The sequence below is a fragment of the Papio anubis genome, chromosome 20 (genome assembly GCF_008728515.1).
Source record: "Papio anubis isolate 15944 chromosome 20, Panubis1.0, whole genome shotgun sequence".
NCBI lineage: Eukaryota > Metazoa > Chordata > Mammalia > Primates > Cercopithecidae > Papio > Papio anubis.
The window spans coordinates 17,356,037-17,493,986 of NC_044995.1; the positions used below are offsets into that span (position 1 = coordinate 17,356,037).

General features: G+C 52.5%; 2 protein-coding genes across 15 annotated transcripts; both read right to left on the reverse strand.

Moving 5' to 3' along the window:
* Nucleotides 1–21,692: 21,692 nt before the first annotated feature.
* Nucleotides 21,693–75,220, reverse strand: PAK4 (p21 (RAC1) activated kinase 4). Of its 5 annotated transcripts, none has more exons than XM_009194422.4 (10): nt 75,072–75,220; nt 32,971–33,043; nt 31,536–31,762; nt 27,689–28,147; nt 27,036–27,488; nt 25,974–26,107; nt 25,602–25,728; nt 24,348–24,473; nt 23,263–23,397; nt 21,693–22,670 (listed from the first exon to the last, which is right to left on the reverse strand). In XM_009194422.4, exons 3-10 carry the CDS (start codon nt 31,737–31,739, stop codon nt 22,515–22,517), a joined length of 1,794 nt encoding a protein of 597 aa, XP_009192686.2. In that variant the 5' UTR covers nt 31,740–31,762; nt 32,971–33,043; nt 75,072–75,220; the 3' UTR covers nt 21,693–22,514. The 5 variants fall into 5 exon arrangements, with proteins under 5 accessions (XP_009192686.2, XP_021786778.2, XP_021786780.2 ...); XM_021931086.2 differs by lacking the exon at nt 75,072–75,220 and adding an exon at nt 45,695–47,357; XM_021931088.2 differs by lacking the exon at nt 75,072–75,220 and adding an exon at nt 44,154–44,351.
* A 12,811-nt stretch (nt 75,221–88,031) lies between these two features.
* ACP7 (acid phosphatase 7, tartrate resistant (putative)) lies at nt 88,032–116,529 on the reverse strand. Of its 10 annotated transcripts, none has more exons than XM_009194413.4 (14): nt 116,254–116,529; nt 114,820–115,118; nt 101,019–101,219; nt 100,537–100,719; nt 99,338–99,461; nt 99,049–99,111; nt 98,838–98,952; nt 98,634–98,741; nt 98,483–98,540; nt 98,335–98,402; nt 98,153–98,224; nt 92,488–92,625; nt 89,769–89,798; nt 88,583–89,493 (listed from the first exon to the last, which is right to left on the reverse strand). In XM_009194413.4, the coding sequence occupies exons 2-14, from the start codon at nt 114,938–114,940 to the stop codon at nt 89,122–89,124; spliced, it is 1,653 nt and encodes a 550-aa protein (XP_009192677.2). In that variant the 5' UTR covers nt 114,941–115,118; nt 116,254–116,529; the 3' UTR covers nt 88,583–89,121. The 10 variants fall into 10 exon arrangements, with proteins under 10 accessions (XP_021786774.1, XP_009192677.2, XP_021786770.2 ...); XM_021931078.2 differs by lacking the exon at nt 116,254–116,529 and adding an exon at nt 115,809–115,982; XM_009194411.4 differs by lacking the exon at nt 116,254–116,529 and adding an exon at nt 115,500–115,782.
* Between the last annotated feature and the right edge of the window lie 21,421 nt (nt 116,530–137,950).

Consider the following 137,950-nt stretch of genomic DNA (forward strand, 5'->3'; position numbering starts at 1 on the left):
GGGTGGTGCTGGCAGCATAGCAGTGACCAAGACAGCCCCATGCCCCGTCCACACGGGATTCACAGTCCAGTGAGGGAGGCTGGCATGCCACCAAACATGACAGCCAGGAACGGCCAGGGTTGGGATGGGGAGCACGGGCAGAGGGGTCAGGGCCAGGATGGGGGGACCCAGGCAGAGGGGTTGGGGCCAGAATCGGGGACCCAGGCAGAGGGGTTGGGGCCGGAATTGGGGGCACAGAGAGGTTGGGACCGGGATGGGGGGGCACAGGGCACTGGAAAATGCACCTGACCCAGCTGAGGGGTGATCAGGGAAGGCTTCCTGGTGGAGCCATGTGTAAGTGACTCCTAAGGAATGAGACGGAATTTGTCTTGAGAATAGAGGGTGACAGGCTTTTAAGAAATAAAGAATAGGCCGGGCATGGTGGCTCATGCCTATAATCCCAGCACTTTGGGAGGCTGAGGCGGGCAGATCACTTGAGGTCAGGAGTTCGAGACCAGCCTGGGCAACATGGTGAAACCATGTCTCCACTAAAAATACAGAAATTAGCCGGGTGTGGTGGCACGTGCCTGTGGTCCCAGTTACTTGGGAAGCTGAGGCAGGAGAATCACTTAAACCTGAGAGGCAGAGGTAGCAGTCAACCGAGATGGCACCACTGCAGTTCAGCATGGGCAACAGAGTGAGACTCTGTCTCAAAAAAAAAAAAAAAAAGAAAGAAAAGAAAAGAAATAAGGGTCAGCCTCAGTAACCCCCTGGCACATTTCAAAATCGGAAAGACTCAAACAGAAGGGGCCAGGGAGGTGGGCAGGGCAGAACCCTGCAGCACCAGGAGGGTCTTGGTGAGGGGCTGAGAGCAAGGGGAGCTCAGCGTAAGGCTCGTGCTCTGGGCAGCCCTGTGTGATCACGGGGTCAGGCTGGCAGGGCAGGGGCACGCACCAGTCCATGACCGTAATGTCTGGTTGTTCGTCATCCAGCAGCTCCTCCCACAGGCCCTCGGCCAGAAGGTCCACACACTGCTGCTTCACTGTCCAGCTGTGAAACAAGGGCCGGGAGAGGCAGGGTCTGCGATCTGCCAGGATCCTCGGGGATCTCCCCGGTCGGCCTGGCTCCAGGGAGCAGGAAGCCGTGTCTTAGCGCTTTCTTAGGGATAGCTTGGGTCCCCACATTTGGGGTGCTCCCTCAGCACCTTCCAGTCTCAGTCCCCATGGGCCCCTCTGAGGGCAATGCATCCTGAACCCCATGCTACAGACGAGGAACCCGAGGCTGAGGATGGAGACGTGTCCGAGGTCAAGCAGCAAACATGTGGCAGAGCCAGGATCCCAACCCTGGCCTGTGTGACCCTGAGCCTCCGAGTCACACCAGCTCATCTACTGCGCAGGAGCAAGGCTCTGTTTCATGGAGGACAGGGGGTGGCCTGGGGTGACTCTTCCCCTCCCAGGGAAAGAGCCTTAGAATAATTACAACAACAACAAGAATAGCCAGGCGCAGTGGCTCACGCCTGTAATCCGAGCACTTTGGGACGCTGAGGCAGGCAGATCACTTGAGGTCAGGAGTTCGAGACCAACCTGGCCAACATGGTGAAACGCCGTCTCTACTAAAAATACAAAATGAGCCGGGCATGGTGGCGCACACCTGTAATCCTAGCTACTCAGGAGGCTGAGGCAGGAGAATTGCTTGAACCTGGGAGGCAGAGGTTGCAGTGAGCTGAGATTGCACCACTGCACTCCAGTCTGGGCAACAGAGTGAGACTTCGTCTTAAAAACAAAAACCAAAAACCAATAATAGCTGCTATTGACTGGTGCTAGCCAGACCTGGCCGGGCCCTAGGCTGTGTGTTTTACAGGCATTCTCTCTTATGCTAACCCTGTTTACAGAGTGGGAAATGGAGGTCTAGAGAGGCTAAGTCAGTTTCTCCAGTTCTTACAGCCAGGAAGGGTGGAGCAGGGAATGGAGTGTAGGCCACACCAGCCCCGGCAACTCACCTTTGGTTCTGCTGAAGCTTTTCGGTTCTAATGTACCAACCACGGAAATTGCCTGCAGGTTGGGGAGCAAAGGGTTAGAACACCCCAACACTGGAGGACCCTCCCCACCTTCAGCAACCCAGCCCTCCAAGCACTTACCCAGAGTCTCCAGGGGTCGCTGGGTGGGACCAGTAGGGGGTGCTGGCTCATAAATGTTGATGCCTGAAATGGACAGGTGAGTGGAGCCTCTGGGCAGCCCCTCCACCTTCCACTGCCTCATCCCTCCCTACCCGCAAGGCTACACACTGGAAGGGCAGGAATCTGTGCCAGGTCAGGGAAGCCCGGTAGGGATGAGTGAGTCAGGGCTCCGGGGAGAGGGCGATGCCGGGGGGGGTAAGCGGGGTGTGGTGAGACAGAGACAGAGGGACAGAGAAAAGAACCCAGAGAAACAGACAGGCCAAGAATTTGAAACCAGCCCAGCCTAGCCAACATGGCGAAACCCTGACTCTACTGAAAATACAAAAATTAGCCAGGCATGGTGGTGCACGCCTGTAATCCCAGCTACTCGGGAGACTGAGGCAGGAGAATTGCTTGAGCCTGGGAGGCAGAGGTTGCAGTGAGCCGAGATTGCACCACTGCACTCCAGCCTGGGCGACAGCAAGACTCCGTCTCAAGAGACAGAAACATAGGCAGAGGGGGAGAGAGAAAGAGAGAGGGAGAGGTGTGAGGGAGAGGTGTGAGAGAGGTAGGTGAGAGACATGACAGAGAGACAGGGGCAAAACGGAGAGGCACAATGACAGAAGAGGAGACAGCGGGATGCAGAGAAATGCAGAGACAGTGAGAGACAAAGAGCCAGAGAGATAAGGAAACAGAGAGGAAAAGAGGAAGAGACAGAAGGTCAGGGTGGTGCCTCCCGGCTGCTCGGGGCCCTGCGCACCTTCGGGATTGGGCGAGCGCAGCAGGTTGCGGTAGAGCGGCCGCCGTAGCAGGAGCAGCTTCCAGGTGAGGCGAGGGGGCAGCTCCAGGCCCCCGCTCAGCGGCCCCCACTCCTCCAGCAGCAGCTGCCGGGCGTGAACCTCGGACGGCTGCTCCGGCTCGGGGAGCTCGGGGGCCTCCGGGGCCGCGGGCGATGGCAGCGACGGCGGTGAGGGCAGTGGTGGGGGCGACGGCGGCGGTGACGGCGACCGTGGCGAGGGAGGCAGCTCCTGGGGGCTCGCGGGCCCATCGGCTTCCATCCCGCCACCGAGCGCGTGTCCCTCACGCACCTCCTCCATCCCTCGAGGCTGCACGACTGTCCCGGTTTCGCAGGGCTGGGGTTAACTGGGAGCGGGAAGGGGCAGGGCACCCCGGCTGGCATTTAAGAGAGGGGCGTGTCGGGGGAGGATCTTGTCCCTCGGACCCTCCTCCCTCAGACCCAGGAGTCCAGGTCTCCAGCCCCTCCTCCCTCAGACCCAGGAATTCAAGACCCCAGCCCCTCCTCCCTCAGACCCAGGAGTCCAGGCTCCCAGCCCCTCCTCCCTCAGACCCAGGAATTCAAGACCCCAGGCCCTCCTCCCTCAGACCCAGGAGTCTAGGTCTCCAGCCCCTCCTCCCTCAGACCCAGGAGTCCAGGTCTCCAGCCCCACCTCCCTCAGACCCAGGGGTCGGGTTCCCCAGTCCCTCCCCCTTCAGACCCAGGAGTCCAGGCACCAGCCCCTCTTCCCTCAGACCCAGGGGTCCAGTTCCTCAGCCCCTCCTCCTTCAGACCCAGGGGTCCAGGTCTCCAACTCCTCTTCCCTCAGACCCTGGAGTCCAGGCACCAGACCCTCCTCCGTCAGACCCAGGAGTCCAGGCACCAGCCCCCTTCTTAGGTCCCCAGACTTCCTGCCCCAATTTTCCCAGGGCCAGCTGAGGACCCAGCGTGGGCCTGACAGAGCATGTGACAAATTCGCTAATGCCAGGGCTCCGGACTGTCTAATGGGGCCCGTGCACCTCATTAAGATCTAGCATGGCAGGATTAAGAGGCTAATTAATGAAGACGCCCCCTCCTCCCCCTTCCCACTCTGCAGAGGGGGAGTGGGTGGATGAGCTGGGGTGCAAAGGGGAGGTCCTGCCTCTGCCACTTCCTTCTCTGTCCTTACCTGGGACACCCCCTTGGGGCCCTGACACGTTCTGTCCAGAAAACCAAGGTGGGGAGAGCAGAGAGACACCCAAAACCAGAGATGAGGAGCCTCAGAGTTGGGGGACCCCAGGGAGGAACAAAGATGGCAGCAAGAGGGAAGCAGTGATCCCAACTGGGGGTTCTGGGGGCCTGCACCCCTGCTTGGGACTGGGGTGGGTGGCTGCAGAAGCCTCCTCCATCAGAGGTCACGAGGAGGTGGGAGCAAGGGATGGGGCTCAGGTGGGGACAGGAGGTCAGGTGTGGAGGAAGTGGGGTGGCAGAGGAACCTGTAGAGCCAGATGCCCACAGGCATTTCCTGCCCATGGCCACATCCCTCTACCTGGCCCAGGTAAGCTCAGCACTGAGCTGATGATCAGTATCATTCACCAGTGAGCGCTTTCTTTCTCTTTCTTTCTCTTTTTCTTTCTTTCTTTCTCTTTCTTTCTCTCTCTCTTCTTTCTTTCTTTCTCTTTCTTTTTCTTTCTTTCTTTCCTTCTTTCCTTCCTTCCTTCCTTTCTTCCTTTTTCTTTCTTTCTTTCTTTCCCTCCCTCCCTCCCTTCCTTCCTTTCTTCCTTCCTTTTTCTTTCTTCCTTTTTTTTGTTTTTGAGATGGAGTCTCACTCTGTCACCCAGGCTGGAGTGCAGTGGTGTGATCTCAGCTCACTGCAACTGCCATCTCCCAGGTTCAAGTGATTCTCCTGCCTCAGCCTCCCGAGTAGCTGGGATTACAGGCACCCGCCACCACGCCCAGCTAATTTTGTATTTTTAGTAGAGACGGGGTTTCACTCTGTTGGTCAGACTGGTTTCAAACTCCTGACCTCAAGTGATCCACCTGCCTCAGCCTCCCAAAGTGCTGGGATTACAGGCGTGAGCCACCGAACGGTGAGAGCTTTCTACTGAGTGCTTCTAAGTTCATTTCATTCTCCTACAAAGACAAGATGGGTGCTACTATGATCGGCATTTTATAGGTAAAGGAAAAGTAACAGCAAACGTGTGTGTGCAGCTGTGTGCTGGCAGATGTCCTCTGGGACAGGTCTTTCCACTCCTGTGAGGGATGCTATCATTATTCCCATTTTACAGATGAGGAAACGGAGGCCGCCTTCCCAGGCCGGGTGCCATAGAGTCCCAGATAACTCCACATGCTTCCACAGGCACTTCCTGCCCCACGTGCTCAGACACTCACAGACACTTGGGGGGTGGGAGACATAAGTCACGCCCCAGTGATGACGATCATGTAATTGAGGCTGCCCGCATGCCAGGCATTGCACTAAGTCCATTATGTGCAATGGACTTAGGTAATTAATTAGGCAATTAATTCAGTCTCCACATCCACCCTAGGAAGCAGACATGACTAGGAAGTCATGCCCATTTTGTGATGAAGAAACAAGGCACAGAGAGGTCTAGTAACTCACCCAAGGTTGCACAGCTGGTATACAACGAGTTAGACAGACTGGCATACAGAAGCTTAGAGAACATACACAGAGACACAGATTCAAATTGTCCCCAAGGGCTGGGCGAGGTAGCTCACATCTGTAATCTAACACTTTGGGAGGCCGAGGCAGGAGGATCACTTGAGCCCACGAGTTTGAAACCAGCTGGGGCAGCATGGAAAGACCCCATCTCTACCAAAAAATTAATAAATTATCTTGGTGTGGTGGAACACACCTGTGGTCCCAGCTACTTGGGAGGCTGAGGTGGGAGGATCGCTTGAGCCCAAGAGGTCAAAGTTGCAGTGAGCTGAGATGGAGACACTGCATTCTAGCCTGGGTGACAGAATGAGACCCTATCTCAAAGAAACAGAAAACAAAAACAGGCCACGCGCAGTGGCTCACACCTGTAATCTTAGCACTTTGGGAGGCTGAGGCAGGTGGATCACTTGAGGTCAGGAGTTCAAGACCAGCCTGGCCAACATGGTGAAACCCCATCTCTACTAAAAAAAAAAAAAAAAAAAAAAAAAATTAGCCAGGTGCAGTGGCGGGCGCCTGTAGTCCCAGCTACTTGGGAGGCTGAGGCAGGAGAATTGCTTGAACCCGGGAGGTGGAGGATGCAGTGAGCTGAGATCGTGATACTGTATACTCCAGTCTGGGCAACAGAGCAAGACTTCATCTCAAAAACAAACAAAAAAACAAAAAAACAAATCGCCCCTGGGAAGAAACAGTCTCACACAGAAGCAAGCAGGAGATGATGGTTACATTATTGAGTCTTGGACTCTTTGAACCTCACAACCCAGCAGAGGTGGGAACTGGTAATTGTATCTCTACTGACAGATCAGGGAACTGAGGCAACAGAGGTGAAGTGACTGCCCTGGAAACTTGGGAATTAACCAGTACCTGGAGGGGTGGGGAAAAACCAGGGGAGGGAGCAGATCAACAAATACTGCACCTGGAAGTTCCCCAGCAGATTCCCAGGCAAACACTGGCAAAGCCCACGACACACGCACAACCAGACACTCCCCCCAACCACCACATGCACACAAACCCACGCCCTCGTCCTGGCTGCCCGCCCACCCTGCCTGAGAACCATCATTGCCATGGGGGAGGAGGAGGAGAAGGAGGGGTATCTGGTGAGTGGAGTCAGAGCTGTGCCCAGGTCAGAAACCAAGGCGGGGAGTGGCTGGGAGCTGGAGGCAACTAAGGCAGAAGGGCAGCCAGGAGTCTGTAGAGTGGCTGGATGCGGTAGCTTGTGCCTGTAATCCCAGCACTTTGGGAAGTCAAGGTAGGCAGATCACTTGAGCCTAGGAGTTGGATACCAGCCTGGGCAACATGGTGAGACTGCATTAGCCAGGGGTGGTGGCACATGCCTGTAGTCCCAGCTACTTGGGAAACTGAGGCAGGAGGATTGTTTGAGCCCGGGAGGTAGAGGTCACAGTGATCTGAGATGGCGCTGTCACTGCACTGCAGCCTGGGTGATGGAGCGAGACCCTGTCTCAAAAAACAATAATAATACGCCAGGCTTGGTGGCTCACACCTGTAATCCCAGAACTTTTGGGAGGCTGAGGCAGGCAGATCACTTGAGGTCAGGAGTTTGAGACCAGCCTGGCCAACATGGTGAAACCCCATCTCTACTAAAAATACAAAAAAATTAACCAGGCGTGGTGGTGCATGCCTGTAATCCCAGCTACTGAGGAGAATCACTTGAACTGGGGAGGTGGAGGTTGCAGTGAACCAACATGGCACCATTGCACTCCATCCGGGGCAACAGAGCCGCAGACCGTTCCCCAAAAAAAAAAAGAAAGAAAAAGAATCTCAAAAAAAATACACAATAAATAAAAACAAAGAAACTGGAGACTTTTGGGAGGTTGACGGTGGATCAACAGGTCGAGAAGACCATCCTGATGGACGGTGAAACCCCTCGTTTCTGGCTTCAAAAAATACAAAAACTAGCCGAAATGAAGATGGCGGGCCATTAGTCTCCAAAGTACCGGGAGGCTGAGGGCAGGAGAATGGCGGGCAGAACTCCGGGAGGCGGAGCTTGCGAGCTGAGATCCGTCACTGCACTCCAGCCTGGGCGGCAGAGCGAGACTCCGTCTCAAAAAAAAAAAAAAAAAAGAAAACTGGAGTCTGTAGAGATTGACATCCCTTCCTGCCTACCCCTAGCCTGGCTGTGGTTTTCACATGATCTTCTTTCTGGGTGCCTTGCCCACATCTGTTCCACACACACCGATACACATGACAGCCACAGGGGTTGGACTAAAGCCTGAAATGCGTCACTCCCCCACTTAAGCCCTCCATGACTCCCCAGTGCCCTCAGGAGAAAATTCCAGCTCTTTGGCCAGCATCCAAGGTCCTGGGTTACTGGTCTCTGCCTCCAGGACCTGTTCTCTTGCATCTTAGGGCTTTTGTGGTTCCCAGACTCAGCGGTTCCTAAACTTTAGGGCAGGTCCTATCAGATTCACCCAAGGAGCCTCTGAAAAATGCGTGTTTCCAAGGAGTCTGCTTCAGTCATTGTGATGGGCCTCGGAATCCATGAGAAACCCTTTTACTCCAATCCGAGGGATCCAGGGCCACAGCGGGGCCCTGCAAAGCCAGGTGCATTGTTATTATTATTTTTTGAGACAGGATCTTTCTCTGTTGCCCAGGCCAGAGTGCAGTGATGCTGATCACAGCTCACTGCAGCCTCGACCTTCCAAAGTGCTGGAATGACATGTGTGAACCACACTGCACCTGGCCTCCAAGTGCATTCTAACAGTGAGTCCCAAACTTCCCCCTCTCTCCACCAGGGGGGCGGTAAATGTCCTAATATGGGGGCTCAGCCCCTGACACGGTATTTCCCAAATACGGCAAGACCTGGGTGACCAACACAGGCCCTCTTCCCCAAAGCCAGGTCTCGTGTATCATGAATTGCAGAAAGCACGAGCAGTGGTGTGACCACTTAGGAAAAGGATTGAACAATTTTTTTTCTTTTTTTTTAAGATGGAGTCTCACTCTGTCACCCAGGCTGGAGTGCAGTGGTGTGATCTTGGCTCACTGCAACCTCCGCCTCCCGGGTTCAAGCGATTCTCTTGCCTCAGCCTCCTGAGTAGCTGAGATTACAGGTGTGTGCCGCCACACCCAGCTAATTTTTTTGTATTTTTAGTAGAGAGGGGGTTTCACCATGTTAGCCAGGATGGTCTCGAACTCCTGACCTTGTGATCCACCTGCCTCGGCCTCCCAAAGTGTTGGGATTACAGGCGTGAGCCCCCCTGCTCTGCCAACAATTTCTTATAAAACCAAACACACTCACACCCTACGACCCAGTGACCCTGCTCTGAAGTATTTAGCTGAGAGAAATGAAACGTCATCCACACAGAGACCTGGTCATGGTACTTTTTCATAATAGCTGCAAGCTGAGGGGGACCTACGTGCCCAGCAATGGGTGGGTGCATAAGCAAACCGGAATGACCACAATGGAGCACCCCTCAACAAAGAGAGGAGTGACCTATTTTTTATTTTTTTATTTTATTTTTTTTGAGACGGGGTCTGGCTCTGTCTCCCAGGCTGAAGTCCAGGGGCACAATCTAGGCTCACTGCAACCTCCATCTCCTGGGCTCAAGCGATCCTCCTGCTTCAGCCTCCCAAGTAGCTGGGACCACAGACACACACCACCAAGCCCAACTAATTTGTGTATTTTTTGGGTAGAGACAGGGGTCTCCTCATGTTGCCCAGGCTGGCCTCGAACTCCTGAGCTCAAGCAATCCTCCCTCCTCGGCCTACCAAAGTGTTAGATTACAGGTGTGAGCCACCACACCTGGCCCAGGGAAGATCTATGGGTACACACAAAACACAGATGACTCTCAAACACATTTTGATGAATGAAAGAAGACAGGCAATACAACGATACATTTTATTTATTTATTTATTTTACAATTTTTAAATTTTTTGTAGTGATGGGGGGTCTCACTGTGTTCCCATGCTGGTCTCACACTCCCCGGCTCAAGAGATACTCCTGCCTAGACTTCCCAAAGTGCTGGGATTATAGGTGTGAGCCACTAGGCCTGGCCAGCGATAGATTTTAGAGCATAAAGAAAAAAGAAAGCCGGGTGCAGTGGCTCACGCCTGTAATCCCAACACTCTGGGAGGCCGAGGAGGGTGGATCACCTGAGCTCAGGAGTTTGAGACCAGTCAGGCCAACATGGTGAAACCCCGTCTCTACTAACAATACAAAAATTAGCCGGGCGTTGATGCACGCCTGTAATCTCAGCCACCCGGGAGCTGAGGCACGAGAAGCACTTGAACTTGGGAGGCGGAGGTTTCTGTGAGCCAAAATTGCGCCACTGTACTCCAGTCTGGGCAACAGAGTGAAACTCTGATTCGAAGTAAATAAATGAATAAAAGAAAAATAAAGAAAAACGAAAGAAAGAAGCGAGACATAAAAGTACCGACTATGTGATTCCAGTTACATAAAGTTCTGGAAAAAGCAAAACTAATCTAGAATCAAAGATAGCAGGTCTGTAATTTCAGGAGGCTGGTGGGGCTTAACTGCAAAAAGGCGCAAGAGTGAACGCTGTGGGCTGATGAGAAAGTTCCATTTTAATTGCAGTTGTCATTATATGGGTGTATACATTTGTCAAAACTCAGCGAACTGTAGAGTTAAAATGGGCGTATTTTATTGTATGTAAATTATACCTCAGTAAGAAACAAAACAAAAACAGTATGGTAATTCTCTCTATGTTGCTGATAAAGAAATATCTACAAGGCAGTTATTAAGTAGAAAAGCAAGATATAGCCAGGCGCGGTGGCTCACGCCTGTAATCCCAGCACTTTGGGAGGCCGAGGCGGGCGGATCATGAGGTCAGGGATGATCGAGACCATCCTCGCTAACACGGGGTGAAACCCGGGTGATCTACTAAAATACAAAAAATTAGCCGGGCATGGTGGTGGGCCTGTAGCCTAGCTACTCAGGAGGCTGAGGCAGGAGAATGGCCAACCTGGGAGGGAGGAGCTTGCAGTGAGCTGAGATCGCACCACTGCACTGCAGACTGGGCGACAGAGCGAGACCCCATCTCAAAAAAAAAAAAAAAGAAAAGCAAGATATGGAACAGTGGGTCTTATGCTTCAAAATGGATGCTGAAGAAGAAGAAAATACATATATATATACACACACACACATATATATACATACACACACACACACACACACACAAAATGAGGATTTGTCAGATCTCTTCCAGGAGACTCTGGGGGTGAGATCTGGTGGTGGCTGAAGGTGTGTTGGGGGCAATGACTTTGTACTCTATGTCCTTGAACCTTTTTGATTTGCATTTCCACTTACTTCTTTTAAGTATTACACTTTTCACCCCCGAAGTTGGAGTTTCTCCTGCCTTGCCTCCCAGACTGGGAGGCAGTGGCGGGACTCCTGGCTCACTGCAACCTCCACCTCTCGGGTTTGAGTGATTCTCCATCTCAGCCTCCCAAGTAGCTGGGATTACAGGCACCTGTCACCACACCCAGCTAATTTTTGTATTTTTAGTAGAGATGGGGTTTCACCATGTTGGCCAGGCTGGTCTCAAACTCCTGACCTCAAGCGATCTGCTCACCTCAGCCTACCAAAGTGCTGAGATTACAGGCATAAGCCACCGCACCCAGCCTAAGTATTACACTTTTAAGTGTAATTTTTTTTTTTTTTTTTAGATGGAGTCTTGCTCTGTTGCCCAGGCTGGAGTGCAGTGGTGCAATCTCGGCTCACTACAACCTCCGCCTCTTAAGTTCAAGCCATTCTCCTGCCTCAGCCTCCCCAGTAACTGGGATTAGGATTACAGGCATGCGACACCACATCCAGATAATTTATTATGTATTTTTACTAGAGACGAGGTTTCACCATGTTGCCCAGGCTGGTCTCAACTCCTGATCTCAGGTGATCCACCTGCCGTGGCCTCCCAAAGTGCTGGGATTACAGGTATTAGGCACTGCACCCCGCCTAAGTGTAATTTTTTTTTTTTTTTTTTTTTGAGACAGGGTTTCTCTCTGTCACCTAGGCTGGAGTGCAGTGGCTCCATCATAGCTCACTGTAACCTCAACCTCCTGGGCTCAAGTGATTCTCCCACCTCAGGCTGGGATCACTGGCACACACCACCATGCCCAGTTAATTTTTATGTTTTGTAGAGATGGGGGTCTCGCTATGCTGCCCAGGCTAGTAAAAAGTATAATTTTTATAACGCAAACAATGGCCAGAGCCTCTCATTCCCCTTTCTACAACCTGTTCTTTCAACAGATGTTTATGAGATGCCTTCAGTGGTCAAGCCCTATGCACTTGGGTGTAATGTTGTGAAAGAACAGACGCCATTCCTGTCACAGGGCTTGCAGCCTTGTAGGGAAATCAGTTACAAGTCAACAAGTAACTAGTTAATTGACAAACAGCACTAAGTGCCTTGAAGGTGAAGAATGGGCTGTCAGGGCAGAGAAGAGCAGGTGGAAGCCTTGCCTAGTTGGGGTGGTCAGGGAGGGCTTCTCGGAGGAGGTGATATTTGAGCAGAGACCTGAAGAAGGGGAAGGAACTGGCTGCGGAACTGGGAGAGGAGCATTCTGGGAGAGGAAACAGTCAGTGCAAAGGCCTTGAGGTGGGACAGAGCTTGGTGGGTTGGGGAATTGCAGGGAGGCCAGTGTGGGGTGAAGAGAATGAAGGGGAGATGAGGTCAGACAGAGAATGAGGCAGCTCTTTGAGGGGGTTCTTGGGAAATCAAGTACTCCATGCATATATGTTAAGAACGAGGTATCCACAGGGGCGATGCCAGGACAACTGGATGTACGGGCTGGAGTTGAGAGAGGGGTCGGGGCTGAGATGAAAATCCGGGAAGCATCACCTTGTCGATAACCAGGGAACTGGATGAAATAAAAACCAGCCGATGGCCTGGCGCCATGGCTCACACCTGTAATCCTGAGACTTTGGGAGGGTGAGGCAGGTGGATCACTGGAGGTCAGGAGTTCAAGACCAGCCTGGCCAACATGGCGAAACCCCGATTCTACCAAAAATACAAAAATTAGCCAGGTGTGGTGGTGCGTGCCTGTAATACCAGCTACTCAGGAGGCTGAGGCAGGAGAATCATTTGAGTCTGTGAGGCAGAGGTTGTAGTGAGCTGAGACTGCGCTACTGCACTCCAGCCTGGGTGACAGAGTGAGACTCCATCTCAACAAAACAAAACAAAACAAAAAAACTGGCCTGGCGCAGTGCCTGTAATTACAGCGCTTTCGGAGGCTGAGGTGGGAGGATGGCTTGAGCTCAGGAGTTTGAGACCAGCCTGGGCAACACAGCAAAATCCCTGTCTCTACCAAAAAAAAATTGCCAGGCGTGGTGGGACGTGCCTGTGGTTCCACCTACTTGGGAGGCTGAGGTGGGAGGATCGCTTGAACCTGGGAGGTCGAGGCTACAGTGAGCCAGGATCGCGCCACTGCACTCCAGCCTGGGTGACAGAGACTCTCAACAAAACAAAACGAAACAAGTCATCCTGTCATAAGGCACACGCCCTTCTTGCTTTTTCCTGCCTAACAAGATGGCTTGATGATTGTTCTCTACTGGTACAAAGAAAGAGAGCTGGGCCGTCCCCAGGCCAGGAAAATTCCCCTCCCCTGCTATTCCCTATCACACCCCGTTGGTCCTTTCTTGCATTCAGCATGCTTTGTAAATACATCTGCGCCTGTGGCTGTGTTCACTGGGTCACAATCTCTCACCCTGCCCGAATGTCATCCTCACCAGGGCAGGGCCTTGGGCAGGTCTGTTTGTCCCCAGCTCAGGGCTGACATGACGTTGCTCTGCTTGCTGGGCAGGGAGGGCAGGAAGGCCCAGCTGGGCGGCAGGAGGAAGAGGCTCTGACCCAGCCGAGGCACCGCTTCCAACCTGCCCAAGCCTAGCTCCCACCACACCTGCTGCAAAACCCGTCACCCCCAGGAGTCAGCGTGTCCTGTGGCCAAGCCTGCTGGTAGAGGGGAAGGGCAGGGGTCCTGGAGGGTTGGCACCTGGGACTGGGGTAGCAGATCCTGGGCTCTGCATCAGGGCTGTGGAGGGTGGGAAAGCGCAGCCAGGTCGGGAGGGGGCAGGGGTAGGAGAAAGGTGAGCTGGGGTGGGTGCTGCCTGCCCCAGATACAAATTTCAGAGGTGTGTGAGGTGGAGGGGCAGTGAGCCCGCTTCACCCTGCAGGGGGCGACAGAGAGGCAGGACTGAGGTTGGGTAGGAGGAGGGAAGCGTGTGGACAGGGAGAGGCAGAGAGAGCAAAAAGATACACAAAGAGCCAGAAAACAGGAAGAGAGGACCCCTGGAATCCCAACACTTTGGGAGGCCAAGACGGGAGGATCACTTGAGCTCAAGAGTTCCAGAAAGGCCTGGGCAACATGGTGAAACCCCATCTCTACAAGAAATTAAAAAATTGGCCAGGCACGGTGTCTCACACCTGTAATCCCAGCACTTTGAGAGGCTGAGGCCGACGGATCACGAGGTCAGGAGATCAAGACCATCCTGGCTAACATGGTGAAACCCCGTCTCTAGTAAAAATACAAAAAATTAGCCAGGCATGGTAGCAGGTGCCTGTAGTCCCAGCTACTTGGGAGGCTGAGGCAGGAGAATGGCATGAACCTGGGAGGTGGAGCTTGCAGTGAGCTGAGATCGTGCCACTGCACTCCAGCCTGGGCGACAGAGCGAGACTCCGTCTCAAAAAAATAAATAAAAATAAATAAAAATAAAAAAATTAGTCAGGCATGGTGGCGCACACCTGTAATCCCAGCTACTTGAGAGGCTGAGGTGGAAGAATCACTTGAGCCCAGGAGGCAGAAGTTGCAGTGAGCTGAGATTGTACCACTGCACTCCAGCCTGGGCGACAGTGAGTGAGACCTTGTCTCAAAATGAAATAAAAAACAAAATAAAATAAAAAACACCAAACAACTCCAAGCCCCCTAAATGTCCAGTGACAGTGGCTGTTCCCATGATTCATGGTTCCTCTGCTCAATGGAATATTACACGGCCACTAACAGGATCAAAATTGCTTTTTATATACCAGCAGGGAACAACCACCAAGATACATTGTTAAGTAGGAAAAAGTAAGGGGCAGAGGGATGTGTCCATTATGCCAACATTCAGCTTTTTTTTTTTTTTTTTAGACAGAGTCTCGCTCTGTTGCCCAGGCTGGAGTGCAGTGGCGCAATCTTGGCTCACTGCAACCTCCACCTCCCAGGTTCAAGTAATTCTCCTCCTCAGCCTCCCAAGTAGCTGGGATTACAGGCACAAGCCACCATGCCCGGCTAATTTTTGTACTTTTAGTAGAGACGGGGTTTTACCATGTTGGTCAGGCTGGTCTCGAACTCCTGACTCCAGGTGATTCACCTGCCTCAGCCTCCCAAAATGCTGGGAGTATAGGCGTGAGCCACCGTGCCTGGTCCATTATGCTAACATCTGTATGAAGGAAAATACACATCTGTATATGCATGTAAGTATTTCCTGGTACATGCAGACATTTCTGGAAGGAAGCACAAGAAACTTGTTATCAGTGGCTGCCTCTGAGGAGCGGAACTGAGAGGCTGGGGATGGGGAGGGAGGTAAGGTGGGAGGGAGGCTGATTTTCCCATTTATTCCCTTTGGGATCTTTTAAATTTTGTACCATGGGCTTGGGCCACCTGTTCAAATAATGAAAAAGACTAAGCAGGAGAATGAAAGAGAGAGAGACAAAGGAAGGCAGAGATAAAGATGCAGGAAGAGGCTGGGCGCGGTGGCTCACGCCTGTAATCCCACCACTTTGGAGGCTGAGGCAGGCAGATCACTTGAGGTCAGGAGTTTGAAACTAGCCTGGCCAACATGATGAAACCTCGTCTCTACTAAAAATACAAAAATTAGCCAGGCGTGGTGGCTCGTGCCTGTAATCCCAGCTACTCAGGAGGCTGAGGCAGGAGAATTGCTTGAACCCAGGAGGCAGAGGTTGCGGTGAGCCAAGGTCTTGCCACTGCACTCCAGCCTGGGTGACAGAGCGAGACTCCCGTCAAAAAAAAAAAAAAAAAAGAAAGATCCAGAGAGAGGAGGGAACAGAGAATTCACCTTCGTATAATCCAGCAGTCCCCAAGCGTGGCTCTGAGCTACCCCCATGTCCCCCAAGCGCAGTCCAGGACCCTGCTTACTGCCCCATCTCATTCCCTAGTCAACACCTCTCCATCCCAAGTCTCCTCGGATCACCCCAGGGCAATAGCCTCCCTTTCGGAGTCTGCGGCTTGGGGCCTGCCCTCCTTCCGTGACCAGCCACCTGGGAAGACACAGGCCCTTTTCTGTTCGTAACTGTGGTCCCATGAGTCGGGTAGTGAAGGCAGCCTTGACCCACTTCTCAGTGTGGCATGGTGAGGATGTGCAGGGATTCCCAGGCCCGATGCCAGGATTCTAATCCTGCCTCTATCGCTTTCTGGCTCTGTGACCTCAGGCTGACATCTTTGTTCCTGTCTCTCATCTGTCAAACAGGCCAAGGAAGGTGCAGTAGTTCCGCAGAAGGCGGCTACGAGGGTCGTGTTTCCCGGGCTGTGATCACAAATTCCCAATGCGGTGGCTTGAAATAGCACACATGTATTCTCTCAGTTCTGTGTTGTTGTTTTTTTGTTGTTTTTTTTTGAGAACGAGTCTTGCTCTGTTACCCCAGGCTGGAGTGCAGTAGTGCGATCTCAGCTCACTGCAATCTCTGCCTCCCAGGTTCAAGCGATTCTCCTGCCTCAGCCTCCTGAGTAGCTGGGATTACAGGTGCCCACAACCACGCCCGGCTAATTTTTGTGTTTTTAGTAGAGGCGGGTTTTCACCATGTTGGCCAGGCTGGTTTCGAACTCCTGGCCTCAAGTGATCCACCTGCCTCGGCCTCCCAAAGTGCTGGGATTACAGGCGTGAGCCTCCATGCCTGACCGTATTCTCTCAGTTCTGGAAGCCGAAGTCTGAAGTGCAAGTGTGGACAGGGCTGTCCTCCCTCTGAAGCCTTCAGAATGCTTCCTGGCCCCTTCTGGCTTCTCCTGGAAGGCCCCTGGCGTTCCTGACTCCAGGCTGCATCAACACTCTAACCCGTGATGGGCTGCTTCTCCGTGTGCCCCAAATCTCCCTCTGCATTTCTCTAAGGGACACTTTTCAGTAGATTAGGGCCCACCCGGATACACCAGGGTGACCTCATTTCCAGATCCTTAACTCAGGACACATCTGCAGAGACCCTTTTTCCAAAAAAGGCCACACTCACAGATTCTCCGTGGACCTATCTTTTTTGGGGGTGGGGGTAACTTTTTTTTTTTCCTCGGGGGGGCGGTAACCACTACAGGGGTTAAATGGGGCAAAACTAGGAGCTCAGCGAAGCCCCTGAACACAGCCAGACTTTGATCAATTTTTTTTGTCTTTGAGATGGAGTTTCGCTCTTGTTGCCCAGGCTGGAGTGCAATGGCATGATCTCGGCTCACTGCAATCTCCACTTCCCAGGTTCAAGCGATTCTCCTGCCTCAGCCTCCCGAGTAGCTGGGATTACAAGCACCCGCCACCAAGCCTGGCTAATTTTTGTATTTTAAGTAGAGACGGGGTTTCACCATGTTGGCCAGGCTGGTCTGGAACTCCTAAACTCAGGTGATCCGCCCACCTCGGCCTCCCAAAGTGCTGGGATTAGAGGCGTGAGCCACCGCGCCTGGCCCATTCTCCCATTCTCAATCCTGGCTGCATGTTAGGATCACCTGGGTAATTTTTATCTTAAACACCTGTGACCAGGCCCCAAGCCACACAAAAGGGAGTTCCCCTTTGCTTAGAGAACCAAGCCTCAGCGTGGCCTTCAAGGCCTTCATTTCTCCCAAGATCTGTGGTTCATTCATTCGTCGCCCGTTTCCTTCCCCAGTGGCAGCCATGCTAATATGCAAATGAGTCTCCTAATTTGGTCTTGCAAAATGAGGACCACTGTTTTATGTCCATACTTTACAATGTATACACCCAGCCTTGTATTATAAATCTTATTATTGTTTTTCTTACCTGCTGGCTGCACAGGAATTTTGGGGGTGCACTCCTTCTGTTTAGCCACCCACCACCCTAGGGTGGATATGCCGCCGCCTCCAGCCCCCACCCCACAAATAATGCTGCAGTGAACATCCTCGTTGACTCTCCCTCAGGTCCAGAGAGTTTCTTTGGGAAGTCACCCAGGTGTGACTATTGGAATCATTGGGAGATACATATACGCAACACTTGACTAAGCCGCATCTGTTTTTATCAGACTCATGGTGTAAAACGCCATGGCATGGTTTGAATGTGCACGTCTCTGATGACTAACGACTTTGAGCGGCTACGTACACCCTTACTGGCCTTTGAGTTCTTTCTTCTCTAAACTGCCTGTTCATATCCTTTGCCCATTGTCCTGTTATGGCTGGTCTCTTTTTCTTGTGAAGAAGATATCTTAAGTGTTAGACTTTGCAAATATTTTCCCCCATTCTGATACCTATTACAAATGAAAATTATTCTTATTTTTTGAGGTGGAATTTTGCTCTTGTTGCCCAGGCTGGAGTGCAGTGGCGCGCTGTCATCTCACTGCAATCTCTGACTCCTGGGTTCAAGCGATTCTCCTGCCTCAGCCTCCCAAATAGCTGGGATTACAGGCACCAGCCACATACCCAGTTAATTTTTTTGTATTTTTAGTAGAGATGAGGTTTCACCATGGTGGCCAGGCTGGTCTTGAACTCCTGACCTCAGGTGATCCGCCCGCCTCAGCCTCACAAAGTGCTGGGATTACAGGTGTAAACCACCGTGCCTGGCTTTTTTTTTTTTTGAGACAGAAACTCACTCTGTCATCCAGGCTGGAGTGCAGTGATGCGATCTCGGCCCACTGAAACCTCCGCCTCCTGGGTTCAAGTAATTCTCATGCCTCAGCCTCCCGAGTAGCTGGGATTACAGGCACCCACCACCATGTCCGGCTAATTTTTGTATTTTTAGTAGAGACAGGGTCTCGTTTTGTTGCCCAGGCTGGTCTCAAACTCCTGACCTCAAGTGATCTGTCTGCCTCGGCCCCCCATAGTGCTGGGATTACAGGCATGAGCCACCGCACCCGGCCCCCAGCATGCTTATTAAATCTCCTTGTCGTATATGAAGCTCCTGTACACACCTGGGTCTGCCTCTGGGTTCTCTGTGCTGTCACTAAATCAGAATTACCAGGGTGAAGCCCAGCAAATCTAATGAGCAACAAGGGTGGAGAATCCTGACTGCATGGTAATAGAATTTGTGTTAGACACATACACAAACACTACATTTCCCAACCTCCCTTGCCTCTGGGTGCGGCTGCGTGACTAAGCTCTGGCCAATGAAGCAATGGCAAAACCTCTGGGTCAGTCCTTCAAGAGGAGTGCCCTCCTCTCTCTGTGCCCCCTTCAGAGCATAAGGAATCCTCTAATACCACATGGGAGAGGCAGGTGTCCCAGGAGGAAGGAAAAAGATGGAAGGACCAATTCAGAGTCCCACAGAAGTAGGCCTTTTACACGGAAGAGCAGTCGTGGATGGCAGGGGTTCCCAAACGTGAGCGGGCACCAGCATCCCCCAGAGGGTGTGTTAAATACAGATCACTGGGCCTCACCAGCATCTGATGCACCTGGGGTGGCGCACACGGATTTATTTGCGTGTCCAGTAACTTCCCAGTGATGCTGATGGTCTGGGAACCACACTGTGAGAACAGCTGGTCTGACCTGGCTGCATCGTTTATTTTGGGTCTCTGTAAACGCACCTCCAGCCCCCAGGTGGACAAATCCATCCCTGTGCCCCTCCTGGGCCTCTGGGTCTGACCCTCACCCATGGCACCTGTCCAGCCGAGTGTCATTCATTCCCGTGGAGCGCCTCAGCTGGTCAATTAAATGTGGGCAGAGGGAATCCTCTGGTGCACCCCTGTCCTAAGCGCTCCCCTGTTCCGCTCCAGGCGGACGCCTGACACATGCATCTGTAGACCCCCTGGGCCAGCGGGGTCGGGGTGGGTCTGCCGGTAGGAGGCTCCTGGGTGAGAGTCCAGGGCGGGAAGCTGGACGAAGCTACTCTGCTCTGGCCGGGCAGAGGCGAGAGTGACCATCTGAGATTTGGGGAATGCCATCAGCCCCTTCTGTTCCTCCAGCCACACAGGTGGCAGCAGCCTCCTGTCTTTAATGATCGCTGGGCACCTGGCCCTCTGTGGCTCCTCCAGCCTTCTCAAAGCTTTGTCATGATCCAACCACCTTTACCAAATCCCGCCATGTGAAACAACTCTGGTTGGGGTCTGTTTACCTGACTGGCTCCCGCTGGAGGAAGCCACGTGGGGAGGAACGGGACCTCGGGCAGCTTTCACCCCGCGCCGCCCAAAGCCGTGCCTTCAAACTGCAGTTGAGTGGGCCGGGCGTGGTGGCTCACGCCTGTAATCCCAGCACTTTGGAGGGCCAAGGAGGGAGGATCGCTTGAGGCCAGGAGTTCGAAACCAGCCTAGGCAACTTAGTAACATGTCTCTCAAAAAAAACCCCCCCCCCCCCACCCCAAACAAAAAGAAACAAACCTGCAGTGAGTGACTGAAGGCACCAAAACCAGCAGTCACCAGGGGTCACACATGTGACTGGGTACAGGAGCTCCCGTCTCTGAGCCCATGGTTTCTTCAGCAGGAGCGTGGGCAGCTCCTAGAGCTAGCTGTTCTCAGTGCCTGTGGGGTCGCCGAGCACCCTGGCTGAGCCTTGTGTTTCTGAGATGCTCTGTTCTTCTCAGTCCTTATCTGAGTCTGGAACCACAGTCACAGCGGCCTCCTGAACTGCTATTCTCTTTTCTGGAACAACTTGTTCACGAGGTAGAAGGAATTACCTGCTCTTTCAGAGTCTGGTAAATCTCATTTGAGGCCAGGCACGGTGGCTCACGCCTGTAATCCCAGCACTTTGGGAGGCCGAGGCGGGTGGATCACGAGGTCAGGAGTTCAAGACCAGCCTGGCTAAGATGGCAAAACCCAGTCTCTACTAAAAATACAAAAAATTAGCTGGGCGCAGCGGCAGGCGCCTGTAATCCCAGCTACTTGGGAGGCTGAGGCAGGAGAATTGCTTGAACCCAGGAGGCAGATGTTGCAGTGAGCTGAGATTGTGCCACTGCATCCAGCCTGGGCGACAGAGTCACACTCCGTCTCAAAAAAAAATCTCATTTGAAAGCGCATTCGAGCCCGAAGCGTTTTATTTATTCTGGAGTGTGTGTGCAGTGAGGAGACAGTTATTTTGGTCTTGTTTTCTATTTCTTCTTTTGCCAATGTTAGCATTTTTTTTTTTTCCAGAAAGGCATCCACCTCACCTAAGCCTCCAACACACTGCAGAGAGCACAGCTGCTTGCACCGCTGGGTTTCACTCTGTGATGACCCATCTAGGCTGTGCTTGCACTTGGCATAGGCCCTGCCACACACACAGTGCCCTGATTCTTGGGGTCAGGACCTGTGGAGGGCGGGAGGCGTGGACTAACCTGGAATCTCTGCCCTGGCCACTCACTTCGCAAGAGGACCAGGCTGAGATCTCTGGTGCTGATGACGCCTGGCTGGCTTTGGGGATGGAGGCTCACTCCTGGCTCCCCCCCAGCCCCACTGCCTCCCTGGGTGCCGGGGAGGATGCAGAAAGTGGAGCCCAACAGGGCCTGAGGCACAAAGTGCCAGAATGCAGCAGCAGCAGGGATGGCGGCATGGCCACCTCCATGCCAGTCAGATGCCCCCCAGCGTGGGCTCGGCTCCGGGCTCCCGCGTGGAGGGACGCACTTCACAGGGGGTCTCTCCGAAGCCAGCAGCTCCAGGCCAGTTGGCCTCAGTCAGTCCTCCTAAAGTCCATCTGCCCACTGACCAATCTGCCAAATGGCCTTAAATTTACCAACATCGGGTTAGCTCCTACCCACCAAACGCGCTCAAGATAAACAGCCTTTAAAAGGTTCCAGGAAATTGCAGATTTGGCAAACTGGGATCAGTCTGCACGTGGACCGTGGCAAACTGGCTGCTTCCAGGGGTGGGGACAACCCTGTCCCATTCTGGGGAGTGCCGGGTTCGGGGAGCTTACTGGCTGCTTTGAGCTGAACTCCCCACTCCCCACCCCACCCTTGCCCTGCCCTGGCTGGAACCGTGGTTTGCTCCCAGATCCAGACCCTCTCCCTGCAAATTCCCACCCAAGACAGTCGGGCAGGGCCCCCAAACACACCACACACACAAAACAAGAGAACGTTTTAATTGTAAAACTAACTCGAGGCAGGGGTGGGGGGGCCGGGGCTGCGCTGACCGGGCAGGAACCTGGGTCTCCAGGCAGTGGTTCTGCCCGGGCCACCCCGTAGGACAGGGACCATCTGTCCCCCAATAGGGGCAGGGGCTAGAGTGTTATAAAACGACAATATAAATAGACTTCTAGAAAAGAGGAGGCTGTCCAGGTGCAGTAGTCATTTGCTGCAGGGGCTGGAGAGGGTGGGGGGCCCTGACCCTGTCTTCCCATCCAGCCACAGAAAGGGGGTGCAGGGCTACAGGAAAAGGCCACTCTTCGGACATTCATGATCGACCCCCACAATGGCTCAGGGGGAGGGCTGGGTGTCAGGCAAGGCGCCAGATACCCCGTTGCAGGCTGGAGGACGGGGTGGCTGGATGTTTGCACACACGCACATGCACACTCGCACGCGTGCACACTCACACACACGTTCACCTCTCTTAGTGTTCTCTCCACCCCCAGCAACCCCCACTGCAGACTTCCAGTGATGGGAGGGCCACTGTCCTCCTGGAGACAAGAACACGGGGGAGGGCCTGTCCCAGAGGGTGAGGGTCCTGGGAGCCTCACTTGCTCCCACGAGTCCCTGTGTTTTTCTAAAAGTCACGAGATCAAAACCGGAGTTCAGTAGTAGGGTCCCATCTACCCCCGGCAAGGAGGGCGGTGCCACACGGAGCATCTCCCGGGCTGGGAGGAGTGGGAGGCCTGGCACCCTACTGGCCTCGGTGGGGCGGGGGTGACCCGGGGGGCTCTTTGGTCGAGGGGAAGGGTGCTGGGCCTCATCTGGTGCGGTTCTGGCGCATGAGGGGCACGATGCTGGCGGGCGGCCCCGCCTTGGCCAGGAATGGGTGCTTCAGCAGCTCAGCTGCCGTGGCCCGCTGGGCAGGGTCCCGCACCAGCAGGCGGTCCAGGAAGCCCTTCAGGGATGGTGACACCTGTCGAGGAGGAGCGGAGGGTCAGGGGGTGAGGGCCTCACTGATGGTGTGCTGTGGGGCCGCAGTTTCCGCCTCTGCCAAGTCGGCTGGCGGCACGTACTGTGCAGGAAGGAAGCCGGCAGAGGTCATGGGTGTCTAGAGCTTGGGGTGTAGACGGGACAGGGACAGTGATGGTGCCCGCGATGGCGCTTACTGTGTGGCCCCAGAGGAAGCGACAAACTCTGGAGGCTCATGTACTCCCTATTTCCATGGCTTAGCAAGGAGCTGGAAGCAACTGGGCCCCAGAGGTGCCCCTTTCTCTCCTGGCGAGTCCTCCACTAGGAAGGTCCCGGCCCTGTCCTCCACTTCTAAATGTGCGAATCTCTCTAGGGCCGCCGGGCAGAGCCCAGGGCAACAGTGAGGGTGCAGGGGGCCTGGCGCTCTGCTGCCTCTGTCGCCCAGGCCCCACAGACGGGGTCTGCACAGACACATGAGGCCTGGGGGTGCGGGGCCCAGCACACAGTAAGCACCATCCCAGGCGCCATCACCATCCCCATCCCGTCTACACCTGCTGCTCCGGCTGGCGCAGTTTCCCAGCCAGGGAGGGGTCTACCTTGTGCAGGTTCTTCAGTCGGGGCGGCAGGTTGTCCCGAATCATCTTCATGGCTTTGAGGGGTGGCTCGTTGAAGTAGGGGGGCTCTCCGTCCACCATCTCAATCACCATTATCCCCAGTGACCAGATGTCCACCTGGGGCAGGGGAAGGGACAGCAGGGCTGAGCTGTTGGGGGATGGTGGGTCGTGGGGAGGCCTCAGGGAGGAACCGCCCAAACGCTGTCTCTGCCTCTGGCTCCTGGAGTCCTTGGCCCAGAACTCCCTCTTGGACACCCAGCCAGCAGTCCACGTGCCAGGGAGCCCCTGAAGAGAGCTGCCCACCCCGCACCCACCCCTCTTCTGTCAACTGCCCCCAGGTCCCCTCCCTCCCTCAGTCCAGGTGGCATCCAGTGGTGGGTTCAGGACCCAGGTAGCCTCATCACCACAGTGGAGACACAGTGATTGGTTCAGAAACAAGCACAGGACCCAGCCTGGGTCAATTAGAGCCAACCTGGGGACTTTACCCAAAACACCCAAGGAAAGAGGGGAGCCCGCAGGCAGGAGACACTTCCCAGAGCTGCCAGGGCCAGCTCTGCTCCCACAAGGGGAAAGCCAGCCTGTGAAGACAACGCTCAGAAATCAGAGCCAAGGCCGGGCGAGGTGGCTCACACCTGTAATCTCAGCACTTTGGGAGGCCAAGGTGGGCAGATCACCTGAGGTCAGGAGTTTGAGACCAGCCTGGTCAACATGGTGAAACCTCATCTCTACTAATACAAAAATTAGCTGGGCATGGTGGCCGGCACCTGTAATCCCAGCTTCTCAGGAGGCTGAGGCAGGAGAATTGCTTGAAGCCGGGAGGCGGAGGTTGCAGTGAGCTGAGATTGCGCCACTGCACTCCAGCCTGTGCGACAGAGCAAGACGCCATTTCAAATAAACAAACAAAAAAAGAATGAATGAATACATGTATGCCTGCAGTACCTCCTCATCCAGAGCACCATTCCTGGCAATCACTCCCAGACTGGGCCCCACCTCCCGCCAGCGCTGCAGCTGGAAAATGGCAGTGTATGCTGTCCACAGCAGGACAGCCTAACCACCCTGGGGCTCACCTCTGGCCCGTAGGGAAGGCGGGAGATGAGCTCTGGGGCCATCCAGTAGGGCGTGCCGACCAGCGACTTCCTTCGGGGCACTTCCTTGCTCACCTGGGCACAGAACCCGAAGTCTGACAGCTTCACCTGGGGCGGGCAGAGGCAGTGGGGTCAGAGGAGCTGGCACTACAGGAAGGCGAGCAGGGGAGTCCGCCTGCCTCATTCCTTGGCTTCAGACACGATGTGCCGCCCAGAGGACAGAGCTGGTGTCCAGAGCCAGACCAATAGGAAGCTCCACCACCTCCTGGTGGGGGCCCTGGGGCGAGTCACCTCCCCCAGGATCCCCTCATTTCCCTTCCTGACAGCCTCTGGGGCTTTTGGGGGCACTGGCCTGAGTACTGCAGATAGCAGAGGCCGGGCTGGAGCTGGGAACAGGAGTGGCCCAAAAAGCCTGTGCCCTGGGGCCCTGCTGCCCTCCAGCAAGTCTTTAGTTGGTTGGAAACGAAGGCAGCCCCGCACTGGGGCTGTGAGGGGACACAGCCTGCCTTTGCCACAACCAGGCCCCTCACACCTCAGGAACTGTGGGCCCCTGTCCGACTTCTCAGGATCTCTTTGGGTCTTCCTGCCTCCAGAAAACATCCCCACAACCGTGTGTGGACAATCTCGGGTGGCCACAGATGTCGCCCAAACACATCTGTAGACATCCGGAGCTTTTCACAGACTGTCAGTGACACAGCTCTCTCTGCCTCTGCCTGGACTGACTGGTGGGGCTTAATCTTCCTTGGGGGAAGGGACGGAGTCATCCACTTCTGCAAGCATTTCATTCAAGTCAAGGGCCCCCTCTCCCAGAAAATCACGTCCACCCGGCGTTAGAATTGCCATGGCCTCAGATTTGGAACCTCTGTCCAAAGTATGGAAGACAGGGCTGGGGTCCACGGCCCGCCCCGGGTGCTGGGCAGGGAGCGGCTTTTCAGTGGAGGGAGAAGCCTGTGGTGGGGGCTGCGCTGTCTGCCCAGATCCCTGCCCCTGGGCCCAGCGTCCTGTGCTGATGGCACAGCCTCCGCCAGCCTCTGCCCTCCCACTGCATACAGTCCCCACTGAGCTGGAGCCTGACTCTGTGCTGCTCCACGACGGAGAGAGAACTTCCCGGCTCCTCAACTCAAGACACAGACCTGGGGGTCGGAGCTCACCTACCCTCAAAGGGGATGGGGAGAGGTGGGGAAGCCCTGCAGCCGGAACCCCACCACCCCTGCACCCCGCCGCCCGTCCCCTCACCCTGCCGTCATGGGTCAGCAGGATCGAGTCACTCTTGATGTCCCGGTGGATGACGCCCTGGGCGTGGAGCACCGACAAGGCCTGCAGCACTGCCAGGCACACGGCCGCGATCTGCTCCTCGTTCATCCTGTGGGGTGGGGTGGGGGTGAGCAGCCGGGTGGACAGCACCCCGGGGGCCGAGGGGGATGCAGCCCTGCCTTGGGATGGGAGGACTCTGAGACCACTCGACCCCACTCTGGAACGAGAGGAATGGAAGACAAGGCCCCATCCCGAAGGCCCGAAGCACAGCTGGTTTGGAGATGTGGCCCCACCCTAAGTGGTCTGGAGGGGACTTGGTTGTGTCACAGGAGGAGTCTGAGGCCCCCGCAGTACCTGGTGTGGGTGACGATGTCGGTGAGGGCACCTCCTTCCAGGAACTCCATGACCACCCAGAGCTCATCCCCCACCAGGTAGCTGTTGTACATCTCCACCACATTCTCGTGCTGGTAGTCCCTCATGATCACCACCTGTGCAGGGGCTGCATCAGTGGTGGGGGGGAGGCGGGAGGGCTGCCAGCCCTGCCTCAGACCCAGCCAGCGCCACCCCCGTGGTTCCTCCTGCAGTTCCACATCGAGCTTGTGCTCACTGGGGTCACATGGACTGCCCTCCCCTACTGCCACAGCCATGTGGGCCTCAGAGCCAGCTTGAAGCCCATGCCTCCCTTATAGGGGTGCACCCCCTTGGGCACACGCTCGTCTCAGGTCAGTCCTGGGCTGGTGCTGGCGGGGAAGTGGGAAGACCGCGTTCAAGCACAGAGCTGAGACCCAGACAAGCAGGTATGGGGCAAGGATGAGAGAAGAGGCGTGCATCTGGGGGTGGATGAGGAACTCAGGCGAGGAGCTCCTGATGCAGCCAGGCGCTGTGATGCGCAACGGGGCCAAGAGGGGCCTCACACACCCGGCAAAGGGGCCTGGGCTTCCTATTGTCAGGGCACTGAAGGGCGCTACCAGGGTCTCTAAGGAGGGATGGGGATGGGGTGGCCTGAACGTGAAACATCCTCTTGGTCGTTGTGTGGGCTGTGCCGAGCGGATGCCCAGGAGCTGAGGCCGGGGCGGGGCACAGGGAACCCAGGAGGGGCAGGTCTGGAGGACACTGTACCCTGGAGCCCGGGTGGGCTTCAGTGGGTGCAAAGGGCCTGGAAGACACGGGGTGAGGGGTCAGTGGGCCGAGGAACCCTGGGTCTGGGGCTCAGGGACAGAGATGTGGGTGAGAGTGCTATGAGGACAGAGGCAGGGACCCAGCTGGGGCAGAGGAGATGGCCTGGGGAGGGAGAGGAGTGAGGGGAGGAGAGGAGGCTGGCCCAGCACGGAGGAGTGCAGGGAGAGGAGGGAGGGCAGGGCGGGAGGACCGGCAGGGTGGCAGGGCGGCAGGGCAGCACGGCAGCAGTGCCCGCACCTCGTTGAAGAGCAGCTCGCGCCTCTGCTGCTTGCGCAGGTCCATCTTCTTGACGGCCACAAGCTTGCCCGAGCTGCGCACGGTGGCGATGCACACAATGCCCGTGGAGCCCTCGCCAATCTTGATGAAGTTGTCCAGGTAGGAGCGGGGGTCACCTGGGTCCACCACCAGCTGCAGGGCAGCCCGGAACTGCTCATGGGATACTCGCTGCGGCTCCCGCTGTGGCGAGCGGGGGCCAGGGGGCCCGGGCACGGCAGGGGCAGCAGGGGCGGCTGGGGCGGCTGGGGTGCGGGCTGGAGGGGCCAGCTGGGGCTCCGAGGCGTGGGGGCCCAGCACTCCAGGGCTGGGGGCGCCTCGGGCTCGGGTGGGAGGCCGGGAGGAGGAGGAGGAGGACTGGGGGACGGCCAGGCCCCCCGCTGATGGCCCGTTGGGGGCCACGTCATGAGGCTCCCCCTGAAACAGAAGAGAGAGGCAGCTGTCAGTGATGGGTTCCAGGGGCCAGCTCTGCTCCCTAAGCAGGAGAGAGACCCAGCGATGGGACAGACACATGGGTGGTCAGGATGAGATGCATGGTGGCAGGGTGGGGCTGGAAGGTGGGGACGGAGGAGCAACGGGCAGGGGACAGCGGGGCCCTGGGGCGGGGGATGGGTTACCTGGGCACCCCGGGATGGGTGGTCCGTGTCAGCCCTCGGGTAGGTGTTAAAGGGCCGGCCAGCTGCCAATTTCGCCCCACTGGCCAGACCAGCAGGCTGGGGGGTGCCGACGTCAGGCCCGGAGAGGGGGCGTTTGTCCCGGGAGGACTCCTGGGGCCCCCCTGAGCCCTCCCTGGAAGACTTGGGCCTCTTCTCTGGCCCCACCCGTCGCCTGTCACCACTGCCGCCACCCGCCTCGCTGTGACTGGCGATCCGGCCTTGGCTGCCTGCCTTCCCCGGGCCCCCTCTGGCCGTGGTGGCCGGCTCCTCCGGCATCCCATTTTCCTGGCGGGCACGGGCGGGCGGCGGCGGGCTGTCTCTCCGCAGGGAGTTGGAGCGTGTCACCGACATGTTCTCAAACTCATCCAGCAGCAGCGTGAGCGCCCCATCCTTGGCACCTTTGCTGCCCCGCACGATGGTCTGGGGTCCCAGTCAATGGTGGGTGGGGGCCCAGCAAGGAGTGGGGCACACAGGACGTGCATCCGACACGCGGGGACGGGACAGCACGACACACACAGAGACAAGACAGAGACGCAATGAAGAGATGCCATGGAGTGACAATGGCATGGGTGGTGCGGCCCCTCCCCTCCCTGGGGACGCAGCTGCAGAGGCCGGAGGAGTGATCCCCATGGCCAGGCTGCTGCCCCCTGGGCTGGGTGGGACCCTGGGGAGGCACCCTTTGTTTTTCTCCTGTTCCCCACACTGGCAGAATAGTCCTGCCCTGTGGGGTTGGGGGAGGGAGGGCAGAAGCCAACCCATCCCCATCCCATAATCAGCCCCGAGGACTGCAAATGACAGGGAGCTGGGGCCTGGCCTGGCCTGGCACTTCCTCCCCTGTGGGCGCCAGTGTTCCTTAGCCCCAAAACCACACTCTGCTCCCATGAACAACAAGGGGTGGGGGACAGGGAGGGTCAGAAAGGCCTGGTCCCAAACTACAGGGCAAGGGGGTCCCAGGAGCCAGGTGGCAAATACAAACGCAGGTGGGGACCAGGCAGAGCGTCCAGTGCGTCCCAAGTCACCCTGTCCCCACCCTCCGTGGTCTGAGTCGTGTCCTGCAGGGCCCCTCTGTCCCCGCCCCATTTCCAGGCACACGGGTGTCTCCCCACCACGCCCCCACCCAGGGCCTCTGCTGGCTGCTCCCTCTGCCCAGAACATCAGCTCTCAGGGTCACCGTGGCTCCCTCCCTCCACTCCTTCAGGTCTTCACTCAAAACTCAGCTTCTCAATGAGGCTTCCGCTGGCCACCCATCATCTAAAATGCCAACCCCTGCCCTGCCTGCATTCTACCCAGAGCGCCTGACAGCAGCTGATATAGAGCACACAGGCATCTGTCTGCTCCCGGCTCTGCCCAGTGCACACTCTGGGCAGGGATTGTTTTTTCCTGTCTGCTTCAGGTCCTGCTACATCTCAGCACCTAGACCAGCATCTGGCGCACAGCAGGGGCTCCGTGAACTTTTGCTAAACCACGGAGTCAGTGAGGCGGCTGTGCAGAGGCCACGGTGAGCTGAGAACATGGGCCCTGCTGACAGGGACCCTGCCCGGGGTTCAGATATCCTCCAGCCGGAGGCCTGCCTCTGATGTGCAGAAAACACTGACGCCACAAACCCGTGGTCTGCCGCTGCCCTGCCTCTCCTGGCTGTGGCTGTCTGCCTGAAGCCGGGCCTTGCCCCGGGGCCCCAGGAAAGCAAGGTGGACACTAGGCCAGTCTTTGCTCTTAGAACCGGGAATTGAGGCTAGGAGCGGTGGCTTACGCCTATAATCCCAGCACCTGGAGACCAAGGATCACCTGAGGTCAGGAGTTTGAGACGAGCCTGGCCAACATGGCGAAAACCCATCTCTACTGAAAAGACAAAAACTAGCTGGGCATGGTGGTGGACACCTGTAATCCCAGCTACTCGGGAGGAAAATCACTTGAGGCAGGAAAGTCACTTGAACCCAGGAGGCAGAGGCTGCAGCTAGCCAAGATGGCGCCATTGCACTCCAGCCGGGGAGACAGCAGGAATGTGTCTCAAAAAAAAAAACAACAAAAACAAAAACAAAAACAAAGAAACAAAAAAAACACACAAAAAAGCACAGGGGGTTGAGAGGGCCCTGGAAGGCCTGAGGCCCGGACAAGGGCAGCAAACACAAGCGCCCATGGGGCCCCAGGACAGTGCCGGCCATGAGGCCCTGTGCGTGAATTCAGGTGTCCTGCCTCCTGGTGGGACCGCCACAGGCAGGCCTCATATCTGGCAAGCCAGGCAGGAGCTGGGTTTTTGGAGACACCTTGATGTGGGTCAAAGCCTACATGCAACTGGCCACAGAGCCAGGCAGGGTGTGGAGCTGAGGCGGGTCGGGTGTGGCCTGCGGCCCAGAAGAGCCAGTACCCGGCCTGCAGAGGCCACTGCCACTCGGCTCCAGCTGGTCTGTCACCAGATGCCAGAAACGGCCTCGGAAGTGGTCTGTCACTTTTTCAGTGGTGGCAAAGAAGTCAAAGCATTCAAAAGCGTCCTGTGTGGGCCACATGGAACCCTCAGTGGGCCACCACACTGAGCTGCACTTGTGTCTACGGCCAACTTGTGGGCCCTTGGGGCTCCTCCCCGCCAGGCCGGGCTGGGCACCCGGAAGGGTGAGTCCCCAGGCACACCCATCTCCACCCGCTGGAAGCAAACCTGGCCGAGCTCCCCCTGGCCTGCGGCCCCTCCCGGTCCCCACTGACCACGGGAGAGAGTCCAGGCTCCAAGGCTGGCTTCTGAGGCTCAGCAGGGGCTCAGGCCAGGCCAGCCTCGTGCGAGGCCACACCCAGACACTGGCTCCACAACTCTCACCATTTCACATGGAGGCAGGAGAGGGGGTAAGAGCATGGGCCTCGGAAACAGACATTGGTTCAAATCCCAACCTTGCCATTTTGCTCTAGATGGCAGGAAAAAAAAACCCAAAACCAAAAAGCCCGTGTTTCACAGGCGTGATTTCCCCCACTAAAGCCCGGCTTCCCTAGCGCCTGCTGGAACTCCTCCTCCTCCTCCTCAGCTCTGGGCTCCGCCTCGCTGTCCCTTCCTCCCAGAAGCTTGCCTGGAGCCCTGGTCTGGGTCAGGTGCCTCCTCCGGGCTTCCCCATCCAAGCCCTGACCACTCGGGGCTGTCACCCTCTGGGAATGGGTCTGTCTCCCACTGCCACGAGCTCTGGAAAGGCTCAAGAATGTGATGGAGGCCGGGTGCGGTGGCTCAAGCCTGTAATCCCAGCACTTTGGGAGGCCGAGACGGGCGGATCACGAGGTCAGGAGATCGAGAGCATCCTGGCTAACACGGTGAAACCCCGTCTCTACTAAAAAAATACAAAAAACTAGCCGGGCGAGGTGGCGGGCGCCTGTAGTCCCAGCTACTCGGGAGGCTGAGGCAGGAGAATGGCGGGAACCCGGAAGGCGGAGCTTGCAGTGAGCTGAGACCCGGCCACAGCACTCCAGCCTGGGCGACAGAGCGAGACTCCGTCTCAAAAAAAAAAAGAATGTGATGGAGTGTGGTCTGGGGCACAGCAGCGTGGCCCCCGGGGTAGGGGTGTCTGGGAGACAGCAGAGCTTGGAGGCTGGTGTGGGGGCTATCAGATGGGCCATGGGGGATGCAGGTTGGGGTGGCATGGGTTCTCAGAATTTGGAGCCAGTGGGTGGAGGGTGAAAGGCCAGCGCTGGGCCCAGGATCAGGGTTGAAGGCTGGGGTGTGTCTGTTTCCATGTCAGTGAGGAGGTGTCAGTCACAGGGTCGAGTGTGGGGTTGAGGGCCGGGGCCACTCGGGGCTGGGGGTGGGCTGGGGGAGGTAGTGGTGGCTGCCGCATACCTTGGGGGCCCCGGGCTGGATGGAGGTGATGCAGGCGGGGTCGATGAGGGGCTTTGGCCGGCGAGCCGACTCCTCGATCAGGCTCTGCCACTGGCGGGGCAGCCCTGTGAACTTCTGCTCATGCTGGTCGAAGCCCGTGTGCACGCGGTGCTCGAAGTTGGACGGCGCGGAGATCTCCACCCGCTTCTTCCTCTTCCCAAACATGATTCCGGGCGGCTCGGTGCGGCCTGCGGGAGGGAATCGTGGTGGGTGAGTGAGAGCCTGCCTGTGTCTCTTCCTCCTCTGCCCTGCCCTGTCCCTTCCAATCTCATCTTCCACCAGAACCAACAGGAGGCAGGTGCCTCCTTCCAGGTCTCCCTGCTCACCCCCTGCCCCCATCTGTGTGGCACACGCAGCCAGAGGGCGCCCGTGAGCACCTGAGCCGCCATGTCCTTCTGCTCAGAACTTCCCTGCCGCTCTGTCTCCTGCGGGCCCACAAGGCCCCATCACCTCTCTGTTCTCACCCCCTGGAGACCTCAGGGCCTTTGCACAGGCTGGCCCCCCTGCCAGGAGCTCACTTCCAGTGTCCGCACAGGGCTCCCCGTCTCCTGCTTCAGTTCTCAGAGCAGCAGTGACTCTTTCCCTGACCACCCCAAGGCAAGCAGCCCCGTGTCCCGCCGTCCCCGCTCTACATCACCGTCACAGCCCAGAAATCCTGTCTGTTGTTCCGTCTTAGGTTGCCGAGGGCAGCATCCACACCACTCCGCTAGAATGTCAGTGCTACCTTCTGGCCAGGTCTCATCTGCCCCGCTCCCCACATCCCCCGCTATGCCTGGTACACGGTGTGCACTCAATGGACGGTCACTGCTGCCCTGGCCACAGCCACCGCCGCTGGTCCAGCCCTGAGTCTGGGCTCGGGACGCACACACCATTGGATATTGCCTCAGCACAGGGTTACTGAGCCCCTGGGGTAAGAGGGCACCCGGGCAGCCTTGCCGCGACACTCCCCTATCTTCAGGATCTGTGGTCTTCAGTCCGGCCCTTGCCATAGTACCAAGCACAGAGCAAACGCTCGACCAAAGCCACTTTAAAAAACAAAGGGGCTGAGGGGGAGACATGCTGATGGCGGCATCTCATAGACAGCCCGGAGAAAGATGGGAACGGGAGCCAGGCGGCCAGAGTTTGACTCTCCACCACATGCTGCCGTGACCTTGGGCAAGTGACAACCTCTGTGTGCCGTGGATGAACCCCCACAGGGCTGCTGCGAGGGGTCATGGGTGACAGGGAGCCAAGAGCTTGGTGCAGGGCTGGGCAAACGCGGGGGGCCTGTCGGTGGGGGCCACTGTGATGGCCGGGGCGGCTCCCACAGTGTCTGTGGGAGGAGGGGCCCAGTTCCTGCTCCCCCGGAAGGCCCCACCCCAGCTGTCCCAGGCCTGGGCCCTGGAGTCGCACACACCTGGTCTGATGCTGGTGGGACAGAAGTGCCCTCAGGCGGGTGACCACTCCTCTAGAGGCTTCGGGTTACTCATCTGTAAAATGAGAGGAATGCATCCATTCACTCATTCACTCATTCACTGAGGAATAACTCAGCAATGGGCCTCCTCTGCGGCCACCGCAGCGGCCCCGACAGCCTCTGACCTCATGGGAAGTTCGTGTGGGGCAGACAGACCTGTCCCCGCGCAGCAGCAGCCCAGGTGGTCAGGGCTGGGGGACGGGAGCACGGGACCCAGCCTGGAAGGACGGCGGAGTGGGCAGTAGGGAGGCTTCCCGGAAGAGGGGAACAGTTGAGACCAGAGGACGGGGGGACACGCAGGTGGAGTTTCTGTTCTGTCTTGTTCCCAGCTGGCTCCCCAGAGCCTGGCACAGTGCGCAGCCCAGAGAGTCCTGTGGTCCTAGTGAGAGGACAGAGGACGCGCAGATGCATGTGGCCCCTCCATACCTGCTTCTCCGCCCAGCTCAGGCTGCCTTCATGGGAGCAGCCAGGAAAGGTGAGGCCCTGGCCAGAGCTAGGACCATCGATGGGAGCCAGCCAGGGGAACCGGTTTGGCAGCGGGAACCTCGTGGGAGGCGGGTGGGGACCCAGCAGTCAACCTGTCTCAACTGGTCCCAAGAGGCCAGCGGGTGGTCAGAGCCGGCCTGGCCAAGGCTCCTAGGGTTGGCCCAGTTTCCCTGCTTGCCCTGGGGCCCAGGATGCAGGGCGGGCAGGGGGCCTCTTTCGTGTCCGCCCAGCCCCTTCTCCGAGCCCAATGCCGGCGCCCTGAGTGCTGCCCAGCCCTCCCTCGTGGCCTTCCAGCCCAGCCCATCCCTGGTGGCCCTGACCTACTCTCTCGCTGCTTTCTAGGCCCAGCTCCTAGGGTCATCCACATACCCCAGCAGTCCCCATCTTCCCACTCTGCCTGCTGTCACTCCAGAGCTGTGTCCCATGTCCTCTGGCCTCTCCGTCCTCCCAGATGTCCCTCCACCCCCTTTGGCCCCATGCCCAGCCCGTGACTCTTCATCGTGAACCTGTCACCCCGCCCATCCCGCTCCCTCCCCACTGCGGGGCACTAGGCTGTTCCCACAGTCACAGGAACAGGATCAGCCATGTGACCCTCACTAAGCCCAGAGGGCGGACAGCAGGGAAGACTTGGAGGTGGCGGACGCCTGGGGACAGGGCAGGAGAAGCCTGGAAGGCGGGCGGCTGACCCAGCTAGCAGCACGGGGTCTGGGGTATGTCCTCCGAAGCCTGGCCTCCTGCCCTCCCACCCATAAACCCCCAAGGGGGCAAGGGGCACGCCTCCGGATATTTGCCTGGGGCCACCCCTTTCCTCTGGGCACTGCAAAGAGGGCAGGACAAACAGAGGAACTGAACATGTTTATAATGACTAGGCAGGGGCCCCACCCTGGGCCCTCCTGGGCAGCTCCAAGCCCTGCTGGCTTCCCCGGTAGGCACTCCCTTCCCGACATAAGCTCCTGATCTCGCGGGGGCCACAGAGGCCGTGCCAGGCCTGGGAAGACGGAGAAGAGCTAGGCAGAAAGGCTGGGCTTGCCCAGGTGCAGGGAAGGAAGGGTGGGGGCTGGGCTCCCAGGCCAGCTCTGAGCTTGGCAGTCAGGCTGCCCAGGGCTCCAAACACCGGCAGGGCTGCTATGACCTGCCCTGTGTGACTTCACTTTCTGTGTCTGTGAATTGGGGATAGAACCCAACCTGGGGACCTCAATATGTGGCCCTGAGTGAGCAAGTCAGCCATGCTGTGCCTCAGTTTCCTCCTCTGTTCAAAGATGGCGATGACAGTAGCTGCTTCCTGGAGTATTTATTTTTTTTTTTTTTGAGACGGAGTCTCGCTCTGTCGCCCAGGCTGGAGTGCAGTGGCGCGATCTCGGCTCACTGCAAGCTCCACCTCCCGGGTTCACGCCATTCTCCCGCCTCAGCCTCCAAGTAGCTGGGACTACAGGCGCCCGCCACCACGCCCGGCTAGTTTTTTGTATTTTTAGTAGAGACGGGGTTTCACCATGTTAGCCAGGATGGTCTCGATCTCCTGACTTCGTGATCCACCCGCCTCGGCCTCCCAAAGTGCTGGGATTACAGGCTTGAGCCACCGCGCCCGGCCCCTGGAGTATTTATTTATTTTTTTTTAAATGGAGTCTCACTCTGTTGCCCAGGCTGGAGTGCAGTGGCGTGATCTTAGCTCACTGCAACCTCCGCCTCCTAGGTTCATGCAATTCTCCTGCCTCAGCCTCCCGAGTAGCTGAGATTAACAGTTGCCTGCCACCACGCCCAGCTAATTTTTATACTTTTAGTAGAGATGGGGTTTCACCATGTTGGCCAGGCTGGTCTCGAACTCCTGACGTCTAGTGATCTGCCCTCCTCGGCATCCCAAAGTGCTGGGATTACAGGGGTGAGCCCCCGCGCCTGGCCTTACTGGAGTTTTTACAAGGAATTACGGAGAACACAGAGCACGGAGGGCCTGGCCCAGAGACAGCGGTTGGGATCAGAGCCAAGGCAAATCACACACAATAAGTGCCGGTCACCATTCCAGTAGCAGCCAGCACTTACGGAGTAGCTACTGTGTACCAGCCCTCTTCCAGGCACTTTACCCGGGTCCCACATCTGGCCCTGGAGGGAGGGGCCATTATAAGCCCCAGATTACAAACAGGGAAAACAAGGCACAGAGGGGGACCTCATTAACCCAGGTGACCCAGCTAGGGTGGCAGAGTGGACACCAGACTCTAGGCCTGTCTGCAGAGATTCCATCCTCACAAGCATCCTCATCCCAATTCACAAATGGGGAAACTGAGGCCCAGAGAAGGGAAGGCCCTTGTCCAGGGCATGGACAGGAGAAGCAGCCAGTGAGAAGCAGCCAGGATTTGAACCTGGGCGGTTGTGTGTGGAAGGCACTGGAGGCTGGGCTCTTACCTGCCTGTCCTGCTGCCCTGGAGGGCTGAGGTGACGCTGTTGGTTTTATTATTTTATTATTATTATTATTATTACCATCATCCTCTCAAGGCTGGTCCTGGCCTCCCCTCTCCCTCCCTCCCTCCCCATTCTTTCTGTCTACACCCAGACCTTGCCTTTCCTCTCCTGGCCGAGTCTCTGCTGAGAGTCCCTCCCTCCTGTGTGACCCGTCTTGGACACCACAGGCAGTGGGAGGAAGCACAAAGTGGGCCCCCGGGCCCCCGCCTCCTCCATGGCTGTTCACCAGCCTTTCCCATGGGCCTTTGCAGCAGGAAAGATGCTTAAAACCAACCCTTCCCACCAAGTGTGGCCTGAGGCTCAGCTCGGTACTCCCACCACCACACGGGACCCATGGCCAGAGCAGAGGCTGAAGCTGAGCTCACAGGCACCCCCAGCCGCGGTGGTAAAATCTCTCACTAAACTCACCAAGCAGAGCTGGGCCTGGAAGCCAGTCCTGCCCACTCCAGAGTCCACAGCCTTAAACCCTTCGCTGGCCCCCAAAATGCCTCCTTGTGGCCTGAGAGTCCCCACAGGGCATGCCCATCACCACACTGCCCTCCTCTCCTCCCAAGCACCCCTGTACTCACTGTGCCCTGGCCACACAGGTCCCCCTGCTGTTCCTCAAATCCTAGACACGGTCCCACCTCAGCGCCTTTGCATGGGTGAGTGCCCCACCTGGAACTCTCCTCTCACTGACCTCCCACCTCCCCTGACTTCCCAGGCCTGCCTGTGCTCACAAGCCCTGCTCCTGTCCTGTCACCCTCTATGCCCATCTCTGCTTTATCTTTCCTTAGGGCTCTTACCACATATACGGGGGGTGTGTGTGTGTGTAATTCTTTTTTTTTTTTTAGACAGAGTTTCACTCTTGTTGCCCAGGCTGGAGTGCAATGGCATGATCTCGGCTCACTGCAACCTCCGCCTAGTGGGTTCATGTGATTCTCCTGCCTCAGCCACCCGAGAAGCTGGGATTACAAGCGTCCACCAGCACGCCCAGCTAATTTTTGTATTCTTAGTAGAGATGGGGTTTCACCATGTTGGCCAGGCTGGTCTTGAACTCCTCACCTCAGGTGATCCACCTGCCTCAGCCTCCCAAAGTGTTGGGATTACAGGCGTGAGCCACTGGGCCCAGCCGTGTGTGTAATTCTTTAGCGTCTGCCTCTCCCCTAGAATGTGTCAGTTCCACAGGGCAGGCACGGTCCTCTGTCTTGCCCCCTCACAGCCCAGGACAGCACACGGTAGGGACTCCGTGGAATGACTGTCCCTGCCCACTGCACTATTCCCCTGCTCAGAGGCCTTGGACAAGGTCCGGCAGCACCTGGAAAATCTTTCAGATAAGCAGCTGGGACCTGGGGGGCAATAGCCCCAGAGCAGCAGGGAGATGCAGCCTTCTGCCCCAGCCGGGGCACAGACGCCTCTGAAGTCCAGTATTCGATCACAAAAATGCAGGCATACTTTGTATCCTACTCTAAAACGTTTATTTCCAGTTTTAAAAAATCTTTTGAATTCTTTAACATGTGGGACAGGCAGCATTGACCTGGCCGAGCAGACGCTTCCGATTTTCCAGTCACCCCCTGCATCCTCTGACCTTTTATGGCAGGAAAAGGGTACCACCACCCCCATTCTCCCCTACAAGGTTCATTGGCCCAAATGGAAAAGCAAGATCCACCGTGCGACAAAGCTGTCGGTGTGAGCAGGTGCACGTGCAAAACCCCTTACCTCCTGCCCCGCCCCCTCCAGGCTCTGCTCAAAGCTGCTGCCGCGGGAAGGGAGGGGGCTGACCCGGGGCAGAGCAGGGGAGGTGGCCAGGACCACAGGCATCCTTTCATCATCACTAAAATGAAACCCGAATCAGGAAGGGGACCCACAGGGGTCACTGCCTCCAGCCTGCACTCAGGCTTCTACCATGGGTTGCACTCACCACCCTGCCACAATCTTCACCTACCAGCTCTGGGAAGACCCCTCCCTGCCTCAGTTTACCCCCTACCTTCTGGGGATGTGCTCTGATGGCAGAGGCGCTGGGAGTCTGGCTTGCTGTCCCAGCACAGCAGGCTCCTTGCTGTCCCGAGTCCCCCACACCATTCCTGCCTCCAAACCTTGGCTCAGCTCTTGCCCCCATCCTGCACAGCCCCCGACCCTCCTCTATCCACATCTCTCCTCAGGCTTCCCACACTGAGCCTCGCTCCTCCAAGGAGTCCTCAGGTTTGGGACTGACACATCCCCAGGGTCCTCCTTAGCAAACACCTACTCCACCCACAAGTGACCCCATCGCACCCACCCACGCGTCGACCCATGCACCTGTCCGTATCTACTGAAGGCTGACTCTGCTGGGCCTGGGGCCCACAGCAGTGCACCCAACAGTCAGAAACATCCCTGTCCTTGCAGCACTCACATTCTAGAAGGAAGGAGGCAGTCAAGGTATGAGATAAATCAGAAAAGTGTCTACTAAGTCCAGTGAGAAATGCTGAGATAGAAAATAACGCAGCAATCAGAAAGGAGCTGAGGGGAGGGGAGGCTGGAATTCTCAAGAAAGTGGTCAAGGCTGGGCACGGTGCTTCACGCCTGTACCCCCAGCACTTTGGGAGGCCAAGGAGGGAGGATCACTTGAGCCCAGGAATTCAAGACCAGCTTGGGCAACCTAGTGAGACCCTGTCTCTACCCCCAAAAATAAAAAATAAATAAAAAATTAGCTGGGCGTGGTGGTGTGCGCCTGTGGACCCAGCTACTGGGGAGGCTGAGGCGGGAGAATCATCTGAGCCTGGGAGGTCAAGGCTGCAGTGAGTGATCATGCCACTGCACTCCAGCCTAGGTGACAGGGCGAGACCTTGTCTCAAAAATAAGAATAACAGGCTGGGCGTAGTGGCTTATGCCTGTAATCCCAGCACTTTTTGGAGGCCAAGGCAGGTGGATCACTTGAGGTCAGAAGTTGGAGACCAGCCTGGCCAATATGGTGATATCCTGTCTGCACTCAAAATACAAAAAATTAGCCGGGCGTGGTGGCAGGTGCCTGTAGTCCCAGCTACTTGGGAGGCTGAGGCAGGAGAACTGCTTGAACCTGGGAGGTAGAGGTTGCAGTGAGCCGAGATTGCGCCACTGCACTCCAGCCTGGGCGAGAGAGTGAGACTCCATCTCAAATAATAGTAGTAATAATAATAATAAAATAAAGTGGTCAGGCAGGCCTTGCTGAGAAGGGGACACGTGAGCAGGGACCTGCGTGAGGAGGGCACAGGGAGCCATTCGGGGCCCTGGAGGAAGGGCAGCCAGGGTGGTGGGAATTTGCTTGACATGGTCAAGGGGCAGCAAGGAGGCCGTGGGGCTGGAACAGGGTGGGCGAGGGGGTGAGTGGACGGACAGGCCAAGGAGGTAATGGGGCAGATCGTGTGGGGCTTTGGGGGCCACAGGGAGGGCCCAGTCCTTCCCCGAGTGAGATGGAGTTGCAGGGGTCTCTGAGCCCAGGAGGGCCACTGCCTGACTCAGGAGTTCACAGGCTCCCACTGGCTGGGAACAGTCTGTGGGGGCAGAACGGAAAGGGGGACCAGGGAGGAGGAAGCTGTGATGGTCCAGTGGAAATCAAGAGGACAGGACCCCGTGGGGACTGCACAGGGAGCAGCATGAGCAGGTTCCAGGCACGCTATAAAGGTGGAGGTGGCAGGACTGGTCAAAGGCTGCAGCATGAGCTCACAGGCAGGCGCTCAGTCTGGTCTTGCTCCATGTGGCACCCCCAGCACCTGGCCCAGAGCCTGGTCAGCCTGGGTCCATTCCCTCCAGGGCCCTCAGCGTTGCCTCACACGTTACAGCTGTTTGCCGGTCTGTGGCCGTCGTCCTCGCTAAGTCAGTGGCTCATGTGGACAGGCACCATGTTTTGGTTCACGATGGCTGCATCTCAGTGCCTAGAGCAGGGCGTGGACTCACAGGGGCCCCCTTCGTGGCTGTGGACTCGCCCAGGCCATGCCAGGCACGCAGACCAGGCCACATGGAGCCCTCTAAACAGTTCTGGGTGCTGGGTGGGGAGTCCTCTTCCTTCCTGTTCCTCACACCAGGAAACTGAGGCCCAGAGGGGGAAGTCACTGCCCAGGGCTACCCAGTGCCAGGTCACAAAAGCAGCCACTCTGTCCCACAGAGAAGGCAAGTCAACATCCCCCAGTCTCCTGTTCCCCGGTGGCCCCGGCTCCAGCCAAGGCCTCCACTCTAGAGAAAGGACCCTGGAGGTTTACGGGACAAAAACAGGGAGGGACAATGTCCCTGACAATGACCAGACCAAGACCAGAAAAGCCACCTTGGTTAGAAGGGAATCTGAAGACATTACACCAACGCACACACAGTTCTACACGGCTTCCCACTTTGGCTCAAACACTGACTCAACACGGCCCTGACTGGGAGGGCCCTGCCAACCTCGCAAACTTAATTTCCTCCCCTCGCTTCTCTCCAGCCGCGCTGGCCACCTCCGTGTATGTCTTGGACTCATCACAGCTGTTCCAGCCTCCGGGCCTCTGCACCTAGCTTCCCTCTGCCAGAACTGCCTGCTCAGCCTTTCTTGATATTCAGGTCTTAGCGCAAATAAAACCTCCTCCGAGAGGCTGCCCCGACCCCCTAACAAAATGTGCACCCCGCTTTTTATGTCTCTGTGGCACCACCCCCTGGCATCCTACACCTACTGACTGGTGGTGCCCCCAGTGGAATGTCAGCCCCCTGAGGGCAGGGCCCTCTCTGTCTGTCTGGTTCTTGCTGGCATCTAGAGCAGTGGCTGGAACACAGTAGGTGCTCGAGACATATCTGTGGAACAAATGAGTGATGCCATTACTGAAGTAATAAGCCTGGTCCCTGAGGAGGTGCAGGGCACGGGGATCGCAGGGCACGGGGATGGGGCCGAGGCAGACACAAGTCCCTGGGCCTCGTTCACTCACTGCCTGGAAGTCTGGCCTTGATGCCTGGGGAGAAAGCGGGTCTTCAGAGACTGAATCTGGCTGTTCTGCAAGTAAGCTGGTGTGTGTCCCAACACCACAAAACGTCCCCCCGCTGTGAGCACCCAGGCCCTCCCCACTGCAGGGGGCCCACCCAGCCACATGGCCTAGGCTGGGAATCCTGGGAAGTTACAGCGTATCCTGGCAAGAGCCAAATCACATGGGGGATGCCTCTGGAAATCCATGAGTCCCCACAATGGGTAAAAGCAGATCGGGGTCGGGGGGCCTCTGGATTCAGCAGTATCTGTGGAGGGTGGAGGGGCAGCCCTGCTCCCCTTTGTTCCTCCAGGTACAGCACAGCACCGCCCCTGCCCCCAGGCCTCTGCACGGACTGTGCCCTTAGCCTGGGTCCTGAAGAGTCCCCTGACCCCTCAACCTTCACCTTGTTATCTCTTCCTCTTCCTTCAAACTGCAGGTCCACGGCCAGGCACGGTGGCTCATGCCTGTAATCCCAGCACTTTGGGAGGCTGAAGCAGGTGGATCACCTGATGTCAGGAGTTCAAGACCAGCCTGGCCAACATGGCAAAACCCCATCCCTACTAAAAATACAAAAATTAGCTGGGTGTGGTGGCATGTGCCTGTAGTCCCAGCTGCTTGGGAGGCTGAGGCACGAGAATCACTTGAACCCAGGAGGCAGAGGTTACAGTGAGCCAAGATTACACCATTGCCCTCCAGCCTGGGTGACAGAGTGAGACTCCGTCTAAAAAAAACACTGCATGTCCCGTGCCTTCCCCTTGACAGCATCTGTCACAGCTGTAATTTTACATTTGTCTCTATGGTCCTTACTTAGTATGTCTCCTGCAATGAACGGGCAGTGTGCCATGAGGACAGGGCCTGTCTGTCCTGGCCACTGCTTTGTCCTCAGCACAGGCCTGGTGCAGTACAGGGGCTCAGCAGGCAGCTGGTGGTTAAGAGCCGACTGCCCAGTCCCAGGTACTGGCTCTATGACTCCAAGCTGTGTGCCCCTGGACAAGTTACTCAACCTCTCTGGGCCTCAGTGTTCTCATCTGCAAACTGGGGGTAGTGATAGTCCCTACATCCCGGGAATGATGAACGAGCGAATAAGACAACGCGTGTAAAACATTTACAACAGTGACTGGTGTCGAGTGGGGCCTCACTGCAGGCTCGCTGCTGTTATCAGTACTGCCAATCTTGCTGCTGCTGATGAATGAATGAATGAACAAATAAACTACAGAGGATGCCGGGCATGGTCCCTTCTGCAAATATGCTAGCCTTACTTTCTCCAGGGTTGGGCGGGGGAAGCCTGACGGACTGTTACTGTCTGATAACAGGTCTGCCTCTTCCACTGGACTGGGAGACCCAGGAGGGCAGGGCCTGGGGCTCCATCTTAGCCACCCTGTGTCCCCAGGCTTGCCCAGCACAAGGTAAGGTACAGCAAAAAGAGTGTGGCTGAATGAAGAGATGATGCTTCCTTTATCCAGCCAGGCCCAGGCTGGAGCTCAGAGCCCCAGTGATGCCAGGGCTGGCAGTCTCAGGCGAAGCCCCCCTGCCCCGAATCTGGCCCAGCACAAAAAGGCACAGACATAAAGGGCACTGCTGGTGCCCTTCACCCCTCAGAGGTACCCAGGGTAGGGATGGACACCACAACAGAGTGTGCAGGAGCCCATACAGCCTGGGAAATCGGAGCAGAGTCATTTATTCCTCCCCTGAGGCTGGGTAGGGGGAAGGGGGCGATGTGGCAGAAAAGAGGCTCTGCCCCTCTCAGGCCCCAGCACCCAAGCCCTCTCACTGTCCACTTCCCCTGCTGTGCAACACACAAGGCTGCGCACAGACACCAGGAGACACACTAGGCAGCAACCATGGCCTCTCCTCACAGACCCAACACACAGCAACGAGCGAAGCCATCCCACAACCCATGCACGCTCACACACACACACGCACACACATGCACACACACACATGCATGCTCACAAACACGCACACACATGCACGCTTACACACACGCACGCACACACATGCATGCTCACAATTGCACACACATGCACTTTCACACACGCACACTCACGCGCACGCACACTCACGCGCGCACACACGCACGCACATGCATGCTCACACACGCACACTCACAAATGCATGGTCGCATACATGCACACACATGCACACTCACACACATGCATACACACACACGATCCCTAGACACAGATGCATGTGAGGACACACCAGAGCATGCAGGACATCTGCAGCTGACACTATACAGAGCCAAGCCCTAAGACCATCACACAGACATGCAGATACACACCCAGCCACACAAACCACAGGCCTCCAGCCACATGCACTGGTCACATGGAAAGCTCCCTGGCCATTCTTCTCCAATATTTATCTTAGGGGAAAAAAAGAAAAGTTCCCGGCTAGCCGGCAACAGCAGCAATCCCCCCTCAACCCACAACATCCCGAGCACCCGACGGCGGCCCGTACAGGAGCATGGGCTCAGGAGGCTGGTGACCAGGGGTCAGTGCCGTGCTTGCCGCGGGGCAGAGGAAAAGGACATTTACCAAGAGCCCCCGTTCCTGTCTCTAGAATATGGGGCGCCAGCAGAGCGTGCCCCAGAGGGAGCTTCTGAGGCTTCAGTGGGAGAAGGTGGGGGAGCGGCTCTTAAAGCCAGCCTGGCTCGCTCAGCCCACACCTGGGCCCCAGAAGAGCCATGGATGGACCGTGGACTTTCACACACGATGCAAAGACTCGTGCACCCAGAGATGCAGACACTCCCAGAGACCCACACACAGAAACACAGGGACACGTGTGTACACGCACAACGCCGCAGACACTCCATGACTTCGAGGGAAAGCCATGCCGCATCCCAAGACACACACACACAGAGATAATCCCCAAGATACAAAGCTACACCAGGGGGCCCCCCGACCCCAAAACCACACACAGCAGGCAAGGAGACTTCCATGGACCCAGGCGCACCCAGTCACCTCCAGGGTCACCCAGAGTAAGTGAGGCACAGTCTCACAGAAACTTCTGCCCCTATGCAAGCCAGACCCCAGGAGTGAGCTCGCACAGAGAGGCTCAGGGACCTACGCTCAGCTGCCTGCAAGTCCCCAGCAGACAGGCACCTGCCGTCACGCACACGTTTAAACACGGTGACCCCGCCCCAACCCCAAGAAAGGTGCAGCCTTCGCACATGCTCACACTGGCTCCAGTGGCCAGACAGCAGACCCTCCTTCCCCCGCAGCCAGCCTAGCCCTCCCCTCTCCCCTCCCTCCTGAGGCCTGGCCAGCTCACCTCCACCACGCTCCTTCCCACTTCCTGGGCCACCCTCAACGGGGTGGGCCTGTGGACAAACAGGCTTCCAGCTGGAAAGCAGAGTAGATCCAGGGCTCCCCAGGCCCTCGACGTGGGCACCCACCGAGGAGAGCTGGCTGGGCTCTATGCTCCAGCCTCCAGGGCAGCGGTGGTGACGCGGCCAGGCTGGCCAGGAGTTGAGCCTCAGCTGTGGCTTCCACCCACGGAGGGCGGGAGGGAGGCGGGGCTGAGCCTGGAGCTGGGGTGGGTGGGCCTGGGCCACGTGGCCCATAGCTGCCTGGATAGAGGGCAGGGCTGGGCGGGGACCCCAACCACAGCCTTTGCTTCAGCAGGGTCAGCCTCCCACCCACAGGCACACCCCACCTCGGCCCCCCATGCCAGTCTAGGTGCCGGGGCTGGAAGGGGTGACTACACAGCAAGGTTGAGTGCCTGCAAGCGGCTGGCCAGACAGCTAAGGGGCAGCCAGGTTTGAAACAAGGGACCGGGGTATGTACATGGGGGCGGCTGCGGAGTGACAGGGGCCACTAGGTACAGGATAGAGCCCCGGGGAGAGGGGTGGGTGGACTCTCTGATATGGAGGCAGAACTGGATTTCTCCTCCACCCTGACCAGGCTGGGATTCTAGCAAGTGCCCAGCATGGGCTGGAGGAAAGGGCCACTCTGCACCCCCCACCCATGAGGAGGAATCTGAGACAGCCTGACCCGGGGAGGGGCGAGGTCAGGGGAGACCACGGTGAAGCCCCCATATCGCCATCCCAAGGTGTGAGAATGGGGCTGGGAGGCGTGGATGGCAGGAAAGGGAGGAGGGAGAGGAGGCCGGGAGGTGGAACGCCATGCTGGCGCCGCCTCACCAAGATGAAACTAACCTTGCTGAAAATAGGCAGCTTAACATGACAAGGCCTTATTCTGGGCCAGGCCCTGCTCTTGGCACAGGCGTGGGCTCAGGGCTTGGCCTCACTGCTGCCCTAAATGGGACAGGTCCTTCCGTAGGCCCCTTTCATCATGGAGGAAACTGAGGCCCGGAGAGGCAGAATGACTTGACGCCTGGGGGAGGTCAGGCACTGGGCCTCCCAGGCTGGGTGTCTGTCCTGGTGTCTGCGCCCTTAACCAGCTGTTCTGAGTATGAGGCTGGTGTGATCAGAACCCCCGTTCAGGAACAGAAGAAAAAGACGCTCCGCCGCACCCCTTCCTCCCCTTCAAATCCCACCTCCCGTGCAAAGGCTGGCCCGAGACCGAGCTCGCAGGTATAACTGTTTCTACTGTGAACACTGTCTGTTCCCCTCCACCCCAGCAGGCTGCGGAGGGCTGCCTGGTTCATCCCTTCTCACCCTCCGGCCCCACCTGAGGCACCTGCTCCTCCAAGAAGCCCTTCCTGCCACCCCAGGCTGGGTCAGGTATCCTCCGGGCTCCAGCCCTGCGCACTCCACCCTGCACCTCCCCATGCCAGCCCTGACCACCCAGGCTGTGGCTGTCTGCAGCCTACCCGCCTCCTCATTCATTCACTGAGCTCCAGGCACATACCAGGCACACCTGTGGGAGGCCCTGAGAATTCAGCACTGAACAAACTCCACAAAACTTCCTGCCCGGGGGAGCTGACATCCTAGAGGGCCTCCATCAGGGACTCCAGTCCGGTAGGCGGTAGGGACCAAGGCTGCTGGGTGCCCGGGCCCAGGATGGGTACCCAGGCCACGGTGAATCCAGGGACAACAGTGAGCAAGTGCCCGGGCACACGGCAGACAGAGGCCCCTGGGTTCTTCCCACTGCCCTGCTCTGCACACCCCTGCCCCCGCAGCCAACTCCTCCAGGGCAGATGTTATCTCCACACAGAGAACGTGGGCTGGGAGCCCAGCGCTAGCTCTCGGGGCCTGGAACTCCCACCGCCACCTCCATCCACCCCCTGCCCACAGTGAGGAGGAAGTCCAAGGAGGGGCTGGGCCGGGCTCTGGACCACAGCAGGGCAGGTCTGGGGGTCCCAGAAGTCCCAGATCTCAGGCCACTGCCTCCCCGTGGGGTGGGGGTGGGGCATCTGTGGAGTAACCACCCGGAGAGGAGGAGCCAGGTGGGGCAGTTCTGCAAACCAGACGGGCAGGTTTGGGCTCTGGCGGGGGAGTGGGTGGGAACTGGACAGCTCTGGACAGCCGCAGGAAACGAGGTCTCCAGGGGACGGAGAGGGAGCTGCACTGGGCGATTCTCAGTGATTCCCACTTTACCACATTTACGCTTATCTACCCCTTTTCCTTTTCCTTCTCTCTGTCTTTATAATACAGGCATACGGTTCAAAAGCCAAAAGGCACCAAAGGGTAAACTGTGACAGGATGTCCTCCTCCCACCCTGGCCCAGCTCAGCCCTGGAGGCAACCCCTACTAAACTTCCGGTTGTTTTTTTTTTTTCCTTTCTGAGAGATCCTACGTGTGTGTACGGGTACACACGATTACCCACTTTTTAAAAAACAACAGAAATGGCAGCCACACGACACACAATATTCTGTACTTTGCTCTTCTCGAAAACAGTCCGTGGCTCTCCCATGCTGCTGGCACTTGGGAGGAGCTTAGCAGCATCCAGCGGAAGCGGGGACACATGCTCGACCTAGCAAGAGCTCTCCTGGATACACACTCCAGCGTAACGCAGGCCCATGCGGCAGGAAGCACGCGCAAGAAGGGACTGGAAACAAGACAAATGCTCGTTCCCAGGAGGTGGCGAATGAAGGGTGACCTACAGGCTCCATGGCACTGCACACGACAGGGAGAATGAATGAATGACTACAGCTACATGTGGATGAGCATCAAAGAAGAGGCCACATAGAAGAGGCAAAAACATCGAACGGTACTCCGTCCTCGGACTTTAAGGTTCAAAACCAGGCAAAAGGAAACTGCTTCAGGCTGCATACAGAGGTGGCAAACACAGAGGAAAGCAAGCACATGAGGGCCTCAAAAGTCAGGAGAGTTGGACTGGGCGCAGTAGATCATGCCTGTAAACCCAGCACTATGGGAGGCCGAGGCGGGAGGATTACTTGAGGCCAGGAGTTCAAGACCAGCCTGGCCAACATTATGAAACCCCATCTCTACGTTTTTAGAGAATTAAAATTAAGGCCAGGGTGGGTCACACCTGTAATCCCTGCACTTTGAGAGGCCAAGGTGAGCAGATCACCTGGGGTCAGGAGATTAAGACCAGCCTGACCAACATGGTGAAATCCCATCTCTACTAAAAATACCAAAATTGGTAGGGTGTGGTGGTGGGCACCTGTAATCCCTGCTACTTGGGAGGCTGAGGCAGGAGAATCACTTGAACCTGGGAGGCGGAGGTTGCAGTGAGCCGAGATGACGCCACTGCACTCCAGCCTGGGCGACAGAGACTCTGTTTCAAAAAAATAAAACAACAACAACAACAAAACACAAAAAATTAGCCGGGTGTGGTGGCACATGCCTGTAATTCCAGCTACTCGGGAGGCTGAGGTATGAGAATTGCTTGAACCCAGAAGGTGGAGGTTGCAGTAAGCTGAGATTGTGCCACTGCACTTCAGCCTGGGTGATGGACTCTGTCTCAAAAAAAAATTAAAATTATAAAGAGTGGATGCTTCTGCGGGAAGGGAGGGACTGGGAGGGGTAGGGGGAGGCTGGCACCATCTGTTTCTTCACCTGGAGGGGTGACTACATAGATTTTTCCCTTTATAGTAATCAGTTTTATAAAACATAAACATTTACGTTTTATGCAGTTTTCACTACATATCCTAACAATTTGTAATTATGATTTTAAAGAAAAATATTTATATATTTACACAATTGTACCCTGATAGCTGAGGGAGCCGGGGGTACCACATCCAGGGATGCTCGTCCCTCAGTCGGCCCTCCATAACCGCGGATGGAAAAGATGGCCCTCCACAGTAAATTTTCAGACCTTGGTTGGTTGGATGAATGGGTGGGTGCAGAACCCGTGATCCTGAGGGTCCATGATACCGAGGGCCGACTATATACACGGTAGTTCCCCTTACCTGCGGGGTGTATGTTTCAAGACCCCCAATGGGTGCCCGAAACTGCAGATAACACCGACCCCGACTGCCATCAGTTGGAACACGTTTCTGTTCCTGTTTTCTACTCCCCAAATGTAATGCCTTTTCCATCTTAACACTTATGCCCTGTGGCTGTAACTTTTGCAGTTTGAGGTGTGACAGTAAACCTAGCCACAAATTCTTTCCCTTCTTCACAATTTCATGGATAGAAGGCTCGTTCTTACTGTAGAGTTTAGTAATCTTAGCATACAATGTTTTTTCTTTTCCTTATTAGGTTAAATACATTCCTCTTTTTCACTTAAAGGAAGCACTTTACAGCTTCTCTTTGGCATATCCAAATTGCCAGCATCACTACTCTTGCACTTTGGGGACGATGTTAAGTACAGTAAGGGTTACCCGAACATAAGCACTGTGGTACCACGACAGAAGATGCGATAACCGGGAGAGCTACAGAGTAGTCACAGATGGGTAGCACATACACCATGGATATGTGGGATAAGAAAGGTGATTCATGTCCCAGGCAGAACGGAGTGGGATGGCTCCAGATTTCATCCCGAGGCTGTGCGGTGGCTCCTGCCTGTAATCTCAGCACTTTGGGAGGCAGTAGCAGGAGGATCGTTTGAGCCCAGGAGTTTGAGACCAGCTGAGCAATATAGGGAAACCTCGTCTCCACAAAAAAAAAAAAAAAAATCACAACTCAGCATGGCGTGCAATTTAAAATGCATAAGCTGTTGGGCCGGCGCAGTGGCTCACGCCTGTAATCCCAGCACTTTGGGAGGCCGAAGCAGACGGATTCTTTGAAGTCAGGAGTTCCAGACCAGCCTGGCCAACACGGTGAAACCCCATCTTTACTAAAAATACAAAAATTAGCTAGGCGTGGTGGTGCATGCCTGTAATCCCAGCTACTTGGGAGGCTGAGGTGGGAAGAATCGCTTGAAACCAGGAGGCGGAGGTTGCAGTGAACTGAGATGGTGCCACTGCACTCTGGCCTGGGTGACAGAGTGAGAGTCCATCTCAAAAAAAATAAATAAAACGAATGAATTGGTTATTTCTGGAATTTTCCATGTACTTTTGGGCCATGGTTGGTGGCGGGTAACTGAAACCACAGACACACTGCATAGATATGTGTGTCTTGGTGACCTTTCCCTGCCTTGATCTTGGCAGAGCGCCGCCTTGCTGCTTTGGCAGCTGTGTGGAAGGACTGTGAGGTCTGGAGCCCGTCCCCATGGGGCCAGCGTGGTGGTTTCCTGTCTTTTGCTCTTATAAATGGTGCAGTAGCGCTCACTGCGTGCGGCTCTCATTTCACAGGTGTGCAAGTTTGTCTGTGGGTAAATGCCCAGCAAAGCTCACCACCGCCAAGTGGCCCTGCGTGAGGCCTGTCCCCCCCTCACAGCCCCCCAGTGGTGCCAGGGCCTATCCCCTCGGCCTCGCAGCACGGGGCGGGGCCAGTCTCTCTGATCTCTGCTGATATGTGAGATCTGGCCCCCCTCAGCCTAGTTTTCATTTGTATTTTTCTACTTAGTAGGGTTGAGTATCTTTCACATTTATAAAAGCCATTAGAATGTCCCCTTCCGCTAAGTGTCTATTCAAAGCCTTTGCCTTTTTCTGCTAGGTCAGGGAGACCTTTGTAAATCTAATCTGATTGTATCCTCTCCTGCTAAAAACCTACTCAGGCCTGCAGAGCTAAAGCCGTCTCCTCACCAGGGTCACGCCCACCTCTCTGTCCTCATTTTTGCACACTTTCCGCCCCCAATCACCTGCTACAGCCACACGCAACCTCCTTCCCACGTTCATGGACTCCACCAACAGAAATCCAATGCGCGTCTATCACGTGCCGCCTGCGCGGGGGCAGAAGCGCAGTGTGGGCCCTACCCCATCAGGCTTAGAGTCAAGCACCACACACAAAAAATGTTGAAGTCCAGCTGACACACCCTGGCTGGAGGGAAGGGTGGGCAGCAGGCCTGAAGGGGGATGGACGGTGTGGTGGAGGCAGGCCTGAAGGGGGACGGACGGTGTGGTGGAGGCAGATCGTGAGAGAGCAAGGGGAGACAAGGTGGGTGCCAAGGACAGGCCTGGGTTTTTGTATTTTTTAAATTTTTATTTATTTATTTTTTTAGAGACAAGGTCTCACTATGTTGTCCATGCTGGTCTTGAACTCCTGAGCTCAAGCCACCTGCCTACCTCGGCCTCCCCCAGTGCTGGAATTACAGATGGGAGCCACTCTACCTGGTCCCGGCCTGGGTTTTGCAGATGTAACTTTGGCTGCCCTGTGAAGGATGGGATCAAGGGGCCTGAGTGGGTGTGAGGATGAGTAACAAGGAGGCAGCGCTCTCTGGGCAACTGATGAGGCAGCCGGGACAGCAGCGGTGGAGAGAGAGGGTCAGACCTGGGCTATGTTTACCAAGAAAAGGCAATGCTCGCTGACGACTCAGACACTGGGGCTGAGGAGGAGGTAGTGTCAAGGATGACTCCGAACCTGGGCCCAACACAGTGCCATCTTCTACACGGGGAACCCTAGAGGAGCTCCAAAATGCCAGGTTCCAGAGCTCTTTTTTCAAGAGCTCCATCTTGAAAAAGAAAAAAAAAAAAAAAAAGAGAGAGAGAGAGAGAAAGCCAGAGGAATCCCTCTCCCCACACTTAAGGCCTGCTGCAGCGAGTAACCCAGATGGGGTGGGACGGTCACCGCAACGGAGCAGCAGAACAGGACAGAGAACCCAGAAACAGACCCACACCAACATACCCAGCTGGTTTCAAAAATGTATTTGTATGATGGTAAAATATACAGCATATTTATCATTGTTAACCATCTGTAAGTATACAATTCAGTGGCATTAAATACATCCACCAAGTTGTATAACCACCACCACCATCTACATCCAAACATGTTTATCATTCCAACAACAACTATGTACCCATTAAACAACAGCTGCCCGTTTCCCTCAACCCTGATAACCTCTCTTCTACTTTCTTTCTCTCTACATATACATAAACATATATTTTATTATTCATTTATTTATTTAGAGACACAGTCTTTCTTTGTCGTCGGGACTGGAGTGCAACGGGGTGATCTCAGCTCACTGCAACCTCCACCTCCCAGGTTCAAGACATTCTCGTGCCTCAGCCTCCCAAGTAGCTGGGATTACAGGCGCCCACCACCACGCTTGGCTAATTTTTGTATTTTTAGTAGAGACGGGGTTTCACCATGTAGGCCAGGCTGGTCTTGAACTCCTGACCTCAGGTGATCCGCCTGCCTCAGCCTCCCAAAGTGCTGGGATTACAGGTGTTAGCCACCAAGCCTGGCCCTATATATACATTTCTTTTAAAAGAGACCGGGTCTCACTATGTTGTCTAGGCTGGACTCAACCTCCTGGGCTCAGGGGATCCTCCTGTCCCCAGAAGAGCTGGGACTCTACGCATGCTTTCTGTCTCTTTGTATTTGCCTACTCTAGGTCCCTCACAAGTGGAATCATAGAGGATTTCTCCTTCTGTGTCTGGCTGATTTCACTAAGCATAATGTTTTCAAGACCATCCACGTGATAGCTTCTACCCAAAATTTCATTCCTTTTTATGGCTGAATAATATTCCATGATGTACACCATCTTTTGTTCCTCCATTCATCCACTGATGGACATGGGGCTGTGTCTACCTTTTGGCTCTTGTGAATAAGGCTGTGATGAGCCTGGGTGTACAAATATCTGTTCGAGTCTCGGCTTTCAATTCTTTTGGACGTACAGCTGGGAGGAGAATTGCTGGCTCATGAGGTAATTCTATGTCGAACAGCAGCAGCACCATTTTACATTCTCACAAGCAATGCATGGGGCTCCAATTTCCCCACATCCTCCCAACACTTGTTATTTTTGTTTTTTTGACAGCAGCCATCCTGGTAGGTGTGATGTAGTATCTCATCGTGGTAACTGATTCTTGTGAAAGAAGCCTAAGCAATTCAACAGAGGAAAGACAGCATTTTCAACAAATGCTGCTGGAACAACAGGACATCCATATGCCAAAGGGAAAAAAAAGAACTTTAATCCAAAACTTATACTTTGCACAAAAATTAACTCATAATGGATCACAGACTTAAATGTAAAACTATGAAACTTTTATGGGGAAAAAAAAAAAAAAAAGCAGGCCGGGTGTGGTGGCTCACGCCTGTAATCCCAGCACTTTGGGAGGCCAAGGCGGGCGGATCACGACGTCAGGAGTTCAAGACCAGCTTGGCCAATATGGTGAAATCCTGTGCCTACTAAAAATACAAAAATTAGCCAGGCGTGGTGGTGGGCGCCTTTAGTCCTAGCTACTTGGGAGGCTGAGGCAGAAGAATCGCTTGAATCCAGGAGGCAGAGGCTGCAGTGAGCCTACTCCAGCATGGGCAACAGAGCAAAACTCTCTCTCAAAAAAAGAAAAAAGAAAATTCTTTGGTACCTAAGACAGGGCACAGGGTTCTGAGACTTGACAGCAAATGCGCAATCCATAAAAGAAAAAAGTTAATACAAAACTAAAAACTTTTGCTCTGCAAAAGTCCATATGAAAAGTATTAAAAGACACGCTACAAACTAGGGGAGAATATTTGCAAACCACATATCTGACAAAAAACTAGTATGTAGAATAAAGATCTTGCCAGGTACCGTGGCTTATGCCTGTAATCCCAGCACTTTGGGAGGCTGAGGCGGGTGGATCACTTGAGGTCAGGAGTTCAAGACCAGCCTGGCCAACATGGTGAAACCCCATCTCTACTAAACATACAAAAATTAGCTGGGGCGTGGTGGCACATGCCTGTAATCCCAGCTACTCGGGAGGCTGAGGCAGAAAAATCACTTGAACCTGGGAGGCGGAGGCCGCGGTGAACCGAGATGGCGCCACTGTACTCCAGAGTAAGACTGTCTCAATAAAAAAAAAAAGAGAATAGATAAAGATCTCATATGAGAACCTGGTCGGGCTAAGAAAAAAGAGAACAACGGTGAAAACTCAAAACTTAACAGCCAAAAAAAAAAAAAACAACCAAAAACAAATAATCCAATAAGAAAATGAGCAGAAGCCATGCGAGACCTTTCGCGCGAAGAGGATACACAGATGGCAGAGAAGCACATGAAAAGCTAATCAACATCATCACCGTTAGAGAAATGCAAATGAAAGCCACAATGAGTTATCACTGCACACTTATTAGAAGAGCTAAAATAAAAAATAGTGACAACACCAAATGCTGGTGAGGATGCGGGGAACCTGCCGCTGGTGATATAAGATGGTACAGCCACTCTAGAACACGGTTTGATGGTTTCCTTAAAACAGGGAACCACCACACTGCCCAGCAATTGTACCTCTGAGTATTGGTCCCAGAAAAACAAAAAATGACATTCACACGAAACCCTGTTTGTCAAGGTTTATAGAGGCTTTGTCTGTAACAGCCAAAAAATTACAAAAACCCAAATGTCCTCCAACGGGAAACTGTTAAACAGTGGGGCATCCAGACCACGGAATACTACTCAGTAGTCACTATCAGCACAGCAATCTGGATGCACCCCCAGAGAATCATGCTGAGGGGATAAAGTCAATGCAAAAAGGGTACATACTGGGTGGCTCCACTTACATAACATTCTTGAATTGACAAAATCATAACAATGGGGGAACAGACAGATGAGCGGTTGCCAGAGGTTAGGGATGGGTAGGGGAAGGGTGTAGCTATGAGAAGGTATTATGAGGGATCCTTGTGATTGAACAGATGCTCTGTATCTGAACGGTATGAATGTCAATCGACACTCTGGTATCTGGTACTACAGTCTTGCAGGGTGTTACCATTGAGGAAAACTGGGTAAAGGTATGCCAGACCTCCTCTCTGTATTCTTTCTTTCTTCCCTCCCTCCCTCCCTCCTCCCTCCCTCCCTCCCTCTCCCGCTCTCTCTCTCCTTTCGTAACAGAGCCTAACTCTGTCACCCAGGCTGCAGTACAGTGGTGCCATTAACAGCTCAGAGCAGCTTCAACCTTCCGGGCTCAAGTGATCCACCTCGGCCTCCCAAGTAGCTGGGACTCCAGGTGCACGGCATCACAGCCAGATAAGTCTTTCTGTTTTGGGAAGAGGTGGTGTCTCCCCATGTTGCCCAGGCTGGTGTTGAACTCCTAGGTGCAAACGATCCTCCCGCCTTGGCCTCCCAAAATGGGGCGGAATTATAGGTGTGAGCCACCGCGCCGGGCCACTCTGAGTTACTTCTTACAACTGTAGGAGAATCTACAATGATCTCAGAATTTAGTTTTCTTAAAAATAATAATGGTTTATTTAAAATGCCAGATCCTTTCCCATCTTTTAGCCTTTGAACATGCTATCTGCTCTCCTTGGGACAATGTTCCACAAACTAACCCTGCTCCTCCTTCAGGCCTCAGCTCAAAAGTCTCCTCCTCCAGGAGGCCTTCCTTGATTTCCTAGGCTGGAGCCAGGGCCTCCCACAGTCCTCTGGGTCTTCTCCCATCACAGCTGTCACACTCTGGCCTGTGCTTTCCAAGGTCACTTTGGTTTGTCACTGCCTAGTACCATGTCTGTCTCCCTCACTGTATTATAAGCTCCATGAAGGCAGGACCTCAGCCTGACAGGGTGGTGGCTGACCGGACTGGACTCAGAGGAGGGAAAAAGTGACTGCCAACAAAAATGAGTGAATGAATGGCAAGCATGACAAAGATACTAACAGCTAAAGCTCATTAAGAGGTTTCCACACGCTAGCTTCTACGAGTGCTTTGCATGGATGAAGTAACCCTTACACAATTCCATTTTACAAATGGGGAACTGAGGCCAACAGAGGCGGGAGGGGCAGGGGTCAACACATGCCCAAGGCCATCCAGCTAAAAGGTGGCAGAGCTGGGTGGCAAACCCAGGCCAGTTAGATACAGAGCCTTTGATAGTAATCTCCCCGCCAGAGGGCCTCCCCAAGAAAGGCTGTGTGAGCCTGGCTAACAGGGCGGGTGAGGGTGGGGAGTGGGCGGGGGCTGGGGGAGGGCGGTAGGGAAGAGAAGAGACCCACCCTCCTGTCCCCAGCTGCTGATTCATGCCCTCCTCTAGAGAAGGCCCTACCGTGGTGCACACAGGCCCCGGGCAGCACCAGCACCCCATTATACCTTACATAAGCTCAGGGAGGGCCCCTTCATACCACGGCTGTAACTGAGTCCCATGTGGTGCCCCAGGAAGCCAACGGCGCTCTGCCACTTCCACTGGAGGGGCCGCTTCACATCCAGGTGGAGCAGGGGGCCGCGGGCCTGAGTGAGAGGAGCCCAGAGCGTCCTCCTGGCCCCCCCCAGGACAGAGCTGCTTCCCTCTGGCCATGGGTGGGGGTGCCCTGACCCCCGCTGGGAACCATTCCTCCTGGCACAGAGCTACATTACTCCACCCAGAGAAATCTTAAGAACAAAATATTGAGAGAGTTGCAGCCAAGTGCCGCCGGCCTCGTACCATTTGGACGCAGTTTAAAATCCTGCAGAACAATGCTGGACACTGTTTAGGGAAGCAGACGCAGGGCCAGCGAGGCCTGGGGCCCCGGGGGAGGCACCTGGGGGCTGCACCCACAGCAAGCATTTCATCTTTTAGCTGCAGACGGGCCTGAGGGTGGTCAGCAGGTGATTCTCTATTCTCTCGGGGGTGTCTGAAATCTTTCACAATACACCAAAAAAGAGGTAACAATGTAAAGAAAGGGAGGAGAATGTTTTTGTTAGTACTGGGAAGGGCAGGTGGAGGAGGGGGCTTTCAGGGAGCTGGTGATGCCTGTCTTCTTGATCTGGGTGGGAGTTTCATGGCTGTTTGCTTTATAATTATTCATTAAACTGAACATGGAGGTTTTACGCACTTTTCTGTACACGTGTCAGATTTTACACCACCATGCAGGAAAAACCGGGAGAGTGATCCTGACAATTGTAAGCTTTCTCTGCATTTGCGTGTGTCTGCAAACAGTCTCTCTCCTCATTCCTTTACCGTCTCTCTCTTTACCAAGAGCACGAGTGCGCACACACACTCACACGCACACGCACACTTCCCAAAGCCGTAACTTCCACCATAACCACAGCAGCATCCTCCAGCCCCTTGTAACTCCTGGCCTGTTTCCTGCAAGGAAGACAAAGGCCGGGAAGCAGCTGGCCCTGGAGCCCTCAGACTCAGGCCACAACAGCCAGGTCTCTCCACATGCCAGGCACTCTCAATCCGGCTCCAATCCCAGCCCTCAGGAAGCCCTTCTGGCCTCCGGAACAAACCCAGATCAACAAGTCCCTGCCCTGGGGCACCACAGCTGGTCACCCAGAGTGGAAGGGGTTATTACTAAAGATTGGGTCAAGCATCCCCTTGGCAGGGACGGCTTCTGGCTGGTTCGTCGGTGCCCTGTGCTGGAAACAGGACAGCAGAGAGACCACTACAAAGTTACGTGCAGGCTCCATCCTGGTGCAAAACCAGGCTGCAAGGAGGGTGCTGTTCACACCCTATTTTGCAGAGGAGGAGAGTGAAGCTCAGAGAGAAGACGTGCCAGCCCTCAGTCACATGGCAAGTGTATCAGATCTAGGATTCCATGGCAGGTCTGACCTGGACCAAAGTCCACTCACTTAACCACATCTATCTACCTATCTACCTACCTACCTATCTATCTATCTATCTATCTATCTATCTATCTATCTATCTATCTACCTATCTATCTATCTTATCCTATCTATCTAATCAATCTATCTAATCTATCTTATCAATCTATCTAATCTATCTTATCCTATCTATCTATCTATCTATCTATCTATCTATCTATCTATCTATCTAGAGATAGGGTTTTGCTCTGTCACCCAGGCTAGAGAGTAGTGGTGCAATCATAGCTCACTGCAGCCTCCAACTCCTGGGCTCAAGCAATCCTCCCACCTCAGTCTCCTGAGTAGCTGGGACCACAGGCACATGCCACCACGCCCTTTTAAATTTTAAATAATTTTTAAATTATTTTAAAACAATAATTTAAAAAACGTTTTGTAGAGTGGAGGTCTCACTATAGCCCAGGCTGGTCTCAAACTCCTGGGTTCAAGTGATCTGCCCACCTCAGCCTCCCAGAGTGCTGGGATGTGAGCCACTGCGCCCAGCCATGTTCCTTATTTTATTCATTCACGCACTCAACAATTTTTTTATTTTTTATTTTTTTGAGACAGAGTCTTGCTCTGTCTCCCAGGCTGGAGTGCAGTGGTACGATCTTGGCTCACCACAACCTCTGCCTCCCGGGTTCAAGCAGTTCTCCTTCCTCAGCCTCCCAAGTAGCTGGGATTACAGGCGCCCGCCACCACGCCTGGCTAATTTTTGTATTTTTAGTGGAGATGGGGTTTCACCATGTTGGCCAGGCTCGTCTCGAACTCCTGACCTCAGATGATCCACTTGCCTTTGCCTCCCAAAGTGCTAGGATTACAGGAGTGAGCCACCGCGCCCAACCCTTTTTTTTTTTTAATGCTTCTACCCAATGAACAATGAGTCCTTAATACGCACTCAGCAGGTGCCAGGCACTGTTCTAGGCACTGAGGACACAGCAGTGAATAAGACAAGAGTCCTTGCCCTCCTGGGGTTGACATTCTAGTGGGAACACAACATGCAGGTAAACAAGTGGGAGAAGGGACAGAGAATGACAAGGTGCTCTTTCAGACAGCACAGTCGGGGAGGTCTCTAAGGGGGTGGCGTCTGAGCAAAGACGGGATACAGGTGAGGAAGCCACGCGGAGTACCCGGGAACAGCACTGAGGGTGGAGGGCACGGTCAGTGCGGAGGCCCCCGGGACTGGAATCCGAGTGGCTGGAAGGGAGTGGGGAATGGAGCAGCTGAGGTCAAGGAGGTTTATATTAAAATGCAGAAGCGGAAGGGCAGCTCCCGGAGGCCCAGTCACCACAGCCCAAGGCATGTACAGCCACCATCAGGCTGTCCAGAAGGAAGCAGGTGGAGAGGCCGGGAAAGCCACTCAGGGTGACACAGGCGGCCAAGGGTAGAGCTAGGGTGGGAGACCACTCTGCCCTGAAGGTGTAAGCACCATGCAATGCAGAAGGGCTTGCCAGGGTGGGTGGGAGCAGCTCTCAGCTGGGGGCCTGCGGCCCTAGCAAAGCAGGAACCGGAGGCCCACATGTTAATGCCACTGGTTTACTTGAAGCCAGGGCACCCAGCCCATTGCTCCCAGGCGGTGGGGGCGGGGAGAGGGGCGACCCAGGCCTCTGACCTTTGGTCCCTCTTGCCCTACTTCTGCTGGATCTGGGTACCAGCCTTCCTAGGAGTGACTTCAGAGTGGTTTTCTCAACCTAATCGCTTTTTTTAAAAAAAATGTAACTTTTACTTTAAAAGTGAACTTGACAGTCATGCACACATTTAAGTAATTCTGATGCTCATCCAAGCACCACCTAAGAAAGCGTGCTTGCCAGAAGAAACCGAACCCGCATCAGATCGAGCCTCTAGACCTAAGTCCTAACTTACAGGAAGCACTGAGACAGAGAACACGTGCAGTGACACCACAGGGATGTATCAGCTGGCTCCACACTGCGAAACTCCAGGACAAATGGCCTGGGTCGCCCACAGAAAAACTACCAAAACAAGCATGCCAAAGAGCTGACGCCAGGATCTGAGCGTGGCGGTGCACACCTGTGGTCCCGGCTACTCAGGAGACTGAGGCGGGAGGATCGCTGCAGCCGGGGAGGTCAAGGCTGCACGTGAGCTCTGATCGCTCCACTGCACTTCAGCCTGGGCGACAGAGGGAACAAAACAAAACAAAAAAAAGAGGCCTATCAACCGGATGCAAAGTGCAGACCTTGTCTAGACCTAAATCAAACAAATAGGCTGGGCGCCATGGCTCACGCCTATAATCCAAGCACTTTGGGAGGCCAAGGCAGACGGATCACTTGAGGTCAGGAGTTCGAGACCAGCCTAGCTAACATGGGGAAACTCTGTCTCTACTAAAAAATACAAAAATTAGCCAGGCATAGTGGCGGGTTCCTGTAATCCCAGCTACTCCGGAGGCCGAGGCAGGAGAATTGCTTGAACCTGGGAGGCGGAAGCTGCAGTGAGCCGAGATCATGCCACTGCACTCCAGCCTGGGAGACAGAGTGAGAGTCCATCTCAAACAATAACAAAACAAATGAAAAAGGATTACGGCAGGGTACGGTGGCTCACGCCTGCAATCCCAGCACTTCGGGAGGCCGAGATGGGTGTATCACCTGAGGTCAGGAATTCAAGACCAGCCTGGTCAATATGGTGAAACCCCATCTCTACTAAAAATACAAAAATTAGCCAGGCATGGTGGCACATGCCTGTAATCCCAGCTACTCGGGAGGCTGAGGCAGGAGAATCACTTGAACCCAGGAGGCAGAGGTTGCAGTGAGCCAAGATCGTACCACTGCACTCCAGCCTGGGTGACAGAGTGAGACTCTGTCTCAAAAAAAAAGAAAAAGAGAAAAGAAAAAGGATTATAAGATAACTGGGGAAGTATGAGGAAACTGAGGCAGGTTTGTTTTTAGAAAAGTGTAGAATATTTCTGGCTATATGATGTTTGGGATTTGCTCTGAAATAATCAGGGAGGTGAGGAGTGCAGGCACAGGTGACAAGGCCTGGTCACAGCTGCTACCTGCTGAGCTGCTGACAGGGACCCCAGGAGGGCATGAGACCATTAACTTCTGAGTATGTGTGAACATTCCCATGATACAAAGGTGGTCAACATTTTACCAAAGGAAATGTGACCTCATCGTAATGGCAAAGAATTAGGGATCACTCACCGTGTGAATCCTAACTACTAAATCCAAGCACGTATCCTGCCTCTCTAATAAGTGTAATGGTAACAAGAGTACTAGTAACCAGAATGGCATAATGACAGTGGCCCTGTTCTGAGCATCACACAGCGGACTCACTTCATCCTCCCAGCAACCCTGGGAGGCAGCAGGAATCATTATCCTCCTGCTCCAGATGTGGGAACTCAGAAACATCTGAGGCTCAGGGCCTCGCCCAAGGTCAGAGGATGCTGTGCTGGGGCAGGGAGAGGCTGGAGGTGGAGCTGGACTCCTGAGCCCTTCCCTGGAGAGGGGTAGGAGGAGAGGAGGCAAGGGGTGCCCTCAGGCCTCAGTGAGTGGGGATATACAGGACTACTGGCTATCATTCCCCCCAACTCCCATCAAATTATAAAGGCTCTTGCAATGTAATATTCGCCTTTTTAGCACAAACCTTTGCTGCAATTAAACTACTGACTGGTAGGCAGTCCTACCCACAGGAGCTGAATTGTTAACTGGCAGTAGAGGACTTCCGGGACCACAGAGGCGGCAGGTGTCACAGGGCATGTCAGAGTCAACCCATGGGGACAGTCCTCCCTACAAGCTTGCAGAGCCGGGCCTAGCCACCCTCTGAGTGTCAGTCAGATGGCATGTTGCCCCCAGCCCCAGACTCCAGGTGTCAGGAGCTGTAAGGGAGGCCAGTGCGGTGACATCAGCATCCTTCCCCTCAGAAGGATGTCCTGGGCCTGCAGAACCCATCTCCCCTCTGTGGCTTCAGTCAGATCCTGCCTCAAAACATAGAAATCTGGGAAGTTTCCACCGGGGAGCAGGGAAGCTGAAATGCAGGGGGAGAGGGGGAGGAGGGAGATAAGAGGCAGAGAAACAGGGAGAGAGACAGAGGTGAAATGGAGAGGGCCCAGACAGACGTCTGGACAGACCAGAAATGGGAAGATAAGACAGTGACAGAAGCCGAACCGCCAAGCTCGAGGCCTTCTCTGGGCCTCAGTTGCCTTGTCTGGAACACAGGAACCACAGTCACATGTGCCCGTAGCGTGCCGTGACTTAACCCCTCCATTTCAGAAGCCTAGAAAAGCACCCAAAACATGCCAAAAGCTAAAACACGTTTGTTGCCATTCGTGCAGGCCGGCAGCTCTCACCCCAGCTCAGAAGCATGTCCGAGTCGCCAGGGGAGCATTAAAAAACCCCAAGACCAGGTCCCACAGCTGGAGAGTCAGCTTCAAATGGTCCGGCTTGGACCCCTGCAGTGACCCCCCCACCCCAGGTGACCCTAAGGTGCAGCCAAAGGGTGAGGAGGAGATTGGGGAGTGAGCAGGAGGGCAGATCCAGCCCTGAAACCTGGACAGGGCAGGGTGTAAAGAGAGACCGAGACAGACTGATGGAGTGGGGGGAAGGCGGTGCCCAGAAGGCCCTCTCTGGCTCACCCTCCCCCACCTAGGGCCATCAGGAGTCTGGGGCCTGCTGAGGAATGCCAGGAATGAAGCCAGGCCTGGCACGGCCATCTCCAGAGTCCCCTCCCCCTTCGCAAACTCCCAGGAGGCGTTCCTGGTCCAGCCGCCTCCAAGCCGTCACTCAGTCCTCCCCGCCTGAACAGCCCTTCCCAGCCCCCTCCTCGGAGTCCAGGTCCCGAACCCTTTATCCCGCTGGGTATCCAGACACTGGCCCAGCTCAGGCATCCCCCTCAGTGCACTTCTCAGCGTCTGCAGGAGGAGCAGCGGATGAGCAACCGTGACCCCGAGAGCTGGCAAGGGGCCGCGAGGCTGCTCACCAGCTCTGGCAGGAGGGAGGCCTGAGGAGGCTTCCCAGAGGTGCTGACCTTTAAGCAAAGACCCACAGAATAAATGAAGTCAGAGCACTCTACAAAGGCCAGCAAGGCTGGGGTGCTGCAGGAAAGCGGGGAGGGGCGGGCCCTGCCAAAGCTGCTGTGGGGAACGATGTGAATCAGGGAGGAATCGGCTGCAATCTCCATCACACGTGCTGCCCTCCACCTGTCACAGCGCAAAGGAGGATGGAGAACCCCCCACTGACCCACTGGAGGGTGCTGGAGTATCCCCATATCCTGCCACCCCCACAGAGTATCCCCACTTCCTGCCATGCTGTGGGGAGACCCCAGCTGAGCTGCTTCCCGCATCCCAGAGCCTATTCCCTAATAATTAAACCGTAAGCTGATTAGTCAAGGCAAACCTTTAATTAGCCCTTGAAATCATTCAGGAAAATTACAGCCTCCTTTCTGGGCGCCCTGCCCACCCTCCACCAGGGTCCAGGGGCGGTGCCAGGGAAGAAGCAGAGAATGGGGGAAGTGGCCTCCTCCACCGCCATGAGGTCCTCAGCCTAGGCTGAACCTAGGCTGCGAGGCATCTTGTGGGAGTGGAGGGCACAGACTCCCTGCCACATCATGAACTACCCTGGGAAAAACCCCACAAGAGGCGGCCAAGGCCTTGGCTGGAAAAGTGTGAATGAGAAGACAAACAAATGGAGAGACACACCACGTTCATGGATTGGGAGACTCAGCGTCAGGTGTGTGTGCACGAGCACACGTACATACACTGACGATGTACTTGTCTAATATGTAAAGGGAATTACAAAAAGTCAAGAATGGGCTGGACGCAGTGGCTCATGCCTGTAATCCCAGCACTGTGGGAGGCTGAGGCAGGCAGCTGGCTTGAGCTCAGGAGTTTGAGACCAGCCTGGGCAACATGGTGAAATCCCATCTCTACAAAAATACAAAAAAAAAAAAAAGTTTCAGAACAGGATGGCCAACATGGTGAAATCCCATCTCTACTAAAAATAAAACATAAAAAAATAGCCTGGTGTGGTGGCGTGCACCTGCAGTCCCAGCTACTGAGGCTGAGGCAAGAGAATTGCTTGAACCCGGGAGGCAGAGGCTGCGGTGAGCCAATCTTGCACCACTGCACTCCAGCCTGGGTGACAGAGCAAGACCCTGTCTCAAAAAAAAAAAAAAAAAGTCAAGAAGGGCTAAGACGCCAGGCACAGTGGCTCACGCCTGTAATCCCAGCACTTTGGGAGGCGGAGGCAGGTGGATCACAAGGTCAGGAGATCGAGACCATCCTGGCTGACACAGTGAAACCCCGTCTCTACTAAAAATACAAAAAATTAGCTGGGCGTGGTGGCGCATAACTGTAGTCTCAGCTACTAGGGAGGCTGAGGCAGGAGAATCGCTTGAACCCGGCAGGCAGAGGTTGCAGTGAGCTGAGATAGTGCCACTGCACTCCAGCCTGGGCGACAGAGCGAGACTCTGTCTCAAACAAACAAAAAAAAAGTGGGGGGTGGGAGAAAGTGACCTGAACTGGCCCTTCCTTCGCAGGAGTCTGGAAGAACAAATTAAAAGCTGCCCCACCTGACTGGCTACCAGAAAAACGCACATCAGACAACAGAGGAGATGCCACCAGATCTGTTCTAGTTTGCCAAATGGGCGAAGGACTTAGCATTGGTGCCCCCCTCACCTACGAATCTGTAAAATGGGTCACACGGGTGCGGCCACATCCTGGGATTTCAGGGAGGCCCAGGCAGCAGCTTGGGAGCACTGGCCAGGGCACAGGGCCGGCACACAGAAACCCTCCATTCGTCTTCCCTATTCATCACCCTGAAGAGCTTCCCGGATCCAGAATAAGGACTCCCCGGGCCCAAGCTTGGTCACACCAGACCTTCTCCTGCCTCCAAGCAGGGGTGCCCCAGATGGCTCCAGAGGCCTGGCTCCAAATGAGTGGCACCTGGGTCTGTTTATCCACCACCGCATCTCTGGGGGCCACACAAGCCAGCACTCCACCAAATTTGTTGGAAAAAAATAAACAATCACATTTGTATTTATGTGTCAGGCACCAGAATAAGTGTGTTAGGAGCAGAACTTCAGGGACATCCAGGAACACCGGAAGCAGCCCCCTTCTAGAGAGGAAGACGCTGAGGCAGAGACAGGCCCAGGCAGCTGTCAAGACTGGAATCCAGACGAACCCAAGAATCAACCTACCCGTCTTCCTTCAATTCCTCAAAGGCCCCCTGCACTCCCCCGCCCAGAGACCTCTGCACTGGCAGCTGCCTCAGCCTCCTCCCTTAGCTGAGGCCAAGTTCATCCTTCAAGTGACATTTCCTCCTCAGGAAAACCTGCTCGGTGTGCCCCACCCAGGGCGGGTCCCCATTACACGCTCTGGCAGCCCAGCTTACTACAGTTCAGTCAGTCAGTCGGTCGGTCAACCAGCATTTACGGAGAGACCACCACACCCCGATCCTTGAGAACACAGCAAGGGGCAGGGCAAGGCCCCGTGGTTCTATCCCTGCCCCCATGCCCTGAGGCTACATTATGCCAGGAGGCGAAATAAACCAACAGACCCACATGTCATCATGTAAGTAACCATCGTGAGTGTTACCGGGGGAAGGTGCTAGAGGGAGGGTGGCAGGGGCTGCTCCTGGAGACCCATGGTCAGGGAAGAAACATCTCCCCAAGAGGGCCACCGTCAGCAGAGGCTGCCTGAATGGAGGGAAGGAGGGTGCTGCCTGCCCAGGGGGCAGCAAGAACAAAGGCCCCGGGGTAGGACCCTCCTGGAATGTTCCAGGAATGGCAGCAAGAGAGGAGGGAAGCGGAAGCGGGGCAGGCAGGAAGGTGGCCGGGGACCTTGCAGCTTCTCTCCTGGGAGAGGTGGAGCCAGGGGAGGGCTCCTGCCAGGTGCGCACGGCTCCCTCTGGCTGTGCGCGGACAACTGTGGGGACAGTGGGGGAGGAGGGAGCAGGGAGCACGCCTCAATGGTCCAGGAGGGAGATGAGGGTGGCTTGAACTAGGTGGTGACAAGGAAGGGGGTGGCGACGAACGGGGATGACGAGAAAGGGGGGTGACGAGGAAGGAGGGTGATGAGGAAGGGGGATGACGAGGAAGGGGGTGACAAGGAAGGGGGTGACAAGGAAGGGGCTAACGAGGAAGGGGGTAATGAAGAAGGGGGTGATAAGGGGGGTGACGAGGAAGAGGGGGTGATGAGGAAGGGGATGACGAGGAAGAAGGGGTGATAAGGGGGGTGACGAGGAAGGGGGTGACGAGGAAGGGGGGTGACGAGGAAGGGGGTGACGAGGAAGGGGGGTGACAAGGAAGGGGGGCCCGCAGCGCCAGGTTATGTTCTCGGGTGGAGTGACAGGCTCTCCGGACACTTTGGATGTGGGGGTGGCAGGGGCAAGAGAGGAGTCAGGATGACACCACATTTGGAGAAGCCTGTTCCTGAAATAAGATGAAGGATGGGGGTTCCTGTTCCCAAAAATGGGGTCACTGTGGGAAGATGGGGGCTGGGAGCCTCCAGTCCGGCTTATCTCTCTGTCGCTCTTCAGTCGAGGTCTGTATTCCTGCTGGACTGAGCTCAGGGAGGGCTGCCTGCTGTTTGGGTTCACCCTTGGGTCGCTGGGCCCCAGCACAAAGCTGGTCAAAGAATATGCGCGTGGGTGCGGCGCAGTGGCTCACACCTGTAATCCCAGCACTTTGGGAGGCAGAGGCAGGAGGATCACTTGAGGTTAAGAGTTTGAGACCCACCTGGCCAACATGGTAAAACCCCGTATCTACTGAAAATACAAAATTAGCCAGGCGTGGTGGCCCACACCTGTAAATCCTAGCTACTTGGGGGGTTGAGGGAAGAGAATTGCTTGGATCTGGGAGGTGGAGGTTGCAGTGAGCCGAGATCGCGCTGCTGAACTCCAGCCTTGGTGACACAGCAAGGCTCCGTCTCAAAAAAAAAAAAAGAAGCAGCACTTGACTCCTGTCCACAGAATGGGCAAGAGTCGGAAGAGACAGGAGCAGCACGGGGAGGAGAAAATAACACGAGGGGCTCAGTCCGATGATAACCAGTGGTGTTAGTTTTGCAGAAAAGAATAAAAATGTTCCAAGGTCAACTAAAAAGTCCAACAGTACCAAACGTTGGCAAGGAGGTGCAGCAACTAAGATCCTCAGTCACCACTGCCAGGAGGATACACAGATATGACCACCTTGGGAGGCTGTGCGGCAGCATCCGCTAAATCCGAAGCTACCCTACCCTCTGCCCTGGGCTATGCACTCCCGGGTACATTCCCTGAAGAAACGCACGCACTGGCGCCCCAGGAGATGCTACAAAGAGATGGCTCACACCAGCGCAGCGGGAGATGGAGAAACAGAAGATTATATGGGGCTGGGCGCGGTGGCTCACGCTTGTAAACCCAGCACTTTGGGAAGCTGAGGCGGGTGAATCATCTGAGGTCAGGAGTTCAAGACTAGCCTGGCCAACATGGTGAAACCCCATCTCTAATAAAAATTAAAAAAAAAAAATTAGCCAGGCATAGTGGTGTACGCCCGTAATCCCAGCTACTCGGGAGGCTGAGGCAGGGGAATTGCTTGAACTCAGGAGGCGGAGAATGCAGTCAGCCAAGACTGCACCACTGTACTCCAGCCTGGGCGACAGAGCAAGACTCTGCGTCAAAGAAAAAAAAAGAATATTGTACGGCAACAAAGATGAATGACTACAGATACACTCAGCACACAGATGGACCTCACAGACCTAAGGGCCAAAGAAAGCACAGACAAGGACATCCTGGAAGATTCCACTTACGTCGAGTTCAAAAGCAGGCAAGATAACATTCTGTAATTCAAGGATGCACACCTCATGGTAAAAGCCATCAGGAAAAGCAAGGACACAGTGACCCCCAAGGTCAGGAGAGCGCTCCTGACTGTGGTGGTGATGGACAGGGGTATGGAGGGGCGGCTTCTGGGAGGTTGTGTTGTCTTTACTGAAGTGGTGGGGAAGTGTTGTTCACTTTGTAATTCTTTGATAAACTTACCTTAGCATTTCACGCACTTTTCTGTGGGCATGTTATAATTGACAATTATTAAAGATTTTTTAAAAGCAGTGGAGTTAGAAGCACTGTGTAGTCAAATAACGTGAGGCCAGGCTGCAGTGGAAGATTTGTGGGGAAGGGACGACAGAACTATGGAGACCCCTGTGGGTGGCAGGGAAGGAGTGTTCCTCGGGAGAGAGGGACACGGGGCTCCTGTGGGGAGGGAAGGGAGGGGTCTTCCCCTGGGGACGGGTCTGTGGAGGCGCTAGTGGCCCGCAGGGTCCTACTTTCTCCCCAAGCCCAGTGCTGACTGGTGGCTGTGGGCGCAGCGAGGGAGGGAAGGGAAGGGGAGGGGGGCTGGCACCCCACTCAGCCCAGGAAGGCCGGCCGCCTTCTGCCTCTGGGAGTAAAGTGTGGGAGTGGCAAAACCCAGCTGGGAACCGCTGCACAATGCTGCTTTATCAGGAGTTCCCAGGACAGGGCCAGGTGCCGGGTGGCAGGAGCAGGGAGGGCCCAGGAGGGGAGCTCTCTAGGTGAGGACCCCGCCCACCCGGTGCTCCCACTCCTCAAGGGGCAGGCTCGAAAGCTCCTGGGCAGCCTGCCTCTAATGGAGACAGCAGAGGGGTGGGGAAAGGAGGGAGAGCTTTGTAATCCTCGGGCTTAGCCCCGGGTGGCAGGCGAGGCGGCCACAGTGATTAGGAGCCAGGCCTCCAGCATCCAAATCCCAGCTCCACTTGCTCTGTGACCCGGGGCAGGTCTCCCAGGCTCTCAGTCTCCTCCCTAGAAAATGGAGACGGTAAGAACACGTGTGTCTTGGAGCTGATGGGAGGGTCCAGTAGGTTAGTTCACAGAAAGCACTCAAACAAGTGCCTGCTCATATTAATAATACAGCTATTGTGACATAGCTATAACATTAATAATACAGCTATTACTAATGCAGCTAACAGTCTTTGAGCACTTACTACACATTTTGCCTGCCGAGTATACATTTATATCCTCAAAACAACCCTAAGAGTAGATACCATTAGCACCCTCATTTTACAGAGGAGGACACCTGGGCACAGAGAGGCGGTGTGACTTGTCTGGGGTCACACAGCTAATAAGAGACAAAGCTGGCTCTGGAGGCCAAGCCCTTGACCTCTGCTGTGTCAGACGGGTTAGGAGCTCCAGAACAGAGCCAAGGGTTTGACTGCCACATCTGCCACATATTTGCTGTGGGATTGCTGGCCTGTGCCTCAGTTTCCCCTTCTCAGAGAAAGTAAAATTATCAGGAATAGAGAGCTCCGAGAAAAGGAAGCTCAAGATGGCTTTCAGTAACACAAAGCTGTCCCACTTTGCTCTGATTAAAATCAGAACCACAACGGGACTGTTTGTCACCTATCTGACTGGCAAAGGTGAGAGTGTCAGGTGACACCCATCTATTCCAGCAGGGGAGTGAGGAAACCCCGGCGCCATCAGACACTGAGGGGTGGGGAGTGTGAGCCGGACAACCTCCCCATCAGGGTGAAACACCACCGGCAAAGCTAACCGGGTGCCTGTCTCACACCACGAGGCCACGAGCTCAGACTCCCATCTAGAGACGTGCGCACAGTCACACTCAGGCGGGTGCAGTCCTGTTCACGGCACAGAAAGACGGGAACGGCCTGACGGCCATCAGTACACAACGGCTGTGCTGTCTGTGGGGGCGCGCGTGTGCATGGGACACTCGAGGCGGCACTCTGTGTCCTGACAGCGAGCCTCGGAGTGGGAAACGCAAAGCACAGGGCAGAACATAAACATGGGAAGTCCGCTCCATCTGAGTAAAAGCAAAAGGGAGGGGCAGGCACTTGGGGGAACAAATATTCCAAGAAAGAAAGAAAAGAAACCGGGGGTGATGATGCTATCTCTGGGAAGGGCCTGGCAGGCGGGTGGGAAAGAGATTTGCTCGTCCCTGTACATCCTTTTGTGCTGTGTGCAGTTTTTCAGTGATTATTTAGGGGAATAGGTAATGCACGCACATGGAGCAAAAACGTGCTTTCTGAAAATTAAAACACAGGAAAAGAGAAATGAGGTTAATAACACCTCCTCCTCAGGGTCTCTGGGTACAGCTGCACGACCATGCTCACAGACTCACAGCACACGCGTGCCTGGCACACGGAGTGGGGCCCCGGGGGGCTGGGGTTATTACAGCTCACTACTGGATGAGAACCCAGAGGGGGACAGGGTGCAGGGGGTGCCTGGCACGCGGACCTAGGGCCCCGGGGGGCTGGCGTTATTACAGTTCACTGTGGGATGAGAACCCAGAGGGGGACAGGGTGCAAGGGACGGAAACCGTCAAAAGCACCAAGTTCAACATTTACCAAATGCTTACTGCGTGTTGAGCATCGGGCTAAGCACGAGGCATACACAAGATCTCCTGTCCTCCCACAGCCCTGAGAGGTGGCCACCAATACCCCCTGTAATAGGTGAGGAACTGGAGGCCCAGGGAAGTTCTGTCTCTTACCCAGGGGCTCCCAGCCAGTGGGAAAGGCTAAGGGATGTGTGTGGATTGGGCAGTTCCGGCAGGGAAGTTCCCACTGGCCCTAGGGAAGGCAGCAGATGGCCTCCCAGCCTGGGGAGGGTCAGGGCAGGACCAGAGGGCCCCAGGAGACAGGCTTCAGTGAGCGGTGGCCTCCGTCGCATCCGCCAGAGCTGGCTCCCCTGGGATAGGAGAGTGTTCCCCTTCTCACCCTCTTTGGCCCCCCCAACCTTCCTGTGGGCCAAGGAATGTGGCAGACGAGAAGCCTTGGCCCCCGATGGGTGACTAGGCGGGAAGGGTCCCACCTTCCTGGCCGTGACTTGGAAGGAGGCTGCTTCCTGCTGGCAGCATGTGAGGGGCTGGGCTCGGTGATGGGAGAAACAGCTGCTGGGGACACCCCTGACCGGTGTCTGGCCAGGAAGTCTGGCTCGCCTGAGCCAGTGGAACGAGGAGTAGATGAGAAAGCAAAGGGAGGCCCGGAGGGAGGTAGGGACCCAGCGCCCAGAAACTACCAGGTAGAACAGGTCCCCACGGAGCTTCTGTCAACAAAGGAGCCTGGGTAAGAACCAACTGGACAGGTATCAAGCCTGTCTTGTCCAAGCCAGTTCCAAATCACAGAAGGGCAGCCCCAGTAAGCAGTGACACTGAAGCCCCAAGGCCTGGGGTTCAGTCCTACCTCTGCTACTGCCTGCTGTGTGACCTTCCGCAAGCCCTGTACCTCTCTGGGCCTCCTTTCTCATCTCTAGAGTGAGGATGATACTAGCACCGACTTCACAGGTTGCTGTGAAGATGAGTAAGGTAACACGGGTAAAGCGCTGATGACCTCGGCTGGCACGAGGATGCTCCTCCATCGCTGTCCCCTCGTCCTCTCCACCCTCTTCTGCTTGGACTGTCACAGTAGCCTCCCCACAGTCTCCCTGTTGCCATCCCCCCGCGATCCGTCCCCCACACAGCAGCCCGAGCAATCTTTATAAAAGGAAAACCAGATGTCGCTAAAGCCTCTGATGACTTCCCATTATGCACAGAATGGAATCCACATACCCCACCGGGCTCTGCCAGGCCCTGCTGTATCCGACACAGCCTCCAAGCCTCTGACCCCAGCCCCTGCTCAGCCACACTGGCTTTTCTGTTGCTTTTTTATTTATTTCTGTTGTATTTTATGTATTTCTTTAACTGCTCTTTGCAGAGCAAGGCTACCACGCAGTCAGGGTGCACAGGGCACCCTACACTGGCCTATCTGATGATCTTCGACCATCCCGAGGTCATTCCGACCTCAGGGCCTTGGCACTTCTGTACCCACGACCTGTCACATTCTTTCTACCTCCTTCCAGCCTCGCTTATATTTTCTCATCAGTCAGATGTCATCTTATCCAGAGAGCCCTCCTCGATTCCCCATGCTGGGTCACATGCCTCCTCCGGCTTCCTACGGCCCCTGCGCCTCCATTCCAGTCCCAATCCCTCTCTGTGCCCCTCTCCACCATCCGGCCCCACCCCCTCTGCCTGGGTTTCCCCATCCTTCTCTGACCCCTCTGCCTGGATCCCCCCCAATCCCACCCCGACCTCTCTGCCTGGGTGCTCCACCATCCCGCCCGGACCCCTCTGCCTGGGCCCCACCATCCCGCCCGGACCCCTCTGCCTGGGCCCCACCATCCCACCCAGACCCCTCTGCCTGGGCCCCACCATCCCGCCCGGACCCCTCGCCTAGGCCTCTCCTTCATGGCCCTGGCCTCTCTGGGGACAGCAGGTCTGCCTCCTTCACTGTACTATAATCTACAAGGGTAGAGCTGGGCTGTGTTGGTTACCACTGGGATCAACAATCAGATACACAGAAAGAATGTTGCAACGCCTCACCAGCCTCCAACTTCCACCTCCGTCCTCCCTGCCTCCCTACTGAGAGGTTCAAGTCAGTATAGTTCTCTCTCCCAGCTGTCACCCCTGGCACCTGCCCCTAAGGGCAGTTGGGGCAAAGTTGCAGTCACCATCCTGGATGCCCAAGGGGGTAAAGGTGAAAGCCCCCCCAGCCTGCCTTCTCCTCTGCACGTAGGGACTCAGTGGGGACCAGGTCCCAGCTAAGCCAGTTGCGTGAACCATCTCCCCATGTTTCCAACCAGACTGGTGGGTGGGTGGGTCCATAAACCTCCCATCTCACGGCCGAGGAAATCATTTCAGCGAGGGCCACAAAGCTGTCCAAAGCAGGACTTGGAATGAAGGGAGCCTCGGAGCCTGCTGGGGAGGACAGTGGTCCAGCCACTGGGGGCGTGACTTGGCAACCGCCAGGAAAGTGGGGAGCTCTGGCTTTTCCGCTGCTAGGCATATGCCGGACAGACTCTGGTCATGGTCTACAGGAACACGGGTTCCAGAAGGCCCATCATCACACTGTTACGGCCCCAACAGGAGACCACCTCAGTGGCCATCAATAGGTGAAGAGGTAACTCCTGTGTGACACCATCACAAAAAGAAATACCAACAAGAAAAACAAATGGCCTGTCCTAGACCAACACACATCCCCATGGAGAGAGATCCAAACTCCAATGCTCAGCTCAAAGCGGGCTGCAGGGGTGCACGCCTATAATCCCAGCTACTCCAGAGGCTGAGGTGGGAGGATCACTTGAGTCCAGGAGTTAGAGTCCAGTCTAGGAAACATAGCAAGACCCCATCTCAAATATACCTATAATGTTGAACAAAAACAGCAAGTTGCAGAAAGCCATGTTTATGGTGACACCATTTATCTGAACAGTGAAACAACGGTGGTCAGCCCCTGCTGGCCATAAGAACTGTCCAGGGAGCTTCCAAAAGCCTGAGGCCAGCCCCAGCCCAGACCAAGTAAGTTGGAAGCAGAATTTCCATGGCAGGCCTGGGCCAAAGCATCTTTTCAGGGCTCTCCAGGGGGTTCCAATGTGCAGCCAGGGGCAAGAGCTGTTGCTCTACTGGTGGTGAATACATCCAAGGGCAGTAAAAGTGTGAAAGGCAGAAGAGGAATGGTGACCGCCATGCCCAGGACAGCGGCTGCCCCTGGAAGGGAGGGAGGAAGCGGGGGAGGAGGAGACTCTTGGCCTCTAACTGCATCACGGTGTGTTCTGTCCCAGGCCAGACACTGGCTGGATGTATGAGTGTTTCATTACACTGAAAGCCCTGCTTTTTCCCCTACCTGAACGTGTGTTGAAGGAATAAAAGTGGCAAATAAGAAATCATTTGTCCAAGGTCCCACGGCTGGTAAATGAGCGAGGGACCTGAATATGGGTCTCCAATGCCCAAACCCTATCCTTCTTTATCTTTTTGGCACTTTATCTGTGCCAAACCCTGAGACGCTGAGTGAGCTGGCACCGCAAGGCTGGGAGGCTGGGCCAGCCTCAGAGGGCTGCCTGGCAGCATGCCGGCTCCCCAACCCTGCCAGAGCCAGGTGGGGATGGGGTGGCTGCCAGAGAAAGCCAGGAGGCAAGTGGAGCAAGGGCCTCCACTGTCTCTGAGGCCCTCCCCAGGCAGCAGTCGGGTGGCAGCAGCAGCAGCAGCAGCAAGACTAATGCTTACACAGCAATTACTACATGCGGGGCCTTGGGCCAAGGCTCTCTAGCCCGCATCCTCACGGCAATTCTATGAGGCAGCGCTAACGCTATGCCCATTTTGCAGAAGTGGAAACGGAGGTCCTCTCACGCTCTGTGAGTGATGGAGCAGGGTGTGTACCAGGCATCCCTGGTCCAGCACTGCTTTCTGAACCACACTCCATCACGGCCTCACGCAGCTCCACACACACAGGTACTTCTCAGCCCTCCCCTGCTCCCACCGTCCCTCCAAGGCTGAGCACCCTCAGGGTCTCGCCCTGAACCTACACAGACTACGTGTTGCCCCAGATTCCCAACTCTGCACCCGAGTCCTGACCTCCACTCATGCCAGGGCCTCTGCACACACTGCTCCTCCTGCCTGGTGAGCCCATTCCCAGCCCTCCTCCCCATCCTTCAGAGCCTTCCCAGGGGAAAGGGACTCAGGCTTCAGCCCACGGTAGGGGCACTCTCCCGGCTCCCTGAAGACGCCCTTGCAAGCCACACCACCGTTTGTAGAGACGTAGCCTCGTGTCACTGGCTTGGGGGCTGGTTCCACTGTGCTCCAACCAGGGGACTGAGTGCCCTCTGAGGCTAGGGGCTCTGCGGATCTCGTCCACTGCCACACTCCAGCACCCAGCATACTGCCCAACAGTCAACCCCCAGCAATGTCGCATCCTCTGCAGGCCAGGCAGGGCTTCGTGGGGACCGAGGCAAGCAACCCCACAGAGCAATTCCACCATGCACCCTAATAATTAAGGTAAGGAGGGAGGGAACGGCTGGGCAGATGAGAGAACAAGAGCCTGCAGAAAGTGCGAGCCAGGGTGGTCCCGGGCCAGCTGAGAGTGAGCGACCTGTCAGTGAGAGAGGGCAGGGTGGGGAAAGGATTCCCAGCAGAAGGAACAGGAAGGTCAAAGATCGGGTGGGAGGCATGGGCCTGGGGTTGGAGAACAACAAACGGGCTGGGGAGAAATGGGCAGAGCCGTAGGAAGTAAGGTGGGAGTGACTGAGGACCACAGCGAGAGCTTAGAGTTTTAAGAACAGTGAACACCCAGCTCTGTCCGCGGTACCACCCAGGGACACCCTCCCCAGTTAGAAGCCCATCCGACTCCCTCGCTGGGACTCCAGACCACCCACAAACACTCCACTCCCATAGGCCCACGGCAATCTGCCCTGCCAGATCACCCCTTCCAAGGAAACCAAGCTGACAATCCCATAGGCCCAGGGAGTGGCCCAGCCCTGTCCAGCCCCCTGCTTCCAGGAGAGACCTAATGGCCAGCACTGGACAATGTGACGACCAGGAGCAGGAGCCCTGGCATCACCCAGGCCCAGCTTCGATTAACTCTGCCTTCAGCAGAAACTTCTGAGCCTCACTTTTCCCGTCTGTAAAACAGGTTCATGTTGAGCAGTCACTTCACAAGATTGCAGCAGGGGTGAAATACGACCAGGCACACAGGGCGTGGAGCACAGTGTGAGCCCTCATTAAACATTAACCAACATTATGATGATTTGAGAGGCGGTCGGCCAGAGCAGGGCTCTGGGCCAGAACCCCAGAGTTAGAATCCCAGCGCACAACTTACGCATCGGGTGACCTTGGGCAAATCACTTAACCTCTTAATACCAGGTTAAGACCCCCTAAGACTGTAGTGAGAACTGAATCAGCTCATACAAGTAAAGCGTTAAAAAAAGGGTCTAGCCCATAGTAAGTGCTTCATGAGTGTTTGCCATTATTATTTGTGGGAGAGTTCCCCCTTCTCCTGCCACCAGGAAGCATCTCTGACCCCGCCCCTGGATGCCCCGCCCCCCCGTCCCCTGCAATACGCCCTCCTTGGGTTTTAATTTTTGACTCTGGGAAACAGCTGCCCCGCTGTCAGATTCTCACCTTTGCACCTTCTAGGCACGCCCCAGCTTTGAACCCCTAAAAGACGCCCCCGAACCTAAAACTCATTCATCTGCTCCGCTGGGGGCAGCTTTAAACCTCCAACCTGGGGCCCCTGGGGCTGAGGCCTCTGACCCTTGTAGAGGCAGCCTCACCTCAAATTATTAACTTGGACCCCATGTTTTTTGAGCCTCGCCCAGATCCCCTCGAACGCGCCCCCACTTCGAATTTCAAACTTTGCACTCCCCTTCGCCACGCCCCCTTCGCTGGTTTGACCTCCGACCTCCACTACAACTCCCTCCAGACTGCGTTAACCCCCGACCCCTCGGACGCGACCCTTCCCTCCACCAGTGAACTTTGACCCCAGCGGCCCCGCCCCCCTCCTCGCGGAAACGCCGTCCCTCCGCCAGCGCCCGGCCCACTGCAAGCCCCTGGCCGAACCCCTTATCCTACCGGCTCGGCGCCGCAGTCGCTCGCGGCCTAGCTGCTCGGCCTGGAACTCCGCGCCCTCGCGCCTCCCTCAGCTCGCTTGCGCCGCCGCCACCGCGGATACTGCCGCCGCCATGTTGAATCCCCAACGAACATCCGGGGTTTTCCCCGCTCACCGCCCACCAGTCCCCATAGCAACGAGGCTGACCGGGCAGTGGGCAGGATCAGCGCGGGGGCGGAGTCGGGCCCCTCTCAGGGCCCGCTCCAGCCTCCGATTGGTGCAGAGCGTCCAATCGGAAACCTTCGTGCAGAAAATGCCAAGCGGGGATTGGAAATTTTGGAAAAGGTGCGGGAAGGCTGGCTCCCAGCCCACTGAAGTCCTTAAAGGGGAAATGACTGTTTTCGTGTGATACCGATTTTCTAACTTCCCCCCAGAAGGAGTTTAGGGGCTGGGAGAGAGTAATGAGTTAATAATGGGCAGAAACAGTTCTTAAGCACTTACTAGGAGCCAGGCACCTGGACAAGTGCTTTACTTGCATTTTCTCGCTGCATATACATCCCTGTGGTATAATATCATTAATATCCGTTTTACAGATAAAGAAACTGAGATTCAGAGGGTGAAATAGCTGGCAGAAAGAAGGTAATGAGTTTTGAACGCTGGTCTGTCTGAGCCCGGTAACCTGATACTGTTTGATCTTAAATTTTAAAATACGTTTTTACAAAGTAATTAGTCAAAATATTAGAAACAAACACCAGACATCTTCTTTTTAAAATTTATTTTATTTTATTTGTACTTATTTATTTATCTTGAAACGGAGTTTCCCTCTTGTTGCCCAGTCTGGAGTGCAATAGCTCGATCTCAGCTCACTGCAACTTCTGCCTCCCGGGTTCGAGAGATTCTCCTGCCTCAGCCTCCTGAGTAGCTGGAATTACAGGCGCCCACCACCACGCCCGGATAATTTTTTGTATTTTTAGTAGAGAGAGCGTTTCACCATGTTGGCCCGGCTGGTCTCGAACTCCTGACCTCAGGTGATCCACCCGCCTTGGCCTCCCAGAGTGCTGGGATTATAGGCATGAGCCACCGCACCGGCCTTTTTCTTTCATTTTTAGAGAGGGTTTTGCCGTGTTGGCCAGGCTGGTCTCGAACTCCTGGGCTCAAGCTATACTCCCGCCTCGACCTCCCAAAGTGCTGGGATTGCAGGTGTGAGCAAAGGCGCCCCGCCAGACAGCTCTCCTCCTGGATCTTAGTCACTGGACTCTAGCCTTCATGCTGTTCCTGAACTCTATCAGGTGCGCTCTCACCTCAGTCTTTGCATTGGCTGTTCCTCTGTCAGGAACATACTCTTCCCCCAGGTATCCTTATCTCTCCCTTCCTCCCTTTTTTCAGGGCTTTACACAGATGTCACTTTCTCTGTGAAATAATTCCCTCGCCCACCCTAAGGAAAGCAGCAAACATCCCTCTCACATACTACCAAACCCTGTCTGCTTTTTTCTTATTTCTCGTTGCTAATTGTAGTTATTGCCTGTTGGTGGTCTCCTCTGCTGGAATGTCAGCCCCATGACAACACGGATTTCTGTCTTTGTTCACTGCTGCATTCCCAGCGCCCTGGCACCGTTGACATGTAGATGCTCAGTAAACATTGGTGGAAGGGATGTTTGAATGAGTGGTAATTCCACCCCTTCAGAGATATCAGAGATACTCTTAAATGTTTGGTGCTTCTCCTCTGCCCCAGAACAGCCACATAGTAGACATTTAATTAATTTCTATTAATGTCTGTGGCAACAATGAATGAGTGATTGAATGATGAGTTAATGAATGAACGATTGAATGAGTTAATTTTTCTTTATGTTTACCTACCCTTTTTCTTTTTATTTGTTCATTCTTTTTTTTCTCTCTCTCTCTCTCTTTCTTTTTTTTTTTTTAGGTAGGGGTTTTATTCTGTCACCCAGGTGGGGTTGCAGTCTGAAACTCCTGGGCTCAAGTGATCCTTCCACCCCAGCCTCTCAAGTAGCTGGGACTACAGGCATATGCCACCACACTGGCTAATTTATTTTCCCCTTCCCCTCCCGGTCCCTCCCCTCCCCTCCCCTTCCCGTCCCTCCCCTCCCCTTCCCTTCCCTTCCCTTCTTTCAGAATCAGAATCTCACTTTGTCACCCAGGCTGGAGTGCAGTAGCATGATCTTGGCTCACTGCAACCTCCGCCTCTGGGGTTCAAGCAACTCCTGGGTGCCTGCCACCATGCTCGGCTAATTTTTGTATTTTTAGTAGAGACGGGGCTTTCCCATGTTGACCAGAATGGTCTCGAACTCCTGACCTCAAGTGATCTGTCCACCTTGGCCTCCCAAAGTGTTGGATTACAGGCATGAGCCACTGCATCCGGCTTGGCTAATTTCCTTAATTTTTAGTAGAGACGCAGTCTCGTTGTGTTGCCCAGGCTGGTCTTGAACTCCTGGCCTCAAACAGTCCTCTCACCTTGGCCTCCCAAAGTGTTGGGATTGCAGGTGTGAGCCACCATGCCTGACCCCTTTTCTCTTTTAACAAAATTGGACACATACATTTGTAAAGAATGTTGTGTCTTTTATTTAATTTATTTATTTATTTATTTTTTTTTTTTGAGGCAGAGTTTTGCTCTCCTTGCCCAGGCTGGAGTACAATGGCATGATCTCAGCTCACCACAACCTCCGCCTCTCAGGTACAAGCGATTCTCCCTCCTCAGCCTCCTGAGTAGCTGAGATTACAGGCATGTGCCACCACGTCCAGCTAATTTTGTATTTTCAGTAGAGACGGGGGTTTCTCCATGTTGGTCAGCCTGGTCTCGAACTCCTGACCTCAGGTGATCCGCCCCCCTCGGCCTCCCAAAGTGCTGGAATTTCATGTGTGAGCCACCGCGCCCAGCCTAGAATGTTGTGTCTTTTAAAACACAAGATTGTAAATATCACCAGTGTCTTTCCATGTCATTAAATATTCTTCAAGAAGATTAGTTTTAATGACTACGTAAGATGCCATCCTATCAATGAACTTGAATTTGTTTAATCACTGTCCTTTTGAACATCTATGCTGTAGTACCTTGCCATTATAAATAACCATCCTCCCTGTCACGCAACATCCAAGCAGCTAAATATTTGTGCCCGTCTCTATTTCCTTGTGCCTGTCTCTAATTATTGTTCCTACTGCAAATGAAACTTCTGGGTCAAGGAGAAGGTATATCTTTAAGAATTAAGAATAGTAACTGGCTGGGTGCGGTGGCTCCCGCCTGGAATCCCAGCATTTTGGGAGACCGAGACAGGCGGATCACTTGAGGTCAGGATTTCGAGATCAGCCTGGCCAACCTGGTGAAACCCCCGTCTCTACTAAAAATACAAAAATTAGCTGGACGTGGTGGCACACGTCTGTAATCCCAGCTACTCAGGAGGCTGAGGCAGGAGAATCGCTTGAACTTGGGAGTCAGAGGGTACAGTGAGCCAAGGCGGCAGAGGTGGCATCACTGCACTCCAACCTGGGCGACAGAGTGAGTGAGACTCTCTCAAAAAAAAAAAAATGATAACAGTTCCCATGTTTCAAGCATTTCTGTGCATGAGGAGGCATGGTGCTAAGCCCTGTAATTGTAACAACTAAAGCTGTGAATATTCATCCCTTTTCCAGAGGAGGAAACTGAGGCTTAGAGGAGTAACTTCACTTGCTCAAACTCAAGGACCAAGGGGGCAAACCCAGCTTTGACTCCTGGGCACTGTTCTCATTGACTGCCCTCTGCTGCCTCCTCATGGCCTGGGACACACATTGCCAAATTGTGCTATAGGGATCCAACTCACACTCCCAGCAGCCTTCAGAGAAAACGTGCCCTTTAAAGAATCCTTGTCAGCACTGGGTGCCGGGCGCAGTGGCTCACACCTGTAATCCCAGCACTTTGGGAGGCCGAGGCGGCCGGATCACGAGGTCAAGAGATAGAGACCATCCTGGTCAACTTGGTGAAACCCCGTTAGCTAGGCTTGGTGGCGGGCGTCTGTAATCCTAGCTACTCAGGAGCCTGAGGCAGGAGAATTGCTGGAACCCGGAGGTAGAGGTTGCAGTGAGCCAAGATTGCACCACTGCACTCCAGCCTGGCGACAGAGCAAGATCGCATCTCAAAAAAAAAAAAAAAAAAAAAGAAGAAGAAGAATCATTGTCAGCATTAAACATTCTTGTTTTTGTACTCTTTTGAAATGCTTGTGTCTTGCAGAATCATTAAAAACAAACAAACAGGCCGGGCGTGGTGGCTCAAGCCTGTAATCCCAGCACTTTGGGAGGCCGAGACGGGCGGATCACGAGGTCAGGAGATCGAGACCATCCTGGCTAACACAGTGAAACCCCGTCTCTACTAAAAAATACAAAAAACTAGCCGGGCGAGGTGGTGAGCGCCTGTAGTCCCAGCTACTTGGGAGGCTGAGGCAGGAGAATGGCGTAAACCCGGGAGGCGGAGCTTGCAGTGAGCTGAGATCCGGCCACTGTACTCCAGCCTGGGCGACAGAGTAAGACTCCGTCTCAAAAAAAAAAAAAAAAAAAAAACCAACCAACCAAACAAACAAACAAACAAAAAAAAAAACAAAAAAAAAACAAGACCAGGAGCTGAGATGACAACATCTTGTTCTGGTCATAGTGACAGGAGGAGGGGCAGGTGAAGCCTTTGCCTCTTTAACGCCCTGCACAAACTTCAGAGCTTTAGGTTCTAGAACTCATTTTTGGGGAAGTCCCCTTCTAACTTAGTTGGGGATTGCAGTCAGTAGTCAGATCCCTGGAACAATCCCAGGGACAGATCCACCCCAAGGGCTTACTCAGGGTGAGCAATCAGGCCCTGCTACTCCAGGACCCTGGAAGAGGAAAATCAGACTCCAAAAAGCCCCCCTACAGAAGGCTTCCCAGTGGGGGTGTTGAGGAGGTGACCTTGAGGAATGGAAAAAGGCAAGGAGGGTGAAGAGGATTTGGCTTCATAAAAATGATACATTTCAGTACATCAAGGAAAAAGATACATTGTAAAGTATGGATGGCAAGCAAAGTTTTATGTCCTTCATATGTAAAGAGCATCTGCAGATCAATAACAGAAAAAGGTAAACATACAACAGAAAAAAATAGGCAAAGGACCTAAAATAAATAAATAAATAACACAGACAGTGAATACAAAAAATTGAATTGGTGAACAAATAATGAAATAAGTATTTTTTTTTTTTTTTTTTTTTTTGAGGCGGAGTCTCGCTCTGTCGCCCAGGCTGGAGTGCAGTGGCGCGATCTCGGCTCACTGCAAGCTCCGCCTCCCGGGTTTACGCCATTCTCCTGCCTCAGCCTCCCGAGTAGCTGGGACTACAGGGGCCGCCACCACGCCCGGCTAATTTTTTGTATTTTTAGTAGAGACGGGGTTTCACTGTGTTAGCCAGGATGGTCTCGATCTCCTGACCTCGTGATCCGCCCGTCTCGGCCTCCCAAAGTGCTGGGATTACAGGCTTGAGCCACCGCGCCCGGCCTGAAATAAGTATTAAACTGAGATTTGCTTTTGGTCTCTCAGAAAAATGTTTTTAAATATATATTATATAATTAGTGCTGATGAGAGTATACACTATCAGCACTCTAATACCCCACTGTGGACTGGATCTGGGCAGCTTTTTGGTGATATCTTTCAAGAGACTGGGTGACAGAGTGATACCCTGTCTCAAAAAAAAAAATTATTTTTCAATAGAATTATGTTAAAAATGTTTTTAAAATGCAGTAGAATAAAATTTGGATTTTAGTTAATAATATATCAATATTGGTTTATCAATGTTAACAAACAATCATACTAATATAAGTTTTTGTTTTTGTTTTTTTTTTGAGACAGAGTCTCGCTCTGTCCAACCAGGCTGCAGTGCAGTGGCGCAATCTCGGCTCACTGCAACCTCTGCCTCCCAGATTCAAGCAATTCTTCTGCTTTAGCCTGCAGAGTAGCAGGGATTACAGGCACACACCACCATGCCTGGTTAATTTCTTTTTGTATTTTTAGTAGAGATGGGGTTTTACCATGTTGGCCAGGCTGCTCCCGAACTTGTAACTTCAGGTGATCTGCCCTCCTCAGCCTCCCAAAGTGCTGGGATTACAGGAGTGAGCCACCGCGCCTGGCCTACATTCTATTTTATTTTATTATTATTTTTTTTTATTTAGCTAGCTAGCTAGCAAGGACGGGGAGAGTGTCTCACTTTGTTGTCCAAGCTGGTCTTGAACTCCTGGCCTCAAGCGATCCTCCTGCCTTGGCCTCCCAAAGTGCTGAGATTTCAGCCCTCTTTTTAAAAATTAACAGATAAAAGTGTATGTATTTAACGTGTACAACACGATGTTTGAAGTATATATACATTTTGGGATGACTAACTCTAGCTAATTAACATATGCATTACCTCACGTAACTATCATTTTTGTGTCTGCTTTATCCTTTTTTGCATGGTTTGAGTTTATATATTTTTAGCAATGAGTGTGTTGCTTTCTCACCTGAAATAAAATAAAACTATTACCATTTTTAAAATTTGCTGAAAAGAAGCACCGAAGATCCGGAGGGAGGAAGGGGCTAAGAGGAAAGACTCCTGTCCTAGGAGGGAACCCATATAACAGAAACCCCTGCAAAAAACCTCCAAGAGCATCCTGTCTCTTTGGCTGTGTGTGTGGGATCCGGGAGAAACTGAGTTTCCTCCTCGACTTTTTGCCCGCTCCACAGGCTCTGTCCTCATCTCCCTCCATGTCCCCCTTGCTCAATCTTAGGGTGGCCAAATGTAGCCAATAAAAATATAAAATGCAGGCCGGGCATGGTGGCTCACGCCTGGAATCCCAGCACTTTGGGAGGCAGGAGGATCACCTGAGCCCAGGAGTTCAAGACCAGCCTGGGAAACATAGCGAGACCCCCCACCACCCTCGCCCCCCAACCACTGTCTCTACAAGAAAAAGAAAAAAGAAAATTAGCCGGGCCTGGTGGCACTCACCTGTGGTCCCAGTTACTTGGGAGGCTGAGGGAGGATGATTGCTTGAGCCCTGGACATTGAGGCTGCAGTGATCTGTAATTGCACTACTGCACTCCAGCCTGGGCAACAGAGCAAGATCCTGTCTCAAAAAATAAAATAAAAATAGGCCAGGTGCAGTGGGTCACGCCTGAAATTCCAGCATTTTGGAAGACTGAGGCGGGTGTATTACCTGAGGTCAGGAGTTCAAGACCAGCCTGGTCAACATGGTGAAACCCCGTCTCTACTAAAAATACAAAAATTAGCCAGGTGTGGTGGTGGGCGTCTGTAATCCCAGCTACTCAGGAGCCTGAGGCAGGAGAATCGCTGGAACCCTGGAGGTAGAGGTTGCAGTGAGCCAAAATTGCGCCACTGCACTCCAGCCTGGACAACAAGAGCCAAACACTCCATCTCAAAAAATAAGAATAAATGAAGAACTCATTCAGGTGCTGGGAGGGTGGTGCGCCCCAACTCCATGGGGACAGAAGCTGCTATGCTCACCCTATGTATCTCTTCATTTAAGTATCCTTAGTCGTAAACCTTAAATGTAACTGTTTCCCTGAGTTCTGTGAGCTGCTCTAGCAAATAAATCGAACCCCAAGAGGGGGTTGTGGAGACCCTAACTTGAAGCTGGCCAGTCAGAAGTTCCCCGGAGACCCAGACATGTGACTGGGGGGAAGGAGGGAGCAGTCTGTGGGCCTGAGCCCTCAGCCTGTGGGATCTGAGGCCATCTTTGGGTAGATGGTGTCAGAATTGAGTTGGAGGACACCCAGCCGGTGTCTGCTGCTTGGTCTGTGGAGGTACTCGCCCCCTGCATTTGATCACGTTCTTTGTTGATGACTGTTATGGTGTTTTGTTTTGTTGTTTGAGACAGAGTCTTGCTTTGTTGCCCAGGCTGGAGTACAGTGGCATGATCTCGGCTCACTGCAACCTCCGCTTCCCGGGTTCAAGTGATTCTCCTGCCTCAGCCTCCCGAGTACCTGGGATTACAGGTGCCTGCCACCACGCCTGGCTAATTTTTGTATTTTTAGTAGAGAGGGGTTTCACCACGTTGGCCAGGCTGGTCTCCAACTCCTGGCCTCAAGTGATCTGCCTGCCTCAGCCTCCCAAAGTTCTAGGATTACAGGCATGAGCCACCGCGCGACTGGCCGTTGTGGTGTGAGAGCAGAGAAAAAACAGTTTCAAAGGTTTTCCCTTCATAGGGGGTGCATGTTTCTTTCATGGTTCTCAGTTGCCGTCAACAGAAACCACTTCTGGCTGATTTGAGCAACAAAGGAGTGTAATAAATAAATACTTATTGATGAATGAATCCAGAGCCCCACGGATCCCCCAGTTTTCCCATGGGCTCTCCCCGTGGCCCTGCTTCCCTCTCTGGGACCACCCGCTACCTCCCAACCCCAGCCTGCAGTGCAGGCATCTGTGCAGCCTTTGAAAGCCTTGTGACCGGGGACGTGGTGGCTTACACCTGTAATCCCAGCACTTTGGGAGGTCAAGGCTGGCTGATTGCTTGAGCCCAGGAGTTGGAAGCCAGCCTGGGCACCATAACAAGACCCCATCTCTACAAAAAATACAAAAATTAGCTGGGTATGGTGGCACGTCTAGTAGTTCCAGATACTCAGGAGGCTGAGGTGGGAGGATCATTTGAGCCTGGGGAGGTCAAGGCTGCAGTGAGTCATGATTGTGCCACTGCACTCCAACCTGGACGACACAGTGAGACCCTGTCTCAGAAAAAAAAAAAAAAAAAAGACGCCAGGCGCGGTGGCTCAAGCCTGTAATCCCAGCACTTTGGGAGGCCGAGACGGGCAGATCACGAGGTCAGGAGATTGAGACCATCCTGGCTAACCCGGTGAAACCCCGTCTCTACTAAAAAATACAAAAAAATAGCCAGGTGAGGTGGCGGGCGCCTGCAGTCCCAGCTACTCGGGAGGCTGAGGCAGGAGAATGGCGTAAACCCGGGAGGCGGAGCTCGCAGTGAGCTGAGATCCGGCCACTGCACTCCAGCCTGGGCGACAGAGATAGACTCCGTCTCAAAAAATAATAATAATAAAAATAAAAAAATAAAAAAAATAAAAGACCTTGCTCAGCTTCATCTCTCAGAAGCTTCAGGGTCTCCGGCCCTGCAACCTGCAATTTCCTGTGCACGTCACACAGGGCAGGTGTTGCAATCAGTCCTGCATGCCTGTCTGCTGCACACCCAGCCACGGGAAGCTCCTAAGGGCTGAGCCTTTATCTGAGTCACCTAAGTCACTGTCATTCCTACTGATAAGCATCCCTCAGTGCCAGGCCCTGTGCTAAGCATTTTACCTTTATTTCTCATGCCTTCCTTCTTCCGTGCAAACCACATTTATTGAGCACCTACTGTATACCAGGGACCAAGGTAACAGTAGGGGACAGAACTGGCAGAAAACAAACAAACAAACAAACAAAACCTGTGGTCTAGGGAACTCACATTCTGTTGGGGGAGAAAAGGAACAAATAATTAAACATGTCTATATAGTGGGGTCACAAGATGTAAATGCCTTTTTTTTTTTTTTTTTTTTGAGATGGAGTCTTGCTCTGTCACCCAAGTTGGAGTGCAGTGGTGCTATCTTGGCTCACTGCAACCTCTGCCTCCCAGGTTCAAACGATTCTCCTGTCTCCTGAGTAGCTGGGATTACAGGTGTGCATGACCACACCTGGCTAATTTTGTATTTTTACTAGAGACGGGGTTTCACCATGTTGGCCAGCCCGATGACCTCTGGTTGGTCTTGAACTCCTGACCTCAGGTGACCTGCCCACCTTGGCCTCCCAAAGTGCTGGGATTATAGGCGTGGAACCATCGCACCCAGCCCTCAGAGTCTTGAAGGAATATAAAGCAGGGAAGGGAGATGGGAGGTATGTGGAGGGTAAAGCTGTTTTATTTTATTATTAATTATTAATTTTTTAAGAATTAATTTACATTTATTTATTTATTTATTTATTGGAGACAGGATCTCACTTTGTCATCCAGGCTGGTGTGCAATGGCGCGATCTTAGCTCATTGCAGCCTCAACTTCCTGGATTCCAGCGATTTTCCCACGTCAGCCTCCTGAGTGGCTGCACCACAAGTGCACGCCACCACACCCAGCTAATTGTAGTTTTGCTAGAGATGGGATTTCGCCATGTTGGCCAGGCTGGTCTCAAACTCCTGAGTTCAAATGATCCTCCCACCTCGGCCTCCCAAAGTGCTGGGGTTACGGGTATAAGCCACAGTGCCCAGTCTTAGGTTTTAATTTTTGTTCGGTCCATAGTAAGTTTGTGTATTTATGGGGTATGTGAGATATTTTGACACAGGCATGCAACGTGAAGTAATCACATCATGGAGAATGGGGTTTCCATTCCCTCAAGCATTTATCCTTTGTGTTACAACCCAATCACACTCTTTTAGTTATTTAAAACTGTGCAATTATTATTGAGATTAGTCACCTTATTGGGTGATCAAATAGTAAGTCTTATTCATTCTATTTTTTTTTTTTAAACCCATTAACAAAACCAAGGCTGGGTGCGGTGGCTCATGCCTGTATTCCCAGCACTTTGGAACGCCGAGGCAGGTGGATCACTTGAGGTCAGGAGTTCGAGATCAGCCTGGCCAACATGGTGAAACCCTGTATCTGCTAAAAATATAAAAATTAGTCAGGTGTGGTGGTGGGTGCCTATAATCCCAGATACTCAGAAGGCTGAGGCAGGAGAATTGCTTGAACCCAGGAGGCAGGGGTTGCAGTGAGCCGGTATCTCGCCATTGCATTCCAGCCTGGGCGAAACAGCAAGACTCCATCTCAAAAACCAAAAAGAGAAACAAAAAAAGCACATCCCCTGCAGCCCCCCAGCACCCTTCCCAGCCTCTGGCCACCATCCTTCTACTCGCTGTGTCTGTGAGATCAATTGTTTCGACTTTTAGCTCCCACGAGCGAGTGAGAACATGCGAGGTTTGTCTTTCTGTGCCTGGCTTATTTCACTGAACTCGATGACCTCGGGTTAGGTGGAGCTATTTTAAACAAGAGGGTCAGAGAGGGTGGCACTGAGTAAGGACCTGAGGGAGGGGAGAAAGGGAGTCATACAGATCTCTGGGGGAACCGTGTCCCCGGCAGAGGGACCTGCCAGTGCAAAAGTGGGCGGTGAGTCCAATGCAGAGGCCAGTGTGGCTGCAGCAGAGTGGGCGAGGGGGGTGATTGAAGGGGATGAGGACAGAGGGGTGACGGGGTAAAATCGTCTAGGGCCTCGTGGACCTGAGACGGAACCATGGGAGATCTGTGAGCCGGGGCGGATGTGATCTGATGCAGGTGTTCACAGGTGCCTTTGGTTGTGTGTGGGGAACAGACTCCAGGGACAAGGAGGGAGCAGGGAATCCAAGGAGTCTGTAGGAAATGAGTGTAGACAGGACCAGGGTGGGAGCTTTGGGGTGGCAAAAGTGTAGAGAGTCTAGATTGACCCAGGCATGGTGGCTCACGCCTGTAATTCTAGCACTTTGAGAGACCGAGGCAGGCGGATCACCTGAGGTCAGGAGTTCGAGATCAGCCTGGCCAACACGGTAAAACCCCATCTTTACTAAAAATAGAAAAATTAGCCAGGAGTTGAGGCAGAAGAATGGCATGAACCCGGGAGGCGGAGCTTGCAGTGAGCCGAGATTGCGCCACTGCACTCCAGCCTGGGCGACAGAGCGAGACTCCGTCTCAAAAAAAAAAAAAAAAAAAATTAGCCAGGAGTGATGGCACGCTCCTGTAATCCCAGCTACTTGGGAGGCTGAGTCAGGAGAATTGCTTGAACCTGGAAGGCAGAGGTTGCAGTGAGCTCACACCACTGCACTCCAGCCTGAGCGACAAGAGTGAAACTCCTTGTCAAAAAAAAAAAAAGGAGTTTAGATCCATTTCGAAGGCAAGGCAAACAGGATTTTCTAGACACTTGGATGTGGAGCATGAGAAAAAGAGGAATCAAGATAGATCCCAAGGCTTTCAATCTCATTTAACCCCAAGGCAGCCTCACAGAATATTATCATTCTTGGGTTACAGATGAAGAAACAGATTCAGAGAAGGTTGCCGACTTGCCCATGGTCACACAGGAATTGGCGGAGCTGGGATTTGAACCAGTTTCTGTTTGACACCAGTGTCCAACCTCTGCCCTCTGTGGAGGTTGCCACCTCCCGGCATGTCCACAGCCTCACCCAGCCCGGGACAGGGCATGCCAGGCCCACACAGGGCACCAGTTCAGTCAGTGGCCACAGCACTCCATGACCGTCCAGCTTGTGACCTCGCGGTCTTGGCCCGGCTCGCCACGGGATTCTCTCACTGCTCATCACCTGTGTTGAGTAACCGTGTTTCCCTGGCTGCCTGCGAGCTCCCAGAGGGCATGACTGTAGCCGATTCATCACTGTCCCTGGCATTGCCTGGCCGGAGCCTGGCATGTAGTGGCCTTCATTAAGGCAATCAATATTTATTAAGCATCTATCTTGTGCTGGGCAATGCTGGGATGCAGCTCTGGGCCCCGTCCTTCTGAGGTTGAAGTCCAGTGGGGGAGTCAGAGAGACCTATCTCCAGACAGTGATGGCCTAGAATGGGCAGGACTGGAACTGCAGGGGAGCCCAGAGTCCCCAGCCCAGCCTGAGTAGGGGCCTGGGAGGATTTGGCAGAGGTGTCGAACTCAGGGTCACCACCCTCACAGACTTAGCCTTGTGGGTGTAGACAGCCAATGAACAAGTTAACCCATCAAGGAGAGAATTACAGATGGAAGTAAAATGGGGAAGGGGCAGGCAGCAACAGAGGATATTTTTGCTGGGGTCAGCAGAGAAGGCCTCTGAGGAGGGGACACTGAGGTTGAGACCTGAGGTTGAGAAGGTGCCAGCCTGGGATGAGCTGGGGAGAGGGCACACAGGGGCAGACAGCCAGCGCCCAGGCCCCGCAGTGAGAAAGAGCTGGCTGTGTTCCAGGAACGGCTAGGAGTCCTGCATGCCTTGGGCCAAGTGAGGGGTGGGTGGGAGGGAATAAAATCTGCGGAGGCAGAAACCATGCCCGTGATGGGGGAATAGATAGATCTCAGGTCATCCGGCAGGGCTGGGAGCCCGCAGGTCCCAGGGCAGCCGTCAGCCCTGGGGCCTTTACCTGTGACTCGTGGAGTCCGACCACTTCCTTCACCTGCTCAGAGCCTCCTCTGGCTCCACCCAAAGTCCTCACCGTGGCCTGTAAGGCCCCGTAAAAGCCATCCCCACCATTGCCCTGTCCTCAAGCTCGGTCTCCCTCTCACTTCTCCCTGCTCCAGCCACAGTGGCCTCCTCGTGGACACTCCAACAGGGCACGCACGTTTCCTTGTTTTATTTTTCTCTTTTTAAAACTTTTTTATTTACATATATTTTTTGAGACAGGGTCTTGCTCTGTTGCCCAGGCTGGGGTGCAGTGGCGCAATCGTGGCTCACTGCAGCCTCAACCTCCTGTGCTGAAGCCATCCTCCTACCTCAGCCTTCTGGGCGGCTGGGGCTACAGGCACACATCACCATGCCCAGCTAATTTTCGTATTTTTGGTAGAGACAGGATTTCGCCGTGTCAGCCAGGCTGGTCTCAAACTCCCGGGCTCGAGTGATCCGTCCGCCTCAGCCTCGCAAAGTGCTGGGACTACAGATGTGAGTTACTGTACCTGGCCAGCCAGGCACATTTCTGTCTCAGGGCCTTTGCACTGGCTATTCCTCTGCCTGGAACGCTCTTTCCCCAGATGTCTGCCCACCTGGCTCCTTCCCCACCTCCTTCAGATCAAATGTTGCCCTCTCAGTGAGATCCCCCTGAAAACTGCAACCATTCCTTCACTGTCCCTGCATTTTCTATGCACAAATCGTCATTTAACCAACTCATTTATCGCGGTTTTTGTCCAACTCTCTGGTTAGGGTGTCAGCTCTGTGAGGGCCGAGATCTCTGTCTTGTAAATGGCTGTCTCTCCAGCTCTGAGAACAGAGCCTGGCACATGGTAGATGCTGGATAAATTATGATTCAATAAATAAAAGACGGGAAAGAAAGAAAGGAGAGAGGGAAGGAACTGGCAACTCTGTGGGCTCTCGCAGTTCGTCATCTGCCCTAGCTGGGAGGCAAGAGTGTTAACACGTCTCCTCTTCCCAGATAAGACGGTGCCAGGCTGGGAAACTGAGGCACGAAGGGACTCTCGGTAGCAGTCCTGAAGCAGTGAAGCGGGAGCCAGGCTTCAGACCAACTCTCAATGCCGCGCTCAGAAGAAAAAGTCCCCGACACCACCTGCTGGTGAGTAGCGTCATGACGGTTGTGGCCACCTTGCTGACGGAAGGCTGGTGATGCCCTTGCCCGGTGGGCAGGACAGGAGGCAGCCCAGGGGTATCCCCGGAAGATGCGCAGAGTCCATGGAGCCACAGCTTAAGCCTCTTGATGCCTGAAGCCCTGTGGGCACCTCGCCCGATCAGAGCTATGCAGGAGGGTGGTGCCCTGCCAGCAGAGACCTGCTCTGTGTCACTCTGTGCCCGCACACCTGCCCTCCCTCCCCAGCCAGCCAGGACTCCCATCTCTCCAGGAGGGAACAGCTGCCCCAGCTCCATAGGGCTGCATGCACCCTACATGGGGCCTCTGGAGGGCAGGGGAGTCAGGGCCCACCCAAATCCCCACCCAGGCCTGGGCAGTTTCTGGTCACAGCAGCCAAGGCAGCAAAACGTAGGCTTCTGGAGGAGAGCTGCCCCCATCCCTAGAGATACATCCTCCGGCCAAACAGGGGTCTCACCACCCAGACATCATCTACGATCTTCCCATCCTGTGAGGGACAAAAACAGGGACAGTAGTTAGAGCTGAAAGCCTGAACTCTGGGGCCAGATGGCCTGGGTTCCAATCCCCTCTTTGCCCTCTGATGGGCTGTACAACCCCGAGCAAGTGGCTAGACCTCTCTGGGCCTCAGTTTTCCTCATCTGAAAAGTGGTGGGGAGAGTAACAGTACCCACATCATAGATGTTGTGGGAGTTAAATGAGATAGTATGTGTAAACAGAGCCCAGCATATGGAAAGGGCTATGTAAGTGGAGGCTATTCTTAGAGCACAAACTCTGGAATGAGACAGACCTTACTTTATATTCCAGCACATCCACTCTTTCCCTCTCTCTCTCTCTTTTTTTTTTTTTTTTTGAGACAGAGTCTTGCGGTGTCACCCAGGCTGGAGTGCAGTGGCATGATCTTGATTCACTGCCAAACCTCTGCTTCCCAGGTTCAAGCCATTCTCCTGCCCCAGCCTCCCGACCAGCTGGGATTACAGGCACGCACCACTACGCCTGGCTAATTTTTGTATTTTTTACTAGAGACAAGGTTTCACCATGTTGGCCAGGCTGGTCTTGAACTCCTGACCTCAAGTGATCCACCTGCCTCAGCCTCCTAAAGTGCTGGGATTACAGGCATCAGCCACTGCGCCTGGCCAGCACATCCACCCTCTATGTGGCCTTAAGCATGTGGCTGGAATCTCTGAGCATATGTGATGCACAAAGTAATAGATGCCCAGAGTCATGGCAAGAACCGAGTGAGATCATGCACACAAAGCCTGAGCCCGGTGTATGCGCCACTTGATAAATGGTAGCTATGGGATCCCAGCTCGGCTGTCCTCCAGCTGTGTGACCCTGGGAAAATTACTTTCCCTCTCTGAGCCTCAGTTCCCTCACCTATAAAATGAGAGGAAATCCACTCCTATGAGATTGTTTTGGTGTATAAAGTGCTACTGGAGCCGGATGCGGTGGCTCACACCTGTAATCCCAGCACTTTGGAAGGCTGAGGCGGGCGGATCACCTAAGGTCAGGAGTTCAAGACCAGCCTGGCTAACATGGCGAAACCCTGTCTCTACTAAAAATACAAAAAATTAGCCGGGTGTGGTGGCATGTGCCTGTAATCCCAGCTACTCGGGAGGCTGAGGCAGGAGAACTGCTTGAACCTGGGAGGTGGAAGTTGCAGCGAGCTTAGATTGCACCACTGCACTCTAGCCTGGGCAACAGAGTGAGACTCTGTCTCAAAAATAAATAAATTAATTAATTTAATTAAATGCTACTAAATACAGAGCATCTAGGCAGTGCCTGGTATGCAGTAGGTGCTCAATAAATCATAAATATTATCATTTTTTAAAAACTACAATGGCAAAAATAAAGAAAGGTGAGCCATTATTATTTGGGTCCACCTAAACTTCAGCCAGCCCTACCACATACCCATCTTATTATTTCCCCCCACCTGTGTGCCACCCTGCCATCTTTATCTTCCCCTGCCTCACAATGGGAAATACCTACAAAATTTACCAAGTTCTGCACTATTCTAAGCATTTTATATATAATAAGTCCTTCAACCCCCACGTAGTCCTGTGAGGTGGAAACTATGATCATCCCCTCTCACAGACGGGAAAACTGAGGCTCAAAGAAGTTAGATAAGTGGGCCCAGCACGGTGGCTCACGCCTGTAATCCCAGGACTTTGGGAGGCTGAGGTGGGCAGATCACTTGATGTCAGGAGTTCGAGACCATTCTGGCCAACATGGTGAAACCCCGTCTCTACTAAAAATATGAAAAATTAGCCAGGTGTGGTGTTGGGCGCCTGTGATCCCAGCTACCCGGGAGGCTGAGGTAGGAGAATTTCCTGAACCTGGGAGGTAGAGGTTGCAGGGAGCAGAGATCGCACCACTACACTCCAGCCTGGGCGACAGAGCGAGACTCCGTCTCAAAAAAAAAAAAGTTAGATGAGTGGCTCAAGGTCATTCAGCTGGTAAGTAGCAGGAGCAGGTTTCTAGTTCTACAGTCCACATTTGTTTGTTTTTTTGTTTTGAGTTAGGGTCTCACTGTGTTGCCCAGGCTGGAGTACAGAGGCGAGATCATAGCTCACTGCAAACTCTAACTCCTAGGCTCAAGTAATCCTCTGCCTCAGCCTCCCAAGTAGTTGGGACTACAGACTTCTGCCACCACACTTGGCTAATTTTCGTTTTTGTTTTTTTTTTCCCAAGACATTCTGTCTCCCAGGCTGGAGTGCAGTGGTGCCATCTCGGCTCACCGCAACCTCCACCTCCCGGATTTAAGTGATTCTCCTGCCTCAGCCTCCCATGTAGCTGGGATTACAGGCACCTGCCACCACGGGGAGCTAATTTTTGTATTTTTAGTAGAGACAGGGTTTCACCATGTTGGTCAGGCTGGTCTCTAACTCCTGACCTCAAGTGATCTATCTGCCTCGGCCTCCCAAAGTGCTGGGATTTCAGGTGTGAATCAGCACACCTGGCCTAATTTTTGTAGTTTTTGTAAAGACTAGGTCTCACCATGTTACCCAGGCTGGTCTTCAACTCCTGGACTCAAGCAATCCTCGTGCCTTAGCCCCACCAACTTGCAGGTATTGCAGGCATGAGCCACTGTGCCCGGCCGAGTCCATGTTTTTAACAACTCATTTGCCTGGCAGGGCCTGGCTGTGCAGTCAGATGAGTCGGGCCTGCCCCTCACTGACCTGGTCGTCCGACACCTGCTGGATGTGGATGTGGGTCCCGTTGAGGATGTGCAGCCGGGTGTACCCGTACTCCTTCACACGCACGGCACTCCAGGGCCTTGGGAAGACAGCAAAGGGCGTCAGCCGCTCCTCACAGCCCTGGGAAGCGAGACCTGGTCAGACCCAGGGCAAGTGGAGGACCCGCAAGCAAGCAGAAATGACCTGCCAGCCCAGGACCCTGCTGCCCTCAAGGAAGACAGTTAAGACTTGGCCATAGAGACCAGGCCCGGTGGCTCACGCCTATAATCCCAGCACTTTGGGAGGCCAAGAACGACAGATCAATTGAGGTTGGGAGTCAGAGACCTGCCTGGCCAACATGGTGAAACCCTGTCTCTACTAAAAATACAAAAATTAGCCTGGTGTGGTGGCGGACAACTATAGTCCCACCTACTTGGGAAGCTGAGGCAGGACAATTGCTTGAACCTGGGAGGCGGAGGTTGCAGTGAGCCAAGATCATGCCACTGCACTCCAGCCTGGGCAACAGAGTGAGACTGTCTCAAACAAAAACAAAAACAAAAAGACTTGGCCACAATAATGCTTTGCAATTGAACATTTTGTCCCGGGCAGGCTTCCCTACTCCAGGTCTCTGACTTCTAGAAAACTACACAGCTGTGTAAGACTCTGCCCACTACAGCATTACAGTAAAAGCTCTGAACCGGAAGCCATCCCAACGCCCATCAGGGAGTCAGTTAAATACATTATAGCATAGCCATCGCAAAGCAGGGAAGTGGGGTGAGACAGAAAGATGGCCAAGATTGTGTGTGAAGGGGAAAAAGCAATTCGAAGAACAGAGAAATCACTGGATCTGAAGCCTGGCTGCACAGTAGCCCCTCCAAGAAAGCTTTTTAAAACACCAACGCCTGGCGAAACAGAATGCTCGTGCTTGCCGCAGAAAAGCCAGGCTTGAGGAGCAGAGAGGATGCCAGAGCGAGGAAATTCACCATTTTGCACCCAGCATTGTAATACCAGATTGAAGCAAGGATCATGAATGGATGATAAAACTAGCAGGGAAAGTTTGAGGCATAACAGGACGTTTGCATAGTCTCAAAGTATCTCTCCAGGAGATGCTTGTTAATTACATAGGAAAAAAGAGAGTCACTTTATGGTGGAGAGGGCTGGCAGACACCTCCCTAACCGAGTGATCAAAGTGAGTATCATCAGTAATGAGACCCATCCATACCACACTTTCAGCTGAGAAATCAGAGGCTCAAAGAGGTTAGAAAGACATCGTGCAGCCGGGTGCGGTGGCTCATGCCTGTAATCCCAGCACTTTGGGAGGCCGAGGCGGGCAGATCATGAGGTCAGGAGTTCGAGACCAGCCTGGCCAACATGGTGAAACCCTGTCTCTACTAAAAATACAGTAATTAGCTGGGTGTGGTGGCGCAGGCCTGTAGTCCCAGCTACTCAGGAGGCTGAGGCGGGAGAATCACTTGAACCCAGGAGGCGGAGGTTGCAGTGAACCAAGATCTCGCCACTGGACTCCATCCTGGGTGACAGAGCGAGACTCCGCCTGAAAAAAAAGAAAAAGAAAGAAAGGAATGAAAGAGACAAGACACCTAATTACAGCACGTGATGTCAGATCCTGGGCTGGAAAAATCTTTGCTTTGATTTAAAAGACACCAAGGGGACTACTGGCTAAACTTGAATAAGGTCTGTAGAGTAGATAATAGTGTATTATCAATGTTAACTTCTTGAATTTGAATTTGATAATTATACTGTGATGATATAAGGTTTTTTTTTTTTTTTTTGGTTTTTTTTTAAGGAAATACAGAGAAAGTGGTAAAGGGGCATCATGTCTGCAACTTGCTCTTGATTAGACCTGAAAATAAGACTAAAATGGAGAGAGAAAGACACTAAAACAAATATGTTTAGCTAAGCACAGTGGCTGACACCTGGAATCCCAGCACACTGGGAGGCCAAGGCAGGAGGACTGCTTGACGCCAGGAGTTCAAGACAAGCCTGGGCAACATAGCAAGACCCTGTCTCTACAAAAAGTAAAAATTAAATTAAAAAAAATTAGCCAGGCATGCGTATAGTTCCAGCTACTCAAGAGGCTGAGTCAGGAGAATGGTTTGAGCCCAGGAGTTGGAGGCTGCAGTGAGCTATGATGGAGCCACTGCACTCCAGCCTGGGTGCCAGAGCTGGACACCATCTCTATTTTTTTCTTTAAAAATGTGGTTAAGCCGGGCACAGTGGCTCACGCCCGTAATCCCAGCACTTTGGGAGGCCAAGGTGGGTGGATCACCTGAGGTCGGGAGTTTGAGACCAGCCTGACCAATATGGAGAAACCCCATCTCTACTAAAAATACAAAATTAGCCAGGTGTGGTGGCACACGCCTGTAATCCCAGCTACTTGGGAGGCTGAGGCAGGAGTATTGCTTGCACCCGGGAGGCGGAGGTTGCAGTGAGCAGAGATCACGCCAATTGCACTCCAGCCTGGGCAACAAGAGTGAAACTCCATCTTAAAAAAAAAAAAAAAAGTGGTTAAATGTTCATATTTGGGAAATCTTGGTGAAGTGGATATGGAAAGTCCTTGTATTGTTAGTGCAACTTTACTGTTGGTCTGAAATAATTTCAATTTTTTTTTTAATTTTTTATTTTTGAGACAGAGTTGGGCTCTTGTCACCCAGGCTGGAGTGCAATGGCGTGATCTTGGCTCACTGCAACCTCCGCCTTCTGGGTTCAAGCGATTCTCCTGCTTCAGCCTCCTGAGTAGCTGGGATTACAGGTGCCCGCCACCACGCCCAGCTAATTTTTTGTTTTTAGTAGAGACGGGGTTTTGCCATGTTGGGCAGGCTGGTCTCAAACTCCTGACCTCAGGTGATCCGCCCGCCTCAGCTTCCCAAAGTGTTGGGATTACAGGCGTGAGCCACCACGCCCGGCCTCAAATTTTTTAATTAAAGAAAAAAACCAATTTGTGCTGATAAAATCAGAATAGCAGTCACCCATGGGCAGAGCCTGACTGCCAAGGGCCGTGAGAAGCCATCTGGTGCTGACAGCATTCTATTTCGTGCTCCACGTGGCAGCTACTCTGGGAGATCAATGCCAGGGATTCTGGTATTTTGACCAGGGTCAGGACCAAGCATTGCAGTTTTAAAAGCTCCCCAGGTAATTCTGATGTGCACCAAGTTTGAGAACCACTGGGGCATGACCCACAATCTAAGTGGTTTTTGTTTTTGTTTTTTAAAGTAAGCAATACAGGGCCGGGCGCGGTGGCTCAAGCCTGTAATCCCAGCACTTTGGGAGGCCGAACGGGCGGATCACGAGGTCAGGAGATCGAGACCATCCTGGCTAACACGGGGAAACCCCGTCTCTACTAAAAAATACAAAAAAAACTAGCCGGGCGAGGTGGCAGGCGCCTGTAGTCCCAGCTACTCAGGAGGCTGAGGCAGGAGAATGGCGTAAACCTGGGAGGCGGAGCTTGCAGTGAGCTGAGATCTGGCCACTGCACTCCAGCCTGGGTGACAGAGCGAGACTCCGTCTCCAAAAAAAAAAAAAAAAAAAGTAAGCAATACAGTAACATGTCTCTATCTAAACAATTACTCATTTGTATATGCAGAGAACATTATAAAATGCCTCAAGAGAGTTAACAGCTGAGAGTGGGACAATGTGCGGTGTGAGTGGCTGCTGTTCACCTCCTGCTGTCTGTAACTGTTTGAATTTTTATTACAAGTGATTGTTACTTTTATATATATGCATATATATATATATATAAAATAATAATAATTGGTTTCGTCATGTTGCCCAGGCTGGTCTCAAACTCCTAGACTCAAGCGATCCACCCATCTCAGCCTCCCAAAGTGCTGCGATTACAGGCGTGAGCCACTGCACCCTGCCTCACTTTGCTCTTAATCATTTATAAGCAGCAGCTTTGGAAGGCCAAGCGGGGGAATTACTTAAGCCCAGGAATTCGAGATCAGCCTGGGCAACATAGTGAGACTGTCTCTATTAAAAACACTTTTGTTTTTGAGATGGGGTCTCGCTCTGTCCCCAGGCTAGAGTGCAGTAGCACAATCTCAGCTCACTGCAGCTTCGACTTCTTGGGCTCAAATGATCCTCCCACTTTGGCCTCCCAAGTAGCTGGGACTACAGGTGTGCACCGCCATGCATGGCTAAATTTTGTATTTTTTTTAATAGAGACTGGGTTTCACCATGTTGCCCAGACTGGTCTCGAACTCCTGACCTCAAGCAACCTGCCCGCCTCGGCCTCACAAAGTGTTGGGATTACAGGCGTGAGCCACTGTGTGTGGCCAAACTTTTTAAAATTAAATTTAAAAATAAAAAACTAAGCCTCGCTCCATGGAGAAGGGGTAGATTCCAAGGCTGAGCAGAAAAAACACAGGATGATCCTGGAATGTTTTGAAGTGCCAGAGAATAAGGAGGGGACGAGTGGAAAGGAGACAGGAGCCCACTGATGGCCGCAGCCGGCACAACCTAAACATCCAGATAAATAACAGTCGTGTTGGATAATAACCCGCAGAGTAAAATAAATTACCCATGAGTTCACACAGACATAAATAAACAATTAACCAACTAAACAAATGTGGCAGAAGACACAAGTCAGCCTTGCAGGAGGATCTCAATTAATAAATCTTGGAAGAGTGAGGGCGACAGAAAATCCCCATTAGAACGGCATAGTAAGACTGGGCGCAGTGGCTCTCGCCTGTAATCCCAGCACTTTGGGAAGCCAAGGTGGGCCGATCACCCGAGGTCAGGAGTTCGAGACCAGCCTCGCCAACATGGTGAAACCACATCTCTACTAAAAATACAAAACTTAACCGGGCATGGGGGTGGGCATTTATAATCCCAAGTACTCGAGAGGCTGAGGCAGGACAATGGCTTGATCCCGGAACGTGGAGGTTGCAGTGAGCCAAGATCGCGCCACTGCACTCCAACCTGGGCAACAAGAGTGAAACTCCGTCTCAAAAAAGGAAGGAAAGAAGGAAGGGAGGGAGGGAGGGAGGGAGGGAGGGAGGAAGGGTTCTCATTAGAACAGTTTAGTAATAACTGTTGCAGGCAGGGTCCGCTAATGAGTTCTAAAATAAGAGGGTGAAAGTTTGAGGAGAAACTGGACATTTGGGCCAGGCACACCTGTAATCCTAGCACTTCGGGAGGCCGAGGCAGGCAGATCACTTGAGGTCAGGAGTTTGAGACCAGCCTGGCCAACATGGTGAAATCCCATCTCTACCAAAAGTACAAAAATTAGCCAGAAATCTCTTGAACCAGGAGGCGGAGGTTGCAGTGAGCTGAGATCATGCCACTGCACTCCGGCCTGGACAACAGAGTGAGACTCCGTCTCAAAAAAAAAAAAAAAAAGAAAAGATAGTTTTTTTGTTTTGTTTTGTTTTGTTTTTGTTTCGAGACGGGATCTGGCTTTGTCACCTAGGCTACAGTACAGTACAGTACACAGTACAGTACAGTGATCATAACTCACTGTAGTATCTTCCTGTCTGTGCTCTGTTCCTGGATCTATCCAATGGGCATGCTGCTAGGAGTTTCTGACCTTAGGGCTGAGGGTTAAGTGATATCCACTGTATAAAGCACCCAGCACTCAGGCTGGAACGAAGTCAGCCCTCCATGGATAGAAAGAGAGAGAGAAGGCAAAGGCACCCGTCCCCCTGCTCACGGCAGATCCTGTGATGATGTGGACAGGTCCTCGCGGGTTCGTGTAGGGCATCTCTCCACTGCCGTTAAATACCTGGGGAAGGGAACAACGTTGGGTGGCGGGCAGTCACACGAGGCCATTCTGGGGACATCTGACCGCCCTGACCCCAGCTGCGTGGGCGCCCAGCCCTCCACGTGCCTCACCTGGTAGTTGTAAATTGGCCACAGTCGTTCATACGAGTGCTCATGAGCCCACAGCTGCAGATCCACTCCTGAGACAGAGCAAGCGGGGATCAGACCTCTGAATCGGGCAGAGGTGGGGTGTGGGGCATGGGTCCCAAGGGTTGCTCACCGTATTTGTAGAAAAGATCCTCCAAACCATACAGCTTGCCTTGGAGGCCTTTGCGGACCTGGGCAGGGTGAATGAGTGGGTGAGGGTGACGCACACCGACGCGCACCTGGCTCTCGGCACCTCCCCACCGTCTCCCAGGCAGGGGCCTCACCTTGCTTTCATGTCGTGTGCAGTCGTCCAGATCTGCGTTGGAGCAGTACATGGGCCGGTGCCCCATGGTGATGATCCACGGCCGGGCTGCCCGGTTCTTATTGGCTTTCTAGGGAGAAGGGCCCAGGGTGAGGGGCCAGGAGTAGGGGGTGGAGGGGGAGGTGGGGCCAGCCAGGGGACTACAGGGGGCCTCCACCCAGGTTACCTGGAGGTCGCTCTCCAGCCAGCGAAACTGCCTCTGTACCAGGTGGCGGCCGTAATGGAGAAAGAAATAGACCTCGGTGGAGAAGGAGATGATGTGGGCGGGACCCAGATCCCAGCTGGAGGAGTCAAAGGGCAGGGATCAGGGACCGGGGCTCCTCTGCATCTCCCATCTTTCAGGGGAGAGGGCCAGTCCCCCGGCACCTGCACATTACCTGTACCACAGGCCCTCATTATCCCCCGGCATGCTGAAGCGAGCCTTGTAGTTAGAGAAGTTGCTAGAATAAAGGAAGTACAAGGGATAGAGGTGAGGGACTGAATTTCCTAGCCCTACTCCTATACCCTGCCACTGTCGGGCCCTGAGTCTGGCTTCCAGCCCACCCCCATCTCCTCTTGCTACAATTGAAATGTTGCAGCATGAGAGACTCAAAGGAGACACTAAGAAGAATGAGACCGTTTCCATTGATCCAGCCCTTGCCCACCGCCACAGCCCTCGGTCCTCACTAGCGTTCTTCGTGGTTCCCGGGGCATGTCATGTACGGCAGGCTGGCAGCCACAGGTTCAATGAGCCGCATAAACCTATCCCCGACGCGGGCATTGTCCTGATCCATGTTGTAGGCAAAGTCTCCTGGGGGAGGGGGCGGAAGGAGGGTGAGGACCCAGGCCCAGCTCTGCTTTCATTGGAATTGAGAGAGCCAGGTTAGTCCCAGCACTTTAGGGGGCCAAGGCAGGAGTATCACTTGAGCCTAGGAATTCAAAACCAGCCTCCCAAAGTGCTGGAATTACAGGTGTGAGCCACTGTGCCTGGCCAAGATGGTTTGTTTGTTTGTTTTTGTTTTCTTTGTTTCTTTTTTTTTTTTTTTTTTTTGTGAGACGGAGTCTCCTGCTGCTGCCCAGACTAGTGTGCAGTGGTGCCATCTTGGCTCACTGCAACCTCTGCCTCCCAGGTTCAAGCGATTCTCCTGCCTCAGCCTCCCAAGTAGCTGAGATTACAGACACATGCCACCACACCTGGCTAATTTTTGTAGTTTTAGTAGAGATGGAGTTTCACCATGTTGGCCAGGCTGGTCTCGAACTCCTGACCTCAAGTGATCCACCTACCTTGGCCTCTCAAAGTGCTGGAATTACAGGCATGAGCCACCGCGCCCAGCCCAACATTAGTATTATTATTATTCCTATTTCAGATGGGGAAACTGAGGACCCAGGTCACACAGCTGGCTAGTGAAGATGTAGAAATAAAACCTAGGGAGCCTGATTCCAGCGCCTGCACTTTGAAACATACAATCCCCAATCCCCATTACCCATCTCATTCTCTTCCCTCTCTTAAATAAAAACAGCAGCAATAATAACAACAGCACAAGGACACCGAAGTGCACCTGCACCCTGCCAGGCAACGCGAACTCACGTAGTCATCATAACAGTCCTGCGAACTCGGAACCAGCTTTCTCTCTAATCAAAATACACGGGGGAAAAACCCCTGCTCCTGGCAAGAGTGCCAGAGTTGGGATTTTAACCAAGGCAGGCTGGTTGGCCACAGACACCATCTCCGTAGCCAGTCTCATCCCCTGTCCCTTCAGAGACACACTGGCCCCAGCCCTGTCCCCTCCACGGTCCTGGTACCGCCCCCCACCTGCGCTCCCCACACCATCCCTCCGCGTGCGCGCTGACCACCATCCTTCCGCTCGCCCCTGCGGATGCCTCACCCACATGGAGAACGGCGTCGTACATGCCCTGCTGGGTGTCCCTGCGCAGCCGCGGTAAGGCCTTCGGGTTGTCAGCCCCCAGGTCCCCAAACACAGCCAGGCGGGGACTCCAGTGGGCCCCATTCTTGAGGGCTCTGAAGCGGAACCGACGGCTCCAGCCTTGCGCACTGCCACAGCGATAAACTGAAGGGAGAGGAAAATGTCGCCGTCAGCTGGGCCGCCCCAGGACGCTCCCTCCAACCCCATCCTTCCCCAACTGGTGGAGGGGAGGAGATGGGGGGACTGGTTGGGGCTGGCCCATGCCCCTTCGATCTGCCTTCCCCGCACCTTCCGTTTTCATCCTGGGGTCTCATACAATAGGCTTGCAGATAGGCAGAGGAGTTACCAGCCCGGCCTGAGCCACCGGCCAGTGGTAGCTTCTAGTCTGTATCCCACTCCTCTTCCCATTCCCCATCAAGAGCTCAACCTGGGGGCCCTCTCACCATACTGAACCCCCGGCAGCAGCTTGCGAAGCGTGACTCGGTGTATGTAGAGCTTCCGCCGGAGAATGCCCCCGTCCACAAAGGGGACGAAGGTGCCTTGGGCACGGAGGGGCAGAGGCCCGGACGGCTGCAACCCGAATTGCACTTCAGAGCGGGTTGGGACCCATGTGGTCCAGGTTACAGTCATGGAGCCTGGCTCACCTGGGGAGAAAGGGACAGAGGATAGACCAGGAGTGAGGCCTGGGCAGGGTGGTAGGGATGTGCAGAAAAAGTGAGGGGCGTTGACCACTGATGAACAGTTAGTAGTTAAGGAGACAGGTTCTGGAACTGCCCAAGTTCAATCCCAGCTCTGCCATTTCTTCTTCTTCTTTTTTTTTGAGTCGGGGTCTCACTCTGCTGCCCAGGCTAGAGTACAGTGGTGCCATCTCAGCTCACTGCAACCTGTGCCGCCTCCCAGGTTCAAGCGATTCTCCTGCCTCAGCCTCCCGAGTAGCTAGGATTACAAGCATGTGCCACCATGCCTGGCTAATTTTTGCATTTTTAGTAGAGATGTAGCTTTGCCATGTTGGCCAGACTGGTCTTGAACTCCTGACCTCAGGTGATCCACCCACCTTCGCCTCCCAAAGTTCTGGGATTACAGGCACGATCCAGCTCTGCCATTTCTAAGCTGAGCTTCCCTGGGGCACATCACTTCACCTCTCTGAGCCTCAGTTTTCCTGTCTGTAAAATGGAAAAATAATAGTTTCTGCACTATATGGTTGTTATGAGGCTTAGATGAATAAATATAAGTAAAGCAAATGAAATAGTGCCTAGTACACTTAGGGTTATATGGGGGAATGAGTATTATTATTAATATCATTATTTACTGTGTGCAGGTCTTGTACCAACTATTGTACACACATGATGTCATTTAAAGGTTGCCAGCTTGGGTGTCTGGAGGCCACAGGTGATCTAAAGGGAGACAAGGGCCACCTGTAAGTGAGCAAGGAGTTACAGAGCATGTAGCCAACTGTAGACCCTGCCCTATCTCAAAGGGGCAGCCATCACTCAGATCTGGCGATAGCCACCAAGCAAGCAGAAAACGGGCCCAGTACTAGCAAAGCTATTGACTTTTCTTTTTTCTTGGAGATAGGGTCTCACTATGTTGCCCAGGCTAGAGGTGCAGTGGTGCCATCTTCGCTTACTGCAGCCTTGGCCTCCTGGGCTCAAGCTATCCTCCTGCCTCAGCCTCCCAAGAAGCTGGGACCACAGGCACATGCCACCATGCCCAGTTAATTTTTTTTTTTTTTTTGAGGAGGAGTCTTGCTCTGTTGCCCAGGCTGGAGTGTGATGGCGCAATCTCGGCTCACTGCAACCTCCGTGAGATGGTTTGGCTTTGTGTCCCCGCCCAAATGTCATCTTGAATTGTACTCCCATAATTCCTATGTGTTGTGGGAGGGACCAGTGGGAGACTGTTTGAATCAAGGGGGCAGTTTTCCCCATACTGCTCTCATGGTAGTGAATAAGTCTCACGAGATCTGATGAGTTTATCAGGGGTTTCCACTTTTGCTTCTTCCTCATTTTCTCTTGCCACCGCCATGTAAGAAATGCTTTTCACCAGCTGGGTGTATTGGCTCATGCCTGTAAACCCAGCACTTTGGGAGGCCAAGGTGGGCGGATCACGAGGTCAGGAGATCGAGACCATTCTGGCCAACATGGTGAAACCCCATCTCTATTGAAAATACAAAAATTAGCTGGGCATGGTGGCGTGCACCTGTAGTCCCAGCTATTTGGGAGACTGAGGCAGGAGAATTGCTTGAACCAGGGAGACAGAGGTTGCTGTGAGCCAAGATCACGCCACTGCATTCCAGCTTAGCAACAAAGCAAGATTCTGTCTCAAAAAAAAAAAGAAAAAAGAAATGCCTTTCACCTCTGCCATGATTCTGAGGCCTCCCCAGCCATGTGGAACTGTAAGTCCAATTAAACCTCTTTTTCTTCCCAGTCTCAGGTATGTCTTTATCAACAGCATGAAAACTACTTCTGAAATCTAGGCGGAGGTTCCCAAACCCCAATTCTTGACTTCTGCGCACCTGCAGGCTCAAAACCACGTGGAAGCTGCCAAGGCTTGGGGCTTGCACCCTCTGAAGCCACAGCCCGAGCTCTATGTTGGCCCCTGACAGCCACAGCTGGAGTGGCTAGGATGCAGGACACCAAGTCCCTAGACTGCACACAGCACAGGGACCCTGGGCCCTGCCCATGAAACCATTTTTTCCTCCTAGACCTCTGGGTCTGTGATGACAGGGGCTGCCGCAAAGGTCTCTGACATGCCCTGGAGATATTTTCCCCACTGTCTTGGGGATTAACATTGAGCTCCTCATTACTTATGCAAATATCTGCAGCCAGTTTGAATTTCTCCTCAGAAAATGGGATTTTATTTTCTATCCCATCATCAGGCTGCAAATTTTCTGAACTTTCATGCTCTCCTTCCCTTTTAGAATTGAATGCCTTTAATAGCACATGTTGAATGCTTTGCTGCTTAGAAACTTCTTCCACCAGATACCCTAAATCATCTCTCTCAAGTTCAAAGTTCCAATAATCTCTAGGGCAGGGGCAAAATGCCACCAGTTTCTTTGCTAAAAGCTAACAAGAGTCACCTTTGCTCCAGTTCCCAACATGTTCCTCATCTCCACCTGAGAGCACCTCTGCCTGGATTTCATTGTCCATATCATCATCAGTATTTTTGTCAAAGTCATTCAACCGAGTCTCTAGGAAGTTCCAAATTTTCCCACATCTTCCTGTCTCCTTCTGAGCCCTCTAAACTGTTCAGACCTCTGTCTGTTACCCAGTTCCAAAGTTGCTTCCACATTTTCAGGTATCTTTTCAGCAACACCCCACTCTACTGGTACCAACTTACTATATTAGTCCATTTTCATGCTGCTGATAAAGACATACCCTTACATGGTGGTGGCAAGAGAACATGAGGAAGAAGCAGAAGCGGAAACCCCTGATAAAACCATCAGTCTCAGGCCGGGCACGGTGGCTCAAGCCTGTAATCCCAGCACTTTGGGAGGCCGAGACGGGCGGATCACGAGGTCAGGAGATCGAGACCAACCTGGCTAACACGGTGAAACCCCGTCTCTACTAAAAAAATACAAAAAACTAGCTGGCCATGGTGGCGGGCGCCTGTAGTCCCAGCTACTCAGGAGGCTGAGGAGGAGAATGGCGTAAACCCGGGAGGCGGAGCTTGCAGTGAGCTGAGATCCAGCCACTGCACTCCAGCCTGGGCGACAGAGGGAGACTCCGTCTCAAAAAAAAAAAAAAAGCCATCAGTCTCATGAGACTTATTCACTACCACAAGAACAGTAAGGGGGAAACTGCCCCCATGATTCAACTGATCTCCCTTCAGGACCCTCTCACAACATGTGGGAATTATGGGTGTACAATTCAAGATGAGATTTTGGTGGGACACAGAGCCAAACCGTATCATTCTGTCCCTGGCCCCTCCAAATTTCATACCCTCATATTTCAAAATCAATCATGCCTTCCCAACAGTCCCCCAAAAGCGTTAACCCAAAAGTCCACAGTCCAAAGTCTCATGTGAGACAAGTCAAGACCCTTTCAACTATGAGCCTGTAAAATGAAAAGCAAGCTAGTTACTTCCTAGATACAATGGGGATACAGGTATTGGGTAAACACAGCCATTCCTAATGGGAGAAATTGGCCAAAACAAAGAGGTTAAAGGGCCCATGCGAGTCCAAAATCCAGCAGGGCAGTCAAATTTTAAAGCTCCAAAACAATTTCCTTTGACTCCAGGCCTCACATGCAGGTCATGCTGGTGCAAGAGGTGGGTTCCCATTGCCTTGTGCAGCTCTGCCCCTGGAGCTTTGCAGGGTACAGCCTCCCTCCTGGCTGCTTTCACAGGCTGGCATTGAGTGTCTGCAGCTTTTCTAGGAGCACAGTGTAAGCTGTCGGTGGATCTACCATTCTGGGGTCTGGAGGACGGTGGCCCTCTTTTCACAGCTCCACTAGGTGGTGCCCCAGTAGGGACTCTGTGTGGGGGTTCCAGCCCCACATTTGAAGTGATTCTCCTGCCTCAGCCTCCTGAGTAACTGGGATTACAGGTGCACGCCACCACGCCTGGCTAATTTTTGTATTTTTAGTAGAGACAGGGTTTCACCATGTTGGCCAGGCTGATCTCTAACTCCTGACCTCATGATCCGTCCACCTCAGCCTCCCAAAGTGCTGAGATTACAGACGTGAGCCACCACGCCCGGCCTAGAACACATCTCTACACGGTGGTTTTTATATCCCAGGAGCATATATAGATAGATATGAAAATCCAGATTTTGAAGTGATAGCTTCAAATTCTTAAATGTTAGCACCCAAGTCAAGGTTTTAAAAATACCGTGTGGTGTAGTGTAATGTTAAGAGTTCTTCCTCCAGTCATACAAAAATGCATGTGCTCAGGGTTATTTATGGCAGTACTCTTTGTAATTGCAAAATACGGGAAACAACCTAAATGCCCATATTTAGGAGAGTGACTGAATAACATCCACACAATGGTGTAAAAAAGAATGAGGACAAGCTCCAAGAATTGCTATGAAATGTTTCCAGGACATATTGTTATACCAAAATAAGCAAAGTGCATAAGAGTATAGTTAGCTGCCCTTAATGTAAGGGGGTATAAGAAAATATGGAGGTGTCTCTGCTCATTTGTACAAAAGAAATACACCAGGTACTAAAGGATACACCAGGTACTAAAGAGATGAATTACTTACAGGGGATGGGTGGAAAATGAGGTAGAAAAAAAGAGGAGGCCAGATGTGTATTCCCAGCACGTTGGAAGGCCGAGGTGGCTAGATCACTTTGAGGCCAGGAGTTTGAGACCAGCCTGGCCAACACGGTGAAACTCTGTCTCCACTAAAAATGCAAAAATTAGCTGGGCGTAGTGGCTCACACTTGCAATCCCAGCACTTTGGGAGGTTCAGGCAGGTAAATCACTTAAGGTCAGGAGTTCGAGACCAGCCTGGCCAACATGGCAAAACCTGGTCTCTACTAAAAATATAAAAATTAGCCGGGCATGGTGGTGCATGCCTGTAATCCCAGCTACGCAGGAGGCTGAGGCAGAAGAATCACTTGAACCCAGGAGGCAGAGGTTGCAGTGAGCCGAGATTGTGCCACTCAGTGCACTCCAGCCTGGGTGACAGAGCAAGACCCGTCTCAAAAAAAAAAAAAAAAAGAGAAAGAATGGGGGCTGAGGAAGGAGGGGAAGGAAAGAAGGAAGGGAGGAAGGAAGGAAGGAAGGAAGGAAAAGAGAAAGAAAGGAAGGGAGAGAGAGAAAGGAAGGAAAAAGAAGAGAGAAAGAAAAGAAAGAAAGAAGAAAGAAAGAGAAAAGAAGGAAAGAAAGAAAGAAAGAAAGAAAGAAAGAAAGAAAGAAAGAAAGAAAGAAAGAAAGAAAGAAAGAAAAGAAAGAAAAGAAGAAAGAAAGAAAAAAAGCGGGGGGCCAGGCTCAGTGGCTCACACCTGTAATCCCAGCACTTTGGGAGGCCAAGGCAGGTGGATCACTTGAGGTCAGAAGTTCGAGACCAGCCTGGCCAATATGGCGAAACCCCATCTCTACTAAAAATACAAAAATTAGCCGGGTTTGGTGGCACACGCCTGTAGTCCCAGCTACTCAGGAGGCTGAGACAGGAGAATTGCTTGAACCCGGGAGGCGGAGGCTGCAGCGAGCTGAGATCATACCACTGCACTCCAGCCTGGCAAGACAGAGCAAGGCTCTGTCTCAAATAAATAAATAAATAAATAAATAAATAAATAAATAAATGAAAGGGGGAATGGGAACAGAGGAACAGAGTAGTAGGGATGAAGAAACAGAGACACTTATCTGAGTCAGGCTTTTCGTATAAGTTTGACTCCTGGAACTGTAGTCGTGTTTCACGTTTCCCTCACACACTCACAAAATAAACAAAACTATCAAGATATGGGGGGAACCCAATGTGGAATAGAGACACTAATAAGTGGACCTAACCAGATAAAAAAATGAATAACATAACCACGTGGAAGGGGGTAAGGAAGAAAAATAACTGCAAGAAACAGTGTCCTAAGTGGGTATTATTATAAGGCAAAAGACGAAAAGGACTGTGCATAAAGGCTGTCACCTTGGCATTGCGTGCTTCTCACAGGCATACCCGTAAATGATTCTGAAACTGATATATATATATATATATATATATATATATATATATATATATCAAGTTTCACACTTGTTGCCAAGGCTGGAGTGCAATAGCACGATTTTGGCTCACTGCAACCTCTGCCTCCTGAGTTGAAGTGATTCTCCTGCCTCAGCCCCCCAAGTATCTGGGATTACAGGCACGCACCACCATGCCCAGCTAATTTTTGTATTTTTAGTAGAGATGGGGTTTTACAGCGTTGGCCAGGCTGGTCTTGACTCCTGACCTCAGGTGATCCACCCACCTCGGCCTCTCAAAGTGCTGAGATTACAGGCGTGAGTCACCACACCCAGCTGTAACTGCTTTATGTATACACTAGGATTGAACAAATAAATATATTGTAGACAGTAAGAGTCAAGTTTCTGAGTGTTAGAGAAAGAAGTTACAAATAAGGAAAGATGAGGCTAAAATAAACCCATGATCCTGGGCTGAAATCAGGGATATCAGTAAGATCTCATGGTAATTTTTTTTTTTTTTTGAGTTGGAGTCTCGCTCTGTTGCCCAGGCTGGAGGGCAGTGGTGCGATCTTGGTTCACTTGAACCCACCTCCCGGGTTCAAGTGATTCTCCTGCCCCAGCCTCCTGAGTGGCTGGGATTACAGATACATGCCACCATGCCTAGCTAATTTTTTGTATTTTTGGTAGAGATGGGGTTTCACTATGTGGGCCAGGCTGGTCTCAAACGCCTGACCTCAAGTGATCCACCTGCCTCGGCCTCCCAAAGTGCTGAGTCACCGTGGCCGGCCAGGTAATTGATTTTATACAGATTTGGCCGGGCGCAGTGGCTCACGCTTGTAATCCCAGCACTTTGGGAGGCCGAGAGGGGCGTATCACGAGGTCAAGAGATTGAGACCATCCTGGCAAACACGGTGAAACCCCGTCTCTACTAAAAATACAAAAAAAATTAGCCGGGCGTGGTGGCAGACGCCTGTAGTCCCAGCTTCTGGGGAGGCTGAGGCAGGAGAATGGCATGAACCCAGGAGGCAGAGCTTGCAGTGAGCCGAGATTGCGCCACTGCACTTCAGCCTGGGCGACAGAGCAAGACTCCGTCTCAAAAAAAAAAAATTTTATACAGATTCAAACATAGATGTGTGAACATGAAGCTTTGTGTACATGCATGTATTGCCTCGCTGTGTTTGTTGAGAGGAACTAGAAGCTATGACATCTCAGTGGCAATGAGCACACCTAGTGCCCAGATATTAATTTCTAAATACCCATTCTCCAATAAAAAGGAACTGGAGGGCTGGGTGCAGTGGTTCACGCCTGTAATCCCAGTACTTTGGGAGGCTGAGCAGGTCGATCACAAGGTCAGGAGTTCGAGACCAGCCAGACTGACATGGTGAAACTCCATCTCTACTAAAAATACAAAAATCAGCTGGGCTTGGTGGTGCACGCCTGTAGTCCCAGCTACTCGGGAGGCTGAGGCAGGAGAATCCCTTGAACCCGGGAGGCAGAGGTTGCTGTGAGCCGAGATCACGCCACTGTACTCCAGCCTGGGTGACAAGAGTGAAATTCCATCTCAAAAAAAAAAAAAAAGAAACTGGAACTCATTGTGGGAAATAGGTGCTTCCAGGGATGGAACAGGAAATATACAAGAGGAGCCTGGAATGATTTGTGATGTCATCAAGTGAGGACGTACTCAGAAATGATGGAGGCTTGTTGTAACAACACAGAACCCAATCTGAAGGAATTCTGAGAGACCAAATCTGGGACAATCATAACATCAGATTTTTCACCCATGGAATAAAATGGATATCCATGAGTCCATGATATAAATAAATCATTGAATAAATTAATAAAGGGATCAGGAAGGGACAGCTTTTTCTTAAAATAAAATTTCAATTAGATGGAAGGAGCTACTATATTGAATAGGAACAATAGACCAAAAAAAAAAAAAAAAAAAAAACAAGTGTGGAGGCTGGGTACAGTAGCTCACATCTATAATCCCTACACTTTGGGAGGCTGAGGCAGGTGGATTGCTTGAGCCCAGGAGTTCCAGACCAGCCTGGGCAACATGGTGAAACCCTGTCTCTACAAAAATGCAAAAATTGCCAGGCATGGTGGTGCATCCCTGTAGTCCCAGCTACTCAGGAGGCAGAGGTGAGAAGGTCACTTGAGCCCAGGAGGTAAGGGTTGCAATGAGCTGAGATTGTGCCACTGCACTCCAGCCTGGGTGACAGAGCAAGACTCTGTCTCAAAATAAATAAATAAATAAATTAGAAGTTATTAGCCGGGCGCAGTGGCTCACACCTGTAATTCTAACACTTTGGGAGGATGAGGTAGGCAGATTGCCTGAGCTCAGGAGTTCGAGACCAGCCTGGGCAACACAGTGAAACCCCGTCTCTTCTAAAATGCAAAAACTTGTCCAGGCATGGTGGCGTGCACCTGTAATCCCCACTACATGAGAGGTTGAGGCAAGAGAATTGCTTGAACCTGGGAGGCGGAGGTTACAGTGAGCCGAGATCGCGCCACTGCACTCTAGCCTGGGCAACAGAGCAAGACTCCATCTCAAAAACAAAACAAAACAAAAGTTATAAAATTTAAAAGGAAAAAAAAAAGGAGGGAATTAGAAAATTAGAAAATCACCATTAGGCAAACACCACATTGATAATTGTTGCCAATAAGATCCACTGATGGATGCTAAAATTAGTGAGCAAACATTGAGGAGAAACGGGATTTGCATTGTCTTGAGCCATCTCCCTCAAGATATTTATTAACTACAAAGAGAAGAATAATTACTTTATAGAGGAGAAACCCAGCAGGCACCTCCTTAATGAAACAATCTGGGTCAACATCAGTAAGTCACAACAATAAGTCATAGCCACATCTTGATCCTTCATATCATGCACCAAGAAGGGCACAACATCACGTCTATGATAGTCTTGCCAAAAATATATAACTTAATTCCAGTCATAAGAAAGTATCAGACAAACCCCAAACGAGAGATACTGTATGAAATAGCTGATCAGTACTCAGTAATACCAAGATCATGAAAGACAAGGGAAGACTGAGAAACTAATGGATGGGAGGAGACTAGGGAGGCACAACCACTAAATGCAATGTGAGACCCCAGATCAGATTCTGGAAGGGGAAATGGACATTAGAAGAAAAACGGGTGAAATTCAAATGAGATCTGTAGTTTAGTTAACAGTATTGTACCAATCTTGATTTCTTGGTTTTAATCATTGTACCATGGTTACATAAAATGTTAACATCAGGGGAAACCGAGTGAGGGGAGACAGGAACTCTGTAATATTTTTGGAACGTTTCTGCTAAATCTAAAAGTGGTACAAAATTAAAGAGTTTTAAAATAGGCCGGGCACAGTGGCTCATGCCTGTAATCCCAGCACTTTGGGAGGCTGAGGTGGGTGGATCATTTGAGGCCAGGAGTTCAAGATCAGCCTGCCCAACATAGCGAAACCCCGTCTCTACTGAAAAATACAAAAATTAGGGGCCGGGTGCAGTGGTTTATGCCTGTAATCCCACCGCTTTGGGAGGCTAAGGTGGACGGATCACTTGAGGTCAGGAGTTCAAGACCAGCCTGGGCAACACAGTGAAACCCCTGTCTCTATTAAAATACAAAAATTAGCCGGGCTTAGTGGCATGCACTTGTAGTCCCATCTATTTGAGAGGCTGAGGCAGGAGAATCGCTTGAACCTGGGAGGTGGAGGTTGTAGTGAGCCAAGATCGCACCACTGCACTCTAGCCTGGGCAGCAGAGTGAGACTCCAACTCAAAAACCAAAAAAATACAAAATACAAAAGTACAAAAATCAGCCAGGCATGGTGACATGCGCTGGTAGTCCCAGCTACTTGGGAGGCTGAGGCAGGAGAATCCCTTGAACGTGAGAGGCAGAGGTTGCAGTGAGCCAAGACCGCACCACTGCACTCCAGCCTGGGCGACAGAGTGAGACTCTGTCTCAAAACAAACAAACCCACAAAGATCGTGGGCTCCTGAACCAGCCTGCCAGCATTCAGATTCCCAGGCTATGTGAACTGGGGTCAGACTCTTCCCCTGCTATGGATCTCAGTTTTACTCTCTTGTCAAACGGGAGTAGCAATGGTACCTACAGCTTAAAGTGGATACCAGGTTAAACGAGTTATCCATCTAGAGCACTTATAAGCATGTACTTGCCATTGTTATTGTGTAGGATGAAAAAGGACAGCCATGATCTCACTGGATTGCCACGGCAGCACTATGAGATGGGTTTTTACTGCCTTTCCCATTTTTACAGAGGCCTCCAGGCAAAGTGCTTTGTCCAAGGTCACTAGACCGGCAAATGCCAAGCCGGTTCATTCATGTGGTTTCTGATTCCACATTGCAACTAACCTTTAAGAAACTCTTTCTCTCCTGGGCATGGTAGCTCACCCCTGTCTTCCCAGCACTTTGGGATGCTGAGGTGGGAGAATCACTTGAGCCCAGGAGTTTGAGACTAGCCTGGACAACACGGTGAGACCTTATCTCTATAAAAAATAAAAAGAATTAGCCAGGCATGGTAGTGCACGTCTGCACTACTCCAGCTACTCAGGAGGCTGAGTCAGGAGGAGCACATGTGTCCAGAAGTTAGAGGTTGCAGTAAGCTATGATTGCACCATTGCATTCCAGTGTGGGTGACAGAGTGAGATCCTATCTAAAAAAAAAAAAGAAGAAACTATCTTCTTTGAAGACGTAAAAGACATGAAAAACAAGGAAAGATAAGGAATAACTGAGGAACTGTCACAGATAGAAAAGAGTAGGACTAGAGCCTGGCACGGTGACTCACGCCTGTAATCCCAGCACTTTGGGAGGCTGAGGTGGGTGGATCACCTGAGGTCGGGAGTTCAAGGCCAACCAGGCCAACATGGTGAAACCCCATCTCTACTAAAAATATAAAAATTAGCCAGGCGTGGTGGTATGTGCCTGTAATCCCAGATACTTGGGAGGCTGAGGCAGGAGAATCACTTGAACCCAGGAGGCAGAGCTTGCAGTGAGCCAAGATCATGCCATTGCACTCCAGCCTGGCCAATACAGTGAGGCTCCATCTCAAAAAAAAAAAAAAAAAATTAGCTGGGCATGGTGTCATGCCCCTGTGGTCCCAGCTATTTGAGAGACTGAGGTGGGAGGATCGCTTGAGTCTGAAAGTCGAGGCTGCAGTGAGCCATGTTTGTGCTACTGCACTCCAGTGCCAAACCCTGACAGAGCCAAACCCTGTGTCAAAAAACAAACAAACAACTGTTCTCCCTGTCTCAACCACATGTCTGTGCAAGAACAGATTTTCTTTGCAGGCAAAATCCAAAACAACAAATCACAACAGACTAAAATGAAAACAGATCTGAGGAGAATCCAGGTGTCAGTTACCAAACCAGATACTAAAGAGATTTTAGGCCAGGCACGGTGGCTCATGCCTGTAATCCCAGCACTTTGGGAGGCCGAGACCAGAGGATTGCTTGAGCTTAGGGGTTCAAGACCAGCCTGGGCAACATGGTGAAATTCCATCTCTATAAAAAATACAAAAGCTAGCCAGGTATGGTGGTGGGTGCCTGTAATCCCAGCTACTGGGGAGGCTGAGGTGGGAGAATCGCTTGAACCCTGCAGGATGGAGGCTGCAGTGAGCCAAGATTGTGCCACTACACTCCAGCCTGGGTGACAGAGTGGGACCCTGTCTCAAAAGAGTAAAAAATAAAAGATTTTTAAAAGATGCAAGCAACGTCACTCTCCTCACTCAATTTCTTCTCTTGCAAAATACAGTTTTTTCATTAAAAATATCATTTACATTAATACAGAAGGTATTTGTTATTGTTAATTTTAAATGACAGTAAAAAATTTTAAATGTCTCAGTTTTTTTTTTTTTTTTTTTTCTGTGACGAAGTCTTGCTCTATCACCCCGGCTGGAGTGCAGTGGCCGGACCTCAGCTTACTGCAAGCTCCGCCTCCCGGGTTTACGCCATTCTCCTGCCTCAGCCTCCCGAGTAGCTGGGACTACAGGCGTCCGCCACCTCGCCCGGCTAGTTTTTTTTTTTTTATTTTTTAGTAGAGACGGGGTTTCACCGTGTTAGCCAGGATGGTCTCGATCTCCTGACCTCGTGATCCGCCCGTCTCGGCCTCCCAAAGTGCTGGGATTACAGGCTTGAGCCACCGCGCCCGGCCTAAATGTCTCAGTTTTAATACCTCATTTAGTAAATATTGCTAGCTATAGTGCACATAAGCTAAAGTTCTTTGAAGTTCTCCGTAAGTTTTAGCAGTGTAAAAGAGTTATGAGATTAACAGTGTAAAACAAATAGTCCTGAGATTTAAAGTGTATGGAAATTGCTGCTACATACCAAACTCGGTTCTGTCCCACCAACCCTTTTTTTTTTTTTGAGACAGGGTCTTACTCTGTCACCCAGGTTGGAGTGTAGTGGCATGATCTTGGCTCACTGCAACCTTTGCCTCCTGGGCTCAAGTGACCCTCTTGCCTCAGCTCCCCAAGTAGCTGAGACTACAGGCGTGAGCCACCATGCACAGCTAATTTTTTTATTTTTTAAATTTTTTTGTAGAGATGGGGTTTCACCATGTTACCCAGGCTGGTCTTGAACCCCTGAGGTCAAGTGATCCACCCACCTCAGCATCCCAAAGTGCTGGGATTACAGGCATGCACCACCGTGCCCAGCCTCCACCACATTTTTTTTTTTTTTTTAAAGACAGGATTCTCTCTGTTGCCCAGGCTGGAGTGTAGTGGCCAATCATGGCTCACTGCAGCCTTGAACTCCTGGGCTCAAGCGATCCTCCCACCTCAGTCTCCCAAGTAGCTGGGACTACAGGTGTTTGCCACCACACATGACTAAGATTTTTTTTCTTTTTTCCTAAGAGGCAGAGGTCTCACTATGTTTCCTAGGCTGGTCCCAAACTCGTGACCTCAAGTGATTCTCCCGCCTCAGCCTCCCAAACTGCTAAGACTACAGGTGTGAGCCCCCACACCCAGCCTCAGTTCTGCCTCTTTACAGGTAGCAACTCCTTTACACCTCACCATGAGGTTGCACTAATATCACCCCATTATCCAGATGAGGAGGCTGAGGCCAGAGAGGTTAAGCCACTTGCCCAAGATCAGGCAGCAGGTACATAGCAAAGATGGGATTCTAACCCATTTGGTCTGGGTGCCGAGGGTCCAGAGTCCAAGCTCTTGCCCTGACAGTGGAAGGATCCTAATCAAAGATTGGGAGGCAGCCATCCTGGTGGGGAAGAGGAGAGGAGGGATGGAGAAGGGGCTGGGTAATCCAGCTCTGTTATCACTCATCCACTGGTTCCTTCCAAAACTGGCTCTGAGGCCTACTGTGCACAAACGAACAATGTGCCAGGTCCCAGAAGCGCAACAGAGATGCAATGAACAAGGACAGCAGCAGCCCCCTTAGGAGAGCAGGAGAGCACTCCCTGTGGGCTGGGCACCGTGATCATTCCGCACACTTCCAGGTGTACCACGGCCTGTACTTCCCATTCCACAGAGGCAGATGACAGAGGCTTGGGAGAAATGAGCCACCTGCTTAGGGGCTCACGGTGGGGATTCCTGAACCCTCAAACAATGAAGCACCGCTGGGCCTCGCTGGGAGAGGCGTAGAAAGGGGTCAGGGACACTTACCTGGGTAAGACAGATGGACTTGCTCTGGGGCAGCGCTGGGGGCCCCTGGGGACCCCTGGACTCCCAAGGAGAATAGCAGGAGTAGAGAGCAACAGGACCAGTAGCCAGGAAGGGGGTGCATGGTGGTGGGGTGGTGACCGCAGACAGGGGAAAAGTGGAGGGACTGAGGAGATCACCTCCTCACAGGTACAGCAGGAAGGGCTGGGAGGTTGGGGAATAGAGGATGATCTGGCAGTCCTCTGGGGGACAGAGGCAGGAGGGCAGGGAGGTCTCCTTCAAGATGGGTGGTTATCCAGACGCTGGAGAGAGAAACCAAAAATAAGAATGGCTAAGGAGCAGCAGCAGAGCTCTCTGAGCCTCACTCACAGTGTGCCAACCGCTTGACATAGATGAACTCACGGAAGCCTCATGACATTGCTATGAGGTGGTGGCTGTGAGCATCGTCATCCCCATATCACAGATGAGGAAACTGAGCAGCTGAGTGATTCAACTGCACAGCTAGGATGCGATGGAGCCAGGATTTGAACCCAGGAGGGCCTGATTCCGGAGCCTTGCTCCTAACCAGAGCTCACTCTCAGTGCTGGGGGCCTGGGAGTGGGGTGGAGGCTGTGTAGGAGGTTGCATTCGGCAGCCCCATCCCCAGCTCTCCATCCTGCTGTTAGAAACCCCAGTTCTCCTACCTACTCCCGAGATTCCAAGTATTCCTGCCTGCTCCTGGGATCTCGCCTCTCTACTCCATCCTTAGCCTTCCATTTTGCTCCTAGTGACCCCAATCCTCCCACGCCACCCTCAGATCCTTTAAGTCCATCCTGGCCAGAGCGGCCGCATCCTCTCTCCCCATCGCCAGCGTCCCTGCCCTTCCACCATCTGTTCCCACCCGCCTTCTCCCCAGCGCTTCCCCGCCTGCTCCAGCTCTGTCTCCAGCTGCCAGGCTGGAGCCGGGTCGGGACCATCCGGGAGCGGGGGTGCCCTCCCGGACCCCGGCTCACCCTCGGGGGCGCCAGCTTGCCCGCACGCGCCTCTCCAGCCACCAGCGCCGCCCCGGTATTTATGAGTTCGTGGGTGCCGAGGCCTCTCGCCGCCTACAGCCGTCCCAGCCCCGGAAGAGCCGGTCGCCTCGGGGTGACAGCCTCCCTAGACAGCCAGGGCCCCGGGTCCCACAGGTCCTGCCGGTCCTGGGCGCCCCACACCCACCCGCCCACCGCCCCCTCCCCCAGGGCGTGGCGCGGGAAGGGGGACCCAGGAAGGCTGGGTGCGTCTCGGCCGCCACCTCCGCGTCGGCCACCAGGTGAGCGCCCGGCAGGTAAGCCTGCGCTCATCCTTCAGGCGCCCACTTTTCAGCTGGGGGGCCCCCAGGGCACGGACACTGGCCCCTACCCTGGCCCTGCCCCATCCCCAGGTACCCAGATGTGCAGGTACCAGGGGATCCCCAACCTTTCCAGCCTTGCTGCATCTTCCTCGCAATTCCTTCCGGCTTCCTTCCTCTCCATGCTGAGCCCACTGACTCCTCCTCAGAAGCCCGGGACAACCCGAAAACAAAACTAGAATCCCGGAATTGCAGTGGGTTTTTTCTGAGCTGTTCGACCTTGGTGAGTTACTCAACCTCGCTGGACCTCGGGTTTTTTCACCTGTGAAAAGGAGGTGATGATCGTATATACCCTGTGGGCTGTTGTGAAGAGTAAACGAGTTGCTGCATGAAATTTCATGCTGATAACAGGGCCCGGCCCAGAGTAAGGGTTGGATAAGAATCAGCTGTTCTTTTTATCGTATTAATGCATGAACTCCAGAAACTGACGTCTAGGGAACAAGTTAGGGTTCTCTCCTGTAAACTTTTGCAAACTGTTTGAATGTGAGGAGTGGCTGCCACAAAAGGAGAAGCAGGAAAGATCTGGGGGGCCCGGATTTCCAGTCGTTTCCCCTCCCTGAACGCAGATACAATGACCCGCCACTACTTGGCTTTGTAAATTCAGAGCATATAGGCTTCTACTGATGGTGGACACCAATTTCAGAAATTGGCACTAGGAGTGTGGGAAAATCAAAATGAGCCCTTTGACTGTTTGAGTTTTTTTTTTTCTTCCCACTCCCAGAGTCTCCATTACAGCCTAAAATATAACGAAAGTAGCTCTCATAGCCAAACTTGAATACCTGCCACTCCTGTGGCCCCCAATTATAACCTCCCCTTATTCTTAGTTCTTCCAGAATGGGAGGTTCCTAAACTTTTTTGTCCTAAAGATGCCTATGGCAAGCTGGTCAAGCCCTTCTCAGAATCATGTTGTTACATGTATAAAATAAATACACAGAAATACAAAGGAAACCAGTGTTATTGTGATATAAGGTGTAGGGGTGTGTGTGTGTGTGTGTGTGTGTTGTTTTTGTTTTGAGACAGAGTCTCTCTCTGTTGCCCAGGCTGGAGTGCAGTGACACGATCTCGGCTCACTATAACCTCTACCTCCTGGGTTCAAGCGATTTTCCAGCCTCAGCCTCCCAAGTAGCTGGGACTACAGGCATGAACCACCGTGCCTGGCTGAAAACAAGAAGTTTTAAAAAAACACACGAATATACATGCATATATTTCTATTAGCCATCAGAGTGATGACATTATCACAGGTCAGGTAGTCACTGGAGAATGAAAAGGACAAACATCTTAGTATAATTATGAAAATACTTTTGACCTCACTAACCCCCTGAGAAAGGTCTTGGGGACCCACAGGTGTCCCCAGACCACATTTTGAGAACTGCGAGATTAAAGCGTAGTAAAAGGAGAGGTAAAAAAAATTTCCCCTATCCAAATTCACGTAGCTCCTGAATTCCCAACCACCAGCCCAGGTGAAAAAAACCCACTGGAATTGCCTCTGGTTGGACCCTGACTGGCAGATGAGGGCTTATAGCTCAGGTATAAGCTTGTGGTGGGGAGCGGAGCATCGACTCTGGGGCTAGATGGCCTGCTTATAAATGGATCTTCAGCATTGACTTAGACAAGTGATTTAACTGCAAGGTGCCTCAGTTTCCCCATCTGTGAAATGGGAACAATAGTAGCACCTTATAGGGTTGTTGCAAGGATTAAATAATAAACCCCTTAGAACAGTGCCTAGCACAGAGCAAGTGCCCCCATACAATCTTCTAATTATCATTATCATAATTATCATTATAATAATTAGAAGATTATTATCAATAATATTCTAATTATTACCAAGACATCTAGTCTGCCCAGTTTGTAAGACAGAGTCTTAATAAACCTAGTTTTCTAAGTCACTTTACTCTGTCCCCCAGGCTGGAGTGCAGTGAGTGGCGTGATCTCGGCTCACAACAACCTCTGCTTCCCAAGCTCAAGCGATTCTCATGCCTCAGCCTCCTGCGTAGCTGGGATTATAGGTGTGTGCCATCACGCCCGGCTAATTTTTGTTTTTTCTTTTTTTAATTTTTAATTTTTATTTATTTATTTTTTTTGAGACAGAGTCTCACTCTGTTGCCCAGGCTGGAGTGCAGTGGCGCAATCTCGGCTCGCTGCAAGCTCCTCCTCCCAGGTTCTTGCCATTCTCCTGCCTCAGCCTCCTGCGTAGCTGGGACTACAGGCGCCCGCCACCACGCCCGGCTAATTTTTTGTATTTTTAGTAGAGACAGGGTTTCACCGTGTTAGGCAGGATGGTCTCAATCTCCTGACCTCGTGATCTGCCCAGAGACGGGTTTTCATCGTGTTAGGCAGGATGGACTCGATCTCCTGACCTCATGATCTGCCCGCCTCGGCCTCCCAAAGTGCTGGGATTACAGGCGTGAGCCACTGCACCTGGCCTTGTATTTTTAGTAGAGATGGAGTTTCGCTGTGTTGGCCAGGCTGGTCTTGAACTCCTGGACTCAAGTGATCTCCCCATCTCGGCCTCCCAAAGTGCTGGGATTACAGGTGTTAGCCGCCATGCCCCGTCAATTTAAACCTTTTAAACTGTGAAATGTGATATACATGCAGAAAAGTACATGAGACATAAATGTCCCACTGAATCAATAGGACAAAGTGAACACACCTGTGTAACCACCAATCAGGTGGAAGAAAAATAATCTTACCGGCTTCCCCCAAGCCCCCTCCTGCTTCCTCTGCAGCACAGCCTTCTTCCTTCCCGGGAAGGAATCCACTTAACTTTTACCTGACTTTAGTTTCCCCACCTGAGTATGCCTCCCTATACACAGTGGTTTCATTTTGCCTATTTTTGCACATGGCGTAACTAGAAATATACAGGATTAACTCTTTCACTCAACTTTATGATAGGGAAATTTATCTGAGTTGGGCATATAATTGCAACCCATTTTCTTTCTCATTGCCAAGTAGCCTCCATTGTGTGAATGCACCCCAATTTATGTATCAATGGTGGGGTTTTGTTTTTGTTTTTGTTTTTTGAGACGGCATTTCATTCTTGTTGCCCAGGCTGGAGCGCAATGGGGTGATCTCGGCTTACTGCAACGTCTGCCTCCCAGGTTAAAGCGATTCTCCTGCCTCAGCCTCCTGAGTAGCTGAGATTACAGGCATGCGCCACCACATCCAGCTAATTTTGTATTTTTAGTAGAGACAGGGTTTCACCATGTTGACCAGGCTGGTTTCGAACTCTCGACCTCAGGTGATCCGCCTGCCTTGGCCTCCCAAAGTGCTGGGATTACAGGTGTGAGCCACCACGCCCAGCCTTCAGTGATTTATTTATCAATTTGTTTATCAATTGGTTTATCAAAACCAATTGTCAATGGAAATTTGAGTTACTTCCTTTTTTTTTTTTTTTTTGGCTTTTGCAAATAGTGCTGCGATCAACATTCTAGTACATATTTTGTTAAACATATATATACATTTCTCTTGGATGTAAACCAGGAGTATAAGATGGCTGGATCATAAGGTGTCTATATATTTATGTTTGGTAGATACAGCCAAAGAGGTTTCCAAAGTGATCATAATAATTTCTTCTCCTCTCACCAGCCACGTTAGAACATTACCATTGTTCCACATCGCTGCCAACACCTAAAACCAATAAAGCATTGTCAAGTGCTTTATTTTTAGTCATTCTGGTGGGTGTGTAGTGGTAACTCATTGTAGTTTTAATTTGCATTTCCCTGCTGAGTAATGAAATTGAACATCTCTTCATTTGCATATCGGTCTTTTGGATATCCTTTTTGTGATGTGCTTGTTCAAGTGTCTTGTCCGGTTTTCTATTGGGTTGTCCATTTTTATTGGTTTATTTACTTTTATTTTATTTTTTTAGAGATAGGGTCTTGCTCTGTCACCTAGGCTATAGTGCAGTGGCATCATCATAGCTCACTGCAGCCTCTACCTCCCTGGCTCAAGCAATCCTCTCACCTCAGCCTCCCAGTAGCTGGGACCACAGGCATGCACCACCACCATGCCTGGCTAATTTTGTTTATTTCTATTTCTATTTGTATTTATTTATTTATTTGAGACAGAGTCTCACTCTGTTGCCCAGGCTGGAGTGCGATGGCATAATCTCGGCTCACTGCAACCTCTGCCTCCCGGGTTCAGGCGATTCTCCTGCCTCAGCCTCTCGAGTAGCTGGGATTACAGGCACCCGCCACCACACCTGGCTAATTTTTGTATTTTTAGTAGCGACGGGGTTTCACCATGTTGGCCAGGCTGGTTTCAAACCCCTGACCTCAGGTGATCCACCTGCCTCGACCTCCCAAAGTGCTGGGATTACAGGTGCGTGCACCACGCCCAGCTAATTTTGTTAATTTTTTTGTAGGGACCAAGTCTTGCCATATTCCCCAGGCTGATCTTGAACTCCTGGACTCAAGCGATCCTCCCACTTTGACCTCCCAAACTGTTGGCATTACAGGTGTGAGCCACCGCACCTGGCCTCTTCTGTTACTTTCCAACAGCTTTCTCATTTGAGTTACCCTAGGTTGTCAATCTATCTGGAACTGATTTTTGTGTACGGTGTAACTTAGGGTTTTAAATTTTATCAAAGTAATGCACATAGCTAATAAAATAAAAATAAATGAGTCTACTTCCTTAAGGAGACTTCTTTTTAAAAAACTATTTCTCCATTATGAAAATAGTAACATCATTGGAGACAGCTCACGCCTGTAATCCCAGCACTTTGGGAGGCTGCGGTGGGCAGATCACGAGGCCAGGAGTTTGAGACCAGCCTGGCCAACATGGTGAAACCCCATCTCTACTAAAAATACAAAAATTAGCCAGGCATGGTGGTGAGCGCCTTTAATCCTAGCTACTCGGGAGGCTGAGGCAGGAGGATCGCTTGAACCCAGGAGGCGGAGGTTGCGGTGAGCCGAGTTCACACCGTTGCACTCCAGCGTGGATTTTAGCTGGGTGCGGTGGCACACACCTGCAGAGCCAGACTCTGTCTCAAAAAAAAACTACTAAAAATGAAAATATTCGCATCTTATTACTGAAAACTTAAAAAGAGCCACGGAGGTTTCATGGCTCAAGGAACTAACCACCTTGGGTTTTGTTTTTGTTTTTGGAGACAGGGTCTCACTTTGTCACCCAGGCTGGAGTGCATTGGTGCAATCATGCAATCACAGCTCCCTGTGACCTCAAACTCCTGGCCTCAAGCAATCCTCCCACCTCAGCCTCCCAAAATGCTGGGATTATAGGCGTGAATCACTGCACATAACCACAAACCTGGGTTTGAATTCTGGTTCTGCCACCTTGTGACTGGGTAACCTTGGGTGAATGTCTGCTCTTGTGTTAGCCTCAGTGACCTAATATCTAAAACTGATATACAGCGCCTACTTTGCAAGTGCTTGGAAAGATACAGCAAGTAAAACATGTAACACGGGGTGGGGCTGATCAAGAAAGAGCTCCATAGATAATAGCCACAATTATTTACAAAAGATTTCATTCAATCACTCAGTGGCCATTGAGAATGCTTGGAGCATTTTTTCTTATACACAGGAATTGGGTTGAATCACAGTCATACCACAGTCTGACGTTATTTTTACTGGACTGTTCTAAACATTCTTTGATACTGGCTCATAATATTCCATTGTGTGGTTTACTTTACCCAATCTGAGAGACTGCATCCATGGAGAAAAGCCAGAGCTTTGGAGACAGACAGCTTGCGTTTAAACCCAGCTCCGACATGGAGCAGCTGTGAGCCATTTGCCTCTCTGTGCCTCAATTTCTCCATCTGCAAAATGGGGATAATAAACCATGCTGTATATTTGACGTATTTTAGAGAGTTGTGAGAATTAGATGAGTGAATGAATGGATGTAATGAACTAAGACCTGTGGTAAAAACAGCACCTGGTATAAACCAAGTCCTTAAAAATCTTAATAGAAATATTTCAAGGTTTTAGCTGGGTGCGGTGGCACACACCTGCAGTCTTAGCTACTTGGGAGGCTGAGGCAGGAGGGTTATGTGAGCCTTGGAGTTCAAGACCAGCCTGGGCAACATAGTGAGACCCCCATCTCTAATTTATATATGTATAGTTGTATATTTTATATATATATGTGCATAAAGAATAGTAAGATGTGGGCTTTTTGGGTTTGTTTTTGTTTTTGTTTTTTGTTTTTTGTTTTTTTTGAGACGGAGTCTCGCTCTGTCGCCCAGGCTGGAGTGCAGTGGCCGGATCTCAGCTCACTGCAAGCTCCGCCTCCCAGGTTTACGCCATTCTCCTGCCGTAGCCTCCTGAGCACCTGGGACTACAGGCGCCCACCACCTCGCCTGGCTAGTTTTTTTGTTTTGTTTTGTATTTTTTTAGTAGAGACAGGGTTTCACCGTATTAGCCAGGATGGTCTCGAACTCCTGACCTCGTGATCCGCCCGTCTCGGCCTCCCAAAGTGCTAGGATTACAGGCTTGAGCCACCGTGCCCGGCCTGTTTTTTGTTTTTTAAGTCAGGATCTTGCTCTGTTCCCCAGGCTGGAGTACAGTGGTGTGATCTCCACTCACTACAGCCTCGACTTCTTGGGCTCAAGCAATCCTCCCACCTCAGCCTCCCGAGTAGCTGGGACTACAGGCTCACACCGCTATGCCTGGCTAATTTTTGTACTTTTTGTAGAGACAAAGACTTGCGATGTTGCCCAGGCTGGTCTCAAACTCCTAGGCTCAAGGAATCCTCCCACCTTGGCCTCCCAAAGTGCTGGGATTACAGGCGAGAACCACTGTGCCCGGCCAATAGTAAGATGTTAATGATAGAATCCAGTTGGATATATGGTGGATATATGTGTGTTCCTTGCAAAGGTCTTTCAATTTTCCCGTGCATTTGAAAATGTTCATAATAAAATGTTGGGGAAAACCCTTGGGGACATCCACACAGTTGCTTTTGTCGACAATCACGGTGAAGCCAGAGCAGCAACTGATTCCCAAGTGATTGACACACCCTGTATGTTCATTTAATGACCCTGACAATCTTTAATGCAGACTTTAGAAATTTTACAGATGAGGACCCATTTTACAGATGAGGAAACTGAGGCTCAGCAAGGCAAAGCACCTTGTTGTGTGACCTTCAGGTCACTGACTGGGTGGGGAGCAAACAGGGTGAACCGTAGAAGGACAACTCCTTTCCAGAAGGAAGGGTGGTATGCACCTGGGGACAGGGACCTGGGCTAACAGGTCTTGGGGTCCGCCCGGGAATGATCCCCGTTATTGCAGCTTCCCTGTATGGAGTGCTTGGCTGTGTGCCAAATGCTCTGCATGAATAATCCCATTGATACTGCATGCTCCTTATTAAGCCCATTTTATAGATGGAGAAACTGAGGCTAAAGACATTGAGTAATTTACCTAAAATCACACAGCTGTTGTGTGGCAGAGAGATGCCAGGACTAGAGCCCCAGTGTGTCTGATTTCAAAGCCTGGTGTGTGATTTTTTTTTTTTTTTTTTTTTTTTTTTTTTGAGACAGAGCTTTGCTCTTGTTGGCCAGGCTGGAGTTCTATGGCACAATCTCGGCTCACTGCAACCTCCGCCTCCCAGGTTCAAGCGATTCTCCTGCCTCAGCCTATGGAGTAACTGGGATTACAGGTGTGCGCCACCATGGCTGGTCAACTTTTTGTGTTTTTAGTACAGATGAGGTATCACCGTGTTGGCCAGGCTGGTCTCAAACTCCTGACCTCAGGTGATCCACCCGCCTCAGCCTCCCAAACTACTGGGATTACAGGCGTGAGCCACCACACCTGACTGTGTGAATACTTTTAGGAGCGACTCTTCCCTGCTTAGAATATTATCCAGTGTGAAATGCTGTCAGCTCCACCTTCCAAACTATCCAGAACCTGCCCACTTTTGCAGCCCCTACCCATCCTCTCCTTCCTGGGCTGTCTCAGCAGGCCCTTCCCTGGTCTTCCTGATCCCATCCTGTCACCCTTCTCACCCCTGCAGTCTGTTCCTCACATGCAACCAGAGGGGTCCTGTGAACACCTCAGTTAGATCACGTCTCTCATCCACTCAAAGTCCTTCTGATCCTCTCACTCAGGGGAAAGCCAGAGACCTCCCCATGGCCCACGAGACCCCGCGTGACCTGCCAGTCACTTCTCTTTCCTTATCCCTTACTACTTGCCCCTCACCCACACTGGTTCAGGCACGAGGCTTCTACGCTGTTTTTTGTTTTGTTTTGCTTTTTTTTTTTTTGAAAAAAGCCCAGGCTGGAGTGCAGTGGCGCAATCTGGGCTCACTGCAAGCTCCGCCTCCTGGGTTCACGCCATTCTTCTGCCTCAGCCTCCCGACTAGCTGGGACTACAGGGGCCTGCCAGCACGCCCGGCTAATTTTTTGTATTTTTAGTAGAGACAGGGTTTCACTGTGTTCGCCAGGATGGTCTTGATCTCCTGACCTCGTGATCCACCCGCCTCAGCCTCCCAAAGTGCTGGGATTACAGGCGTGAGCCACCGCGCCTGGCCTGTTTTGCTTTTTTGAGACGGAGTCTTGCTCTGTTGCCCAGGCTGGAGTGCAGTGGTGGGATCTCAGCTCACTGCAACCTCTGCTTCCTGGGTTCAAGGGATTCTCCTGCCTCAGCCTCCTGAGTAGCTGGGACTACAGGTGCACACCACCATGCCCGGCTAATTTTTGTATTTTTAGTAGAGGCAGGGTTTCACCATGTTGCCAAGACTGGTCTTGAACTGCTGACCTCAAGTGATCTGCCCACGCCGGCCTCCCCAAGTGCTGGGATTACAGGTGTGAGCCACTACGCTTGGCCTCTACATTGTTCTTTGAACTGTTAGTCATGTCCCCACTTCAGGGCCTTCTCATTGCCTGTTCCCTCGATCTAGAACATTCTTCCCCGGTCCCGGTACACATGTAGCCCCTTCTCTCCTACCTTCAGGCCTTACCCAGATGACACTTTCTCAGGGAGTCCTCCTCTTGACTAATATAAAATTATAATCCACCTCCACACTCTACTCCCCATCCGCCAAGCCAGGAGTCTGCAAAAGTTTTTTGGTAAAGGGCAAGATATTAAATATTTTAAGATTTGCAGGCCACATAGCCTCCATCACAGCTACTGGACTCTGTTATCACACAAAAGTACCTATAGACATTATGGAACCCAATGAGTGTGGGTGTGTTCCAGTAAAACTTTATGGAGGCCAGGCGCAGTGGCTCATGCCTGTAATCCTAGCACTTTGGTAGGCCGAGGCAGGAGGATTGCTTGAGGCCAAGAGTTCAAGACCAATATGGCCAACAGAGTAAGACCTCATCTCCAAAAACCAAACAAACTTATAGACACTGAAATTGGAAATTCATATAATTTCCTTTTCTTTTCTTTTTTGTTGAGATGGAGTTTCTTTCTTGTTGCCCAGGCTGGAGTGCAATGGCGCTATCTCAGCTCACTGCAACCCTGCCTCCCGGGTTCAAGCAATTCTCCTACTTCAGCCTCCTGAGTAGCTGGGATTACAGGCGCCCACCATCACATCAGGCTAATTTTTGCATTTTTAGTAGAGACGGGGTTTCACCATGTTGGCCAAGCTGGTCTCGAACTCTTGAACTCAGGTGATCCACCCACCTCAGCCTCCCAAAGTGCTGGAATTACAGGCGTGAGCCACCACGCCTGGCCAAAATTCATATAATTTTCATATACCAGAAAATATTATTTTTATTTTGTTTTTGTTTTCCAACCATTAAAAAATGTAAAAATCAACCAGGCATGGTTGCTTATGCCTGTAATCCCAGTGCTCTGGGAAACTGAGGCAGAAGGATCACTTGAGTCTAGAAGTTTGAGACCAGCCGGGGCAATACAGCAAGACCCCATCTCTTAAAAAAATACTAAAATTAGCAGGGCGTGGTGGTGCACATATATAGTCCCAGCTACTTAGGAGGCCGAGGTGCGAGGATTATCTGAGCCCGGGAGGTTGAGGCTGTAGTGAGCCATGATCACACCACTGCACTCCAGCTTGAGTGAGAGAGGTGAGATTCTGTCTCAAAAAAAAAATTTTTGTAAGGTTAAAACCAGGCCAGGCGTGGTGGCTCATGCCTGTAATCCCAGCACTTTGGGAGGCCAAGGCAGGTGGATCACTTAAGTTCAGGAGTTCGAGACCAGCCTGGCCAACATGGTAAAACCCTGTCTCTACTCAAAATACAAAAATTAGCTGGGCTTCATGGTGTTTGCCTGTAATCCCAGCTACTTGGGAGGCTGAGGCAGGAGAATCGCTTGAACCTGGGAGGCGGAGGCTGCAGTGAGCTGAGATCGCACCGCTGCACTCCAGCCTGGGTGACAGGGAGAGGCTTGATCTCAAAAAAAAAAAAAAAAGTAAAAAGTAAAAATCATTCTTACGGTGTAGGCTGTATAAAAACAAATGACAGGCTGGGTTTGGCCCCCAACTGTAGTTTGCTGACCCCTGCCCTAAGCTTATCCTGGCTAATACTTGTTTCATAGCATTCATCACCTTCTAACAGACTGTACTATTTACTTGTTTATTATGTTTATCGTCTAGCATCTCCCCTGGAGCTGTCAGCCCCAGCTTCCTAGCAGCTCCAGGAAGGCAGGGATGTTGGCTGTCTGACACATAGCAGGTGTGCGGTAAGGATTTATTAAATGATCAAATACATGGATGAATCCTAATGACTGTTGCGATCATGAACCATTCTTGCTGCCTGGCTAAGTACTGGACCCTAGAATTTGAGATTGAAAAGAGGAGGTGAGCACAGAACCATTTTCCCCTTTCTTCCTTCCTTCCTCCCTCCCTCCCTCCCTCCTTTCCTTCCTTCCTTCCTTTTTTTCTTTTCTTTTTTTCCGAGTCTCACTCTGTCGCCCAGGCTGGAGTGCAATGGCTCGATCTCGGCTCACTGCAGCCTCCGCCTCCCGGCAGAACCATTTCCTTTCATCCCCAACTTTGAACTCCATGATTTCATCCTGACTGCGTGTGATATCACACGTCAGGGGACCTGTGAGCCACCGGAGGTGAGCAGCACGCCCAGGGCACAGCTCACCTCCCAAGAGATGCCACCCTGCTTCAGATTCCAGCAGGAAGGAAGAGCGACTCACCCTCTCAGATGTGGAGACTTCCTGTGACGGACCCAGGACAGCCCACCCCAGGCTTCACCTCGTAATCATGGCTGTAGCCAGTTTGCTGGAGGCTCCCTGTGAACCGTGTATGATTGCATGGATTCCTCACCGCTTCACATAGTCCCATTTTCTATTACAGAAGAGGAAACTGAGGTTCAGAGGAGTGAGCTCACTTACCTGACATCACACTGCCAGTACAAAGAACAGCTGAGCCAGGTGCGGCGGCTCATGCCTGTAATCCCAGCACTTTAGGAGGCCGAGGCAGTTCGATTGCCTGAGGTCAGGAGTTCGAGACCAGCCTGGCCAACATGGTAAAACTCTGTCTCTACTAAAAATACAAAAATTACCTGGGCATGGTGGTGGACGCCTGTGTTCCCAGCTACTCAGGAAGCTGAGGCAAGAGAATCTCTTGAGCCTAGGAGGTGGAAGTTGCAGTGAGCTGAGGTTGCACCACTGCACTCCAGCCAGGCCAACAGAGCAAGATTCTGTCTCAAAACTAAAAATAAAAATAAAAATAAAAAAAAGAGTTGAGATTCATTCCCTTATGCCCTCTTGGCCTTAACCACCAGGTCCCACTGTCTCCAGTTCATCCTCTGCCATCTCGTCCTGGATTTCAGGCCTCAAGTCCTGTGTCATCTCCCAGCATGGTTTTGTTTTGTTTTTGTCTTTTTTTCATTTCTTTTCTTTTTCTTTTCTTTTCTTTTTTTTTTTTTTTTTTTTGAGATGGAGTTTTCCTCTTGCTGCCCAGGCTCGAGTGCAATGGCACGATCCCGGCTCACTGCAATCTCCGCTTCCTGGGTTCAAGCAATTCTCCTGCCTCAGCCTTCCGAGTAGCTGGGATTACAGGTGTGCACCATCACGCCCAGCTAATTTTGTATTTTCAGTCGAGTCGGGGTTTCTCCATGTTGGTCAGGCTGGTCTCGAAGTCCTGACCTCAGGTGATCCACCCGTCTTGGCCTCCCAAAGTGCTGGGATTATAGGCGTGAGCCACCGTGCCTGGCTATGTATTTTGTTTTTTTGTTGTTGTTTTTTCTTTTTTTGAGACGGCATCTCCCTCTGTCGCCTAGGCGGAAGTGCAGTGGCGCGATCTCAGCTCACTGCAACCTCCACCTCCCAGGTTCATGTGATTCTCCTGCCTCAGCCTTTCGAGTAGCTGGGACTCCAAGGCGTCCGCCACCACGCCTGGCTAATTTTTTTTATTTTTAGTAGAAACAGGGTTTCACCATGTTAGCCTGGATGGTCTCGATCTCTTGACCTCGTGATCCGCCCGCCTCAGCCTCCCAAAGTGCTGGGATTACAGGCATGAGCCACCGCGTCCGGCATATTTTGTTTTTTTAAGACAGGTTCTCATTCTGTTGCCCAGGCTGTAGTGCAGTGGCATGATCATAGCTCACTGCAGCCTCGAATTCCTGGACTCAAGTGATCTTCCCACTTCAGCCTCCCTAGTAGCTGGGACTGCAGGTTCACGCCACCTCGCCCAGCTGATTTTTAATTTTTTTTGTAGAGACAGAGTCTTGCTTTACTGACCAGGCTGGTCTCAAACTCCTGGGCTGAAGTGACCCACCTGCCTTGGCCTCCCAACGTGCTGGGATTACAAGTGTGATCCACCATGTGTGGCTTCTAAGAACAGCTGTATCATGGGGTGGACATGACAGTTCCATAAAATCCAGAATTGAGGCCAGGGACAGACTAAACCCTCAAACAAACATGAGCTCTTGTAAATATTGGCCCAACTATTTATTTTTATTTTATTATTATTTTTTTGAGACAGTCTTGCTCTGTCACCCAGGCTGGAGTGCAGTGGTGTGATCTTGGCTCACTGCAACCTCTGCTTCCTGGGTTCAAGTGACTCTCCTGCCTCAGCCTTCCAAGTAGCTAGGACTACAGGCACACGACACCACACCTAGCTAATTCTTTTTTTTTTTTTTTTTTTTTTTAGAGACAGGGTTTTACCACATTGGCCAGGCTACTCTCGAACTCCTGACCTCAAATGATCTGCCCACCTCGGCCTCCCAAAGTGCTGGGATTACAGGCGTGAGCCACCATGCCTGGCCCCAACTATTTATTGTACCATTGTTGGGTACACCATTTTCCACTGGAGTCACGTTGAGGAGTGTTGGAAGATTTTAAAGTCTTACAGGGGTGTGCTCGGGAGGCTGAGGTGAGAGGATCACGTGATCCCAGGAGGTTGCAGTGAGCTGTGATGGTGCCACTGCACTCCAGCCTGGGCAACAGAGCAAGACCCTGTCCCCCCAAAAACATTGCCTTAAAAAATATCTTATTAGTCTGGATGTAGTGGCTCACGCCTGTAATCCCAGCACTTTGGGAGGCCAAGGCGGGTGGATCACTTGAACCCAGGAGTTTGAGACCAGCCTGGCCAACACGGCGAAACCTCGTCTCTACAAAAAATACAAAAATTAGCCCGGTGTGGTGGTGCGCACCCGTGGTCCCAGCTATTTGGGAAGCTGAGGTGGGAGGATCACTTGAGCCTGGGAGGGAGGCAGGGGTTGCAGTGAGCCGAGATCTCACCACTGCACTCTGGCCTTGGTGGAGCCTGTCTGTAAATAAATAAATAAAAACCCACTAGAGAGCAAGGCTCATCTTTCTGTGTAAGGAAAGGGCAGCCTGGCTGCTGTTGTGTAAAGGATGAGCTGGGTCATATCAAGGTCAAATCTGGTGTGAGCTTCCCTGAGGGTCTACACAAACCCCTCCTCGTGAGTTCAGTGAGTGAAAACAGGAGTTGAGTCCTAGAGGGCACATGACCGACCACCAACCAGGGGATCTGTCAGGGCTGAAGCGTGGGTCACGCTGTGCATTGTGGGCAGAAGGGCGGTCAGCTCTGTGTATGCTACCTCCAGGAACACCCCAGCCCTCCACAGGCTCCCAGGCGTGGACCGAGCAGCACAGTTACTAGAAGGAAATGAGTATATCCCCGGGTCCACGGCAGGTCACGCAGGGAGAACAGGATTTCTGCCACAGTCAAGGCAAGTCACGTGTAGACAGGAATGTGGGCCGGGTGTGGTGGCTCCCAGCACTTTGGTAGGCTGAGGTGGGAGGATCTCTTGAGCCCAGGAGTTCAAGAGCAGCTTGGGTAATATACTGAGACCCTGTCTCTAGTTAAAAAGAAAGAAAGAATGTGGTTCATGTTCAGCCAGCCATACTCTCCTCAACTTAAAAAACAAAACAAAGGCCGGGCACCGTGGCTTATGCTGCAATCTCAGCACTTTGGGAGGCCACGGGGCAAGGTGGTCAGATTGCTTGAGTTCAGGAGTTCAAGATCAGCCTGGGTGACGTGGTAAAACCCCATCTCTACAAAAAATACAAAAACTAGCTAGGTATAGTGGTGTGCACCTGTCATCCCAGCTATGTGAGAGGCTGAGGTGGGGATGATCATTTGAGCCCAGGAGGTCAAGGCTGCAGTGAGCTGAGATCATCATACCACTGCCCTCCAGCCTGGGCAACAGAGTGAGACACTATCTCAAAAAAACAAAAAACAAAACACAAACAGTACAATAGCAGTTGACATGCTGGCGATGATTGCCCTCACCATGTCGACCTCATGAGTCACACGGTCCTATCTGGACTGGTTGCCCTCTAACCTTTTCTCTTTTATTTTTATATAATATAAATCAATAAATAATTTATATATTATATAATTATAGAAATAATTTTTATATAATAGACATAAATATTATATATTTATTTTTATATAATATTTTTACGTCTATATTAGAGAAAGGGTTGCTCTCTGTCACCCAGGCTGGAGTGCAGTGGTATGATCATGGCTCACTGCAGCCTCGAGCTCCTGGGATGAAGTGATCCTCCTGCCTCGGCCTCCCCAGTAGCTGGGATCACAGGCACACACCACCATACCTGGCCTGCCCTCAGACTTTGATGCCCTGCTGCCATGCTGGGACCTCCTTTGGTGCCATCCTGAGGTGCCCCTTCACTTCTCTCCTGTGTCAGGTCCCGTGTGTCCTGGATCGCAGTGCTCCCCTTTGTCTTGGTGGTGCTCTCATTTCAGTGGAGCGCATCCTGGAGCTTTTTTTTTTTTCGTGAGACAGAATCTTGCTCTGTCGCCCAGGCTGGAGTGCAGTGGTGCAATCTCGGCTCACTGCAACCTCCGCCTCCCGGGTTCAAGCGATTCTCCTGCCTCAGCTTCCCGAGTAGCTGGGATTACAGGCATGCACCACCATGCCCAGCTAATTTTTGTATTTTTAGTAGAGACAGTGTTTCACCATGTTGGTCAGGCTGGTCTCAAAATTCTGACCTCGTGATCCACCCCCCTTGGCTTCCCAAAGTGCTGGGATTACAGGCATGAGCCACTGTGCCTGGCCATCCTGGAGCTTCTTGAGCAAGGTCATAGGAGGTAAATGTTTGAGACTTTACACGTCTGAAAATGTCTTCAGCCTTCCCTCTGACTTGATTGACAGTTGACTGGCCACAGAATTCAGGGACCAAAATTCATTTCTTTCAGAATTTTAAAGGCATTGTTCTCTCATCTTCTTCTTTGCAATATTTTTCTTGAGAAGTCTGGGGGTTTTGTTGTTGTTGTTTGTTTGTTTTGTTTGTTTTTTGTTTTTGAGACAGAGATGATAGTGGCAAAGGAGAGAGTCAAGAGGCCAGTCAAGGGGTGGTGACAGAGAAGGTGGTACATGGAGGGGGAGGCATAAAAGAGGTTGATGTGAGGCCGGGCGCGGTGGCTCAAGCCTGTAATCCCAGCACTTTGGGAGGCCGAGACGGGCGGATCACGAGGTCAGGAGATCGAGACCATCCTGGCTAACACAGTGAAACCCCGTCTCTACTAAAAAATACAAAAAAAGAGGTTGATGTGAGGGGAGGAAAGGCATGGCAGGGTCCACCGGCTGTGGACCATGCCAGGCCAAGAAGTCTGGTCTTTAAAATTCTGTTTTATTTTTCTCTCTGTTTCTTTTTTTAAGAAACAGGGTCGGCCGGGCACAGTAGCTCATGCCTGTAATCCTAGCACTTTGGGAGGCCGAGGCGGGCAGATCACCTGAGGTCAGGAGTTCGAGACCAGCCTGGCCAGCATGGAGAAACCCCGTCTCTGCTAAAAATACAAAATTAGCTGGGAGTAGTGGCAGGCGCCTGTAATCCCAGCTACTCAGGAGGCTGAGGCAAGAGAATCGCTTGAACCCAGGAGGCGGAAGTTGCAGTGAGGCGAGATTGTGCCATTGCACTCCAGCCTGGGTGACAAGAGTGAGACTCTGTCTCAAAAAAAAAAAAAAAGAAAGAAAAGAAAAGAAAAGAAGAATTGAGGCTGGGAGTGGTGGCTCACGCCTATAATCCCAGCACTTTGAGAGGCCGAGGTGGGCAGATCACTTCAGGTCAGGAGTTCAAGACCAGCTGGCCAACATGGTGAAACCCTGTCTCGACTAAAAACACAAAAATTAGCCAGGTGTGGTGGCACATGCCTGTAGTCCCAGCTACTCAGGAGGCTGAGGCAACAGAATCGCTTGAACCTGGGAGGCAAAGGTTGCAGTGAGCCGAGATCACACCACTGTACTCCAGCCTGGGTGACAGAGAGGGATTTCATCTCAAATAAATAAATAATTGAACTTTGGATTTGGCATCATGGAAGTCACTGATGACCTTGATAAGCCGTTGGATTTGTTTTTCATGACTGCACATTATGCTTTAGGTCCCACGGCTGATACAGTCTGGGTGCTATCACCACCAATCTCATGTTGAATTGCAATTTCCAATATTGGAGGTGGAGACTGGTGGGAGGTGATTGGGGGTGAATCCTTCATGAATGGCTTAGCACCATCCCCTTGGTAGTGAGTGAGTTCTCAAGAGATCTGGTCATTTAAAAGTGTGTGACAGCTGGGCGTGGTAGCTCACACCTGTAATCCCAGCACTTTGGGAGGCCGAGGTGGGCAGATCACTTGAGGTCAGGAGTTCAAGACCAGCCTGGCCAACATGGTGAAACCCCACATCTATTAAAAGTACAAAAAAATTACCCGAGCGTGGTGGTGGGTGCCTGCAATCCCAGCTACTTGGGAGGCTGAGGTATGGGAATTACTTGAACCTGGGAGGCGGAGGTTGCAGTGAGCCAAGATCTTGCCACCGCACTCCAGCTTGGGCGACAGAGCGAGACTCTGTCTCAAAAAAACAAACAAAAAAAAGTGTGTGTTATCACCCCGCTTCTCTCTCTCTCTTCGCCATGTGAAGAGGTAAAGTGTCTGCTCCTGCTTCACCTTCTGCCGCGAGTCAGAGCTCCCTGGGGCCTCCCCAGAAGCTGAGCAGATGCTGGTGCCATGCCTCCTGAACAGCCTGCGAAACCACGAGCCGATTAAAACCTCTTTTCTTTATCAGTTATCCAGTCTCAGGTATTTCTTTACAGCAACCACAAGAATGGCCTAAAACAATGGCTGTTGGGTTTTTTTTTTTTTTTTTTTTTTTTTGAGACAGAATTTCACTCTTGTTGCCCAGCTGGAGTGCAATGGCGTGATTTTGGCTCACTGCAACCTCCGCCTCCCGGGTTCAAGTGATTCTCCTGCCTCAGCCTCCCGAGAAGCTGGGATTACAGGCGTGTACCACCGCACCCAGCTAATTTTTGTATTTTTAGTAGAGACGGGGTTTCACCATGTTGGCCAGGCTGGTCTCAAACTTCTGAACTCGTGATCTGCCCCCCTCGACCTCCCAAAGTTTTGGGATTACAGGCGTGAGCCACCGCGCCTGGCCTGAGAGTTATTTCAATTGTTCCCGATCTTTTGCTATTTCATACAGTATGGCAATGAAGAACCTTATAACACACTAGTATTTTTGTACTCAATACAGGTGTATTTCTTCTAGGTGTGAATTTCTAGGTCAGAAAGTGGGTGCGTTTCTAATTCTGACAGATGTTAGAAATTGTTTACAATAGATACTGCTCCAGTATATCCTCCCACTAGCAACCTGTGCCCTTTCCCCCCAGGTCCCGCGAGTACAAGATACTGCCGATCTCTTTGTGCTTTTCCAGTTTGATTTACTAAACACTGGTATCTCAGTGTTGGTTGAATCTGCGTTTAACTTCAAGTCAGGTCTTACATCTTCTCATATACTTAAGAGCCTTTTTTTTTTTTTTTTTTTTTTTTTTTTTTTGACAGTCTCACTCTGTCACCCAGGCTGGAGTGCAATGGTGCGATCTTGGCTCACTGCAACCTCTGCCTCCTGATTTCAAGCAATTCTCCAGTCTCAGCCTCCTGAGTAGCCGGGATTACAGGCGACCACCACCACGCCCGACTAATTTTTGTATTTTTAGTGGAGATGGGGTTTCATCATGTTGGCCAGGTCTGGTCTCGAACTCCTGACCTCAAGTGATCCACTCACTTCAGCCTCCCAAAGTGCTGGGGTTACAGGCATGAGCCATGGTGCCTGGCCTTAAGAACCATTTTTATTTCCTTTTCTATGAACTATTTGTTCACATTCTCTGTGCATTTTTCTCCCCTGATGAGATTGTTCCTTTTCTTATTCATTTGTGGGAAATCTATTAAAATTAACCTTTTGCATGTGATGCAATTTGGAAGTATTTTTCCAGGTTTGTTCATGTTAATTCTGGATTGATCAAATATAGACATCATTATGAACGATGAGCATTCAGCTCTCACCCCAGCACTCTTTTTATTCCCCATCCCTGTGATTTCTGTTATTAGAACTCACTCTACCACATTTAATCCTCTTTCAGACACAAGCTTCTGACTGTTAATCTTCTCAGATAAAATCATGATGATCTAATCATATCTCAGACATTGCTGCAAAAGAAGTAAGAGATCTGTTTGAAAGTCTGGCGAGTACCATTTTAGTTTTTTCAATGTTTTTGACTACAATTCAAAATAAGACATGTACTTACATCACAACCTAGCACATATGCATATATGTATATCTATTACATAATTAAAAGTTTATATAACTTGGCCAGTTGCGGTGGCTCACACCTGTAATCCCAGGACTTTGGGAGGCCAAGACAGGTGGATCACTTGAGGTCAGGGGTTCAACACCTGCCTGGCCAACATGGTGAAACCCCGTTTCTACTAAAAGTACAAAAAAATGTAGCTGGGTGTGGTGGCACACACCTGTAATCCCAGTTACTCGGGAGGGTGAGGTAGGAGAATCTCTTGAACCCAGGAGGCAGAGGTTGCAGTGAGCTGAGATCGTGCCACTGCACTCCAGCCTGGGTGACAGAGTGAGACTCCATCTCAAAAAAAAAAAAAAAAAGTTTTACATAACTTGTGCAAGACTCACAACGTGGGCAGTGCCAGCCTCTAATCTCTTCTGTTTTTGCTTTTGTTTTTAAATGCTAGTCTAAATCCACTTAATTGATTTCAAAGCCTTCGCAGATCTCTATCTGCTTTCTAGAACAAGCCTATGTTTTTTGTTTTCTGTTTTTTGAGACAGGGCCTTGCTCTGTTGCCCAGGCTGGAGTGCAGTGGCGAAATCTTGGCTCACTGCAACCTCCGCCTTCTGAGTTCAAGTGCTGCTTGTGTCTTAGCTTCCCAGGTAGCTGGGATTACAGGCACCCGCCACCACACCCGGTTAATTTTGGATCTTTAGTAGAGGTGGGGTTTCTCCATGTTGACCAGGTTGGTCTTGAACTCCTGACCTCAGGTGATCCATCCACCTTGGCCTCCCAAAGTGCTGGGATGACAGACCTGAGCCACCACGCTTGGCCAAGTCTATGTTTTTAAAGTTTCTGTGCAGATATTTTAAAATTTGTTTTATTCCACTCGAGTGAGGTATAATTTACATTATAATTACAGTAAAACGCGCCCACTTTAAGTGTGCAGTTGGATGAGTTTTGACAATTGTACACCACCTCAATCAAGGCAGAGAACATTTCTATCCAGAACATTCCTTTGTGCCCTTTTGCAGTCAATCCTCTTACCGCCCACCCCCCACCTCCAGGGGTAACTGCTGTTTTGATTTTTAGCATAGATTAGGGTTATAATAAATATTTTATATGCTCCTTTTACCACCCCGAAATAAAGTTTATGGATAATATAACCCACCCACGTATAAAAAAATGTTTTTAATCAAGGTAATGTCCTTACTATAATAAAGAAATAATAAGTGGAAAATAATTTATAGTAAAACGTTCAAAAGGCTCAGACTTAAGCTATAAAACATAATAAAGGGTTAGGGGTGTGCCAGGGGAAGAAGCTTTGCAAATGACTGCTGGAGAGCCACAAATGAAGACAGACACAGGTACGTTGGCTTTGTGACTCAGGCACCAAATGGTGAACAATGAACACACATCCCTGGTGAGATCACAACTACCCAGTAGTTGCATTCCTGAAAAATTTTAAACTGTTTACAGGCCTGGTGCAGTGGCTCACACCTGTAATCACAACAGTTTGGGAGGCCGAGTTGGGAGGATTGCTTGAGCCCAGGAGTTTGAGGTTACAGTGAGCCATGATCGCACCACTGCACTCCAGCCTGGTGACGGAGCGAGACCCTGTCTCTAACAACAACGACAACAAACCTGGTTATGAGTATAATGGAGTTCCATGCAGGGCATAGGTAATTTTGGTTTTTTGTTTTGAGACAGGGTCTTGCCCTGTCACCCAGGCTGGAGTGCAGTGACATGATCATGGCTCACTGTAATCTCAAACTCCTGGGCTCAGGTAGTCCTCCCACCTTGGCCTCCCAAAGTGCTGGGATTACAGTCATGACTCACTGCATCCACCCCAGGCCACGCTCCTTCCTTCCTTCCTTCCTTCCTTCCTTCCTTCCTTCCTTCCTTCCTTCCTTCCTTCCTTTCTTTCTTCTTTCCTTCCTTTCTTCTTTCTCTCTTTCTTCTTCCTTTCTTCTTTCTTTCTTTCCTTCCTTCTTTCTTTTCTTTTCTTCTTTTGAGACAGAGTCTCACTCTGTTGCCCAGGCTGGAGTACAGTGGCTCGATCTCAGCTCACTGCAACCTCAACCTCCTCAGTTCAAGAGATTATCCTACCTCAGCCTCCCAAATAGCTGAGACTACAGGTCCCCGTCACCTCGCTTGGTTAATTTTTGTTTTTTGTTTTTTTAGTAGGGACAGGGTTTCACCATGTTGGCCAGGCTGGGCTTGAACTCCTGACCTCAAGCAATCCACCTGCCTCAGCCTTCCAAAGTGCTGGGATTACCGACGTGAGCCACTGCACTGCCTGGCCTGGTCACATTTCTTTTTTTGTTTGTTTGTTTTTGAGACGGAGTCACTCTGTCACCCAGGCTAGAGTGCAGTGACGTGATCTCGGCTCACTGCAACCTCTGCCTCCTGGGTTCAAGCGATTCTCCTGCCTCAGCCACCCGAGTAGCTGGGATTAGAGGTGCCTGCCACCACAGCTGGCTAATTTTTTGTATTTTTAGTTGAGACCCGATTTCGCCATCTTGGCCAGGTTGGTCTTGAACTCCTGACCTCAAAAGATCTGCCCGCCTCGGCCTCCCAAAGTGCTGGGATTACAAGCATGAGCCACCATGCTGGGCCTCTCAGGTATTTCTTTTTTATTTTTATTATTTTTTGTTTGTTTGAAAAGGAGTCTCGCTTTGTCGCCTAGGCTGGAGTGCAGTGGTGCAATCTTGGCTCACTACAAGCTCCGCCTCCCAGGTTCACGCCATTCTCCTGCCTCAGCCTCCTGAGTAGCTGGGACTGCAGGCGCCCACCACCACACCCAGCTAATTTTTTGTATTTTTAGTAGAGATAGGGTTTCACCGTGTTAGC

Excerpts from the sequence above, each read along its gene's own strand:
- PAK4 (XM_031659481.1), bottom strand. The coding sequence starts at position 31,739 with ATGTTTGGGAAGAGGAAGAAGCGGGTGGAGATCTCCGCGCCGTCCAAC. Across the intron at positions 25,729-25,973 it reads GACATCGTCACCCACACCAG|GATGAACGAGGAGCAGATCG; the intron begins GTACTGCGGGGG and ends CCCACCCCACAG. Across the intron at positions 23,398-24,347 it reads GCCTTCCCTACGGGCCAGAG|GTGGACATCTGGTCACTGGG; the intron begins GTGAGCCCCAGG and ends CCCCTGCCCCAG.
- ACP7 (XM_009194413.4), bottom strand. The coding sequence starts at position 114,940 with ATGCACCCCCTTCCTGGCTACTGGTCCTGTTGCTCTCTACTCCTGCTA. Across the intron at positions 100,720-101,018 it reads GCTGCCGGGGGTTCAGTATG|TTTATCGCTGTGGCAGTGCG; the intron begins GTGAGAGGGCCC and ends CTCTCCCTTCAG. Across the intron at positions 98,541-98,633 it reads GCACACGACATGAAAGCAAG|GTCCGCAAAGGCCTCCAAGG; the intron begins GTGAGGCCCCTG and ends CACCCTGCCCAG.